Consider the following 144,179-nt stretch of genomic DNA (forward strand, 5'->3'; position numbering starts at 1 on the left):
GCCCACTGGCTCAGGCTGGACACACAGGATTCCCTCCCCTTTCTCTCCCCCGTCTCAGTCCCCCACTCCCATGCCCAGGCTCCCTCATACCTTCGGGGCACTCCTTGATGCCAGGCGAGTTATTCACTGGATGAACGTTCCCTCAACTACAGCCATTTGTGAACAACCCTCATGATTTTGCTTTATCCACAAACCATATGGATTATCATTTATTTAATATTTTTCTTTTAGTAAAACATAATGCCCAAGTTAGCCTCATCCTGACCAACAATATCTACGGAGCCACAGGTCTCTCATGACAATGAGGTCAGTGACCTCAGCCAATGGCTAGGTGGGGTCTCCCCTCTCAATGAGGAAAAATCCACCGTGGCCTGGCTGGGAACAGGAGCGGAATGGACAAGGGCCTAGAGGAGAAAGCGGGCTCTCTTCATGGAGGTAGTTTTCTCTAAATAAGAAGACACTGGCAGCAAACCCTTCTAACATGAAGGGTCACATGTCCGTTCACCACTGACAAACATTAGGGTTCCTGAGGTCCAAGAGGGTGAAAGGCGAGGTGACTGAGAAGAGTGAGGGTGAAGGTTGTTGAATGCGTCAGGGGTCTGCAGGGTGGAGGCAGACACGTCGGGCCTATAAAGCCGTCTCAGGGGCACTGTGGTAGGGGCTCACTATACGAGGTGGTGGCCCCTAGAGTCTGTTCCCGTGATTCTGCACTGTGCTGCTCGCTGCTTTGGTTATCGCCCACTGTCAGGAAGATGGGGGACTTTCTGGTTACAGGCTTAAGGCTGGCAAAGATGCCAAGCTGCAAACACTTGGATCCCATCAACATTAGCACAACTATTAGTAATAGTGTTTTTTTTTTTTTTTTTTTCTGGAGCATAATATACCAAAGGCTCTGAGGAATTCTGTAGTAAAACAACAAAGAAACAACAGGGTTTATTTGGCTTAACTGAATGTTTCCTAATCCTCAACTATATTTTCACTATCTTGACACCCAGTCTTTGATTCATAACATTCCCTCTTCTCAGATGGTAAGCTTTTAAAAAAATGATGGTGAAAGACAAGTATCCCAGTTCAAGACAATTTTGTAAGAATTTTGTGACAGTCCCACAGGTCCCTGGAGTCTCCTCCAGGGTATTGCTAAAACAGTGTTGGGAAATATGGCTTTCACTGTGGTCTTGCTGGAAGTTGGGGTTAAGCTATCCTGTTTTCTTTTCTCCTTAGATTAGGCCATACATCTCAGAATATATAATAGCTTACATTTGTATGGAATTTTATAGTTTACATTATCACACGCATTACCTCAGTTTCTCCTCGCAACAACCCTGAGGATAGGGATTATTCCATTTTATAGATGAAGAAATGGTCTCAAAAAGCTTCAGTGACTCATTCAAGGCCTAAAACTAGCCTGAGGCAATGCCAGGGCTTAAGTCAATCTTTTTACTTCAGATCTGGCGAACTTCCTGTATTTCTAATTTTTTTTTTTCCCCTGGAGCACATCACATTGTTTTTTGGTCGAATCAGACTGTTGGCTCTAAATTCCTAGGATTTGGGGTTGTAATTCCCTCCCCAAATCTGAAATACTGTTTTCTAGTGAAGCCTTGAGGATCACCAGGGGAAGGCACTGACGATGGTTCTCGCACCTTGAGGGCCTGGAGGGCACCTGCAAGGATGTCAAGGGGCTCAAATCCCCTTGACGAGGCCCAGGACAGAGGCGAGCTGGGCCTGACCTGGGCCTTTTGCTCCTTCACCTAAAATCTTTCCCACTCTCCACCACGCCTCAGGGCCGAGAGCGTCCAAACATTTTCTCTAAGGAGTTGCAATGTTGCCTCTTACTTCCCTGACCCTAAGGGAGGAGCCATTCGTGTGAAAACTTGATTTACCGAAAAGAGCCTCCTCGAAACCCCTTTGCTCGCCTTTAACCCATTTGGCGGGTGTCACTGGCTCAGTGTTTGCCGATTCCGGGTCCAGAAGCGCCGAGACACAGGCGGCCAGCGCGGCCAGGGCCTCAAGTGTCACGGCTTCCAGCTCCCTGGGGAGGGAAGTCGTCTTCACCTCCGCCGGGTGCCCCCTTCCCTGCGGGGCGCGGGGGAGGGAAGAAGGAAAGAGGGAAGAGAAGGAGGGGGAGGGGACATGGCAAAGAGAGAGGGAGGGGAGGGTAAGAAGGGAGAGGGAGGGAGTAAGAGTGGGAAGAGAGTGGAGGCTGGGAAAGAGGGAGAGCCGGAAGGGGAGGGGAGAGGTGGAGGCGGAGCGGAGGTGGGGGGAGGGAACGCGAGCCACGGGGGGGCGGGGCTCGGGGCTCGGGGCGGGGGTTCCTGGCCGCGCCCTCCCGCCTGCGCCCCCGGAATTCTGGCCGGGCCCGCGGAAGTCGTACGAGGAGGCTGGTGATCGCTTGCGTACGTCGAGGGGAGCGCCAACTCCTGTTTCCCGCACGTCCCCGGGCGGCCTGGGGGACAGCTGGGGCGTCGCGGCCCGGGGAAGGGAGCGGAAGTCAGCGTTGAAGCCGCGGAAGGAGGGGCGGCTGGCGGAGGCCCCGCAGCCCTTGAGGCCGGTTTAGCTGCACTAGTGCCCGAACGCGCGTGTGAGGCTGGAGTGTGGCCGCGCCGTGCTTTCTGTAGAAGGCACTGGGCAAGAGCGCACCTAGCTTCTGGTGCTCAAGTCTGAATGGCGGGAGCCTGATGGCCCGGGGTTCAGTGTGACTCCTCCGATTCCCCAACCAACCTCTGCAAGGGGCTCCCATATCTGAGAGTGAGGTCTGCATTTCTGTGGTCCTCAAGTGGGAAACTGGCAGAAGAAGTGCGGGGGAAACTTCCAGGTTAAGGTGTGTGAATGCGAGTATGTACCGAGGTATGTGAGCCGGAGTGTGCATCCATGAAGAAGAATGTCTTTGTTCCAGGAACCCCTCTCCCCAAACTTATACCGAGTGGTGGGGTGAAAGCGAGGCATTGTGTCCGAAATCAAAAAGCCAGGAGGTCCCCTGGGAAGCCCTGTCTTCCAGTAGGGCCGAAGTGCTAAGCATCTTTGAAGAATGGTCCAGACACCTTGCCTTCCTTCCTGTCCTGCCCGTGGTGATCTCCTGGGAAGCCTATCATTGAATAGTCATGTTTATTGCATTTGTTTTCCTTTCTTGCCTATTACTCTCTCTTCCCAACCCCAGGTAACAAGCTCATACTTTTCGTTTCTGCTAACACTTGATTGGATGTCTCCCCTTATTCTTTGACTCACCTGGGGTTTTGGACACCTCATAGAAGGCAGTGCTGAGTCCAGCTCTGGAGAAAGACTTTGATTGAATCTCAGCTCCACCTACTAACTAGCTCTATGCTTTGAGGCAAATTACTTAATCTCCCTACACTGCAGTTTCCACCACTGTGAAATGGAGATAATAATAATACTCACCTTACAAGGTTGACTGGAGGATACAATGAAAGGATTCATGTAGAGTTTATCTAGTCTTATCTGTCAGAGCCATGAGCCCCCTTTCTCCTAAGCTACCCTGGGTATCCCCTCTTATGCACCCCATTATTTTGCCACCTGATCCATTAAGCAGGCGGTTGCTTGACATGTTTTCTTTGTGTACATATAGGTGGATTGTTTCCTCAACCTGCTTTTTAAGTTCTTTAAACATACTGTCATTTCTATGTATACTCTGACACCAATTTGATACATTTCACATAGCTTGTGTTCAATAAATGTGGATTGAATAATTAATAAAATTTATCTGATACCTAGAGAGAGATTTTTCTAGAAAATTTGAAGTTATGAAAAAGGAAAACTCTTCATGGGGCAAGGTGAATAGAAAAAACTTAATAGATAAAGTTATCTTGTTAGGACCATAAAAAGGTATCATTATAGTAATTTCAATTATATAAAGAAAACTGTAAAAAAGACAATTGGAAGTGAACATGACAAAGTATAGAGTTGATGCTCTGCTGGAGTAGAATTATGAGTGTTTTTTTTTCTCCTGCTTTATACTTTTTAGTCCTTTCCATACTTTTCAGAGTATGTATTACTGTGTTACTTAGGAAAAGTACTTTATATAATTTAGGTTATACAAATGATCATATTTTGGATACTTAGAGATGGAAGGAAAAAAAATCCTGAGAATAAAGCAATAGTTTTCTTTTCTTCTTTTTCAGACCAGTGAATCTTTTCTGATTCGTGCTAGAAAATCAACTTATTAGTTTGAAGTATAAAGACATCTCCTTTTCAGTGACCAGAATACTTGTCTTGCCTATTTAGGCACTTCCTTTGAAGGATCAAGATCCAAGGCAGGGAATGAAAATCACAGAAGGGTTCGTATAAAATCCAGAGTCAAGGCAAAATGGTCTTAATGGTTATTTCAACCAAGCTGTAGCAGCTAGTGAATTTTTACCTTTCCAGTGATTTTCTTTTTTGGCTTAGAGATGCACCGGTGCCGTTCTGCTTGTATTACTGTAACACTTTTTTTTTTTTTTTAATTAAAAATGCTTTATTGGTAAAAAATGCTAACCATCATCTGAGCCTTCAGTGAGTCATAGTCTTTTGCAGTAGTAACATCAAAAATCACTGATCACAGATCACCATGACAAATATAATAAAAATGGAAAACTTTGAAATATTGCGAGAACTACCAAAATGTGACCCAGAGACATGAAGTGAGTGAGCAAATGTTGTTGGAAAACACTTTTTTTTTAAATTTCAAACTTGCGATTTACTTCAGAGTTACCTTCTGCTTTTATTGAAAATGAGGACAACAGCTTGATTTATTTGCACAGTTATTCTTTCATTCCACAAAAATTTACTAAGCACCTACCAAATGCCACACCCTGTGCTGATGCTGGGAATACCAATCAAGACCTTGTCCTTATCTTCCAGGAGGTTAGGGTCTCATTGATGGACATGCATATATAAATAATGATGTTATAGAGAATTATCACAGGAGCTTTGATACGTCCATGAGTAGGCAAACTTACAACAGCCAGTGGGACACGAAGGAGTAGCCAGTTGTAGTGGGGCAAGAGCACAGTGAGAAGGAGGAGACAGGAAAAGTTTCATAGAAAACTAGTTATCTGGGCCGATTACAAATCTTTAGCTTATAAGTGGGTAGTCCTTCCTGATGTGAAACTATTATTTTTTCTATACTTTGCCCTAATTATGTTATCTTATTATATTCTCTGATACATTAAGGGTATGCTTTGTGATTCCTTACTTGATAGGGGCAGTGAGTTTATAATTGTCAAGTCCTATTCCACCATATTCCAAGGACTGGCCAAAATTTAAAAATATATAAGTCCTTTTATTAGATATGATTGAGGCTTAGAAAACACCTTAAACCTTAAACTTTTTATTTTTACTTAAAGTGTATACATTCATTCCCCAGTCTTGAGGTGTTGGGCTTACTGTGGGTCCTCTGATTAAACTTACTCATAGTTTTTTCTTGCGTTAGTCCCACTTTTTAAAAAAAAAAAATTATTTATTTATTTTTGGCTGCGTTGGGTCCTTGCTGCTGTGCGTGGGCTTTCTCTAGTTGCGGTGAGCAGGGGCTAATCTTCATTGCGGTGCGCGGGCTTTTCGTTGCAGTGGCTTCTCTTGTTGCGGAACATGGGCTCTAGGTGCACGGGCTTCAGTAGTTGTGGCTTACAGGCTCTGGAGCACAGGCTGAGTAGTTGTGGCTCATGGACTCTAGAGCGCAGGCTCAGTAGTTGTGGCTCACGGGCTCTAGAGTGCAGGCTCAGTAATTGTGGCCCATGGGCTTAGTTGCTCTGCAGCATGTGGGATCTTCCGTGGTCAGGGCTTGAACCCATGTCCCCTGAATTGGCAGGCAGATTCTTAACCATTGCGCCACCAGGGAAGCCCTAGTCCCACTGTTGATTCATTGCGTTTAGGATTTCCAGCCTCTGTTTTTCTGTAGTGGAGACAGAACATAAAGACACTTGTAAAACAATTATAAGTGGGGAGTTTTTTAGGCTTTACAATTTTTTTCTTCATCTTTTACCGTTTTCTAGCTCACACTAATTTGACATCAATTTTTATTATTTATTTTTTAGTGACCTGCCTTTATAGAGTCTTTTCAGAAATCATTCAACTTCATTTTTATATCATTTTTCATGTCGTTTATTTGTTTTGAGTTTTTTTCTTTTGCACTCATTTCATTATTTTATGTAATAGACATCAACACATTTTAGAATAAATAACTGATTCTAAGGGTGCAATTCAACTGTTCTGTAATGTTTCATTTAAAAAATGTTAGTCATGACCCAGTGAATTTATTTCAACCCAGTAAATTGATATGAAGACCTACAGTTTGAAAAATACTGTTTTAAAGAGTAGTCACCTAGCATTCAGTGCACCTGGCATCAGTGGGGGTTAGAGAGGGATAGAGAGTGAACGTTAATCCAGTTAGTTAGTTAAGCAGTGTTTCGTTAAGAGGGCTTCTACTATATTAAAATTTTGTTGGATTAAATTTCTGGGTCAACCACCAGGGTTTGGAAATCTCCTTGCACTCAAGTTTTGGATGTGTGGCTTGAGTTTTAAAGAAACCTGGCCTGGATCTAAAACTCTCAAGCTTAGAGTTAGTGCTAATGGCCCGCAGAGTTCATGTTATATAGTTAACCAACCATAACTGAGCCATTTAAAGGCCATTTTTATTATATCCTTTTCTACGGATAGAACAAGGAAGTTAATTGATAAAATGTCTAAGCTAATATAAGAAAACAGTTTTCCTAGTTTGTGACAATATCTGGGCTTCTAAGAACCTCCATTTAAGTCCTGTATTCTTTCCAGGGACACAGCACTTGAAAGATATTTGATGGTACCAGAAAAGGATATGGCAAGGAAGAATATTTAAGTTGAAGTCAAGGCCTTCCTTCTTGGTGGAGCTTCCCAGATAAAAAAGGTATTGGGGGCTATCCTGCCAGAGAGCATAGTAAAGGCAGGTGGGTATTTTCCTGGGTTGATAAATGTATTTACCCTGATCTGCAGGACTAGCTCTCAGAAGTGTACCCCTTTTCAAAATGCCTGTTGTTCACAGAAGATGTGGCCAGGGAAGGATGGACCATCTTTGGCAAAATATCTGGGAATACCTGCCTGCAACTCAGGTACCTCTATCCCCTTTTAAATGAGGGCACACAGTGTGATGTTCTTCGTTTTTGAGGATGTTAGGCCTGGAACCTTAGGTTTGGTGTGGAGATTGCTTGGAAATAGGGCTTGTAAGGGATATGCACTAGGCGTATCTCCTGGCTTCAAGAGCTCTTTTTCTAAACCCTGAGATGGAACTCCCTCTTGTAGATATAGAGAGAACACAATAATATCAGAGAGAGAAGCCAACCAGTTCTGCAAACAGGCCTAATGAGATAATCACAGTTGTGTAGTCCCCAAAACTCACATTGTCAGTGCAACTAGAGTGACGAGGTTCTCAGGGACTGATTCATGCTAGCCAGACTCACGGAAGTCTCTTGAACAGAATGCCAGTTCACAATGGGGAAATTCATCTCCAGTGATCAGGAGACTCCTGTTTGTTCTCCAGGACCCTCACTGCTAAATCCTGTGTACCTGGGGAACGATGCTAGTAACCAGAAAGTTGTTTGGTGATCTCAGAATCACATGAGAGAAGTGGATGGTCTTATGGGTTGAATTGTGTCCCCTCCAAATCCATATGTTGAAGTTCTAGCTCCTTGTACCTTGGAATGTGATCTTATTTGGAAATAGAGTCATTCATTGCAGATGTAATTGATTAAGATTAAGAGTAGGGTGGCCCATAATCCACTATAACTGGCATTCTTATAAATAGGGATGACAGAAAACTTAAGTTGTTATCAACGTAAAATATACTGTTATAGATGTAAGATGTTATATGTAAGCCTCATGGTAACCACAAAGCAAAAACCTATAGTAAATACAGAAAAGAGAAAGAGAACGGAATATAAGCACACCACTAAAGCAAGTCATCAAACGACAAAGGAAGAGAGCAAGAGAAGAAAGGAACAGACAGGGACTACAAAAACAGCCAGAAAACAATTAACAAAATGGCAATAAGCACATACCTATCAGTAATTACTTTAAATATCTATATAACTGGACTATATTCTCCAATCAAAAGACATAGAGTGGCTGAATGGATAAAAAAAAAGACTGACCTATATGCTGTCTACAAAAGACTCACTTTAGATGTAAGGACACACAGACTGAAAGTGAAGGGATGGAATAGTCCGTGCAAATGGAAACCAAAAGAAAGCTGGAGTTGCTATACTTATACCAGACAAAATAGACTTTAAAACAAAGACTAAAAGACAAAGAAGGGCATTACATAATGATAAAGGAGTAAATCCAACAAGAATTTATAACACTTGTAAATATTTATACACCAGCATAGGAGAACCTAAATATATATAGCAAATGCTAACAAATCTAAAAGGAGAAATAGATAGCAATACAATAATAGTAGGGGACTTTAATAACCCACTTAAATCAATGGATAGATCATCCAGACAAAAAATCAATAAGGCAACATTGGTCTTAAATGACATGTTAGACCAAATGAACTTAACAGATATTTACAGAACATTCCATCCAAAAGCAACAGAATATATTCTTCTCATGTGCATGTACATTCTTCTCTATCTATTTTTCAAGATAGATAATATGTTAGGTCACGGAATAAGTCAATAAATTTAAGAGGATTGAAATCATATCAAGCATCTTTTCTGACCACAATGGTATAAAACTAGAAATTGATTTTATGAAGAAAACTGGATAATTCACAAATATGTGGAGATTAAGCAACATGCTACTGAACAACAAATGGATCAAAGAAGAAATCTAAAGAAAAATTTTAAAATCCCTGAGACAGATGAAAATTAGGAATGTAACATATCAAAATTTATAGGATGCAGCAAAAATAGTTCTAAGAAGGAAGTTCATAGCAATAAATGCCTACCTCAAGAAACAATAAAAGTCTCAAATAAACAACCTAATTTTACACCTCAAGGAACTAGAATAAAAAGAACAAATGAAGCCCAAAGCTAGTAGTAGGAAGAAAATAAGATTAGAGTGAAAATAAATAGAGACTGAAAAAAAAAAAAAAAAAAAAAGAAAAAGAAAAAAGTAGAAAAGATCAATGAAACTAAGACCTGGTTCTTTGAAAAGATAAACAACGTTGACAAACCTTTAGCTAGACTCACCAAGAAAAAAAGAGAGAGGACTCCAATAAATAAAATCATAAATGAAAGAGGAGATGTTAAACTGGTGCCACAGAAATGCAAAGGATCATAAGAGACTACTATGAACAATTATACACTAACAAATTGGACAGCCTAAAAGAAATGGGTAAATTCCCAGAAACATACAACCTACTAAGACTGAACCTTGATGAAATAAAAAGTCTGAACAGACCAATTACTGGTAAGGAGTAATCAAAATTCTCCCAACAAACAAAAGTCCAAGACCAGACAGCTTCATTGGTGAATTCTACCAAGCATTCAAAGAATTAATACCAATCCTTCTCAAATTCTTTCAAAAATAGAAGAGGAGGAACTCTTCCAAGCTCATTTTACGAGGCCAGCATTACCCTGATACCAAAACCAGGATTAAGGGTGCCACAAGAAAGGAAAATTACCGGCCAATATACTTGATGAACATAGATGCAAAAATCCTCAACAAAATATTAGCAAACTGAATTCAATAATACATTAAAAGAATCATACGCCATGATAAAGGGGGATTTATTCCAGGGATCCACAAATCAGTCAATGTGATACACCACATTAACACAATGAAGGATAGATATCATATGATCATCCCATTGAAGGAAAGCATTTGACAAATTTCAACATCCGTTTATGATAAAAACTCTCAACAAAGTGGGTATAGAGGGAATGTACCTCAACATAGTAAAGGCCATATATGACAGGCCCACAGCTAACATCATACTTAAAGGTGAAAAGCTGAAAGCTTCTCCTCTAAGATCAGGAACAAGACAAGTGTGTCCACTCTTGCCACTTTTTAGTCAACATAGTACTGGAAGTCCTAGCCAAACAATTAGGCAAACAAAACAAAACAAAACAAAACCCAAATTGGAAAGGAAGAAATAAAAATGTCACTATTTGCAGATGACATGATATTACATCTTCCTTCTTCTGTTTATGTGTTCTTTTTTCTGATAGGGCAGTGCCATGTATCATATCTCAATTTTCTTTGCCATACTCCAGTTATGTCTTACAGTACACCTGGGTTGCTCCTGCCAAGCATTTACACGTGCTATCCAGACTATTCTGTTTTAGTTAATGGAAGAATCAGCTGCAGGCTGCTGATTAAAAGAGACAAATGAACACACCAATAAAAAGCAGATTTGTGACCCCTGCCTCTCGAAATTTTGATTTGTAAGTTTATGGTGGGACCCAAGGATAATCATGTTAAATAAGCATCATAGGTGCTGTTAACCTCACTGATTATCTGTTGATTTGTGCTAGATTCTTTCTTAGAGCATAATCTAAATTCCAGGTTCTGGAGACACCCAGCTTGGTCCAACCTTGGTAGGTTGTACTCTTAGCTTTAAGGACTTAGGCATTCCCCACCTAAGAGTTCAGAAGAACAGTGGGTATCCAAGCCAGTCCAATTTGTTCATTCATTAATTCAACAAATTTTTGAGCATCTGCTATGAACTAAATACTGTTCTAGGGTCTGTAGGTACATCAATAATACAAATAGACACAAATCCCTTACATTCAAGCTGGGAGTTAACAGTCAACAAATCAATAAATACACTAGGTGAGCAGTGCTATAGACAAATACAAGCAGTGTAGAAGGATTGTGAATGCAGAGAGTCTGCGGGCATTACAGTTTTCAAAGGGGTGTCCTGGGTAGGCCTCACTGACAACATGACTTAGGTGGGCCATGTGGTTCTCCAGAAGAAGACTGTCCCAAGCAGAGGGGACAGCCAGTATAAAGTCCCCGGTCAGAAGCTGAGCACACCTGGCCTGTTAACAGAAACAGGAGGCCAGTGTGGCTGGAGTAGAGTATGAAAGGGAGGGAGGTGGCAGAGGCTGAGGTCAGAGGTTACAGGGGAGTCAGATCATGTCCTTACAGGGCATTGCAAGGTCATCAGCTTTTACTCCAGTGAGATGGGAATCAGTTGGAAGATTCTGAGCAGTGACATGATCTGACTTATATCTTTTAAAGTATCGTTCAGGCTGCGGTAGGAGGGACAGGAGCAGAAGCAGGGAGGACCAGTTAGGAGATGACTCCAGTAATGCAGATGAAACGTTGATGATTGGCAATAGGGTAGTAGCAGCAGAGATGGTGAGAGGTGTTAGATGTTGGATAAAATTTGAAGGTAGAACCATTTTCTGACAGATTGGATGTGAATGTTGGAGAAGACAGATGTCAAGGAGGACTCTTAATCAGGGTGAACCTTACAGTTCTTGCTTGGAATGCTGAACATCTCCAAATGAGGAAGCACGTGGCAGGCACCCTATGCCCATGAGGAGAGTCAAACTGTGGGTGGCAAGGCAGAGTGGCAGAAAGAAATGGTCCCGAGGGCAGTGCTGAACCTGAAGCCTGATCCACCTCTGCACTCCAGTTACAAGAGCCAACGAGTCCTCTGTTACTTTGTTACTTGCCTCCAAAATAGGCTTATTGCTACTCCCACCCAGACTCTAAGATGTCTCTGAGATGTGCTATTTGCCTAAAGACACTTATCACAGTTCCACCAGAGCTAGTCTTCAGACCTCAGGGATGACTCCCAAAATATTCCTTCGCATGCCTCCCTATCTCATTGGTCTCTTGGCAAATTGTAAGCCCCTTAGTGCACTGTGTCAGGAGCAGGGTCGGTCAGACCCGGCACGGCAGAAAGTGTGAAATTATTAGCACAAGATCCCTGTTGTTGGTAGTAGTGGTGGTGCTAGTATCACCTGTATTTTACAAAATTGAGAGCAGAGATTAAGGGTTTTACCCAGGATCAGAGAGTCTTCTGTTTCAAATCTAAGATGGGTTTGTCTGATGAACCAATTACAATCCATCTATCACATAGAAGAGAGTAGAGGTTTTCAGGAGGAGGTCATCTGGCTGGTTGCTTCACTGACTGGCAGTATACTGGTACAGATACCACGGATCTGATCCTCAGCTTTACACATCAAGTAACTCCCGGGCCCCTTCACTCAGGGTGATTAGGCTGGAAAGGATTAATTCATATAGCCAAACTTATAAGAAACTGACGTATAGACCAGCTTGTCAGATTATCTAAAATAGGAAATATTTCTCAAACTTGAGAACTTGTAGACTCTTGAATATATCCCACTTTGAGAAACATTGTATTCGTACTTACATCATGAGACTTTATGTGATCACTTGATCAAAACAGTCAGAAATGCAAATCTAGTCTGAACATTGGCATTGCTCTATGAAAAGGTGGCGATCCAGGTGATGCTTGTGTTAAAATTTTTGTATTATCTTTAAAATGAAAACACAAAATTTTAAAATTATTCTAAAGAATTCCTGGACCTCTAAGAATATGACTGAAGACTCCAATATGAAAAATAATGCAATAGAAGAAAGGCTTTGTTTGAAAACGGGAGCTAGTTATGTATACAGGATGCTCCAAAGCAAGTCCACTCAGAAAACCAGACTGCAGATGAGAAGGCAGATTGGTGGGTGTAGAATAAGAACAGAGGGAGTTGGCTGTTCTCAGGGAACACAGTTGTCAGTCAGACAAGGGTAGCTGGTTATCCTAAACTGCATTTGCTCTACAAATATTTTTGTTTAAGACTCTACCAGTCATGGAGAACAGAGCTCCATCTTTCTTGCCTTATGATAGAGAAGGCAAGAACAAATTATTGTTCACTAACTTTCCTTTTCCTAGACTTCATCATGAATCCATGAACCCTCCCTGCCAATGCATCATTTCTAGGTAAATAGGAATTGTGCTCTTCTCCTGACAAGGAAGGGACTTGGACCAGATTAGGGAACTCCAGACACCACGCTCTTTCCAATTAGCATGTAGCTAGTTCTTGTCATTCAACTAAAATTATGAGGGTCGCTTATATTCTATAGGAGACGGTAAAAACGACTTTTAACTCTCTTCCAATTTTGTCTACAGCAGACTCTGAGAAATCCATCATTCTTCTCAAATGACTTCTCCCCGTGTTGTCTGCCTACTCCTATTTTAAATCTGCCTTTGACCAACCCTCCCCTTTCCCACCTCCAGCCTCAGCTGAGTCAGTGCTAGGAACCAGGGAGCACCCACCGCCCATTGCCACGTACTCGCTCCTGGCTCCCGCACCGGATTGGACTGGAGCCAGGTGCAGCGCTGGGCTGCCTCCAAGCAGGCTGAGAGAATGCATCCTGTTCCTGGGCAGCGATTCCAGGGGCAACATTGAATCCTCGGAGCCAGGCAAGGGCATGTAATCCCTTAGGCCACTTGGCAAATGCCTATTTGTTCTGTAGTATGGTCAGAACGGGGAGGGGGTGTGGAGGGAGCGCCTGGCCAGTTTGGAAATGAGAGGGCCCTTAGGGAGCAGGCGCTGAACCCCAGGGAGCCTTGATCCGAGCATGTGGTCCTTGCTGAGCCCCCTTACCTGGTCTGCCACACCACTCGGAGCAGATGCCTACACAGGCACCACCAGTGCCCTCCAGCACCTTTCAGTCCAGCCACTGCCGCCTTTCTCTACCCTACCATTTCTCAGGAATGTGTGCTGTTCATCTTCTTCCCGCAGTCTGGAATGTTCATCCCTTTTAGCTCCTCCTCGCCAAATCCTCCCCACCATTCATTCATTCATTCATTCATTTCTTTTCCCTTCCAGTTTTATTGAGATGTAATTGACATACAGTGTAAGGTTAAGGTATACAGCACAATGATGTGACTTACATACATCATGAAATGATCACCACAATAAGTTTAGTGACCATCCATCATCTCATATAGATACAAAATAAAGCAAAAATTTTTTTCCTTGTGATGAGAACTCAGGATTTACTCTCTTGCCAACTTTCATATATGTTAATTATATTTATCATGTTGTACGTTATATCCCTAGTACTTATAACTGGAAGTTTGTACCTTTTGACCACCTTCATCCAGTTCTCCCTCACTCTACCCCCTGCCTCTGGTAACCACAAATCTGATCTCTTTTTCTGTGAGTTTGTTTGTTTGTTTGTTTGTTTTTGAAGTATAATTGACCTACAGTGTTAGTTCCTGGTGCACAACATAGTGATTTAATATTTCTATATATTACAAAAATGATCATCACTCCTCCCCACCCTTTAAAAGCCACAGCTGAAATGAGCCCTCCAGAAAGCCTTCTATGATCTACAACCAGAAAGGATCTCTTCTTTTTTTGTCAACAGCCATACCCATTTTCCTGGACCTATCCTAAAACATAGACAAAGTTCTGGTTTCTACTGTAGCTACTGAGATACATTTCTTATCTATTCTACCAGGAAATAAGGTAGGACATGAGGGCATGTCTGACTGCCTTTGCTTTTCTCATAAGGTTCCTCACATTGTAGTTGCTTAATATTTGTTGAATGAATAATAAATCGGAAACATTGTGCACATGGTGCACAAATTACAGAAGACGGGATCCTTTACAAGTTTCCCTTCAGAAGCTGCCCCTAAGCAAGTCTTTCCTGGAGTCCCTCTAATCTCCCCCCACACCTGCAGCTACAGGGGCCTATTGCAGGGGGAGGGTAGCCTCCAGGTCCTTGATCCAGCAGTAAGCCAGCATCCCTTCTGACTGGTCAATGCCTAGGCCATACCAGTTGTAAAATATTTTGAATATCAGCGCTGCATCTAAGACAGGCAGCACTCAACCAAATGACATAGAATAGAGAGTGTATACAAGTGCATGTTATAGCAGTAAGATATTCCCATTGTGTGTGAGTCACAGGCTAGGTGTGTTGAGGGAGGTATTAGAGGGTAGGGGAGTTGGGTGTTGCTAGAAGCTGGAAAGCAGGGAATAATTGTACTTTTCGTTAATTACTTGTGTAACCTTGGGCAGTAGAGCACCTCTGCAGTCTGGAGACCCGAGTTCTAGTTCTGGTGCTGACACCTGCGCTTGGACCTTGGGCAGATCACTTCATCTTGTCACAGTCAATTCATCTACACAATAGGGGGATGGTTGAGGTTATAGTGAGATACAGGGTTGCTCAATGCATGTAGAAAGTCATGAATGGAACCTCAAGAATGGATAGGTCAAGGAGATAGTGCTTGAGCTTTCCTGTTGAGCCCTCCTGTGGAAGAATCTATTTCCTGCCTGTGCTTTAACGGGAAGTATTTATTGGTTCTAGACCAAGTCTTGGAATTGAGCATCTGGCAAAAGATGGAGAAAATAAACAGGGGTATTCAAACATCAGTCTGATAATGTGCCTAATAGTCTGAAGTTTTTTTGCTTGAAGCAGGAAGTGTTTCTCATCAGGTCAAATCGCAATTAAACCATGCTTTCTTTTCTCTGTAAAGTTCTTTTAAGTTCTTTGTTATTTCTCCTCTGAAAGGGCTCACAACACATTGCCAGATGTGACCAGTGAGCATGGAGTATGTTATGTAAATGTCTGGCATAGTTTAGTTTATTATCATTGTTTTTATTACTTGGTAAAAAAAAAAGTCACTTGCTGGTTATATTTTCCTGTGCAAATAGAATTGCTTAATAGAAGAAAAGGAAATAGAGCAACTGTTACTAAATGACCCAAAAGCAGAAGTTGAGTTCCTTTCACATGAGTATTCAAAAATGTTTCAGCCATGCACTCTGGTCTTGGCAGCACAGAATCAGGGAAGACCTGAGCTGCGTTGAGCAAGGTCAGAGTGAAGATTTATACACCAGCAGAGGAATGCGGGCAGGAGGCAGACATGTGGAGGTACTGGGGGTGAATCTTTGAGCAGAACCACTTAGTAGCCGTGAACACCACTCAGAAACCCAGTTATAATCATGTAACAGAAACACATGTTGTGAATTTGCTAATTTCTCAGGCACACATTATGTTTCAGAATTCTTGAAAGTACCCCAGGGGAGCTCTCTCTAAACTGGTTTCATTCAAGGTCAACGCCTTGGCTAGCTGACCAGTAAGATAATTTTCTAGATTTGGGAGCCATTTGAAATCTGAAAGTCTTCAAAAGAAGCATATTACAATAGCTTAGAATCTGGAAGAGAGATTACAAATTTAACAATATGCACTTAAACGTGAATTGTTATCATTGGTTAGACAGATATCAAATTTATTCAACCCATAAATCTCAACCTCTTTTTTCCCCCATAAAAGCCATAAATATAGTACCAAGTGGGAAATAAAGGCTGCTTGCTGGGTGATCGGTAAGACAGCTGATCGTTTCTCTAGCAAAGGGAATTTTTGTAATTTGTTGATATGCCGCTGCATTAATGCTAAAACTTGCTGTTGGCTACTAACTATTCCCTATAAAAATTTGGTTTCTGTTTTTAATCTTGGTAAGAGAGCAGTTGTTATTGTAGTCTTCAGAGGAAGACCGGTACCTGAGAGAGAGCGGCACTGACAGTCGGGGCCCATGTTTTAACGAGGGGAGTTTTGTTACACAGAAAGATTTTGGAGATGGTATTTTAACACAGTTTCCCTTGGAAGATTAAGCTTTCTAATTGCTTTTGTTGTTAAAATACAAGTGTATAAAATATGTGTCTGATTAGTTTCATAATAAGAAGGCCAGTCCCCAATTCTCCTTATACCAGATATAAGTTAATGTTTTATTTTTACCTTAAGTTTGAAGAAAGACTTCAAATTTAAGTATTATAACTAACAGACAACACGGACAATTATCACTTTCAGGTCGCTTATCAATATCACCATCTCAATGAAGCTGATTTTGACCACCTTATTTAAAATTATGATACCACCCACAACCATGATACTCTTTCTTTTCTCCATGGTACTTATCACTTTCCAATCTACTAATTCACTTTTTTATTATATTTATTGCTTATCATTTTTCTCCTTCTACTAGAAGGTAACCTTCATGAAGGCAGGATTACCCATGTTGTTTACTGATATATTTTTAGTGCCATAAACAGTGCCTGGCATATGTGTGTGTGTGTGTGTGTGTATATATGTATATATATATATACACACATATATATATATATATATATATATATATATATAGCAGGCACACAGCAAATGTTTGTTGAATGATTGATGGACATCTATGTATCTGCACTTTCAAAACGCCTTCTGTTCAGAGAATACTACTAATATCCAAGAACCCTAAGGTGCATTTCTTAAAGGCACAACCCCTGTGGGTGCATGTGATCAAGGTGTAGTCAGAGAACTGATGTTGGACACAAGTGTTTGATGCCCCAGTTGCTCTTTGAGCATTTACCAGAAGCAGCTGAGTGCCAAGTCTGTATAGGCCATAAGGACAAATCTCTCTCAGTGACTAGAAAGTCAAGACAGTATGTATTTGTGAAGTGTTCATTTCTATGTACCCAGTGCTGAATCCACTGTGAGGTTCTCCCGAAAGGAGAAGGCCCCATCCTTGTTCTCAACAAGCTGGCCATCTGGCTGGGGAATTTTCTGTAGAAGTGGCCACCTATGGTTCATAACTCTTATTAGCAAGAGGATCCACCTAATTTAAACCAAAGAACTGCTTCAATTTGAGGACTTAAAAACTCAAGTCAATGAAGATCATTAAAAGTACATGTAACCATTTGCTTAGACCAGTAGCCAATTCCTTTGACCTGGTATCCAAAGATTTTTAAAGGTAATTGTTTGTACAGTGAGGCTTAGCTGAATATTTTCAAAGTATCTCCATATCCGAGTGCCCTGGAGATGAAGCGAGATTGTGTGTTTCCCTGCTGTCCTCTGCTTGCTGTAAACACCTCCGTCTCTTGTCTAACTAAGACACAAGTCTGTGCTGGCCTCTTACCCTAGCTCACCAATCAGAGCCCCCAGGTCCTCCTTAGTGAGTGCCCCAGTGTTCATCGTCTGCTGGTCTCACTGTCTCTGGTCCCTCCACCTCCAGCCCCTCCTGCTCACTGGAGCCAGATGAATCCTTCTAAATCATGGCTTTCACCTTATCGGGTCCCTCTTTAGGAATTAATTTTACGACATGCATAGGACTAAATCCAAACTCCTCACACTACAGTTTTCTCCCATCATATAGTTCCACCTGGCTTAGACGACCTCAGCTCCTTGCCACAGTGAATACTGTGCTCCAGTCTGGTCTCTTTGCTCTTCTTTCCCCTTCCACTTTCTCATTTTCCCTTTCCCAGCCCTTGCTCTCCATCCTTGGGCCCATCTCCTTGTCTTTATTTGTACTGTTTCTCATTCATTCATTCTTTAAATAGATATTGAGCATATACCATATATAAAGCAGTGTTTTGTGTCCTGGGGATACAAACTCAGCGATTTGGATTTGGATTATGCCGTCTTCCCTTCTTCCTTAATCCAAGGCAATCCAAACCATACACTGCTCTCAAGCGCCAATTCAAGCCTCACCTTCCTAAAGGTTTCCTGATTCACCCCTCTGGACAATGGTAGGCAGCTGAGTATAATGGTAAAGGGAAAGGGCTTGGGAATCAGATAAATCTGGATTGGAATTTTTTGTCTGCCACCCAATATCTATTGACTATTAGGCAAGTTACTCAACCTTTCTAAGCCTCCTATTACCTCATCTATAAAATGGGAATCATAGTACCTCATGGGTTTGTTGTGAGAATAAAGAGAGATAGTAGTCAATGGTGATGTTGCTGTTATCTTTGTCTTCTCTGAAACTTTATAGCAGATAAATGATGCTTGGTCACTTAAGAATGAGTGAATATTACTTGTAGTGTTTTTGTGTTTCATGAAACTCCTTCCTCATTCAGCAGCACTTAACAAGTGCCCAGTGAATGTAGGTACAGTAAGAGGACACTTGGCTGTCTCATTGTCTCTCCTATTACGTCCCCAATTCCTCAGGGACACTGGCTTCTGGCTGTCCTTCCTATACCACCTCCTTGTCAAGATGAACCCTTTGTGTGGACTGAAAGCCATCAAGATAGAAATGGAGATGCCTCTATTTGATATGGGGCTAATGGGAGAGGGAAACTTTTACACACTGAAGGGTGCCTGAATTTCCAACTAGTGTTAAGTGACCATAGCAAAGTACAACCCATGGCTGCAATTTGCTCTGTCAAAGATGGAATTAAAGGTAAATTTGAAGTTTCACAACATAGTTCTCTCTATTATGGGTGCTGCTGTGCATTAAAATCGTCTGTGTGAGGCTCATTGGGATGGGCAGAGATTCAATCACTGCTAATGCCTTAAGGAAATGGGCTGGTGAGAATTAGGGTCATTCATCCCAATTGGGGCAAGAAAGAGTACCAGGAAATGTGTTTTTCAATCTTGACATCTTGCCAGCCGGAGCTAGAGGGAAATGTTTTTTTGAACTCATTGAGCAGCCAACTCACAAATCACAGAGATAGCTGTGCTCAACGAGAATAGAGAGAATTTTTTTTTTTTTTTAAACATCTTTATTGAAGTATAATTGCCTTACAATGGTGTGTTAGCTTCTGCTTTATAACAAAGTGAATCAGTTATACATATACAATATGTTCCCATATCTCTTCCCTCTTGCATCTCCCTCCCTCCCACCCTCCCCATCCCACCCCTCTAGGTGGTCACAAAGCACCGAGCTGATCTCCCTGTGCTATGCGGCTGCTTCCCACTAGCTACCTATTTTACATTTGGTAGTGTATATATGTCCATGACACTCTCTCACCCTGTCACATCTCACCCCACCCCCTCCCCATATCCTCAAGTCCATTCTCTAGTAGGTCTGTGTCTTTATTCCCGTCTTGCCACTAGGTTCTTCATGGCTTTTTTTTTCCCTTAGATTCCGTATATATGTGTTAGCATACTGTATTTGTTTTTCTCTTTCTGACTTACTTCACTCTGTATGACAGACTCTAACTCCATCCACCTCATTACAAATACCTCCATTTCATTTCTTTTTATGGCTGAGTAATATTCCATTGTATATATGTGCCACATCTTCTTTATCCATTCATCTGTCGATGGACATTTAGGTTGCTTCCATGTCCTGGCTATTGTAAATAGAGCTGCAATGAACATTTTGGTACAAGACTCTTTTTGACCTATGGTTTTCTCAGGGTATATGCCCAGTAGTGGGATTGCTGGATCGTATGGTAGTTCTATTTGTAGTTTTTTAAGGAACCTCCATACTGTTCTCCATAGTGGCTGTATCAATTTACATTCCCACCAACAGTGCAAGAGAGTTCCCTTTCCTCCACACCCTCTCCAGCATTTATTGTTTCTAGATTTTTTGATGATGGCCATTCTGACCGGTGTGAGATGATATCTCATTGTAGTTTTGATTTGCATTTCTGAATAGAGAGAATTTTTATGTGGTCTAGTTAAAGATGTGCACCACCCATTCAGAGGTGTGCAGAGCACCCCTTAAGGACCCTTGAAACCAGACCACATCACTGGTAGAAGCCCACTTTAGCAAATGCCATGATAACTGGTTTTATGCAATGAGGCTATTTACATATCCTCAGTAACAGTTTGGACTAGTATAAGAAAAATACAATATAGCAGATGTGCCCACCAAATTCTGCATATTTAGCCATCAACTGATAACTAAGATACTATCTACTAGGTATAATATTTAGGTGTGGTTAAGTAGTCTTAAAAAGAATAAATATTCTAAACAGGTTACAAATCAACTTTGTAGTTTTCAAAATAACTTGCATATGATCTCAGCTGGTTCTTATGACAACTTTGGGACAAGGGCAGCGTAGATAATTATAACCATTTTACAGGTGAAGAAAGAGAGAGGTTAAATGATTGTCCAAGGTCACAAAGCCTCTAAGTAGCAGAACTAGGATAAGACTCCTCATAGCCATTATTATTTTTGTTATTATTATCATGCTGGTTATTATATTGATTCCCTGATATACTTCTCTGTCTTTTCTGCTCTCTTTCCTATACACAGAGATTTCTGGAATGCACGTGCCCCTGAGCCGCTCTGTCTCCTCTGGGCTGGAGAGTAGGGTGTCCCTGACTGGGTCCTTGGCTTTTACAGGGGCAGATGGGGCTGGAAGCCTGGCCTGGCCCGGCTGGCTCGGTTTCTCATTTTGCCTGGGGCTAGGCCTGAGTGGGATGGTTAGAACTGGAGCCCTTTTTACATTTCATGTTTTTCTGGTTTCTAAGAACAAAACAGGGTAAGAAACCCCTCCAGCAGGAGTGCTTGTTCCAGGCACGGCGTTCCTGCCAGTCTCCTCCTGTAGGAGGACCTGCCTTTGGGCATTCCTATTCCCTTTCCTTGGTATGTGATCACTCTGATAAGTTTTAAAGATACATCACATTCAGTGTCCAGGTCTGACTGTTAGATTAGAATGCAAATACAGTAGGTTACGTGGTTTCATTTCATTAAAAAAACGCTGTTCTTTAAGTTGGGAGGTACACATGTTTACTAATATCATGCTGAAGCTCTAAGAAGGGACCATCCCCCAGCCCCAGAGGAGTCAGCTGGATGGCTTGAGTCTGGAAGGAGTCGTGGTGACCAGCACAGGCTGACACATGCTGGTTTGGTGGGGCACAGCTCAGCCTGGCCTCTGGAGGTTCATTATCTGAAACAGAGATCATTCACTCTCATTTGGTCATTGCTTGAACTTCTTTTGGAGGAAAAAAAAAAAAAAGAAACACACCCAGAATTTGAAGTAATGGAACTTCATTAAGTTGGAAGCACCAAGGTCGTGTGAATGGGGAGGGTTTTAATTGAACAAGAAAATGTAAACCCCTGCTCCTTCCTAGCTGGAACCCATCCGTGTTGCACATCTGCATTAGTCCTGCAGCCCGTGCTTTTCACGATTGTTTCTGAGGGCAAGGACCTGAGTTTTGGATGCTCACTAATCAGAACCGTGCCAGGGGAAACCCAGAAACATTTAGCAACTCTACCCAGAGAATGCAAATAGTCACCCGCTCCGGTTCAGTCCCCTTCACACAGCCTGGACACAGTTGACTCCAGAGGCTGCGGGGGAAGGCATGGCCTTGAAAGTCTCTTTCATAGGCGGTAAGCTCATGCTTTCCCACATAAACCCTGAGACAGCTGGGGAGAGAGAGATTGGAAGAAAGACGGGGAGAGGCAGGGAGACCTTGTCTGTATAGAAGAAGCCAAGAGCACAACAGCAGCCGTCAACGTGCCAGAGGGAGGCTGGCAGAGAGCCAAGAATCTCTGAGCGAGAGCTGAGCAGCAGGGCAAGCCCGTCTCCCAGCACTGGTCCGGCCTAGAAGAATCAGACGGTGCCCACCAGTTGCCTCAGCAACCGGGGAGGGGGGGTGTGGTTGGAAGCCCCGGGGGTTTGTTAGAACTCTGGGCTCCAAGGAGGGGCCTCCTTATTCTTTCCAAACTGTGTGGTGAGCAGCTGGAGGGTCTGAAGTGGCCGTCATGTTTGGGGGCTTCTGGAGCCACTTTCCCCAGGCCAGCTGAGTCCTGTGACCAGGAGTGGGCTGTCACGGCAGCAGCTGTGTGTCTCTCCAGCTACGATCTGCATGTAAAATCATACTCGTTATTGTATCCTAACCTTTTCAGCATAGATGTGACTTAATTTTTAAATTGCCCTCTTGCTGGCTGGGGATTGTATTCTTTTCCCAAGTCTCTGCATCACAGTTCCTGAGTCTCCGGTGTCCTCCATAACTTAGTTTTCCCCCTCTCCTACCCAGGCAGGAAAGAAACAGAATTATGACTCCTAAAGTATCTCATCCTCCAAGTCCTGAGAGAATCAGACGCTGGGGAGAGGAGGTGGCCTCATGTACACCAGCTGTGTGCCATCACATCCAGGGGGTCCCGGAGGACCACCAAGGCCAGCCTCCCCCATGCCCTGGCACCTCCTCTCTTTTCAACCCCTTTCCCTTCGAAAACTAAACTGCATTCCCTAGGCTGTGGTACTCTATTTCCTGGCTCCCAGAAATCTTTGGTGTGAGAACAGGCAGAGGAATCTCCTGGGGTGTATTTGGAAGGAAGGGAGTAAGCTCAGGGTTGGATAGCTTCCACGAACTAAATCTTAACCCTGCTGCACAATGGAATCATCTGGGAGCTGTTAAAAAATTGAGACTCTCAGGCCCAGGCCCAGATTCAGTGCATCAGACTTGCACAAAGTTTTTGTTTGTTTTCTGTTTTGTTTTTTGTTTGACAAAGGTACTTTTTGTAACCATTCCCAGGTGGCTCTGAGATGCAACCAGGGTTGAGAACCACTGATGTAAAGGTGAATAGCCTGGACACAAGCACAGTCAGGGTTCCTGTGTGCTATATAATGGGTCCAAACCTTATTTGTCTGCAGGAAGTCCCTCAGTTTGGGCCAGTCAGGCAGCTGTACTTGCTGGTGAAGACCTCTTTCTTTCTCTCTTTATCTACCAGATACCTCCTCTAACTTGTTCTAAGCTTGAGGGAGGTGATCCTGGGTAAAAAGAACCCAGTTCCGTGGTACCATTATAGTAAGAGAGCTTTTGGAAAGTTAGCAGAGGAGGAATACAACTTCAGAGCACTGGGGGGAGAGGGAGTGGTTTGCTGGTTTTTTCTTTACATCTAAAATAAAACCCAGAGGAGGGGTGGGGCAAAGACAGAAGGAGGGAAGAAGCAGAAGTGAAACAGCAGATAGAGTCATGAACGAAAATGAGAGAATCCAGGAAGATTACCACCCCTACCCCTCATCCCCCCCCATACCTGTTCTTAGAGAATCTGAGAAGGTGGGGCTTTTGACTCTAATAATTAAAATTGCAAATGGCCTTCCCTGAAATCTGTCCTAAAATTCTGAATAGCTGTAGCTCTGGCAGCTGCTTTGGGACAGTTATTTCAGTGTCCCAGAGGAAAGATATTTTGGGGTTTAGTCCTTGCCAGAAATAAGAAGCCAAGGGAAAAGGAGAAACATTACAGAATTTCCAAAAATATTTTGATAGCAATGCAAAACTTTGTGGAGGCTTAAAGAAAAGTTAGAGTACACTCATTTCAAGAATGCCTACTGGCTTTGTATTTTGGCTGGTAGATTAATTATGTTATCCTATGTTGTCATCTGGGGAAGGGCAAGTTCACAGATACACATGTGGGAGTGCGTGTGTAAACGTGTGTATGCCATATGCCTGTGTACACTTATTTATACATTTTTACTGTTATGATTTGTGTATATGAAATAAATAAGTTCTATTTAAGTTTTAAAATAACATATAAAAGGACTTTTCCTATTTGGAAAAGTGAGGGAGATGACATCAGGTTCTAAGTCTGGCAGGAAAATGAAATAGGGAAGGCTTCAGCTAGTGATGTAAATTTGGACTACACATCTCAAGAAACCAAATATGACCTACCTACCTATGGTCCTCAGGGCAGATGTGGGCCAGTGCTGCCTGGGCCATATGTGGGGACCTTTGGTGGGCCTGCTGGGAAGTAATGTGCTCCAAATAAAGCTTGATGTTTTCCTCCTCCAGCCCTCTTCCCTCTACCTACTCCTGCTTCTCCTGCATTGCCTAAGCAAAGTCACTCCTTTCCAGTGCATCCCGGTCTTAGTGGTTAAAGGATTTTGTTCCTTCCCAGTGGCCCAGCAGTAAGTCTATTTTGTGGGTTCTTATTTTTAATGGGTTTAAACTATTAGTTGTTCTGTAGTATTTTATTTGTTATAATGTGCTCATTTTCTCTACAAGTACCCAAGGGCTGTGTTGCACAGGGTGCAATTTTAAAAATAAAATAATTATGCCCTGGAGGTTGGCAGATGTGGGCTTAAGAATTATTGCATTGTAAGGGCATCCCTCAGTTATGTGCAGACTCATAAATATCTGCCCATCAGTCGGCTTGTCTGGGCAGCCAGATCTGTAGAATCTGTTTGCCATCAAAAGTACTAAAAATGGCAAAGCTTTGTTTATCTCAGCAAAGAAGGTCTTCATGTAATTTGGGACCAAGTAACAAACGTTTCTATGGTGTAAAATGAAAGCAGAGGATCTGATGAGACAAGATTTTCCTGCAGTCAAAAGTGTGAGCCCTTTTGTTTTTGTTTTTTAAAATATTTATTTATTTATTTGGTTGCAGGGGGTGTTAGTTGCAGCAGGCGGGCTCCTTAGTTGCGGCTTGCTGGCTCCTTAGTTGCGGCATGTGGGCTCCTTAGTTGCGGCAGGTGGGCTACTTAGTTACAGCTCCAGGGCTCCTTAGTTGTGGCTCGCTGGCTCCTTAGTTGCAAGCACATGGGCCCCTTAGTTGCGGCAGGCGGGCTCCTTAGTTGCAGCATGCAAACTCTTAGTTGCGGCATGAATGTGGGATCTAGTTCCCCGACCAGGGATCGAACCTGGGCCCGCTGTGTTGGGAACACAGAGTCTTATCTGCTGCGCCACCAGGGAAGTCCCGTGTGAGCCCTTTTGAAGGATGGGCAGCTAATACTGATTCTCACTCTGCTCCAGCACTCAGCAATTGAGTAAATAATATCTTATCTGCTCCATGAAGTGTATATTAGAAAATTCACCCCACTGGCTCTTTTTTTAAAAAACTTTTCCTTGACAAGGGAAAGAAATTGTATTTTTCATTTAAAAAAGAAAGAAAAGTTATTTTTATTCGTATGATTATACCTGTAGGAATTTGTTTTGTTTCTTTGAATTTTAAAATTTTGAGGGCTTCCCTGGTGGCGCAGTGGTTAAGAATCTGCCTGCCAATGCAGGGGACACGGGTTCGAGCCCTGGTCCAGGAAGATCCCACATGCTGCGGAGCAACTAAGCCCGTGCGCCACAACTACTGAGCCTGCGCTCTAGAGCCCCCAAGCCACAACTACTGAGCCCATGTGCCACAACTACTGAAGCCCACACGCCTAGAGCCCGTGCTCCGCAACAAGAGAAGCCACCGCAATAAGAAGCCCGCGCACTGCAACCAAGAGTAGCCCCCGCTCACCACAACTAGAAAAAGCCCGCGTGCAGCAACGAAGACCCAACGCAGCCAAAAATTTAAAAAAAAAAAAAAAAAAATTTTATGTTGGTAACATGCAACCATCGCCCCTGCCCCCACCCCCAAACAGAGTTGCAAGTTCATATTGTTGCTAAATTTAAGATTGAGTTTAATTAGGAAAATTTTCAAGTTGAACGTTAATTGACAATGATAATTAAAATCTTATAGTTCTTTACAGTTTATAAAAAGCATTCATATGCTTGCTCATTTAATTTTTGCAACATAGAGAGGAAGTTGAGGCAGGTTTTACTCTCTCTACTTTATGGCTGGAGAGGTCAAGTCTCAGGAAAGTTAAGGATCTTGTCCCAAGTCATAAAGCTGGCACATGAGGAATGTAAGTCTTCTGATCCCAACCCCATGCTCTTCTTTAACTGCTAACTGATTAGTCTGGTAAGGACTGTTAAAAACTAATGAATTAAAAAAAAAAAAAAAAACAAACTAATGAGTTATGTATATGTGCCTTGAATCATATGGTTTCTTATTAAAGTTTTAAATTTTGTGAGGGTTCTTTAAAAGAAAATCTCAGCGGGTAGGCAAGCTCAAGCTTCCTATGGCTTCAGCTCCCTCTGTCCCATATTTGTCAGGTTTGTTGGCTCAAGCAACTGTTTTTCCTCATCGCAATATTGAATGAGATCTAGAAATATTCTCTTTCCTCTTAGTGGAGTCCAGCCCAGCTGTGACGACATTGGACCCTTTCAAGATTGGCTCACCCTAGTAAACTGAGAAAGCAGTTGTAAAAGCACATACATGGATTAGTTTATGGAACACAGATTTTTAAATTCTAACTTAACTACAGTCTGGCCAATAGCTGCATTAGCTTTCAGGACAGACACCCAACTCCAGTTCCTAGGCCTTGCTTTCATCCTGTCTGGGGTGCTGGAGAGGATGTGATGCCAAGGTACTCAAACACATAAGCTAGGGTGGATTTCAGGTCTAACAAAATAGTCAGTCCTCCCTAGTATTATTCTTCAAGTGTGAGCTGTGTCTGAGTCTGTCCTGCTCCACCTCTGTTCTATAGTCACTTTTGGCTCTTTTGGCCCATTTGATTCCAAGAATTATGTTATTTATCATATGATAGAAAAGCACTAGGGGCTTCCCTGGTGGCGCAGTGGTTGAGAGTCTGCCTGCCAATGCAGGGGACACGGGTTCGAGCCCTGGTCTGGGAAGATCCCACATGCCGCGGAGCAACTAGGCCCGTGAGCCACAACTACTGAGTCTGCGCGTCTGGAGCCTGTGCTCCGCCACAAGAGAGGCCACGACAGTGAGAGGCCCGCGCACCGCGATGAAGAGTGGCCGCCGCTCGCCGCAACTAGAGGAAGCCCTCACATAGAAAACGAAGACCCAACACGGCCAAAAATAAAAATAAATAAAATAAATAAATAAATAAATAAATTTAAAAAAAAAAAGAAAGAAAAGCACTAGACTGGGAGGAAGGGGCCAAGGGATAAGACGAGGTCCCCATGTGTGACACTGGCAAGTCACTTTGCCTTTCTGGGTCTCAGTTTCCACATCTGACAAGTATGTGGGTTAAACTGGATATCTGTCGTATTTTCCCCAACCTTTGTCCTGGAAGTCTCTCTCAGTAATCACAGATTTCCAATGGTCAGGCTGAGGTGGTGAGGAAAACGACATGTTTAAATGTGCATATGGGAGAGGGTCAAGTTGCACCTGGGACCCAGAAATGTAGAGACCCTGCTTCTCTAAAGACTTAGGGAGCTGAATACAAACTCACTTGGGGTCCAGAGATGCAAATAACAGAGACAAGCAAGATAATGACCCCTAAGAGTTTAGACCTAGAGAAGATGCAAAACTACCGCAAGGATTGACAGATGATGCCCAGATAGGACTCTTTGCTGCTGGGATGTAAACTTCACAAGGGCAGGGGTTTTCGTTCTGTTTAATGATGGATCTCATGCCTAGGCACTCAATATATGCTATTGAATGACAAATGAATACTTTAAACTTGTGATAAGCTAAATAAGCAATGTGAGAATATCTAATTTATCTAACCGCATTCACCCCAAAATGCCCCCTGTGCCCTAGGGCCGATCTCTGGATAATTCTGAATCACTAGCTAAGCTACTATTCATGTAGCCACTAATTGGCTTGGCCTTTCCTCCTTCTACTTGCACTTTCTCTGGTGTGACCCTTGCCTGTAGAATGGTTGGTCTGACATTTATGGCTCTGCCCATCATCAGTTAATAAATTTCCCCAGAATAATCATACTGTATCAATTCAGTCATTAAGCTGAAATGGTTAGCAAGATCACACAATCCTCCAGACTTTGATTGTGGAGAACTAAAGGTATGGTAACGTGTGGGTGGATATGTAAGTAAGTAAATATTAAACTGAGACCAAGAGGAGAAAAAGAGGAGAGAGCTGCCCTGTCTTTGCGCATGCCTCTCTCTGATAATCATGGGTGTACTCAGAGCAGTTGAAAAATTCTCTGCTTGGCTTGTGTTCCACTCTGAAAACAGATTTAACTTTTTGTAAAACAATTTCATTAACATCATTGCGCATATAATAATGGCAGTCAGGGTTTTTTGAACACAAGAAAAGCCTGACACAAATAGGGAACAATCCAAATAGGGTAACAGGGCTAGGAAAAACCTGGCAGCTCTTGCAAAACCTGCATGGAGCCAGGGCCAAAGCTCTGAACTGCTGTCCAACCACACCTCCTCTGAGGCAGGGCTGTTTCTGGTTCACACTCTTCTTCCTCAGGCAGGTTCAGGCTGTTCTCTTTGGTTTATCTCCTCTCTATAATTCAGTTCCACAACCTGATGATTTTGCTCTTCTGCTTAGTTCCTGTTAATAGTTGCTTTTTTCTTTTCTACCAACCTCTGTTCCATCTGAGTCTGCATCTTCTTATGAAAGATTTCCTCTTGGGTGTGTTGGCCAAGGCACTGAACTCATTGGTTAGCCCCGTGTGTTCCTCCCAAGAGGCACGTGGGTTTACCTAGTTTGAGTTATACGTGATCCTTGCCCTCTAAGCAATTTACAACCAAGTAAACAGATAAAGCAGGTGAATATTGGATAAGGTGTAAAGAAGTAAATCAATTAACTACGACAATATAAATTACAAGGAATACATTCAAAATGCATAATTTACAAGAAAATAGGGTTAGTTGCTTTTAGTAGAGAGAGTAAAAAAGTCTGGCAGATAGGATGGATTTGTGATCTGTTCATTCCCTCATCCAGTAATAACTAAGTAAATATGCTATGTTGGACACGGTAACAGAAAGAAGATGGGTAAGACATGATTCCTACTCTCAAGGGTTATAATTTGTAGAAGAGACATGATGTGTGCATATGCCTATCTAAAATACAAGGGGGAAAGTATTCAGTGTTTCGAGAGGTACACCAACAAGGCTTAGGCAAGGGAGCAATACTTTTTGGCTGGGTAGGAGGTGCGGGTATTTGAGGTGGGCTTGAAGCATAGGTGGGATTTCATATTTTCAATGTTTCACCAGGTCACTGATGCCTCAAGGTAAAAATAAGTCACGGTAACTGAAAAAAACAGTATTTTTCTGGCTTTGGTACAAATCTACTATAGTGGCGTGCTAAACCTTACCCAATCTGCCTGCCCCAGTATTCTTTTGGCACTTGCCAGTTCTTAACCATTTGAGAATCATATCCTCTTTTCAGCATCTGAGAAACTTATAGAACCTATTTCCAGAGAAATAAACATATATACCCAGTTAGTTGCATGCAGTTTTCAAGAGTTCATGGACCCTTGCAGCCTCTTCTTGGACTCCCAGGAGTCCATGGTCTCCAGTTTAAGAATTCCTGATGCAGACAGTCCCTGAAGTGTGGAAGCCATTGGCGTTCAGAGCTACACAGCAGGGTCCTGCTGGCAATGTGTCGGGAGCTGTCACATACGGAAGCCACGCTGTATTCTCTGGGGTCCTCAGTGCTCCTGGTGCAGGCTGACCTGTGTAACTCCGAGGGCCAATTTTGGTTCCAAAGCAGTGCTCCTTGCTAGTGTGCACCCATGTGTACACACACACGCACACACACACACACACACACACACACACACACACTATCAGAATGGGGAATGCATTTGTGCAGGGTGTACATATTTTTAGAAGTTTCCCTGGTGATTCTGATACCTGTGATGTGTCCCTCCACGCTCACTGCCTTAGGATGCTGTTATCTGTGAGCCTCCTCCATCCCTTGTGCTGAGAAACTCCTGCCTGGCAAGTGCATCAGACATGCCTAGACAAATCTGAATCCTGGCTCTGAGCCCAGCTTAGGCTCAAGCTGGGGCATCCCTCCACTCCCCTTCCATGCTGAATTAATATTGCAGCTGGATGGCAAAATAAGGTCACCAACAAGGAAACTCTAGAAAGCAGGCAGTTTACAGTGTTAAAATATTTCTCTATCACAACTTCCTTGAGCAGGAGCTGGGCTGGAACCTTTTAGAATCAGGGATGTGACCTGGGGTTGTTGGCTGAATGTTGAGTTGTTCTGATCTGCAGCTTCAGAATTAGACTGGCTTCTGGGAGTAGTGAGTAGGCTGGGGTGAAAACCACATCCCCTTTCCTATTTTTAATACCATTGAACATCAGTGTGGTATCTCCCTCAGGACCAAGGCTGGATTACCCGATGGGCAGAGTAAGCATGTGCTTCAGGCACCAGCAGCGCCCTCTCCCAGTTCCTACTCCCACTTTAGTCAAAGCTACATGGGCTCTTGTCCCCATCAGGATCCCCTTCTCAACTGGAAAGGGCAAATCAAGCAGAACTCTACTCTGGGGGTATAATGGTACCTCTTCATTCTGGAGGGCAATCTGTATCTCTGAAGACTTGAGGACAAACACCTAGTTCATATACCCCAGTACTTCCCAGGAATTTCTACGTTTCTAACAGTGACTCACAAACACCCACTCTATCTGGGTATTGGGTCAGGCACTTCAGAAAGGAACCATTTATGGTGAGTTTGTGGTAGGGAGATATCCTGGGGAATGTGTGAGGAGGAGGCCTTCCTGAGACCCCTTGATTCACAACACAAAAGCAACTATGTCTACTGTCTTGTGAACCAGGCCTTCTTCTTGCCTTATGTTTTTCTTTTCTATTTTTTTTTTCTTGGCTGAAATTTAATGTAAAACTTTTGCTGTCTTAAATGTTTTCATTTAAAAAAAAAGGGGAGGGGGAGAAGAAGGCTTTTAAATCTTTCTGGTTCTTTCTAATAATTTTCAGTTCTGACATTTGCCTTGAAATTGCCATGACTTTAGGCAAGAGGAAGGGGAAGCAGGAAGAGAACTCCTGGCCTCCCTGAGCCTGACTTCGGAGCCCAGGCTCTCCTCTCTGTGCAGAAGGAGCCAGGAGCCCCAGGGAAGGACTTGAAGGCAGGGGTGCTCACAAACAGTGGGCTGGGGAGCCTTACTCTGCACAACACTAAAGCTACTAAAACAGATGATTTTGAGGTTTGGGAGCTGATTTGTCTTAAGAGGTGGGCTTTTTTTTTTTTTCTTTAAATTTTAACTGAGAGTTACTACTATCTTTGGAATTTATTTCCTTGGAGGTTGGTGTCAGCCTGAATTTGGCAGTGTTCAGGGCAGTGTGCTTTTTTTTTTTAATATTTATTTATTTATTTATTTATTTATTTATTTTTGGCTGTGTTGGGTCTTCATTTCTGTGCGAGGGCTTTCTCTAGTTGCGGCGAGCGGGGGCCACTCTTCATCGCGGTGCGCAGGCCTCTCACTATCGCGGCCTCTCTTGCCGCGGAGCACAGGCTCCAGACGCGCAGGCTCAGTAGTTGTGGCTCACGGGCCTAGTTGCTCCGCGGCATGTGGGATCTTCCCAGACCATGGCTCGAACCCGTGTCCCCTGCATTGGCAGGCAGATTCTCAACCACTGCGCCACCAGGGAAGCCCCAGGGCAGTGTGCTTTTGAATTTGCTTTCATTTCTTTTTTGTTTCTTTTTTTCCTCTCCTAAAGCTTGGGGCTGTGAGGACTCAGGGCATTGCTTCATTAGGAAAGGGAACATGTCAACCTGTGCTGAAACTGCTGTGCTACAGGATGCCTAGACTTGCATGATGTGCCCTGAATAGGGAGAGGCAGGATTCAGGACTGAGCTCAATATTAAAAACAAACCAAAACCAAACCCAAAACCAAAAACAGCTATCAAAGGCAGAAAACAAATGAGAACATTTCACACCTCTGAATTTCAAAATTAAAAGACAAGTTTAATGTCATATGAAAGTGCACCTTCAGGACTTCCCTGGTGGTCCAGTGGTTAGGACTCTGCGCTTCCACTGCAGGGGGCACGGGTTCGATCCCTGGTCGGGGAGCTAAGATCCTGCATGCTGCATGGTGTGGCCCCCACCCCCCAAAAAGTGCACTTTAAAATCAAGAAGAAAATGGCAAATACCTCGATAAAGGGTATAATAATATAATAAGGCACAGTATAAGAAATATAAATGGTACGAACTGTATAAAAATGCTCACCCTTCCTAGTAATCAAAGAATTTCAACTTAACCAAAAAGCCATGTTTTTGATTATCAAATTGGCAAAGATTAAAAATAAAAATAGAAACTGAGTCAGTGAGTATGTAAGAAATGGGTACTTACTTTTATAAGTAGCTAGTGAGTGTATAAATTGGAGGGCAATTTGGCAGTGCATATCAGAAACCTTAAAATTGTGTGTACCCTTTCATACAGCAAGTCCAATTAAAGGAATTTAACTTTAGGGAACTCCCTGGCAGTCCAGTGATTAGGACTCCGTGCTTCTACGAGTTAGATCCCTGGTCAGAGAACTAAGATCCCACAAGCTGCATGGTGCAGCCAAAAAAGAAAAGGAATTTAACTTTAAGGAATTATCATGGATCTGTGTAACTATTTAGATAAAGGACATTAAATAATATACCTATACTATGAAATACGCAGGTATTAAAATTGATGTCATAGGTATTTAATTATATAAAAGGATATTCATAATACGTCAAATTTTAAAAGTTAATTAAAATTAGCATATAACGGGACTTCCCTGACGGCGCAGTGGTTAAGAATCCGCCTGCCAATGCAGGGGACACGGGTTCGAGCCCTGGTCTGGGGAGATCCACATGCCGCGGAGCAACTAGGCCCGTGAGCCACAACTACTGAGCCTGCGCGTCTGGAGCCTGTGCTCCGCAACAAGAGAGACCGCGACAGTGAGAGGCCCGCGCACCGCGATGAAGAGTGGCCCCCGCTCGCCACAGCTGGAGAAAGCCCTCGCACAGAAACGAAGACCCAACACAGCCATAAATAAATAATTTTTAAAAATTAGCATATAACAGTATAATCCAATTTTTACAAAAGAAAATCTGATGGATAGAGAAGAAGACTAAAAGGATACAAAAGAAAGTTAACAGTTATAACCAGTGGTTTTTCTAGGGTAGTGGAATTGCAGTTAATTTTTCTTCGTTTTCATCATCTCTGTTTTATAAATTTTCTACAGAGAATATATTTTCTTTTCATAAATAGAAAAATAAACCTTCATAGCATTATTTATTTAGCCAAATGGTGGTATATTTTTATCCCCTGAGGATGGTGCCAGTGGAAGAAGCCTTATGGCTTCAAAGGTAACTTGGGCAATGAGCTCTATCATTTTCAAATTTTATATAAGAATTTTTTGAATTTGAAGCAATTTGATTTTGCTCTTTGTGGAATAGTAATGTGAGAACTCTCTCTAGAATTAAAAATTCACTCTGACTCTTAGACAAGTGATTTAATCCCCTTTTAAAATTAAAATGATGTTCTGAGGAAATTAAAGTCCACAAGGACTAATGTAACCATGAAAATAAGCACTGACATTTGCAGAGTTTAAAAATAAATTAGGGCCCCAAAGCCCATTACACCAGTCTAAACATGAGAAAAACATCAGACAAACCCAAATTGAGAGCGGCATTCTACAAAATACAAATACTCCTCAAAAGAGTCAAGGTCGTGAAAAGCAAGGAAAGACTGAGAAACTGTCACAGGTCAGAGGACACGAAGACAGGACAACTAAACACAATGTGATATCCTGAGTTAGATCCAAGAACAGAAGAACATAAGTGGAAAAACAGGTGAAATCCAAATAAAGTCTGGAGTTTAGTTGGTAGTAACTCACCAATGCTGGTTTCTTAGTTTTGACGAGTGTACCAGGGTAATATAAGGTGTTAACATTGTAGGGTGACTAACCATCCTGGTTTGCCTGGGAGAGGGACTTCCTACATATGAAATAGACACTACTCATCTTTTTATTATCTTGCTGTTTGTGTTTTCAGAGATATTTGTTTGCAAGTGGCCTTTTAATGTATTCACTTTTAATATACATTAAATAAACTTTAAAAAGTTTGTACTTCTTTCATTCCATTGCTTTATCCATGGATTTTACTTACTTTTGAAATATTCATTTCTAAGTCTTTGTTCATATGCTCTCATCTCCTCTCAAAAACGTTTCCATGATTGGTTGAACCCCTTTATGCACAGGTCCCTATACTGTTCTTATAGAGTCTTTCACTCCAGTATTCTACTAGATTTATTTACTATTTACTTCTATTTACTTCTTTTCTTCGCATTTAAAAAAATCAAGGTAAAATTTACATACAGTAAAACATCATTTTCAGGCACAATTCTATGGATTTTGGACTATACTAGATTTTTTACAATTGTAATTCAAATATTCTCTTCTTGATTCTTAATAGATGTTTGAATTCATCAATCAAGATAAAGGTGACTTGAAATGCTTACGGACTATGTCTGTACCAGTTATAATAAATAAAAACTTCATTAAATTATTGTTCATTTCCTAAATATTCCTTTTCTCCTGAGTACAAGATTCAGAATTATTAAGTTTAAATTTCATGGAGGACAAGACATTGGTAAATTCTGTAGGAAATCAATGACTGAAAGTATCAGAAAGTTATGATTTAATTTAAAAAGTCAGCATGAATTCACATCTTATCTGCCTCAGTTATGTGAAATAACCTCTGGGTCTAACAACAGATATCAGCTGAGGGAAGCCATGAACCAATTACTTGGGATAAAGCACCATGAAAAGAATACTATACAAACAACTAATCTGGAAGTTAGAGAAGTAAGGTGTAAGAATGAACTACTTAAGTAGATTAAACATTGACTTTGATATCAAAGTGTGGAATAGTTTGGAATGGATGGATTACACAGCTCTAGGGATCAATATTAGGACCAATTTTATTCATTTTATATGTCAGTGACTTAGAAGAAGGAACATGCAGTAAGCTTGTTATACAAAACGAGAGGGAGGGACGGTCAATACAAAGAAGGAATGAAAAGACTGGAGTAGACTAGGAACAGAAGCAGATAAGTGGCTTATTCAATTCAAGGTGGAGGAAATATGAAGTAGAAAGATTATCTCACAGTAATATGAAATCACAATGTTCAAAATAGAGTAAAAGAATGAAAACTCATTAGGTGAGTAAATAAGCATGCTAGAAATAAAATAATTCAAATGCTATGAGTAAGAAAGGAATATTGACTATAGAATTTAAATATTAATATTCTAAGTAAAAACATTACATGTATTTTTAATGTAGTAGACTAAAAAAATAACTCACTGGAATATATATAATTAGAGAAAATAATTGTGCTTTGGGAATTCCCTGGCGGTCCAGTGGTTAGGACTACGAGCTTTCACTGCCAAGGACCCAGGTTCAGTCCCAGGTTGGGAAACTAAGATCCCGCAAGACACGTGGTGCGGCCCAAAAAAAGAAAATAGTGACATTTGCTGTCAGGGATGAGAGAACACTTGTATTCTGGGTAGTCTATCAGTAAGAGAAATATCTTATTAGGTGGTAGAGTCACCTAATTTATTATTTATTATGCTTTATAATTTACATATATATTGCACATATTTTATATATATCAAATGGTATATAATAAAAACATTTAAAGATTTCCTTACAAGTTTGTGATGATTTGTTCAGCTGGTGAATGCTAGTTTTGTGGCCCCTTTACAATCAGCAGGTCATATTACTAGCAGTTTCTCCATGAAAATAAGATGTCTGAGACTTTCATCGTAACAGAATCCAAATTCGTGGTGTATTGAAACCAATGAACCATTTAATAGATGTTTGTTGATTATCTTCTCTTTGCTCAACAAATAGAATTGTTTCCTGAACTGATATCAAACATGTCTCTTTTGATAAAGCATAAAAATCTAACATTTTCTTTTAATATTTGAAATTCAAATAACAATGTCATAGCTTTTTAAAAAAAAGTCCCAGTGGGACAAATGAAGAGTTATTTTCTTTTCAAATCATACTCCTCTCCTTCCTTGAGAATCACTGCTTACAAGTCACAGAAGAAGGGTGAGACATCATGCTGGGGCACAAAATATGTAGGATTGAAACAGTGGTGACAACGTGGTCATGAATTAAGCATAATAGTAAGGGTACATACTCTATGTGTCTTGGAAAATTAAAAGCAAGGGAATTACTAATTGCTGGAAGCAATGGCTTTATGGAAGAGGTTAAGACTTGAACTGAGACTTAAAAGCTTGTTAGAATTTGCAAGAGCACGGGGGAGAGGACAGGACAAACCTGGTGGTAGAGTGAGTAAACGTTCAGGGGTAGGAGTGACTACACACATAGGGCAGTGAGGGGTTTGTATGCGTTAGATCATGAGAATCACTAACATTTTTGAGGCAATGGAAGGTTAATTTGGTGGCAGATGCAGAAAAGAAGGACGCAGGAAAGTCTGGAGTACCATCTAGAGCTACAGAAGTCCAGACAGGGCAAAGCACCCTTTGATCTCTTTCAGAAGGAGCTGTCTAACCTTCAGTGATTTCTGAATTTGGAAGATACTCCTTTAGCAATGTATGTAGTGGACTTTAGACTTTGTTATTTCTCTTCTGTTTTATCTGGATTTGTGTATGTTTATCTTTTGTCTCTTAAATGGATTATCTACTTCTTGGCAGTAGAGACCAAGCAGTATCTTATGGAATAGCGTTCAATAAATTTTGTGGTTTCAGAGGGTAGCTGAGAGAGATTCTGCAGGAAAACTTGTTAGCACCTCATAACTGGCTGCCAGTGAGAGAAGAAAGAGAGAAATGTGTCAAAGGCAATTTCATGTATGGGCATCTGAGAAAACAAGAACCTTGCTGTCAGAGATAGGAATGTCACAAGGGAGAGGGGGAGCTGGTTCTGTAGAAGGTTATAGGTTTAGCTTTGAACATTCTGAGTTTGAGGTGGAAGTGAGACATTCCAGAGGACTTTACAGTGCTTGAGGTTATGGAACTGGAACTAAGGTGACAGGAGACAACTACAGAGATTTGGGATTGAATTTAGAGATGGCTGAAGTTGCAGGAATGGTCGAGCTTCCAGGGGATGAGCTTGTAAAGAAAAGCTCAGGGAATCAAAACCCGAGTCTGGAGTAATGTTTATCATTTAGGAGCTGGAAGGAGGGAAAGAAACCCTAAACCTGCACTGTCCAGTGTGGTAGTCGCTAGCCACATGTGGCCATCTAAATTTAAATTAATTAAAATTAAATACAATTAAAAACTCAGTTCATGGATCACAATAGCCACATTTCAAATGCTCACTAGCCACGTGTGATTAGTGGCTACTGTAGTGGACAGTACAAACAAAATGTTTCCCTCATCATAGTTTTATTGGACAGCATTGCAAAGATATAGAGAAATACTCATTTGAGAGAAAACCAGAAAGCCGATGACCTTTCAAGGGAGAAGAAAGTTTAAGGATGAAATGTTTACAGTGTCAAATGCTGAAAAAGAATGAAAATCGGGGTAGGGACAATCCATGGATTTGGCAATAAGGAAGTCATTGGAGACCTTTAAGAGCAATTTCAGGTAGCATGGTAGGGACAGAAACTGACGTAGCATTGCATTAGGAAGGCAGTAGGTAGAGAGCAAGTTATTGAGATCTTGGACAAGGAAAGGAAAGAAAGAAGACAATAATTAGAGAAAACCACAGAGTCACATGGAGGGGTTTTAAAGATGGGAGACTTGTTCATGTTTGGAGAATGGACAGACGTCTATGAAGATGTTAAGGGCTTTGTCTGGGAAAAACTCCTTGTTTCTCTTTTTACTGTCACAGTCATAATCCTCAGAACACTTCAGTTCTAGTCACCAAATGTGTGTGTTTTTTTAAAAAAATATTTATTTATTTATTTATTTATTGGCTGTGTCGGGTCTTAGTTGCAGCACGCAGGATCTTCATTGAGGCATGCGGGATCTTTCGTTGCAGTGAATGGGCTCTTCGTTGCAGCGAATGGGCTCTTCGTTGCAGCACTTGGGCTTCTCTCTAGTTGTGGCCTGTGGGTTTTTCTCTTCTCTAGTTATGGTGCACGGGCTCCAGGGCACGTGGGCTCTGTAGTTGTGGCGTGTGGGTTCCAGAGCACGTGGGCTCTGTACTTTGCGGCACACAGCCTCTCTAGCTGAGGTGCCCAAACTCAGTAGTTGTGGCGCTCGGACTTAGTTGTCCCGCGGCATGTGGGATCTTGGTTCCCTGACCAGGGATCGAACCCACATCCCCTGCATTGGAAGGTGGATTCTTTACCACTGGACCACCAGTGAAGTCCCCAGATGTGTGTTTTTAATCCCGCACCAACCAGTTCTCCAACATCAGCTGGATGTCCTACAATTCAGTTCTGACACTGTCTGGAATTAGGGTCAGATCTCACAGGTTAATGGCTCAGCCTCGCAAGCCTGTCCCCACTTCAGACACCAGTTGCAAGTCTTAGATTGTTTCCAGTACTTCTGACCGACCAGCTATAAGTTGAGGTCCCTACAACATCATCCTTGGGTTTCATGATTTGCTTGAATGTCCCACAGAATTCAGGAAGACACATTTACTGTAAGGGATATAGATGAGCAGCCAGATGAAAGATACGTATGGTGAGGTTTGGGGAAGGGGTTAGGAGCTTCCATGCCCTCTCCTGGCATGCCACCTTCCTAGCATCTGGCAATCTGGAAGATCTCTGAACTCCATACTTTAGGGATTTTTATGGAGGCGTCATCACATAGGCACGACCGATTATTAACTCATTTTCCAGCCCCTCTCCAGAGGATAGCGGGTGGGGCTGAAAGTTCCAAGTTTCTAATCATGGCTTGGTCTTTACAGTGATTGGCCCCCATCCAGGAGCCCACTCAAAGTCAGCTCATTAGAACAAAAGATACTCCTATCATCCAGGAAATTCCAAGGGATTTAGGAGCTCTGTGTCAAGATCCAGGGTCAAAGACCAAATATTTGAACAAAAGATTCTCCTAGCGCTCCTATCACTTAGGAAATCATAAGAGTGATAGGAGCTCTGTGCCAGGAATGGGGCTGGGGGCGTGGGGAGGGGGCAGAGAGCAATACATATATTTTCTGTTATTTCACAGGCACCCAAATCCCTGCCCTGCATTTGCTTCTCTTTTTAGCTATGAGTTCAAGTTTACAATAGTCTGTAAACTTGGATATCTCATGAATATCCTGCTAGCACCTCCAACTCAACACATCTAAAATCAAACTCATGATTGTCCGTCCCATACCCGTTCCATTTTTTATATTCTTTATTCCCAGCTCATCTTTCCAGTTACTAAAGCTGGAAAACTTAGTCATATGTGAATCATTCTCTCCCTCCCCTCCACTCCTTCAGTCAGTCAGCTGCCTGGGCATGCTTATTTTAATACCTCTGCCATAGACTCATGTATTAATTTATTCTTTTTGTTTGTTTGTTTAGAATAATGATTATGAAATATTTCAGGCAAAAAGGGTAGTAATAGAGAACAATATCATAATGCTAGTGTACTCAGCCTAGCTTAAGAAAAACTTGAAATATGAAATCCATTCAGATCCCATCCTTCTCTCCATACCAAGGGTAATCAACATTTAAAATTTAGTATTTATCATTCCCATGCAAGATTTATAGTTTTACTCCACATGTATCCATATATAGTATAGAATATAAGTCGGTATGTTTTTAAACTTTACATAAATGGTGGTATACTGTTTATCCTACTATAACTTTTTTTCACTATTATTTTTGAGATTTATCCGTGATGAATCATCTTTCATTTATTTTAAATGTTATTTAATGAATATACCATAATTTATTAACCACTGTGCATTTTACTGTATATAATGTGTACACATATATACACACACATTTGTAGATATAATAAATATATGTGTGTGTATAATTGCTTTTATTTTTTTACTTGACTCTAGAGTTGAAATGGAGTGATGACATGGTGCAGCATTTCAGCCATTTTTTGGGTAATTGGAAGAATTCTATTCCTCAAGGCAGGTAAAAACTGTTTTCAATATTTTCTACAGTTCTATCCAATGTGCTCTCTGCCACTTCATTCTTTATTTTTTCCTCTTTCTCTTACCTCCTCTAACTAGGCCTTGGGCATTGTTGGCTCTTTTTGAGAATAGTTGGTAGATCTGCCTGGCTTATAGGATTAAAGGATAGAAAAATGGAATTCCCTGGCAGTCCAGTGGTTAGGACTCGGTGCCTCGGCCATGGCCCGGGGTTTGATCCCTGGTCAGGGAACTAAGATCCCACAAGCCACACCGTGCGGCCAAAAACAAACAAACAAACAAAAAATTCCATTATAAGATAGAGATTTAATCATGAAATAAATTATGAATACACTTCATGTTGAAGGTTATTGTTTATCATTGAGGGACACCACAATTTTTTTTTTTTTTTTTTTTTTTTTTCTTTTTTTTTTTTTTTTTTTTTTTTTCACCACAATTTAATGGCATCAGGTTTATTTTTAAGTATTATTAAAGTATATATATACTTTTTTATAATAATCTTTTTTAAAAAAAAATAAATAAATTTATTTATTTATATATTTTTGGCTGCGTTTGGTCTTCGTTGCTGTGCGCGGGCTTTCTCTGGTTGCGGCAAGCAGGGGCTACTCTTCGTTGTGTTGCGCGGGCTTCTCATTGCGGTGGCTTCTCTTGTCGTAGAGCATGGGCTCTAGGTATGTGGGCTTCAGTAGTTGCTGCACGTGGGCTCAGTAGCTGTGATTTGCGGGCTCTAGAGCACAGGCTCAGTAGTTGTGGCACACGGGCTTAGTTGCTCCGCAGCATGTGGGATCTTCCCAGACCAGGGATCAAACCCGTGTCTCTTGCATTGGCAGGCGGATTCTTAACCACTGCACCACCAGGGAAGTCCCTAAAGTATATTTTTAAGTGTTAATATTTTTAAGTAAAGCTACCTCATAAGTTTGCTAACTTACAACCAAGAGAATTTCTAGCATTTTTATATTATTCTAAGAAAGATAATTCACAAGATACTTTCTAGCACTTTATATTCTTCTAAGACAGATTATTAACAAGGTAGAAATGCATAATCCATCTTTTCTTAGAAAATTGCAACAACTCAGAAATATGGCAGTGGACTAAGCTTCCTGGACTGACATGAAGATGACTTCAGAAGTGTTACGGATACTTAGAAAATTTAGAATACCCAGGGAAGTCAACAGCCTGAATGAAAAGAATGGGATTTCTTGAACTGTAAAAATATCAGTCCTTTTGTACCATGGTGGTATCATTGGTGTGGAGCTTTAATGAAAATGAGGGTCTAACTCACTTGGGAAAGTTGATCTTGAAAGAGGTGAACTATTATAAGGTCAAAGAAATTTTATCATACAGTATGTATTGGTTAATTGTAATTCTTTAATTCGTCATTCATTTTCCCACAAGATAATTGTCTTGACAGTCTTTCTGCTTAGTATTAATTAAACATCCACAACGTGTTCAGTATTGGTTAGAGCATTCAATATATATGACCCCTAACACAAGGAGTTCACATTCTAAGACTTGCTTTAAAAATGATCTTCCTTATAAATATGTATGTTTGATCTACTTTATTGTGTTTCCTTTATCTTTTCTCTTTTCTTTATTTTTTACATAACGGGTAAGTGAGTCTTTTCAGTTGATCATTTAAGAAGACTTGATATGCTGATTGGTGAGACTGACGCATGGGTTTGAAGCCTGACTGCCATTTAATTGAAAATGACACTGAGCAAGTCTCAAAACCTTGCTAGCCTCAGTTTCCTTGTCTATACAATGATGAACCTATGATACTTACCTTTTAGGGCTGTGAGGATTAAAGATGCAAAGGAGTTGGCACATAGCAAAAGCTCAAAAAGCTCTCCTTTTTGGTAGACTAAGTAAAAATAAGACAGGAGACATGGCTTTTGAGGTATATTTTTGAGAAAGTAGGGAAGATATGAAATATGAAGGGGGTTAAGTACACCTAGTCAATGTCAACTAGAATGCTTCTGAAATATGATAGTGATTACATAAGTAGAACAAACTTGAAGATTTTTGAAATCCAGTGTACACAAGCTAAAGAGATTCAGAGGTGGGTAAAAGGAGGGTCACAATCACAGCAACAAATTTTATGTTAAATAGACATTGACTTAGGTGGAACTATACAAAATTGCCACCTTTTTAGACAAAAAATGGGTGAATATTGGCAATTTAATATTGTTCACTTAATAGATGTTCAGAAGGGAAGAAAGGCAGTAGGGGCTGTGAAGGAAAGGGCAGAGCCCTTTAGCTGTGGTGCAGTTAACCAGGGCTGTCGCTGTTTTTAATACAGAATGGTTAGGCTCCTGCAGATGTGAATCAAGTATTATTTAGTGCCCTCTTCTCTTTGTAGAGAAAAAGGGGATTGAAGATGCGTGAAGATGTCATGCCAGTGGGTTTATAGAAGTCTTTGAGGCCCTTTGACATTCATCACGGTTTCCAAAGGCTTTAACTTACAAAAACACAAATAAGATTTAAAAAAATAAGTGAGGAAATTGAGAAAAAAGGGAAAATAAAGTGACATTCAGATCTCCTGCTGTGATGTAAACAGTGACCAGCATAGAGCTTCCTCAAATCATCTTTGGAAAGGAGAAAGTATAAATAATATCCAGCACAGCACTTCCCTTCTTGATAAGCAACTGCAATTTCTGAGTTCCTATGTAACATAGCAGTAAGTGCCATTGAGAGGCCGTCTTCTACCGAAAAACAAATATCTTTTAATTAACACAAATTGTATTTCAAGATTTGACTACAGTACTGGAATAGCTAAGAAAAGATGTTCTTTCCAGAGACTACCTTCATTTCCAGTCTTCTTAAGATATTCCATGACAATAACTCTTTTCAGTGTGGTCTGAGCAGGTCCTCTGAATCTGATTATGTAGTAGTGATACTTTTGGTATATGTGTCTCTTAAAAGCATTGCATTAAAAGCAGAATAGTTAGCTCTGGTAGGTTATTATTTCTTCAGTTAGATTAGATGAAGTGTTTTTGCATCTTGTCAGAATGGTATATGGACCAAAAATGTTTGAAAATGATTTTTTCATTTCCACTTGTCAACTGGTATCAGTGAGGAAATGAACTGAATTTCTGTGGCCAAGTACTTTGCTTTCTATGGGTGGCTAGACTAAGACTTTGTGAAAGGGGCATGGAGGTAGTATGCTTAGACTCATAAAACACATCCCCACTCCTAGAAAAACACTTGAAAATGTCTAAAGTATCTCTTCTAGGGAAAGAGCTATTCTCTATCCACTACATCCATGTTAAGTAGAAAGAGTGACAATACTGTGACTTCCCTCCCTCTCTCCCACTCCACTTGTTTTCACTTGTCCTCCCCTGAAGCCTCCCATCCCTCTTTTTCTTCTTCAAAAACCAGCTTATCCTATAACACTTTAATTTTCCTTTAGAATTTAAGTGTAAAATGGTACAGGGTTTATACAATTTACTTTAAAAAGTGATTCTTCTACTTATGAGACAAAAGTTCTCACTGTTAGAAGACATCAACTTCATGCATGTTTGTGGTTTTTAGGTCATTTCCCTGGAAATTCCATCTTTTGTACAATTAAGTGCCCATTAACCATGCAATGTTTCTGATCCTATGAGAAGATGAAAATATAAAAACTGAGATGCAAGCTCTGTCTCTCATAATTCTTAAATTCTTTTCAGTTAGCGCACACAAAATCTAGTTCAAGTGCTTGGGCTTTACAACTCCAGCCCCCAGCACAACTTTATTTACGAAACAAATATAATAATCACAGTTGGAACACTAATTCTTGGAGTCAGATTTCTAACAAAAAGCGTATGGTGGACAGCATTTCTACCTCTTGAGCTTAACCTCTCTCTTGGCAATTAGATCTAAAGGTAATAGGCAGAGATGTCTCTTAGTTGGCAAAACACACACACACACACATAAAACTTGAGTATTTCTCCCACCCAGGATGACATCAGGATGTCAAGGATGCCAAAGATCTAAGGAGTGTTAACCTAATCCAGTAAGCGAAACGGGATTTTGAATTAAAGTATAACTAAAATGTTCCAAGAAAAAAAAAATACTTCGCTGAGATTCACTATTTTTAAAATGCTGGCAATTATTGATGGGCTTTTTCAGATATTTCACTTGTTACCAAGTCGATTAAGAAGCAGGGAATAATTTATGTTTGTGCAACAAAATGCGTATGTGGCTGGAAAAAAAAAATTTTTTTTAAAGGATCCTGTCCTTTTGAATATACGCACTACGTATTAAATGAAATACATTTGTCTGCTTTGGTGCCACTGGCCAGAATAAAAGCTCTCCTATCTGTGAGGTGAATTGAGATTTCTTTTCTGTTTAAAATGCCTGCTTCCAGTATATGTAAAAGTGGGAGACTGGCTGGGAAACCAGGGGCTAAGGGGGATGGGAACGAAATGGCTCAGACTGAATCTAAGAGCTGAACGTGTGTGAGAGAAAATCCTCCTCCAGCCTCGGAGGGGGTGTCTCCCCCAATACCAGCTCCCTCCTCCCGGGCTCGCGGGGCGGGCCCGGTTTGCTCAGTAGCAGCAGCGGTCGCAGCAGCAGCCCCGGGGCTGAGCGGCGGCGGCCTCCTGGCAGCGCAGGGAAGCAGAGGCTCCGAGAGCGCCCTGGGGAGATCCGGCTGCCGCCGGGATGGAGGAAGCGTCGAGTGGAGCCGGATCCTCCGGGGACGGATTTCCTCCCCAGCTCAGCCCCCCTACAGCTTGCTGGGGTCTGCTCCGAGCGCCTGTAAGGTGGAAGAGGCCTTCGCCTCGGCCTGGCAGCGGCAGCCGGCGAACTAGGCGGCCACAGCGGGGTAACAGGCGAGCCGTGGCCGCTCTCGGGAACCTTCGCCGCCACGACCGCTCATTGTCTCTCCCCTTCCACCCGGGGGGCAAACAGGAAGCGCGCCGCCTGGCCGAGTGACGAACGGGCATCCGGGCCAATGAGCACTGCCTACGAAGAGCGTGGTGGCGAATGAGCGCGGAGAAGAGGGGCGGAACTTCCGGGCGGGCTGTCACCCTCTTCCCCCCTTTTGGGCTGGAGGCTCCACCTTTTGTGTTTCCCGCACAGTCAATCAAAATAGGAAAAAAAATCCCCGGACCGCTCCGGCCGTGTCCGCCGCCGCTTCCCGCATCCTCTCCCGCCGCCGCCGCCTTCGCTCCTCACCATGTGTAAGGCGGCGGGGAGCCCCGCCTGAGGTGCCCTAAACACACTATGACCGGTACGTAAAGCCGAGAGAGAGCAACCCTTGCTGCTGCCGCCGCCGCCGCTACCGCCGACCACAGCCAGCCGGGGGCCCCCGCCGCCGGCTCCCGGCCCCCTGTGTGCGACCGAGTGTCTGTGAGAGGCAGAAAGCCGCACTCCCCTCCGCCTCCCTCCCCTCCCCGCCAGCTACCGTCCACCCCTCAAGCCCCAGCAACGCAGTGTCCCCGCCGGGCCCGGGGCTGGCGGCCCGGGCCGCCGGGATCGCATCCCCCTGTGTGCGGGCGCGGGCGCCGGGCGGGCGTGTGAGTGACTGACGGTGCGAGAGGAGCGAGCGCGAGTGAGAGCGAGCGGCGCGAAGGGAAAGGGGAGGAGAGGAGAGGAGAGGGGGCAGGGGCAGCGCGGGGAGGAGGAGGAGGAGGGAAAGAGGAGGAGGAGGGTTACAGGCAGCGGCGGGCGGGGGCAGCAGCAGGAGGGGAGGAGGGAGCAGCCGCCGCCGCCGCCGCCGCCGGGGGGCGGGTGGGGGAGGGGAAGGGGACTCGGTCCGGGCTTTCGGAGTAATTTCGCCTCGGCCCGCGGGCCCCCTCCCTCTCCTCCACCCGCCTTCCTCCCCACCCCCACCCCCCCCGCGCTGTGCCTGCAGCTCCCGAAAAGCCCGTGAAACAAGAGGAAATGGCTGCCTTGGACGTGGACAGCGGCGGCGGCGGCGGCCACGGCGAGTATCTGCAGCAGCAGCAGCAGCACGGAAACGGCGCGGTGGCGGCGGCGGCGGCCCAGGTGAGGAGCGGCTTAGCCCCGGCCCGGCTCCCCCCTCGCGCCGCTTTCTCCTCCCCTCGCCTCTCCCCTCCCTCCGCGCTTCTCTCCTCCCCTCCCCCCGCCCCGGGAGCTGCCCGCCCGAGGCGCCAACGCTCCGACCCCGCCCGCGCTCCCCCGCCCGCCGTCTTTTTGTGTGTGAGTGTGTGTGTGTGAGTGAGAGAGAGTGTGAGTGTGTGTGAGCGTGCGCCCTCCCGGGGGTGGGTTCCGGGCGGAAGGTGGAGGCCCGGCGCGCGGCCCGCCGCCCGCCTTCCCGCGGACGGTGGAGCCCGTGTGCGTGCGAGCCGGAGGGCGCGAGCCGGAGGCGAGGAGGAGGAGGAGGAGGAGAGCGCGGGCTGGCGCTCGCCCGGGTGCAGCCTGCGAGGCCCGAGTCGCACTTCCTGTGCGAGCGCGGCCCGGCCCTAACCGCCGCCCCCTCCCCCTGTCTCCCTCTCTGAACCCGCCCATCGGGGGTAGGACACTCAGCCGTCACCGCTCGCTCTGCTGGCCGCTACCTGCAGCAAGATAGGGCCACCATCGCCGGGCGACGACGAGGAGGAGGCGGCCGCCGCAGCCGGGGCCCCCGCCGCCGCCGGAGTGGTAAGTCTCGCGCGCGGCCCGCCCCCGCCGAGGCCCTGCGCCCGCCATCCCGGGCCCGCGGCGCGCCCGCCATCCCGCCCGAAAGGCCTCCTCGGGGCCCGCGCCTTCCCGGAGAGGGACGCTCGCGCGGCCGGGGCGTCCTTTCCTGCTCTTTCGCATGCTTGTGCGGATTAGAAGCCAGACCAGGCTTTCTCTACATTGTCACTGCGGCACCTCCATCCAGATTCACTACAAAATGAAGTCTGAGAGGGTGGGGGTAGAGGACTCCAAAATGGATGTTAGAGCAATTCATATCAGTGCTGAAAACTCCTTCGCCGAGCACTACGGAAATTTCAGGCACAGCCTATCGGCCATAGATAGTATCAGCTACGGAGGCAGTGTCTTCAGTTTCTAGCATTTTTTGGATTCGGGGCTTTTCCTGCTGGAAGTTACTAGATCTTACTGATTTAAGTGTTAAATCGTTTTTTTAAAAAAAGGAACGAAGGTTTACCCTTTGAATTACTCTTTTGTGTACAAGAATGAACACTTGAATACTTTTTGAGTGCTTTTTTCGTGGCCATTCTAAATTGTCGAATTTTAGTTTTTGCAGACTACTTAAATTTACAGTAATTTTTCGTAAATGGAGTTTAAGTGACCGTTGAAATCGGCGAAGTTACTTAGTACTTTGGGTTTTGAAATTGAATAGGTATACCAGTGTTAGAAACAGAAGTACGTGTATGGAATTGTATCAATATTTACATGAATGCTAATGCATACCATACTTAGTTGAATTTGGTTGGCAAAGCTATATTTTCATTTTATTGTGATTGCCAGTCTGGTAAGATGTGGTGGGATTCTCTTTATAGGGTTTTTAGTTTGTCGGGGGCAGGGGGAGGAGCTGGTCAGTGTTACAGGAGGGCTTCATACCAATTAGCTAGAAACTGTTTATAAGACTATTGTGAATTTTATATTCGTTTGAATCTTTGTTGTTGCATTAGTTTAGCATGTAGATGTGTTCACTTATTAAAATAATTGAAACTTCTCCCATCATTTTTGCGTGTTTTTTTTTTTTAATGTGGATTATGGGAATCTGTTTGTGTCATGATATTTTGAATTGTCACTGTGGACAAAAAAGTTTGATATTTGGTATAGTCTGCAGGAAATTCTTAGTATTCCAAGGCATTAAAAGTGAAGCTAATGTTAAGCTATATTGTTAAATATTGTATTTGTAATTTTAGTGTTTGAAATTATACTGTAGAGGGATGTGAGTAGATTTAATGACTTAAAAGTATGACTTTAGGTTTTGCCCTTTTGTAAGCAGATTAAAATGTAAAGGCTTAAAATCATGTATGTGAGAGGCATTGTTACTTTTAAACAAATTTATGGACTGGTAAACCTCTTTAATGAACTATATCCCGTTAGGCCCACAGTGCCACAAAAAAAAAAAAAAGTTTATCTTAAAAAAACCATTGCATGAGTAAAATTGCAAAGCAGATTGCTTCTACTTATCTTTTTTAATCTTTCAAATAGAACAAAAAACTTTTTGTAACTGCAACTTACCAGGTTTAGATATCAGCTCAGTGATTGCGGGAGGAGAGAAGTGAAGGAGGAAGTTACAGGTAAAAAATATGTATATGTACATGAGTCTCACCCAAAGAATAGAATACTGTCTCCAACCTTACCCTTCTGTGGCCATATACTTGTAGGGAAGTTGTTTCCATGCCTCTTCAGCTCCTCTGAACTGCCAAATCTCTACTGACATCACATTTCCCGCCAGATGAACATGAACCAGAATCAGCCTGAGCATTTTTTCTTTGTATGTTTGGTACCTGTGCATAACATTTTTCACTGAGTAAAAATTAGTAAGACTGCTTGAGTATGTTTGCCTTAGCGAATGGGTAAATTATTTTTCCAGTTCAAAGATGAATTTTAGACATGGACATCTCAGAAAATGAAAGAATTTAAGTGATTTCATAGTAATTTTCCCCACTTACAAATGTGTTTGGATAATGTTACTTTATTCAAATTGCTGGGAATTATGAGAGGTTTAGGGAGAGATTTTTTGGAGCTGTGCTTTTTAAAAATTTTATTTTGGGTTTATTTCATATTTACACAAAAGTTGCAAAGATAGAACTGAGAGGTACCTTTTACCTTTCACCCAGCTTCCTCAAATGTTAATATAACCATGGTACATTTGTCAAAACTAGGAGATTAATAATGATACAGTGTTATTAGCTAAACTATAGACTTTATTCTGATATCACCGTTTTTTCCACTAATGCCCATTTTCTGTTCCAGGATCCAGTTCAGGATACCACATTGCGTATAGTATTGTTGTGTTTAAAACCAAGGGGAAATATACACATAAAATGCAACTTTATACTAGTTTAGTTTGGCATTTTAAGATTAAAAGGGCATTGAAAAGCCAATAGCTGTACTGCAGATTTGCTTTACATATTTTCAATTTAGAATTTGTTAGAGTATAATATGTGTTCATCCTGGATCCTGGCCAAGAGTGTTTGGTTACCCTCAGTACAGAGCTGAGTAGGTCTAATCACAAAGCAGTCTCACCTGTAATGTCCCACAGCGTGGACTCTCAAAATTGGTTTGATGGCAAGACTCTTTTATACTTTTTTTTTTTTTTTTTTAATTAATTTATGGCTGTGTTGGGTCTTCGCTTCTGTGCAAGGGCCCTCTCCAGTTGTGGCAAGCGGGGGCCACTCCTCATCGCGGTGCGCGGGCCTCCCACCATCGCAGCCTCTCCCGTTGCGGAGCACAGGCTCCAGACCCGCAGGCTCAGCAGTTGTGGCCCACGGGCCCAGCTGTTCCGCGGCATGTGGGATCCTCCCAGACCAGGGCCCGAACCCGTGTCCCCTGCATTGGCAGGCAGACTCTCAACCACTGCGCCACCAGGGAAGCCCTATACTTATTTTTTAAAGTTGTGTAGTTTTAGTAATAGATCAAGGTATAGAAAAAGTAGACCTTTATGAGATATTAACTTGTCCAATCTACATTTGTGTGAACCTGTGAATTACTAATTTGCTTATTTCGTTTAGTAAATTGAACAAGTAAATATTATGAAAGGCATTGCCTGAATTTCAGTTTAACTTGTAAATTTAGTGTTCATTTATTACGTAAATGTTGGTGAACTATAAAGTGAATAATAGCTTATTTCAAAAAAAGGTTATTTTGGCTGTTATTCCAAATACGACTTACACTGTCATTGTAAGGAATTCATTAGGTAATTGTTTTTGTATCTGCAGTCTGTGTTCTTTACTGTTCCTTTGAAGATTTTAAGAAACTTTAGTACTTGCCTAAGAGTGGTTCTTAAGTTTGTTTTCACCTTAGCTTCACACTTGTTTCCAGTTATATTCTTTCCTTGCCCATTTCTGGCTTTCATAAGGCCATTAACTGAGAGGTTAATAATCCTTTCTAAATGTGATGTAATAAGTTGGTATGAAGTTTATTTTTTTCCTTTACACAGGTGTTATGGAGAAGATATCCTTGGGTGTTGTGTGTGTGTGTGTGTGTGTGTCTCCCCATTTTATGCCTGGTTGTAGTGAATTTGCTCTAGCAGTGTCCCAAGGCTACTCTTGGATGTGGTCTTTTTTACCTTGTGATTATGTGTTTGTATACAGAGGGAAGCTCGGATTACCTTCAATTACGACCTTTTACAGTAATGCCAGTGTCCATGTTAATTGGTTTTTTGTTTGTCAATAAGAATATTAGAATTACTGAGAGAAACACCGGTGGGTTTTTCTTTTAATGTCTAGGCTTAATGAATCCAAACCAAATACTAATTCTTGCCTGGGTTATGTGTTTTTATGTCTCCCTCCCTTTGTAGTGTTTCCAGTAGCCTAACATCACACATTTTTTAAAAATTAATTAATTTATGGCTGCGTTGGGTGTTCGTTGCTGTGTGCGGGCTTTTCTCGAGTTGCGGTGAGCAGGGGCTACTGTTCGTTGTGGTGCGTGGGCTTCTCATTGCGGTGGCTTCTGTTGTTTTGGAGCAAGGGCTCTAAGCACGTGGGCTTCAGTAGTTGTGGCTCATGGGCTCTAGAGCGCAGGCTCAGTAGTTGTGGCGCATGAGCTTAGTTGCTCCATGTCATGTGGGATCTTCCCAGACCAGGGCTTGAACCTGTGTCCCCTGCATTGGCAGGCGGATTCGTAACCACTGCACCACTGGGGAAGCCCCATCACACATTCTTAAAACATTTTTTTGGTCTCAGATTCTAATTTATCTATTTTTTTGGTATGCTGCTGATGAAATTTCTCTTACAAATGAATGGTTTTAGTAGGCTTTGTAGTTTTGAAATATTTGGGGCTTATTCATTGTGGAATTGGTTTAAAATTGGTGTAGAGTTTTTCATTGAAGACTATAATATCTCAAGGTCGGTTTTATTGATTCATTTTTCCTATCATTTCCTTTGCAATAACTTTAAAGTAAAATACTTTTATTCATTCAATAAGTATTTATTGATCATTATTCTAGGCACAATTGGATGTTTTTCAAATCTGTCTTCATAATCTTAGTTATCATAAGGATACTTTAGGATTATATAGTGCTTTACAGTTTATGAAGCTTAACACTTTCTTTAGGATCTTATGATCCTGCAAGGTAATATTTTTCCCATAAGGTCCTGCTCTAAATCACACATAATTCCACGGTTCTAGCTAGGCTAGAACCCAGTTATGAATTTTTTCCTTTCTAGTGCAGTGTACTCCCTTCCTCTAAGCATTTATAGTCTTAGCTTATATCATGAAAGTCTAGTATTCTTGTTTCAGTGTTCATAAATGTTTTTTATATATGCTTTTAACCTTAGGTCTACTCAAAAAAGTTCAAGTACATCATTTTGTCCTAGGTTTGGGGATTTCCCTTCAATTAATGGCCTGCATTGTTGGGAAAAGTGGTACTGTAGTTTATTTTTATTTAGCTTCTGGAGAAGGGGGTTCTTGGGTACTATTTATTCAGACTTGTCATTTGAGTAGTTGTATTTATTTTCAAGGAATTTCTTGAATTAGAAAGCTGTTCACTTATGGTTGAATATCTGCTCTTATTAAGATTTTGTTTAAAAAAAATACTCAGATGCCATAAATTTGACTTTTTATTTTAAGGATGATGAAGAGACAAAATGCCAGTACAGTTGTCTCTTTATATCTGTGGGTTCTGCATCCTTGGAGGTCTGCGTGTAGTATACATTTTATGTAAGGGAATTGAGCATGGGGGATTTTGGTATCTGCAGGGTCCTGGAACCAATCCCCTGGGGATACCTACGGATGACTGCATTGTAAAATTAATTTGTATGTAAGATACTATATTCTTTGATATAAGTTGAAGAATTGTATATTTAATGCTGGTTAGAAAAAATTCAAGGTTGATTCTCCAAAGGTGAACAATAACCTTCAGAAGATAAGAATGGGATTTGAAGCACTACACTTTAGTTTAGATTTCAGTATAAAGGATAGATTTAAATATCTTTAGTTTATTTAAAATGCCAAGAGACTGAAGTGAAACATGAATTGTCATGTTCCCTCTAATATAGGGAAAGATGACTTAAGCTTGTAATTTTTATACCAGGTAGAATTTGAAGAATGTAGGCTACTTTTAAAGTCTGGTGCTTCATTTTAACAATTTAAGTTTGATAAGTTTAAATGTTTGTGTTTAAAAGATAGATCACTATTTTAGTTCAGTCCTGGACATTTGTACTGGGTCCTACGGTTTCTCTGCCTTTATTGTTTTCAGCCTTTCAGTCTCCTTCACTAGGTCTTAGTTTATCTTTATAAAGCCACAGATCTGATTGCGCCACTCACTTGCCTCAAAACCTTTTATAGCTTTCATTCACTATCTGTAGGATAAAGTCCAAACTCCTTAGTAGGACCTGTGAAACCATTTACTGCAGGCCCTGATAAAAATGTCTAGTTCTTTTCCCCATTACTCTTTTCTATGAGTATGAATGTTCTTTGGATCCTCTCTTGAACTCCAAACTACACATTATTTTTTTAGAGTCTCTTAAAAGTCTGTGACTTTATTTCTATACCTTGTTAATGACTGTACTTCTGCTTCCTAACCACCCACAGTGAAATCTTAAATTTTATCCACAATTACTTAAAAAACTCTTATGTGAAATCTTTTTTTTTTTCTTCATTTTTCTATGTTCCCCCGAAGTGTTTTGATCATATGCCTAGTGTACACCACTATTCACATAGTAGTAGCTTGTGTGTGTATGTCTGCTTGGATAGATTGTGAACCACTTGAAGATGAGCTTGTATATCTCATGGGCTTACTCATCCTTATTTCATCTTGTCAGATAGGCTCAGGTGTCTTGAATGAAGTCATTACACTGTGGTTCATTTATTGAAATATATACTCTTCAACTGTGTGTGTACATGAAAATTAGGTAGTGAGTCTCCTTAAGAAATTTTTAGGTTCATCTGGTTTTACAATATTTGTATTAAATTTTGTGGGATGATTTACGTTGAGAGAACAGTATTTGTCTTAACCTTTTTTTTATGGTCACAGACCCCCTTTGAGAATATGAAGAAACTCTAGATACCATTGCCCACCGCCCCCCCGCCCCCACACCTAGGCCCTCTATCAAAAAGTTGGTATGCTATTTTAGAGGATTTAAAGATCCCTTGAATCCCAGGCATGGATCCTAGGTTGAGAATTCTGGGCTAGATATGCTCATGTTCTCACTGTCTAGTGGTGTGTGGAGTTATAGGAAATCATACACAGATCTAGAAGGAAATGGGTTAGGGATGGCATTATTTTGATAGTGATTAATTCATATAGGGTCTCATTCCCCATGTCTTTACCTCTGGTCTTAGTGGGAGACAAGCATGGTATAGTATTTAAGAGCCTGGCTTCTGGAGTTAGACTGGCTTAGTTTTAAATCCTGTTTTGGCCATTTGATAGCTGTGTGATTTTGTCTCTCAATTTTGTCATCTGTGATATGGGGATAGTCATAATAATACCTCATAGGATAGTTGTAAGCAACAGGTGATATAATCTTATAAATCCCTATCATGGTTCTTGGCATATAAAAGTGGTTCTTGGCATATAGAAGAACGGTTCAAATGTTACATGTTACTGTTATTATTCCTTAAAAAATTTACCCTTTGACATTGATTTGTTGGGTTTTATTGCTTTCTACTTTCCTCCATTGGTATTTTTCTAGTCTTGTCTAATCCATAAAATATGGAGATGATACCTGAGATTCTAGCAGGTCACAGAATACAAAATGTATATGTCTAGCATTCTACTGCAAACTTAGGTAGAAATGGTAAAGCAACAGTCTATATCCTCCAACTTTCAGATTCTAGAAAAACCTTTCAGGTGGGCTGACTTTGCAGTGGTGGTCACAGGGCAATAACTTTTCCTCATTAAAATTTTTTAAGGTCTCATATTTTTTTTAGTAGTTATGGGAAAAGTAAAGAATTTGATGACTCACTAAAGGAATCGCCCTCACCCTGAGTTTACTCTGGAGTACCTTAATACATGCCATGAAAGAGTAGCTTTAATTGTTTGATTTAAGGTTGATAGCTAACTTTTTCTAACTCAGGGAACTGATGACACTGCTCTGATATTTCTTTTTTGTACGCAAATGTAATGCACCTGATTTAGTAGTATGTTTTTAGTGAGTTTTATACCTTTTGAACTCTGTTCAGTGAGGTATGTTTGGTTTGAGCTGTCCATAATCTTTTCTCTAGCTACTTCTACTTTTATTTATTTTTAACTGTAGATCATAGGTGAGGGATTAGAAAATCAGTTGGTAGTCATAAAACAAAGAACATTCTGATTGAACTTTTTTCCTGCTCAAATAGCATGGGTTATCTTTGCAATAGCTAACAAAATTGGAAATGATGATTATTGTAGTTTATATAGTACTTCTGTATTTGAGCTGTGTTGTGTTACTAAGAGAACTTTTATTTTCAGGTGGTAGGGTTTATATCAGTTTTTAGAGTTTTTTGAGGATTGGATTAAACGTACCACAAATACATATCACATAACATTTTTTGTTTTCTTTATCCAGACAGGTGATTTGGCTTCTGCACAGTTAGGAGGAGCACCAAACCGATGGGAGGTTTTGTCAGCCACACCTACAACTATAAAAGATGAAGCTGGTAATCTAGTACAGATTCCAAGTGCTGCTACTTCCAGTGGGCAGTATGTCCTTCCCCTTCAGAATTTGCAGAATCAGCAAATATTTTCAGTTGCACCAGGATCAGATTCATCAAATGGTACAGTGTCCAATGTTCAGTATCAAGTAATACCACAGATTCAGTCATCAGATGGTCAGCAGGTTCAGATTGGTTTCACAGGTTCTTCAGATAATGGGGGTATAAATCAAGAAAGTGGTCAAATTCAGATCATTCCTGGCTCTAATCAAACCTTGCTTGCCTCTGGAACACCTCCTGCTAATATCCAGAATCTCATACCACAGACTGGTCAAGTCCAGGTTCAGGGAGTTGCAATTGGTGGTTCATCTTTTCCTGGCCAAACCCAAGTAGTTGCTAATGTGCCTCTTGGTCTTCCAGGAAATATTACCTTTGTACCAATCAATAGTGTCGATCTAGATTCTTTGGGACTCTCGGGCAGTTCTCAGACAATGACCGCAGGCATTAATGCTGATGGACATTTGATAAACACAGGACAAGCTATGGATAGTTCAGACAATTCAGAAAGGACTGGTGAGCGGGTTTCTCCTGATATTAATGAAACTAATACTGATACAGATTTATTTGTGCCAACATCCTCTTCATCACAGTTGCCTGTTACTATAGACAGTACAGGTATATTACAACAAAATACAAATAGCTTGACTACTACTAGTGGGCAAGTCCATTCTTCAGATCTTCAGGGAAATTATATCCAGTCGCCTGTTTCTGAAGAGACACAGGCTCAGAATATTCAGGTTTCTACAGCACAGCCTGTTGTACAACATCTACAACTTCAAGAGTCTCAGCAGCCAACCAGTCAAGCCCAAATTGTGCAAGGTATTACACCACAGACAATCCATGGTGTGCAAGCCAGTGGTCAGAATATATCACAGCAGGCTTTGCAAAATCTTCAGTTGCAGCTGAATCCTGGAACCTTTTTAATTCAGGCACAGACAGTGACCCCTTCTGGACAGATAACTTGGCAAACATTTCAAGTACAAGGGGTTCAGAACTTGCAGAATTTGCAAATACAGAATACTGCTGCCCAACAAATAACTTTGACGCCTGTGCAGACACTCACGCTTGGTCAAGTTGCAGCAGGTGGAGCCTTGACTTCAACTCCAGTTAGTCTAAGCACTGGTCAGTTGCCAAATCTACAGACAGTTACAGTAAACTCTATAGATTCTACTGGTATACAACTACACCCCGGAGAGAATGCTGACAGTCCTGCAGGTGAGTTTTCCAAGTCATGTCATGCTGTAGATAAGTTCAGTGAGGTGTTTATCAGCATCTGGCTATCTTTAAAGGTGATGATACATTTCCCTGTGTCTGTGTGAAAAGTCAACACCAAAATGTGTTCCAAATTGTTCTTCATTGAAAGATTGTAGTTTTTGAAGTCAAGGATTCATTTCTCTGTTACGCCAATTACATTTGTTGTTTTTCGTCACTTAGTTTTATACATTTTTTCATGTCTGATTGGTACTCTAAAGCATCACAAAATTTTTATTTCGCATGTAAGGTGTCTTGGCTGTTCTTGGTGTGATGTAAATTAAATGTTTTATGCATTTTATTTGGTTGGGCAATCAGGTTGGTATAGTGAAAACATGGTACTGGGAGTAGGTACTGTTTATGCTGTCTCACCCATTAGCTAGCTGTGTGGTTTTGGCTAAGTTACTTTTTCTCTTGCAAACTCAGTTTTCTCAGCATGTAAAATGTGGCTGTTGGACTAGGTAACTATATCTAGGGTACCTTCTAGACCTGAAATTCTTCAGTTCTGTGATAGTTTATTCTTACAAGTGTGAAGTAATCCTTAAACCTAGCTGTGTTAGATATGTTATTATTGATAGTATGGGTAGAAATTTTGGAAGTCTACTCTTTGTTGTGTAAGAATTAAGTAATACATAATTACTTAATAATAAAAATATATAAATCTCTTTTAAAAGATAGTATCATCATTACCTTAGTGATGTTATTTATTTAGATAGTGTTTTATTGAATGTTTTGTTGTACACTAAATTCTTACTTTTACTCTTTTACTTCATTATTTGGGTTTTTGTGGAGATTGTGCTGTTATATAACCTTCCACTGAGTCAGTGATTCTAAACTCTTAAATTGGGACACTTGGATTTAATTTTTTGAAGTAATGGTATTATCTTTTTTCTTTTGAGAAATTTGTGATATATACTTAGAAACTAGGAATTGTCTGTACTTAGAAAGCCTTTAATTGTATTTGAGCCTTCTGAAGCTATGGTTTAGAGCAGCATTCTCAAAGTGTGGCCTGTGGATCTCTGAGGATCCCTGAGACCCCCTCAGAGGTCCTTGATATCAAACTACTTTTCATAATAATAGTACAATTTATTTGCCTTTGTTCTTGTATAGACATTTTCACCGATGGTGGCTAAAACTGCTGTGTCTTAGCACAAATCAAAGCTGTGATGCTAAACTGTGCTGGAAGTTGTATTCTTTATGACCATCCACTTGCAGTTAAAGAAAAATGCTAGCCAGCTTCACTGAACAATGACCTTGATGAACAAGTCAAAAGAGTTATTTTTACTAAACCTTGACCCTTGAATGCTGCATGTCCTTTTTAAAATAATAGCTTTATTGGAATATAATTCACATACTATAAAACGCACCCTTTAAAGTATACAATTTAGTGGTCTTTAATATAGGCAGACTGGTGCACCCATCATCACTCTAATTTTAGAGCATTTTCAGCACCTCCCCCAAACCCCATACCCATTAGCAGTCACTCCACGTTCCCTGCCCCGTCCCCTGAGCCCCCAGCAACCACTAATTCTACTTTCTGTCTCTTTAGATTTGCCTATTATATCTTGAGCCCCCAGCAACCAGTAATCTACTTTCTGTCTCTTTAGATTTGCCTGTTATATCTTATCAGTAGAATCATACAGTATGTGGCTCTCTGTGTCTGACTTTTCATTTACCATAATATTTTTAGGGTTCATCTGTCTTGTAGCCTTTAACCATACTTTGTTCTTTTTTGTGGTTGAATAATATTCCATTGTATGGATATACCACATTTTATTCATTTATGCATTGATGGACAGCATTTCCGTTTTTTAGCTATTAAGAATAATGCTGCTATGAACATTCGTGTACAGTTTTTTGGTGTGGACATGTTTTTGTTTCTTTTGGGTATATACTTAGCAGTGGAATTGCTGGGTTGTATGTTTAACATTTTGAGGAACTGCCGAACTGTTTTTCCAAAGTGACTGTACCATTTTACATTCTCACCAGCAAAAGGGTTCCGGTTTTTCTACATCCCCACCAACATTTATCATTGTCCTCCTTTTTGATTTTAGATATACTAAGAATGGGTGTGAAGTGGTATCTCATTGTGTTTCTGATTTGTAGTTCCTGCTGCATGTCTTTGTAATATTCTTTGTGACAAAATGGTAAATATACTTTAATAAAGTACTTCTGCTACATACCAAAATAAGATGATTATCTTTGAAAAAATATATATTGTTTTCAGTTGAGCAATTGTGTGAGTTGCAAGCTGAACTAGATGCTATTTTTCGGAAACACGTTTTACTTGAAAGACTGACAAACTATGGTTATTGAGAGACTCATGTACTTAAGTGACAGATACTTTCTCAAAAATATAATGAATTAAGTGAGCCTGTCCCTTAAAGGAAAAAAACTTGTCTGTTTGCTACCAATGATAAAATTTGGGCTTTCCAGTGAAAATTAGAATTTTGGAAAACTTGAATCTACTACTATGAACTTGGTAACTTGTTAATAATTACATATGTTTCTGATGAAATGGACAGTGATATTAATATTCATAAATAGGATTTTTTGGGATACTGTATTATAATGAAATATGCCATCATTTGGAAGATCTTTATGATAACTCAGTGAACCAGTAGTTTTCAGATGACCAACTCATGTTACAAAATCCTGCATGGGTAAAAGATCCATCCGTTCAGAGTTCAAGATAGACCAACAATAAGCATGTGGAAAGTTTACCAGTATAGTTTCAGATTCTGCATTACAACTGACCTTTAAGAAATTTAGCACTTGTCAGATTTGGTATAGTATCCAAGAAGAATAACCACAATTGGCTGAAAGACTATCAGATTACTTCTTTTTCCAGCCACATATCTTTGTGAAACTAGATATTCTTCATATGCTTCAGCCCAAACCACGTATTGCACAACACACTGCAAAAGCAAATATGAAACTCCAGTTGTCTTCTTTTAACCTAGATATTAAAGAGATTTGCAAAAATGTGAAACATGACCTCTCTCCTCATTAAACTTTTATGTATGTTTTTGGAAAATAGTTGTTTTTCATAAAATCTTAATTTGTGTTAACATTTAATGGATTTATTGTTTTCAAATGAATTAAAACATTAAAAATTTATCTTCTAATTCCTAATACAGTAAATATCAAAATAAATACCCTACATTAACAAAAACTTTTTGGGGACCTCAGTAATATTTAAGAGTTTAGAAGGAGTCCTGAGACCGAAAAGTTTGAGAATACTGGTAGAATGACAGACTTCTGAAGACATAGAAGATAGCTTTTAGAAACCAGTTTTTAGAGCTTCCACACAGTTAAAGTTATGGAGATCTATACATGTTAGAAAAACATCTCTAGAGAATTTATTTGTGATTTTGTGGATTTATATTGGTCATGAAATTAGATTGATATAAAGCACTAAGTGCTCAGTACAATAATTTATTTCCAAAATACTATCAAAATAGCAACAGTGTTTGAATTAAATACAAAATCGAATTTTTAGAATGATAATTTAGTTTATTGTGTGTTGGCAAGGAAGGGTAAAATAAGCACTCCAGAAGGCCACTAAATTTGAATTTTTTCCCCAATTTTAAAGGAATGGGGAAAGAACTTGAGAAAATAAAAGTTAAAGAGAATCAGAATAAAAATGCTGCATAGTACATAGCATATTTAGAAATAAAAACCAGGAAGTTGTAATTGGGGTAATTTGGTAATAGGAAAACTATCCCTTGGTGTACTGTCTTTTTAATTGGCAAGAAGGAAGAAATTATTTTAGGATGTGTTTTCTTACATGAAAAATCAGTAAAAAAAACTTTATCAGTGTTAGAGCATAGTATGCACAGATGAACTGCTTAAAATTTTGACACCATTGGTTTGCATTTTGCTTTTTGGTGAGTATGGAAACAATGTAACACATTTCCCAAATAAATGAGACCACACCGTTTTTTTTTTTACCAAGACTCTGCAATTTCTTTGACCTTTTTTCTAAGCTCCCCTTTCACAAAAATGACCTCTATTCCAACCTGTTTTAAGAAGTGAATCTGATTCAGGGCCTCTCCTCGTGAGGGGTATGTTTAGTGCCTCTTATCCCTTAGAAACCAAACCCCCATCTTCCTTGGAACATAGAGCTCATTGGGCCCCAAGCTGCAACCCCACTCACTCCCTTTATTTCTTTTCCTTGCCCACTGAGAAGTGCATGCTGTTTTTGAAATTTAATTTTTACTCTATCTACCATTTGCTGTGTATTTGAAGCTAGGCGATCTTTCTAACATCTTTTCGAGTCAGATAATTTCTCCCAAATTCAAGCCAAGACTTACCCAGTTTCTCAAATTTTAGTTCTCTATCCGATTTTGGCTTATCCTTTAAGATTGGGTATATTTAAAACTTGGTGTCATACACATTTTAAAATATTGTCATAACTATACTGCTTGTACAGTTTTTTTATCCTGCTTAATTTTTAGTTACTTTTTTTGGTAGGGTGACCATACCTGTTAAGTATTTAGGTCAGGAATTATATTCTATTTAATTATCTATTAATATAGTTAAAAAGACGCCACATGAGAAAGAGCTGAGAGTCAAATTCACTGCCTAAAACCAGGGCCTGGAGCTTAAAAAAAAAAAAAGTTCATTGCTGTCTGTTACTCTAAGGTACAGCTTAAATGAGGCTGTACACTTACAGAAATGAGAAGAGGACATGGGGAAATAGGAGGACATCAACAGTCTTGTGATCAGATTCTGAACCAGTCTGAACCATTGAGCTGTTAACTTGGTGTCTAGATTTATGACATCTCCAGTATTACCTCTGAAGCCAATAAAAGACCTAGGTCTGCACTAGGGCCAGAGAGTCTTGGTGTAAACACTTGGAAAAATGCCAGGCATGGAGGTATAATGCAGAGAGAAAAATTATACTCAATATAAGCCTGAAAACCAAAATTCCAAAATACATGATGAAGGGAAAATCTATGAAAGATAGCCAGTAAAATCAACAATCAAGAGATGAATTCATGTCCGATTAAAGAAAGATAATTTAAAAATCTGTGAAAGACTTTAAAATCAGTATATTTATACCTGTCCATGAGATAAAAGGAAGCTGTAGCACCTTTAGAAGAGAAGTTGTGAAACAAAAAAGGTAGATGTGTAAGAGAAACAACCAGAAATCTTAGAAAGGAGAAGCATATTTCATTGATTCTAAGACACGCATTGTTTAACATTTTAACATTTCTGAGATCTGAGTATATCTTACCGACCGTGGCATGTCAGTGTTTAATTTACAGTGCTTTTTCTTTTTTACTGGTAGTGGTATGTCTTGATAGCATTGTCTAGATGAAATAGAAAAATTTGGCGGGACAAACAGGAGAACCTTTAGGCTGGACATAGAAAAAAATGAGTGAATAGTAATATACTTAGAAATTTACTCAGAATATAGTTTAGAGATAATGAACAAGTAGAGACTTGAAAGATTGAGTCACCAACCTAAGATTTTCAGAAAAAGAGAATAGAGTGAATGGCAAGAGAAGCAGTATTGGATGAGATAATGGCTGAGAATTTTCTTGTGTTGGAGATATATAGTTTACAAATGAAAATTTTGCTTCAAGTATTAAGAAAGATAAACAAAAATAAGTCCACCCCTGTCTTAAACTAAAATTTTGGAGAAAGATAATCTTAAATTTTAACAGAAAAGTCGATTGCTAACAAAGAAATTACAGACCTACAAACTTCTCATCAGCCACACACACATACCAGGAGATCATGTAGTAGTATCTTTATAGCACTGAGAGAAAATAACCAGCAGGCAAGAATTCTGTATGCAGTTAAAAATCCTACTTAAGAGTTAGACTATAATGAAGATATTTAAAATAATCAAGGACTGAAAGTTTATTATTCAAAGACCCTTATGAAACTAACTACTGAAGTGTTAAGTAGAAAAATGGATCCAGAGGAAATGAGGACATAGTAGTGATTACAGTGGGTAAAAAATTAATAATTTAACTGACCATGAAACAGTAGGAACTTTAAGTTACAGAAAATTTCAGAGATACACCAAAGCAGATAAATGTATGATGAACCTTAAGGTAACCACCTCGCAGCTTCACCAGTTATCAACATTCTGCCGTTCTTCTTTCCTCTGTTCCCACTGTTTAAAATTTTACTCTTGCTGGAGTATTTTAAAGTAAATTCCAGAGAGTGTATAACTTTACCCAATAATACTAATGGAGTGATTTGCACGGTGTGGTCTAGGAGTCCCAGACCCTTTTCATAGGGGTCTGTGAGGTCCAAGTTATTTTCATAATAATACCAAGATGCTATTTGCTTATTTCATTTTTGCCTCACAAGTGGTGTACAGTGGAGTTTTTCAGAGGCTATATGATATGTGATAACAGCAGATTGAACACAGAAGCTGATATAAAGATCTAGCTGTTTTTTGGGGTTTTTTTTAATTGAAGTATTATTGATTTACAATGTTGTGTTAGTTTCAGGTGTACAGCAAAGCAGTAAAGGTATATATATGTATATATTTATTTCAGATTTTTTTCCATTATAGGTTATTATAAGATATTGAATATAGTTCCCTGTGCTATACAGTAGGTCCTTGTTATCTGTTTTATATAGAGTAGTGTGTATATGTTAATCCCGAACTCCTAATTTATTCCTTCCCTCTCCTTTCCCATTTTGTAACCATAAGTTTGTTTTCTGTGTCTGTGAGTATATTTCTGTTTTGTAAATAAGTTAATTTGTATCAGTGATAGCATATATTTGTCTTTGTGTGACTTATTTTACCTAGTATGATCTAGCTATTTCCTAAGAAGCCAGATATTAAAGATATCTGCAAAAGTGTCAAACTATTCTATTTTTAAAAATACATATTTTTCATAAGATGTTACTTATGTTAACATTTATGAGTTTGTTACTTTAAAATTAATAAATCAACTTCTAAAATGTTCCCAGTTTTGATTCCTAGTATGGAAAATATTGATATACTTATATAAGCAGAGGCCCATTGAAATCTTCAAATTTTTTAAAAATGGATTTTTTCCTATTTTTTTTAACAACATAGTTTACATACAGTAAAATTCCTTCTAAAATTTTAGTGCACAATTCTGCACTTTCAGTAACTGAACACAGTTGTATAATCACCACCATAATTAAGATATAGTAACACTTTACCACTTCTCTCCATTCCCATATGCCACTTCATAGTCAGCCATTCTCCTTTACCCTTGTTCTCTGGCAAATAGGTGTTACTCACGTAAACAAAAACTCTTTGAAGTCCTCAGTAATTTTTAAAACAGTGATTCTGATATCAAAAAGTTTGAAAACTGCGCTAATGAATAAGGATTTTAAGAAACATAACCATAGTACCATTATTTACAGTACCCTAAATTTATAGTTATCCTTTAATATTATTTAATAACCTTGTAATGTTTGGTTTTCCCCAAATGATTAAAAAATATCTTTTTAGAATTGATCAAGTTAGGATTCAAACAAGCACTTTGTCTTTTATTGGTTCATGTGCCTCCAAGTCTCAGCTTTTCAAATAATGGTTTTAGCAGCTTTTCATTGTTGTCACTTGGATTCATTATTTCATTAAGATTTGCAAAATGGTGATTTTTCTAATTTTCTCAGTCCTTTTGTGTTAAGCTGTGATTTTTTTCTGAAAAGATCCCTCCCTTGTTAGCTATTTGGTTACCCCCGAAGCACAGTTTGTACAAGAAAGGCAGGATAAGCTATTAAATCCATTCCTTTTATTTATCTGTTTTCAGAATGAGTTGGTGTCTTAGCTGTCATCAGAGGTTCTCTCTCTCTCTCTTTTTTTTTTCCTTTGGTGTATCATTGTGAACTCATTTTTTTATCAGTTGTATTTTAATACATGGTATTCATTATTCTTAGAAATTAATATTTATATTGTTAAGAAATGGAATACTAAGCTTAAAAAAGAAATAGCGGTGTGGGACTCGTGGGGATTGGTTCCTGGGTAGAGGTTCTTGTCATTTTTAGGAGGATCAGCTTTATAGAAAATAGTTTTAGCCATTTTACATCAATTTATAATTTGGATAAAAGTAATTAAGGGAACAGAAGTGCGATTTTATATATATATATATTTAAATTAAGACTGTTTTTTTTAGAGCAGTTTTGGGTTCACACCAACATTAAAGAGAAGGTACAGAGATTTTCCATCTACCTTCTGCCCCTAAACATGCATAGCCTCCCCCACCATGACGTCTTTCACCATAGTGATACATTTGTTAAAACTGATGAACCTACATTAATACATCATAGTTACACAAAGTCCATAGTTTACATAATGGTTCGCTCTTGGTGTTGTACATTCTTTGAGTTTGGGCAAATGTATAATAACATATGCATCATTATGGTATTGTAAGAGTATTTTTACTGCCCTGGAGACCCTCTGTGTTCTGTCTATTCCAAAAATGGCAATTTTTAACTTCTAAACTGGGGCAGGAGGTAGAAAATTATCAATCCAACAGAAAATAGGAAAGGAGAAGAAGTATAGCAAAGAAAAAGACTAATATCAGATGTAGAAATTCAGGGCAGTCCTGAAAAGAAAAAAAAATTAGTAATCCTACAACCAATAAAGTTGGTAAATTGCCTGTATAATCTTCTGGTCTTTTTTCTGTGCATATTGCATACTGTGTCTTTACACTTCGGGGTCACTTTAAAATTGGGGTCATATACACAACTTTATAACTTTTTTTTTCCAAATAATATATTGTGTGCATTTCCCAGATCATTAGTTTTCCACAACATGATTATTTAGTTTCATTACTAAGTATTTTGGTGCGGATATTTCATGATTTAACTAGTCCTCTCTTGTTAGGTGTTTAGGTTATTTTTCATTTTTTTCCTGTTATATAGAAATCTTTGCTCACACTTCTGATTATTTCCTTATGCAGAAGAATTTAAGGCTTTTATATATACTGCAGAAATGCTCTTTCACCCCCATTGTATGCGAGGATACGGTTTTTTGTACTGGGATGGGATATCATTTTGTCAAATGGCAGAGTTTTGGGGTGGTAAAAATAGAATCTAATACATTCATTTATTATTGGGGAACTTGAACATTTTTGCATGTTTATTGTCTATTTGTGTTTGGTCATTACCCTTTCATGTTTTTTGCCTGTTTTTCCCTCACTACTGATTTGTAAGACATTTTTAAAAGACATCTTTATGTTAAGGGCATTAGTCTTTTGTCACACACCACAGATATTTTCTCCATTTGTTTGCCATTAAGTTTGTTTAGTGGTGAGTTTTAGTACATGTAAGTTCTTACTAGACTCTTTTTTGAGTAAAATAATTTAGAAACTTTGAACCATAGTTTTTGAACTCAGTTTGTATTGATTTACAAGTCATCTGATGCAATTCAACAATTTGTGCAAGAAGTTGGGAATTTCAAATTATAATTCCTATGCCTAGAAAATATCTAGAGTACACTATGTGCCTTTTAAAATAAATCATTTTAATGTATGTTGTTGATCACACTTGTTATTTTCTTAGTATCCTATGGAAAATTAGTGTTCACAGATCCATGAGTAATCCCTTGACAATGATACTTCTAGAGGTCTCAGATATCTTAGGTATAATATTCAACAGTAGTATCATTATTATATGGTATATATAGTAACATTGGAATTTATAATAACAGTATTATGTATCTCTGTTATTTAAACCATGGAATCTTAGAGAGGTCAACTAGTTTAACTCATCAGATGCATCTTCAACAAATGGCTGCTTGGCGTCTGTTTTTAAATACATTTCTCTTTATTTTCTGAAATAGTATATTTAATTTATGATTAACCAAATTTACCTCATAATGTAATAGTAATAATGCAAATTAGAATTCTTGATGGATACAACAGAATGGAAATCACATAATTAATGTGTGGTTTTCATTAGTATGCCTTCTTTGATACATTGTTCTATAGTTCCATATTATTTTTAATTAGAATAACTTTATTAAAGCTGGTCTTTACACTACTTTGTCATTTTAGTGGTTCTTGGGGACAGACTTTGTATCCAACTTTATTTTATGTGAGGGTACTTGACATGTGACACTTCATAAATCTCATAAATTCTCCTCTGATGAACAGTACCATCATCTTGCTGGCAACTTAGATTAGGGAAGTCAGTCATCATTCATTCAGTCCACAAATATTTGAGTCTATACTACAGTTTTCCAGGTAATGTTTTTTAGGTTCTTTGCAACAGTAAAAGAGAAAAAGTCCCCACTCTCATAAATTTTGTGTTTTAGTGGACGAAGACAAATAAGCAAACACAGTAATTTTACATGACTAGTGTTTGAAGAAAATAAAGTTAGGGTTATGGAATAGTAGGGAATATGGAAAACCATGGAGGTTGGTTGTTATTTTAGGTAGGGTGGTTAGGAAATAATCTCCTTATAACGAGGTGAAAAAGAAGTTCAGATCTGAACATTGAGGAGCCTGTCTTACTGACATCTGGAGGACAAGTAATGAGCAAAGGTGGTTGGGATTTAGTGAATGGGTGGAGTCAGAATATGAGATTGGAAGTAGGCAGGGATAATAAAAGCCATGGTTAGGAACTTGGATTTTTTTTTTTTAATATGAAAACATTGGAGGTTTTTATGTTTTAAGAAGATCACTCTGGCAGATCCCTGTGGCAGGTGGTGATGGGGGTTGGGGGTTGGAATGACAAGAGTAAGGATAAGGCTAGTGCAGTAATACAGGCAAAAGGAGATAGTGAGTCTGCCTACACCTAGTAGTAAGGAAGGCCTGCAGAAAGGAGGGGTGAAGGGAGAAGTAAGACTTCTGTTGTGGCTTTGTTAAATTTGAAATGTCTATTAGATAGCCAAGTGGATGGTTCAAGTAAACAGTTGTATATCAGAATCTGGAGCTCAGGTCAAGCAAGAGATAAAATTTTGGGAGGCTTTAATGTAGATAGAAGTGACCAGATGAAAAAATTTGGGTCATAGCTTTTTTGGCTGCATGGTAGAATCTCACAGGGAACTATTATGTTTGTTTGTTTTAATTTTTGAATTTTATTCAATTTTTTATATAGAAAGTTCTTAATTAGTTATCTGTTTTATACGTATTAGTATATATATGTCAATCCCAATCTCCCAATTCATCCCACCACCACCACCACCACCAGCCCCCCCCGCCACTTTCCCCCCTTGCTGTCCATACGTTTGTTCTCTATATCAGTATCTCTATTTGCCTTGCAAACCAGTTCATCTGTACCATTTTTCTAGGTTCCACATATACGTATTAATATATGATATTCGTTTTTCTGATTTATTTCACTCTGTATGACAGTCTCTAGATCCATCCTCGTCTCTACAGATGTCCCAATTTCGTTCCTTTTTGTGGCTGAGTAATATTCCATTGTATATATGTACCACATCTTCTTTATCCATTCATCTGTTGATGGGCATTTAGGTTGCTTCCATGACCTGGCTGTTGTAAATAGTGCTGCAATGAACATTGGGGGTGCATGTGTCTTTCTGAATTATGGTTTTCTCTGGGTATATTGCCCAGTAGTGGGATTGCTGTCTCATATGGTAATTCTATTTTTAATTTTTTAAGGAACCTCCATACTGTTCTCCATAGTGGCTGTATCAATTTACATTCCCACCAACAGTGCAAGAGGGTTCCCTTTTCTCCACACCCTCTCCAGCATTTGTTGTTTGTAGATTTTCTGATGATGCCCATTCTAACTGGTATGAGGTGATACCTCATTGTAGTTTTGATTTGCATTTCTCTAATAATTAGTGATGTTGAGCAGCTTTTCATGTGCTTCTTGGCCATCTGTATGTCTTTGGAGAAATGTCTATTTAGGTCTTCTGCCCATTTTTGGATTGGGTTGTTTGTTTTTTTAATATTGAGCTGCATGAGCTGTTTATATATTTTGGAGATTAATCCTTTGTCCATTGATTCGTTTGCAAATATTTTCTCCCATTCTGAGTGTTGTCTTTTTGTCTTGTTTATGGTTTCCTTTGGTGTGCAAAAGCTTTTAAGTTTCATTAGGTCCCATTTGTTTATTTTTGTTTTTATTTTCCTTACTCTAGGAGGTAGGTGAAAAAGGATCTTGCTGTGATTTATGTCATAGAGTGATGCCTATGTTTTCCTCTAAGAGTTTTATAGTGTCCGGTCTTACATTTAGGTCTCGAATCCATTTTGAGTTCATTTTTGTGTATGGTGTTAGGGAGTGTTCTAATTTCTTTCTTTTACATGTAGCTGTCCAGTTTTCCCAGCACCGCTTATTGAAGAGACTGTCTTTTCTCCATTGTATATCCTTGCCTTCTTTGTCATAGATTAGTTGACCATAGGTGTGTGGGTTTATCTCTGGGCTTTCTGTCTTGTTCCATTGATCTATATTTCTGTTTATGTGCCAGTACCATATTGTCTTGATTACTATAGCTTTGTACTACAGTCTGAAGTCAGGGAGTCTGATTCCTCCAGCTCTGTTTTTTCCCCTCAAGACTGCTTTGGCTATTCGGGGTCTTTCATGTCTCCATACAAATTTTCAGATTTTCTGTTCTAGTTCTGTAAACATGCCATTGGTAATTTGATAGGGATTGCATTGAATCTGTAGATTGCTTTGGGTAGTATAGTCATTTTCACAATATTGATTCTTCCAATCCAAGAACATGGTATATCTCTCCATCTGTTGGTATCATCTTTAATTTCTTTCATCAGTGTCTTATAGTTTTCTGCATACAGGTCTTTTGTCTCCCTAGGTAGGTTTATTCCTAGGTATTTTATTCTTTTTGTTGCAGTGGTAAATGGGAGTGTTTCCATAATTTCTCTTTCAGATTTTTTTTTTTTTTTAACGACATTTATTCTTTTTTAATTAATTTTTTATTTTATTTATGGCTGTGTTGGGTCTTCGTTTCTGTGCTAGGGCTTTCTCTAGTTGTGGCAAGCGGGGGCCACTCTTCATCGCGGTGCGCGGGCCTCTCACTATCGCGGCCTCTCTTGTTGCGGAGCCCAGGCTCCAGACGCGCAGGCTCAGTAGTTGTGGCTCACGGGCCTAGTTGCTCCGCGGCATGTGGGATCTTCCCAGACCAGGGCTCGAACCCGTGTCCCCTGCATTGGCAGGCAGACTCTCAACCACTGCGCCACCAGGGAAGCCCCAGATTTTTCATCATTAGTGTATAGGAATGCAAGAGATTTCTGTGCATTAATTTTGTATCCTGCAACTTTACCAAATTCATTGACTAGCTCTAGTAGTTTTCTGGTGGTATCTTTAGGATTCTCTGTGTATAGTATCATGTCATCTGCAAACAGTGACAGTTTTACTTCTTCTTTTCCAATTTGTATTCCTTTTCTTTTTCTTCTCCGATTGCCGTGGCTAGGACTTCAAAAACTGTTGAATAATAGTGGTGAGAGTGGACATCCTTGTATTGTTCCTGATGTTGGAGGAAATGCTTTCGGTTTTTCACCATTGAGAATGATGTTTGCTGTGGGTTTGTCATATATGGCCTTTATTATGTTGAGGAAGGTTCCCTTTATGCCCACTTTCTGGAGAGTTTTTATCATAAATGGGTGTTGAATTTTGTCAGAAGCTTTTTCTGCATGTATTGAGATGATCATATGCTTTTTCTTCTTCAATTTGTTAATATGGTGTATCACATTGATTGATTTGCGTATATTGAAGAATCCTTGCATCCCTGGGATAAATCCCACTTGATCATGGTGTATGATCCTTTTACTGTGTTGTTGGATTCTGTTTGCTAGTATTTTGTTGAGGATTTTTGCATCTATATTCATCAGTGATATTGGTCTGTAATTTTCTTTCTTTGTAGTATCTTTCTCTGGTTTTGGTATCAGGGTGATTTGATGGTGGCCTCATAGAATGAGTTTGGGAGTGTTCCTTCCTCTGCAATTTTTGGAAGAGTTTGAGAAGGATGGGTGTTAGCTCTTCTCTAAATGTTTGATAGAATTCACCTGTGAAGCCATCTGGTCCTGGACTTTTGTTTGTTGGAAGATTTTTAATCACAGTTTCAATTTCATTACTTGTGATTGGTCTGTTCGTATTTTCTATTTCTTCCTGGTTCAGTCTTGGAAGGTTATACCTTTCTAAAAATTTGTCCTTTCTGCCAGGTTGTCCATTTTATTGGCATAGAGTTGCTTGTGGTAGTCTCTTAGGATGCTGTGTCTGTTGTAACTTCTCGTTTTTCACTTCTAATTTTATTGACTTGAGTCCTCTCCCTCTTTTTCTGAATGAGTCTGGCTAATGGTTTATCAATTTTGTTTATCTTCTCAAAGAACCAGATTTTAGTTTTAGTGATCTTTCCTATTTTCTTTGTTTTGAATTCATTTATTTCTGCTCTGATCTTTATGATTTCTTTCCTTCTGCTAACTTTGGGGTTTTTTGTTCTTCTTTCTCTAGTTCCTTTAGGTGTCAGGTTAGATTGTTTATTTGAGATTTTTCTTGTTTCTTGAGGTAGACTTGTATAGCTATAAACTTCCCTCTTAGAACTGCTTTTGCTGCATTGCATAGGTTTTGGATCGTCATGTTTTCATTGTTATTTGTCTCTAGGTGTTTTTTGATTTCCTCTTTGATTTCTTCAGTGATCTCTTGGTTATTTAGTAATGTATTGTTTAGCCTCCATGTGTTTGTGGTTTTTACGTTTTTTTCCCTGTAATTCATTTCTAACCTCACAGAGTTGTGGTCAGAAAAGATGCTTGATATGATTTCAATTTTCTTAAATTTATTGAGGCTTGATTTGTGACCCAAGATGTGATCTATCCTGGAGAACGTTCCGTGTGCACTTGAGAAGAAATTGTAATCTGCTGTTTTTGGATGGAATGTCCTATAAATATCAATTAAATCTATCTGGTCTATTGTGTCATTTAAAGCTTCTGCTTTCTTATTTATTTTCATTTTGGATGATCTGTTTATTGGTGTAAGTGAGGTGTTCAAGTCCCCCACTATTCTTGTGTTACTGTTTATTTCCTCTTTTATAGCTGTTAGCAGTTGCCTGATGTATTGAGGTGCTCCTATGTTGGGTGCATATATAATTGTTATATCTTTTTCTTGGATTGATCCCTTGATCATTATGTAGTGTCCATCCTTGTCTCTTGTAACATTCTTTATTTTAAGGTCTATTTTATCTAATATATGAGTATTGCTACTCCAGCTTTCTTTTGATTTCCATTTGCATGGAATATCTTTTTCCATCCCCTCAGTTTCAGTCTGTATGTGTCCCTAAGTCTGAAGTGGGTCTCCTGTATACAGCATATATATGGGTCTTGTTTTTGTATTCATTCAGCAAGCCTGTGTCTTTTGGTTGGAGCATTTAATCCATTCACGTTTAAGGTAATTATCAATATGTATGTTCCTATTACCATTTTCTTAATTGTTTTGGGTTTGTTTTTGTAGGTCCTTTTCTTCTCTTGTGTTTCCCACTTAGAGAAGTTCCTTTAGCATTTGTTGTAGAGCTGGTTTGGTGGTGCTGAATTCTGTTAGCTTTTGCTTGTCTGTAAAAGTTGATTTCTCCATCGAATCTGAATGAGATCCTTGCCGGGTAGAGTAATTTTGGTTGTAGGTTCTTCCCTTTCATCACTTCAAATATGTCATGCCATTCCCTTCTGGCTTGTAGAGTTTTTGTTGAGAAATCAGCTGTTAACCTTATGGGAGTTCCCTTGTATGTTATTTGTCATTTTTCCCTTGCTGCTTTCAACATCATTCTTTGTCTTTAATTTTTGTCGATTTGATTACTGTGTGTCTTGGCTTGTTTCTCCTTGGGTTTATCCTGCCTTGGACTCTCTGTGCTTCCTGGACTTGGGTGGGTTTTTCCTTTCCCATGTTAGGGAAGTTTTCGACTATAATCTGTTCAAATATTTTCTCGGGTCCTTTCTCTCTCTCTTCTTCTGGGACCCCTGTAATGCGAATGTTGTTGCATTTAATGTTGTCCCAGAGGTCTCTCAGGCTGTCTTAATTTCTTTTCATCCTTTTTCCTTTATTCTGTTCCATGGCAGCGAATTCCACCATTCTGTCTTCCAGGTCACTTATCTGTTCTTCTGCCTCAGTTATTCTGCTGTTGATTCCTTCTAGTGTATTTTTCATTTCAGTTATTGTATTGTTCATTGCTGTTTGTTTGTTCTTTAATTATTCTAGGTGTTTTTTCTTTAATTCTTCTAGGTCTTTGTTAAATATTTCTTGCATCTTCTCAAGTCTTTGCCTCCATTTTTCCAAGGTCCTGGATCATCTTCACTATCATTATTCTAAATTCTCTTTCTGGAAGATTGCTTATCTCCATTTAGTTTTTCTGGGGTTTTATGTGTTGTTCCTTCATCTGGTACATAGTCCTCTGCCTTTTCATTTTGTCTGTGTTTCTGTGAATGTGGTTTTCCTTCCACAGGCCGCAGAATTGTAATTCTTGCTTCTGCTGTCTGCTCTCTCTCACAGGGAACTTTTTAAAAATGCCAACAGTTTGTGTTGAGTGTCCTTCCAATTCTAATTTAATTGCTGCATTAGGCCTAGGAAAGATGTATTTTAAAAGCCTCCAAGAGATTTTGAAGTGCAACTGGTTTAAAAATTAGTAACTTAATACAGAAAGAATATAGATAAAGAAGAGATTGGAAAATAGTATCATCTTGAGCCTCAGATTATTTTCCTTGATTTTTCAAATGCAGTGTCTAGTACAGAATCAGAGGTAGTTGGGCATATGAGGAGATGACATGCCATGAGTGAGAACCAGCAGAAACATCAGACAATAGAAATAAGACTTACTGGAACTTTATATACCAAATATAGATTAAAACAATTGTTTTACTATGGTCTGGAAGGAAAAAGCCAAGCTTGAAAATTTTTAACAGAGAGTTTGGGATTGTGATGAAAATGACATGGCAGATTTGTAAAAGAACCAAATACAAATTCAGGAACTGAAACTTAAAATGACCAAAATTGAAGGAAATCCTTGGCTGAATCTGAGGACATTTTAAACATTAGGGGGCAAGAAGCAGAGGAGCAACCAGTAAGGGCAATGGAAGGCGCTTCCAGCAGAGAGCAATATCCTGGAAGCCAAGTGAATGAACCACTTAAAGGAAGAGTTCTTAACTTTTCAGATATTGTGGAGGGTACATAAGATGGTAAAGAATGGGTATCCGATTGTTGTGGTTTCAGTGGAGTGTTGGGGAGAAAAGCCTGAATAGAGTGATTTAAAAGGAGATGAAGGGAAGAGGGAGTAGCAACAGTAATTACAGACAAATGTTTTAAGGGTATTTTTCTGTTAAGAAGAGGAATGTTGAAATAAGACATGGTAGTTGGAGGTAAGCTTGAGGTCAGGGTGGGTTTTTCTGGGAATGTCTCAAAAAAAAGTAAGAAATTGATGATGCAGGAAGAAGGTATAATAGAGGAAAGTTATTAAGGCAAGCAAGATGAAATAAAGGACACAGGTATAGAGGTTGGCCACAGAGAAGAGTGGGAATAATCATGTTTTAATGGGAAGGGCATGGGATAGGGCTTTGCAGATACAGCTATGTTGGTAGGAAGGTAAGGTCATTCTTGTCAGATTGCTTCTAATTTCCTTTTGTTATAAGAAGCTGAGATGGGTGAGGAGGACAGGTTTTAGAAATTTAAGAAGGAAAAAGGCATGAAATGGTCATCTGAGACAATTGCAAAGTGAAATTATTGGTGAGACAGAATTGCAGGTGTTACTGGTTGCTCAGTTGAATAATTAGTACAATTGTGTTTTTTCTTCAGTTACCTTTAGTTGCTTGCATGCAGATGCAGGGTTAACTCTTTTCTGTTTCCTGGTAGAAAGTTCCAAGTCCTTTTGGTATTATCTCTGCCATGTTTTTGTGATCTGTTCTTCCTGTCCATTCTCATTTTATTAGTCTGGCTTTTACTGTTCTCCTAGGCTGTTATAATAGTTAATTTGTTTTCCATGCCTCTAATCTTTCCTCTTTATAGTGCATTTAAAATTCTTTTTAGAAAAATTTTTTCTTGAATAATAAGTAATAACTGCACAAGGCATACATTCAGAAAATATATTAAAGGGTAATCATTGAAGAGTTAGTCTCTTTTCCTCCTTATCTTAAGCCCCCAGTTTCTCTCCCTAGAGATAGCCATTGTTACCAGTTTTTTGGGTTTTTTTTAACTGTATGGAATATCTCTGGTGGAAGGGTACATTTACAAACACTACCATACGTGTGTATTCTCTACCATTCCCTGAAATTGTACCATTCTTCTGCATAAAAGATTTTTATGTTGGACCTCTTAATATTACAAGTAGAGAGCTATCTCATTCTTAACAATGACAGTAACAGTATTCTATTGAACAAGTATCTTGTCATTTAATAAGATCCTTATTGGTGGGTATTTATTTTCTATCTTACTTCAAATTATACTGCAGTGAATACCCTTATACACATATATTTTTCACCTACGGAATGTATGTGTATCTGAAGAATAGATATATATCTAGAGATTATATACATCTTTAATTTTGGAAGATACTGGAAGTTGTTCCAGTATATCCTTTACATCAGTAAACACAGGTCATGTTGTTGCCTTCTTTAAAATCTTCACTGGCTCTTCCATTGACTTTATTTATTTTTTATTTTATTTGTATTGAGGTATAATTGACATGTAAAGTTGTATTCCATTGCCTTTAAATTGAGGTTTATTTACCACTATGTATAGAATTCCTGCTATGTCCAGTGCTGGGCATACAAAGGTGAATAAGATACTTCTTGCACCAAAATTGTTCATAATCTAAAGGTTAGACTGGGTATTCTCAGTCTCCACGTTATTGATATTTTTGACCTGATAATTCTTTGTTGTGGGGGCTGTCCTTTCCATTGTAGGATGTTTAGCAGCATCCCTCACTAGATGCCAGTTGCACCCCCTAACACTTCATTCGTGACAATAAAAAATGGCTTTAGACATTGCCAAATGTCCACTGGAGGGCAAAATTTCCCCCCTTTTCTTTGAGAACCATTGGGTTAGGCAGTCAGGTAGAAGATTCTAATGTAATGTGGTAAATGGTACACTAACATTGAACCACAGTTGGGAACAGGGAGGAGTAGAGGAGTAACCTTTGAGTTGACATCTTCCAAGGCTTAGCTCAGATACTACCTCATCCCATAGCCTTTCCTGACTCCTGCCTCCTTTATTTTAATAGCATGTTTGTGTATTACAGTTAACATGTTTGTCTTCTTTTGGAATTCAGCAATTATTTCTTATTCATCTTTTGATCTCTGTGCTTTTTTTGAGAGTGAACGAATGAAATATCAGTAATAGATACAGGATAAAAATAGGTTTGTGTGGTAACATATGATGTAAATTTTACCTGCTTGCTTCTGAAATGATTAACTTTGTTCAGTTGTGTGAGATGCCTGATACTTGTTTATTTTATACTGCTTCCAATTGTGTAATTGTGTTAAATGTGTAGCTTTTTAAAGACTCTTGGCATTGAGAATTATGTTTCAGAAACTAATCTATAAATCTGTGGGGGGAAAAAACAAGAGAAGCACCAGGAATTTAGATTTAGTCTTGTCTGCATATGAGGAAATTTAGAAGAATTAAAGTTCAGAGAAGTCTTAGATCAAAGAGGGTTCCAGCTGTCAGGGAAGATTTTATGGAAAAGAGAGAACGTCAGTAGAGGAATATAGATTTGTATAGGTAGAAAGATGAGGGGAAGATATGTTCTAACAAGACAAAAAGCCATGTAAGTGAGAATAGAGACAGTCTATCCAGAAGATAGTTTAATAGCCCAGCATTTCCCAAAAAATGGCTTGTAAGATATTAATGGGTATTATTAAATAGGTTATGAAAAATTCTCATGAGCTTATTAAAGTCTGAGAAATCCTGTGGAAAATAAACCTGACTGTTTAAGGAAAGGAAGCAGCATCCTTTTTCTTTTTTAGATTGTACATCTCTGGAGATTAAGTATTTCATTGGGTTAATTGTGAGAAATGCTTTGGGAAATTCGGTAACAGCATAAATAGAAGGCTTTGATGTTGTCTGGGGACCAGAGACTGATAGGACATGTTTGGGTGAGAGTAGACAGCGCTAAGTACTATTGGTGAGGATTTTAATATTTTTAACGTAGGCCCTTGAAGGTTTTTGAACAAATGAATAACATGAATAAGTCAACTCTTGGAAGATGTACTTCAGGAATATATTGGAATGGGAAGAAACTGGCACTATAGATGATAGGAAGCTGTTTCAGTTATACAGGAATAAAGTAAGGAAGTAAAAATGCTCGACATTTCAAAAGTTGAATCTACAGGATTTAGTGATAAGCTATCTGGAATAAAAGATGAGCCCTTTATTTTAAAAAGATCATACCATGGGCAGAGTTGGGAAGGGAAGCTGATCTGGGGGAAGCAAAGGGATACCAGTTTTAATGGATTGAATTTGTGGTGCTAGGTTGCAATGACTATTGGTGGTAGAGATAGAGGACTGAGCTCAGGACAGAGGACTGGAATTCTGTAGAAGAGAGGTGATAACATGAAGTCATGAGTAGGTAAACTGAATGAGAAAGTTATAAAAAAGAAGATTTGGGGGAGATTTTCGGGGATGGGGACTGTAAATTAATTAGATACTCTGTTAGCATTAATAAAAATGCACGAAAATGTGTATATTTGGTACCATTTCTAAGATATTCTTTTAGGATTATAAAGTTTTAGTGGGTAGTAGATTTCTTTGGGTAGCAGGAAAACAGGTATTTCTCTTCTGATGTCTGGCATCAGAAAGTTTAGTTTGGATTCAGTATAGTTTTGGTTTTGTTTGTTTGTTTGGGGTTTGGCTTTGTCTTATTATTTTCTCTCCGGAAGTCGTCTATGTTGATTGCTTATCAGTTCGAGATGTTATCACTTATTCTTTATTTAAGAGTTTATTTTACCCTGATTCATAATTAAGTTAGAATACCCGGCTTCAAAACAAGGATTTTGTAGGGAGGTATTAATGGTTATATGAAACCAATCCCCGTATATACCAGCACACATGTATTCCCTAAGCAAAATTTGCTGTTTTATTTACATTAGTCCCTCCTTGTGATGCTCTTTTTTTTTTTTTCTTTTAAATTAATTTTGGCTGAGTTGGGTCTTCGTTGCTGTGCGCAGGCTTTCTCTGGTTGTGGCGAGCCGGGGCTTCTCTTGTTGCGGAGCATGGGCTCTAGGCACGTGGGCTTCAGTAGTTGTGGCCCGTGGGCTCTAGAGCGCAGGCTCAGTAGTTGTGGTGCACGGGCTTAGTTGCTCCGTGGCATGTGGGATCTTCCCGGACCAGGGCTCGAACCGTGTCCCCTGCATTGGCAGGTGGATTCTTAACCACTGTGACATCAGGAAAGTCCATGATGCTCTTTTACTGCCTACCACTTATACCTCACTGGGATACCCTTTAATTCCTAAAACTTCATGTAATCCAGCCAGTATCTTGGGTCCTCTAATAGGCTAAAATTCTTTCTTTTGATGCTTAAGTGAAGGTGGAATAGAATGTAAGAGTTTATTTTTAGAAGAAAGGGGTTTCAGCCTTAGACCTGTGAAAGTAAAACTTTAGGCTTTGAAGTAATACCTTTATTTTGGATGAATAAATGGGCAATTGATTTTTTTTTAAAATTATTTTATTTTTGGCTGCATTGGTTCTTCATTGCTGCGTGCAGGCTTTCTCTAGTTGCAGTGCCTGGGCTTCTCATTGCGGTGGCTTCTCTTGTTGCAGAACACGGGCTCTAAGCACGCGGGCTCTACAGCGCAGGATCAGTAGTTGTGGCTCACAGGCTCTAGAGCGCAGGCTCAGTAGTTGTGGTGCACGGGCTTAGTTGCTCCGCGACATGTGGGATCTTCCGGGAGCAGGGCTCAAACCCGTGTCCCCTGCACTGGCAGGCGGACTCTTAACCACTGCTAGGCAATTGATTTTTATGTTACAGTGTTAAATGGCAGAACATTAACTTCTAAAGGAGATAAGGAAATCTTTTCGAAAAAAGTAGAAGTATCTTTAGTTTTGATTAATGTTATTTTCCTCTCTTTTGTCCACTTTTTAAAAAATTTTTATTTATTTATTTATTTATTTATTTATTTATGGCTGTGTTGGGTCTTCGTTTCTGTGCGAGGGCTTTCTCTAGTTGTGGCAAGTGGGGGCCACTCTTCATCGCGGTGCACGGGCCTCTCACTATCGCGGCCTCTCTTGTTGCGGAGCGCAGGCTCAGTAATTGTGGCTCACGGGCCTAGTCACTCCGCGGCATGTGGGATCTTCCCAGACCAGGGCTCGAACCCGTGTCCCCTGCATTGGCAGGCAGATTGGCGCCACCAGGGAAGCCCCTTTTGTCCACTTTTGAGGAATAAATGTGGCTTTTCCTCTGCCATTTAATTTTTTTTCAGCCTTGTTTCAGTGGCAGTAGTCCCTTAGAAAGGCTTGATAAGAGAAGTTAAAGAGGATTTGAAGTACTTGTTTGCCAAAATGAAGTAAAAGGAATAGTATTTGAGCTCTAGTCAACTACCGAGTTTGTACCGAGTTTCTGAAGAGTTTACCGACTCTTCAGAAACTTTATTGAAAAAATTATGTTTCATAGCAAAGAAACTGCATTTGTCCTAGAGTTCTAACTAGCTAGTGGTAGCTTACTACTTCATTGCTTTATTTGCTTTTTGAAGTAGGTGTCTATTGGGAAAAAAGGAAAATTTAAAAGATACAGTTCTTTGAAGACATAATTTGGAAGTTTTTAATTGCATTTTAAAAATTGGATGTGATAGTCATTAGAGCTATCTACCTAATATTTCTGGATTTCTTTCTGGGCACAACCAAGTTGGATGCAGCTATGTAGCTTGCTTTGGCCAATGAACTATGTATGCTTTACTGACTGTTCTACCAGCCTGATCTGTAAGTGAGGAAAGCATGCAGAACATTCTTGGCTACAGTGGACATGAATAAAAAATAAGCCTTTGTTTTAAGCCACTGAGATTTCAGGGGCTGTTAGCTACTGCAATTTTATTTTGCCCTGCATGGTCTAATATGGTAGCCACTAGCTCCATGATGCTGTTAATAAGCACTTGAAATGTGGCTAGACTGAATTGAGATGTGATTAAGTGTAAAAATATAAACCGGATTTTAAAGATTTGGTATGAAAAAAATGTAAAATAGCTCAATAATTTCTACATTGCTTGCAGGTTGAAATGTAATTATTTTGGGTATATTGGGTTAAATGAAATATATTAAAATTAATTTCACTGTTTCTTTTTACGTTTTAAATGTGGCTACTAGAAATTTTACAATTGCGTATGTAACTTGAATTATATTTCTATCGGACAGCATTTATGTAACCTATCCTGACTAAAATCAAAGTTGGTACAAGCGGTAGGGTGCTCTAACAAAACTCCTCAAATGTTGCATTGGTCAAGGGTCAGGCAGCAAGGAGACTGATACTAGAGGCTGGGAAGATAGAATGAGGAGAAGCATTTGGTAAAACTTGCCTGCAATAACTTGGAAGGCCAGTAATGTACCTAATGCATTTATAGCTTTAGGGGACGAGTCTGGAAAACAAATTGTATTTTAGCTGCTGTTGGCTCCATTTGACAAGATGGAAGAAAAAAATGAGCTAGAACATGATTGGCTAGTTTGCAAGTGGGAATGAAGAGCAATAAAGAGAGTCCAGAAATTTGGGGAATTGTAGGATTGGAAGAAGCAATTGTTTCTCACTGTCAATCAGTAAGAGATGAAACTAAGAAGCCTTTTGAGCAGATAATTAAAACTTTTCTGGCAATGAGGGTTATGACCATCAATGGATTAAGGTAATTCAGAGTAAAGGTCTACTTAAGGGGGTGGTGCCTTTCCGTTGGGTTAGGGAAAAGAGACTTTTTTAAAAGGTATGGATTCCCTACTAAAGCCAGGTAGTTCCAAGGCACCCACAATTAAGTCGAGAGAAATAGATAGTACACAGTCTCATGGGGCAAGAAAGCAAAGAAATGTAGAAAGTCTAAAAGACATATCTAGAAAAAAAAGCTATGGTTCTAGACATTGGCACTTGGAAATGGCTAGAACAGATAAGAAGCCTCTAAGTTTTTCAGGGAGTTATACACCCCAAGAAACCAACATGGAAAGTGTGAAGAAAGTGTAATTGCATGAGTTGGTCACCACCCCCTAACCTTCTACCAGCAGGCTGAAAATTCCTCTTAGCTAAGGATGCACACTCCCTGTGTCCACTTCACTTGTGGTGGAGGAGGATAGCAGGCAAGAAAAAAAAATCTCCTGGAAGGTAGAGCCAAAAGGCTCAGAGAATACTAGACTGAGAAACTCCTCCCAGTGATCAGTCAGAGCATTCTCTCCCCCAGAGCAGAGAGCACTTACACTATCTCTTCAGCGGGGTATGTGAATTGCTATGAACTATTGACTGTTTTATCTCCTGTTCCTCCTCTTTTGAACAGGAGTGTTTTTTATGGTTATACTTAGCTTTTTCTGTCATTGTGTATTGTGTCTGTGAAGGGAGGTAGATAACTTGATTTAGTAAACAGGTCTTTGTGAACAAGGGCCACGTCTGGACCTGAGAGCTTTGAGCTTGGTGCTATAACTAGGTGGGATTTTTGGGTTATCTTCTGCATGAAGGGGACAGGTGTATCCAAATGTGGGAGGAAAAGTAAATTGAATATTTGATCAGCACAGGGACTTGGGAATCATGCTTCTTCATAAATAGACCACTTCTCTTCTAAGCACGTGATAGGATTGCCCTTTCATGTCATTATTGAAATCAGGCATGGCTATCTGACTTACTGTGGCCAATAAAATGTGAATGAAAGTTTAAGAGCAGGATGTGATTTACCACATTACCTTTTACCTTCCTTGGCAAGACAATCTTGGAAGCATGTGTCAAGTGGAGGGACTGTGATAAGCAGATCTCTCCTGCCAACCAGAGTTGGACATGTAAAATTAAGGAGAAATAAACTTTTGTTATGTCAAGCCACTGAGATTTGGGGATTGTTTGTTACTGTACCACCACCTCACTAGTTCCGATTGATGTGTTAGGTTATAATTTTAGTCAGTGTAGGTGCTCAATAAATGTTTGAATTGAATACATTGAAATTTGAGGGCAGAAGAAAATATACAAATTCTGAAACTGCCAAGATACAGCTTTTTGGCTTATATTCCTTATAATAGCCAAGCCCACACATGGACTAAGTGCCCTCTTTTATGTATAGGTAATATGGCAGAGAGATTGTAGAAGACTCAGGAAAAATTAGAGAACGATGAAACTTGTAACATTTTAACTAGAAATAATTGTTCAAAGCTATACGTAGCATCATTATGGTTTACTGGATCATTTAAAGCATTGTTTCCTATTTCTGGTTGTAGAAACTCAAATTAAGATGGTTGAATCCATAGAAAGTGTAGTGAATAATCCTTAGAAAAAGTAATATGCATTTTAAACACAGGATTGAGGAAATCAAGGGACTCTTTTGTTTAAAGGGAATATTTTTTTAAATGAGGTGGGTAGGGGAAAAACCCCAAACCATTATTTTTTTCTAACCCTAGTGTCAGTGGCAGCAACATCAGTTTTAGTTCAGTGCTAGAGTAGAACCTAACCTCAAATGAAGCCTTAGGTAGAACTCCAGTGTATAACACTGATCTTATGGGGTTGCTCTGATTTATATGAGGGCCTGAGACTTTATACATAGTCATCTTTTCTGCTGACACCTGTAGTGTCTTTTAAGGAACTATAGTTTGAAAATCCCTGTGCTGGAGCAGGTATAGCCACTGTGGCCATCTTCATTTTTTTTTTTTTTTTTTTTAACATTTAAAAAAATTTGGGCTGTGTTGGGTCTTTGTTGCTGCATGGGCTTTCTCTAGTTGCGGTGAGTGGGTGCTACTCTTCATTGTGGTGCACGGGCTTCTCATTGTGGTGGCTTCTCTTGGTGCAGAGCACGGGCTCTAGGTGCATGGGCTTCAGTAGTTGTGGCTCGCGGGCTCTAGAGCGCTGGCTCAGTAGTTGTGGCGCACAGGCTTAGTTGCTCTGTGGCATGTGGGATCTTTCCGGACCAGGGGTCAAACCCATGTCCCCTGCATTGGCAGGCAGATTCTTAACCACTGTGCCACCAGGGAGGTCCCCATCTTCATTTTTTTCAGTTTGGGTTTCTTAGGAAAAGCTTTAGGTTCTTTCTGTAGACCTAATTTATCCAATATTTATACACAGTTTTAACAATCCTGGCTGATTTCCAAGTTTAAAACTGGCTTGGAAGATAAACATTAGAATGGACAATGGATATGTAGCCTGAGAGATGGAGGATGGAAGAGTTGGGAAGAAGGCAAAAAAAACCCCCCAAAAAACCCACAAGTAGATACAAGAAATAAAAAGCCAGAATTCTGTATGTTTTTAGTACAATGTTCTAGGGCTTGTTTACTACCATAAATTATTTTTAATAATGAATTTGAGTCATTAGACTGAGCTTCCCACTAAAGAAAGTAGGTAAATGCATAATTAATTCTGGAGAGATTTCCATTCAAAATATGGTAACCTGTAGTTATCTGGTAAACTATCATCCTAAACAACTCATGCCCTGAGGGTTTAAAATTTTAGACGTTTTCTATGTATTTTTAAAGTGATATACAAATAATTAAACATTGAAGTAGTAGATCATACTCCCAACGTTTAATTTTTTAAAGAGGTTTGTTTGTTTGTTTGTTTGTTTTTGGCTGCGTTGGGTCTTCCTTGCTGTGCATGGGCTTTCTCTAGTTGCAGCGAGTGGGGTCTTCTCTTGTTGCGGAGCACGGGCTCTAGGCGCACGGGCTTCAGTAGTTGTGGCTCGCAGGCTCTAGGGCACAGGCTCAGTAGTTGTGGAACATGGGCTTTGTTGCTCCGCGGCATGTGGGATCTTCCCGGACCAGGGCTCGAACCCGTGTCCCCTGCATTAGCAGGTTGATTCTCAACCACTGCGCCACCAGGGAAGTCCTTTTAAAGAGTTTTTAATAATTAAAACTTACAAAAGAAATCCAGGTTATATAAATTTGAGAAGATGAGCATATAGTATACTATATGCTATATGCTATTGCCATTGTATTTCAACAAATTATGATAATATATAGTATTCAAACAACTATCTGTTCTTCCATAGCTATTTTTTAAAAGAGGGTTTTAACAGATGACTGCAAACCAGTTTTTTTTTTGACTGCACTGCGAGGCTTGCAGGATCTTAGTTCCCCAACCAGGGATTGAACTTGGGCCCCTGGCAGTGAAAGCGCCGAGTCCTAACCACTGACTCTCCATGGAATTTCTGACTGCAAACCAGTTTGAAAGATAATTTTCTTGCAACATGAAATTAGAATGGATTAGTAGTAGAATTAATGTAGAGCTATATTTTGTACCCTTGGTGAGTAACATAAACATAGATTTGTGAACATGGGAGAAGATATGTTTATCTGCTGGATGAATGATATGAAAACTGAGAATAGGATTGTGAGAGGTGAGGTTAAAAAAAAAAATCATGTATAACTTACTACGTTTTTGTATATTTTCCCTCTTGGCCTTCCTAAGAAGACTTTAAAAAAAAAATTGGTCCTGAATTGCTTAGGCTAAGGAGGTGTTTTGCTTATTCCAATGATGATTCGGTGGTAGGGAGGTAAGCTACTGTAGGGATCCAGTTTATATTGTGGTCACGGTTTGTTTTGAATGAAGAGCAAAATTATATCTTCCAGTTTAAATACTAGTATTATTCATAACATGTGACTTCTGGTCATCATCTTGTCTCTAAAAATTGAATCTACTCTTAGGATGAATGTTTGGTACTGTTAGGATTTGAATAGTGAGAGTTGTGAGAGCTGCTGGTAACAAATCACTTTCTTATTGTTTCTTAGAGGGCAATCAGGGCTTTTTGAGAACTATCTTCTTGTTATTATTTTAACCTGGGGGAGTGTTGGAGGAAAACAGCTTTTACTTTTTAAAAAACTTTGGAATAGTTTTAAAGTAGTCTTTATAAATCTGAAATTAGAGAGGAAAACTAGTCTCTGCAGCTAATGGAGGAAGGGATGGATCTTAGCAAAGAGTACTGTCTGCAGTAATATCTTATATTGATGTGTATCCTTCATAGTTAATTTGAACTTATCTGTGACACTGAAGATTTTATCTGTAAGATTCCTAACATATAAGTCATCTGTGGGAGTGGGAAGTAACAGGGGAGATTTTCCCAGATTTTTAAAAATTATAGTAAAAAACACATAACATTAAATTTACCATTTTAACCATTTTAAGTGTATAGTTCAGTAGTGTTAAATATATTCACACTGTTGTGCAACAGGCTGTAGAACTTCACATGTTGAAAAACTGAAAATCTGTATCCATTCCCCTTCTTTCCTCTTCCTAGCCCTTGGCAACCACCATTCTATGTTCTATGATTTTGTCTACTTTAGATACTTCATATTAGTAGACTCATACAGCATTTGTCTTTTTGTGATTGGCTTATTTCACTTAGTGTAATGTTCTCAAGGTTCATCCATGTTGTAGCACATGACAAGGTTTCCTTTTTAAGGCTGCACAATATTTCATTGTATGTATATACATTTTCTTTATCTTCCCCAGATTTTTTAAGTCGCACTGATTTGAACAAACTACAGTTAAAACCACATATTCATATGTAAGGAGGCTAGACTGCTATTCCTGGGAACTAGCTTGGGAGGGAACTGATTTTTTTGGTTTGGTTTGGTTTGGTTTTTTTATTGAAGTATAGTTGATTCACAGTGTTGTGTTAATTTCTGCTGTACAGCAAAGTGATTCAGTTATACATATATATACATTCTTTTTCATATTCTTTTCCATTATGGTTTATCACAGAATATTGAATATAGTTCCCTGTGCTATACAGTAGGACCTTGTTGTTTATCCATTCTGTATATAATGGTTTGCATCTGCTAACCCCAGACTCCCAATCCATCCCTCCCCCATACCCCCTCCCTCTTGGCAATCACAAGTCTGTTCTCTAAGAACATGGATTCTTTGAATAAGATGTTGTCAGGCCCCTGACATTTGCCCTACATTGTGCTCTACCCTACATTGTGCTCTACCTCAGAGGTCTCAGACTTTGCAAAGTTACACACAGGTAATGTTTCCCATCCCAGTTTTCCCCAAATTATTATTATGACCACCGTAGGGTTGCCAGAATTTGGATGGAGGGACGGTGCTAGGTACGGACATTTTCAAAAGCGAGGGAACTGATTTTTAACAATACTTATAATATGGTTTTGCATAATTCTTTGTCTTATGTCCTGGCTTCAGCACTTTTCACATTTGACTTCAGGCAAATGACTTAACCTCTTTGTTTTCTCATATAGAAAGTAGGGAGAAAAGTATGACTAAAACCTTAGGGTAGTTGGGAGTATGAAGTAAGTCACTGTAAAGTGCTTGTAATAGTGTCCAACAAGTAGTAAATCTTATATGTTATCGTCATGATAGAGTAGAACACTGTTCATTTTTTTTTTTTTTTGCATCTTTATTGGAGTATAAATGCTTTACAATGCTGTGTTAGTTGCTGCTGTACAACAAAGTGAATCAGCTATATGTATACATATATCCCCATATCCCCTCCCTCTTAAGCCTCCCTATCCCATCCCTCTAGGTTGTCACAAAGCATCAAGTTGATCTCCTTGTGCTGTGAAGCATCTTCCCACTAGCCATCCATTTTACATTTGGTAGTGTATATATGTCAGTGCTACTCTCTCACTTCATCCCAGCTTTCCCTCCCCCCGCCCGCCCCGTGCCCTCAAGTCCGTTCTCTACGTCTGCATCTTTATTCCTACCTAGCCACTAGGTTCACGAGTACAGCTTTTTAAAATTCCGTATATATGCATTAGCATACGGTATTGAACACTGTTCCTTTAACAGTAACTTATTTAGTACTTCAGATTAAATAAAGTGAAGTTAGTATTTCACTGTTCACAGTGGTATATTAATTGCAGGTCATAGTCCTTCTCATATATTTGTGGTATGTCTGTAAAATGAGGTCTTCTGTAAGGCATATTAGAAAATCAGTCATTTCCAGTTATGTTTATATCTATATGTGTGTATCTTACAAAAGCTTGTATTGTTTAGATTTACTAGAAAGAATACTCCTATTAATGTATAATCTCCAATTGGGTAGAAAAGGTTTGAAAATAATTTGGGAAACTGCTGTAAAAAAAAAAATAGAAGGGGGTTGGATTTGAAAAAGATGAGTAGAGATGAAATTAAAGATTAAATTTAAGTGGGGGAGGGGGAAGGGAGCAGTCATAGAAGAGTAATGATCCAAATCTAAGGAGATAGGGTTTATGGGAAAGAGATTGCTTCATGTTAAAGCAGAGATTTTATATATATAAAGTTTATATTTGTTAAAGAAATAAAATTTGGTTTTAAAACCTTCCCCTAAAGTGTTAACCTCTTTTGATCAAATTAGTGAACTTATATTTTTAGGAATCCATGTCTGTAGTTTAGAAGTATCCCCTTGAAAGAAAAACTAGAAAAAAAAGACTTGGTAGCTCTGAAATGTCCATAGGAATCTAAATAGTTATGAACGTGAAAATCTAATTAAATAATGTACGAGATCTTGTAGGATTATCCTGTAATTCTGTTTAGGTGATTTTTATAGCAGGTGAAACTGATTAAAGAAAAAATGTAAGTAAAATAAACTTTCAGAATCAAATGAAGTAATTTCATCAGTACTTTAAAAATTGAAGGCAGAGAACATGAAAGCCTTTGATAAGAACAACAAAATCCTAATGATACGCTATTGATAAAGGAGAATGTCTCATTTTATCAATAGTACTGTAATTCATATTTATCTAGTGTTATTTAAATTAAATATGCATGTTTCAGACTTGATAAACCAGTAAAGAATTTATCTTAAATATTCAATTAGCTCTGTTGACAAATAAGTAGCAAATAGTCTCAGGAGGAAGCATTTAACATTTTCTTCTGGTAATATTTTTAATAGAAATCTAAACATGCCGTGAGTTATTAATGCTTAACTAATATTGATTATACAGATTGCCATTGGTGCCTTCACTAATTCCATGTCATTTGTGTTTGTGTTACATATGATAAGCCTGCTCACTTGCCCACTTTTTGTTGCTTTTAGCATGCTGCTGCATATTGCTGTTTATATGTACTTGGATATGCTTGGATTAAATGGAATTGTATTTTTTGGTTTTAACTGAATATCCTTCAGAGTGGACAAGTGGCTTTAATATTCATGTAAAGAAACCATGGATTGAATAGAAAAGAAATGCAAGTATCCCTGAAAATGGTAGAGTTTCCATCTGCTATTGATAACACTGAAGCTTACCTAAATATTGTTGTGACATTATCTAATATTGAGCTATCACAGTTAACAATACATTTGTTTATCTTATATAACTATTTGTGTTTTATAATGTTTAATAATCAGTTAGAATAGTATTACTTGTATATACTTAATAAACACATTTACGGGGTGCATGTTCACAACTTTACTAATAGTGTCGACCAATCAAGAAGATTTGGAGACCACTGGCTTCATCCTCTTCCTAATCCACAAAAACAGCCAAACTCTTTGAAGTCATCAGTGCTATATAGTGGTGTCTATGGGAAGTTGGATCCATCTACACCCTCACCACCACACTTCCGTACGCCAGTCTCTACTTTTTTGGTATTTCTCTACTTAAAGTGTATTAATGACATGTTAAAATAATACCTTTCTATTATTTTGTGTTTGTCCATTGGCTATACAAGAAAATTAGTCTTATCTTTGTAACCATACTGTGTGTGTGTGTGTGTATTTTTTCATCATTTAAAGTCTCTGTTTCTCTCTCTTTTCCTTTAGCTCTTACCGAGGTGTGCAGGAAATTGGAAAAAAAATTTGTTCATTTATATATCCCTTTCACAAACTTGTTTTATTGGGGTAGGCCTTGAAAACAACTATAACTATGGCACAAAGATACTGTCAGTCATATACCAGGCCAGATGAAGCGGACATTTAAGCATTTTGAGGTAGAGAATAGATATAATCAAAACCAGTGCTGTTAGTATATAAAGTTCTTAAATGTATACTCAAATGTCCTTGAGAATTTGTTTCCATTGCTTACGTTTTTTTCTTGCGTTTAAAACTTGTTATTCCTTAAGTACCAAAAGTCAAGTTTAAATAAGCATATTCATTTTTATATTACTAGTGTATATCATACAGGTAGTGCTACTGAAAATAAAGGTTAGTTTACACTATTTCAGGTAGTGTTATGTGTTAAATCTACCCTTGTGGGCTAGTTTAGGACCTTCAGTGCCCTTTTTATAATGCTTGCTTTCCCCGCAGAACTCTTGGAAAGACTTGTATATACTTGTTTCTAGTTCATCTCCTTCCATTTTCTTGAATGTACTCTGGGCAGGGTTGTTTTCTCACTTCTCTATTGGAACAGCTCTTGTCAAGATATTACCACATTGTTACATCCAAAAGTCATTTCTTAATCCTCATTTTACTTGACTGACAAGCATTTGACATCTTTGATTATTTTCTTCTTGAAATGATTTCTTCACTTGGCTTTTGGATACCAGCTTCCTCCTGTCTCACTGGCTTTTTTTCTTTTTTTTTTTTTTAAATCTCCTCTGCTTGTCAGCTTTGAAGTGCCTAGGGTTTCTTCCTATATATATATATATATATATATATATATATATATATATATACACACACACACATATATACTCCATTCCAGGTGACTCTCAGTAACCAACTATAAATGTTGACAATGCCCAAATTTATATCTGTGGGCCATACTTATGTTTGAACTCTAGATCCGTCAGCTGCCTAATCAACATGATCATTTGGATACTTCATAGGTACTTCAAAACTTTCATATCCAAAAATGGATCCCTGAATGGCACCCCTCTCCCATAATTTTTTCTACCTCCACTCTACTCTGTTTCAGTTAATGGCAACTCCATCTTTTTAGTTGCTCGGGACTAAAACCTTGGAGTTATATTTAACTCCTTGTTCTCACACCTCATGTAAAACCCTGCTATCAAATCTGTTAGCAAATGTCTTTGACTCTACCTACAAAATATTTCCTGATTCTGACCATTCCTTACCACTTCCTCATTAACTAGTTTTACGCCACTATATCACCTCTCTACTCTCAGTGGCTTCACTCACTGAATAAAATGTAAACTTTTAGTGGCCTACAAGGTAGTACACAATGTATAACATCATATATAATCTTATCCCACCTTTACATTTTTATCCCTGCTATCTTATCACTTACTACTCTTCTTTCACATTCATTTCTTTCTAGCCGCACAGGCCTCCTTGCATTTCTCTGAACACACCAAGCATACATCCACCTTGCTCTTCCTTCTACCTGGAATACTTTCCCCCACCTTCTTGCTCCTTTGCCTCCTTCAGGGTCAGATGTCACCGTATTAGCAAAGCTTTTTCTGGCCACTTATTTAAAACAGCAAGTACTTCTCTCCTTTCACTTTCTGTCTATCCTTACCTCACTTTATTCCCATAACAGTTCACCACCACACAAAATGCTGTGTACAGTTGACCCTTGAACATGGGTTTGAACTGCTCAAATCCATTTACGCGCAGAGTTTTTTCAATAGTAAGTACAACAGTATTACACTACACGATCTGCAGTTGGTTGAATTGGCAGATGTATACAGAGGGAGAACCATAAGTTACACAACGGCACTCCTAACTCTGCATTGTTCAGGGGTCAGCCATATTTACTCGATTATTTGTTCTGTCTTTTCCCACTAAAAAGGAAACTTGATAAAGACATGAGCTTAACTGTTGTTAACTTTTATCCTTAGAACCTAGAACAGTGACTGGCATATTGTAATCACTCACATATTTGTAGAGAATAACATTATGTCCTAAACTTCAAATTTACTTAATTTTTGGAGCACAGTCATCTTTTTTTTTTTTCTTTTGATTATGACTTTATTCTTGTACGATAAAATCCCATAGCCATTTTTTTTTCCTTTTCTCTTTTTTCCCTTTAATTCTTTGTCCCATAGCACAGTGCCTGATATCCAGTAGATTCTTAATAATTACTTACTGAATATGGAAGTGTATTGTCATGAGTTTAAGACACTGGAAATTCAAATGAGAAATAAAATGTGATTTATTTCCTGGTCTTGCTACTGCGTTATCTTAATGAGGGGTTTATTAATTTTGTATGGACTAGTGCTTAAGAGTGCAGGCTCCGGAATCCAAATGCCTGGGTTCAGATCCAGTGCAATACTTTGCTGGGAGCCCAGTCATCTTAAGGTTTTGTTTGTTTGTTTGTTTATGTTTTTGTTTTTAATTCCAGTGGTGGGAGAAGGGGCTAGTTGGTTATATTGGAACTAGAGATGAAACCACAACAAACACTGATTGACTGTCTTTAACAAATTCCCTAAGTAGTCTCCTATAGATTACTTTAAAATTTTTTATTTAGAATGATCTTTCAAAGTATAATACACACTTAGAAAAATGTGCAAATCATATGTGTGTAACTTGATGAATTTTTATAAAACAAACACATAGGAAAAATTACCACCTGGATCAAGAAATAAGATATTGCCAGCAGTTCCTCAATCTCCCTGTACCCAGTCATTACGCCTCGTAAAGGTAGGCAGTCACTGTATAGTAGTGTTTCCTGTTGCTTTGAGCTTTATTTAAATGGTATATCTGTCTCTCTATAGATATAAGTATTATATGTAAGAGAGAGTGTGTGTGTGCCTTCTTTTGTTTAAAATTATGTCTGTGATGTTCCTGTTGCATGTAAGTTGTTAATTTTCATTGTTTTAACATATTCCACAGTATGAATGAATATATTATGATTTTTCTATTCCAACACTAGTGGATATATGAGTTACTTCCAGTTTAGGATGAATTTCTGTGCTTTTGGTGTCATGTGTATATGCCTTTCCGTTGGAGTGAAATTGCTTCCATTATAGGGTATACATAGGTTCATCTTTAAAAGATACAGTCAAAAGATTTCCAAAGTTGTTATACTGATTTACACACCCACCAGCAGTGTGGGAGAGTTTCAGTTACTCTATTACTTTGCTAACAGGTGGCCTGTTAAATAGTTTTAGCCATCTTGGTGGATGTGTAGGATATTTCACTATGATTTTAATTTTAATTTTCCTGATATCTAATAATATTGAGTACCTTTTCATACTTCTGTGGGCCATTTTGGTGGGTATTACTTCCCCTTCTCCTGAGCTTTATAAACAGTAGATTTCTAAGAATAACTAGGTACCATGTAGGACACTAATGCAGCATGGTAAAAAAATATTTTGCTATTATCTACACTAAGATATAGAGGAAGATACAAACTTGACTGCCTAGTACTGAAGACCTGTTTTTAAGGTGTCTGTATTAAATTGATAATGCAGGTTGGCAAAGAGGAATTATTTAAGATTTACTAGATGGGTGAAATTTATGATTAAGATTCTAAAATACCCCAGATGTGTATGAGCAAGAAAAATGATTGAAAATTGGGTATAACACTTGTTGGGCAAATAATTTATTGTCTTTAATGAGCACTTTGTGGTCCTGTCCATATGAACTGACTTTCTTTTGTTTTCAGTAAGTGATGCTAGAAAATTAAGTATCCATTTGAGATAAAATCAAATTTTTAAAATCTTCTCTATATGTATTATTTGCAGATAGAAGTAGCATAGAGAAGTAGAGGGCAGAGTTTTCCAGGTAGATTATTACCTAGACTGGAAGTTCCTCCTTAAGGAAGGGTTTGTTCATTTAGTCAGATTGTATTTTCTGAGCACTTTTGAGTGAAGCATTTATTATCTAAAGGGATGTATGAGCCAGTAAGTAGAATTAATTCTACCATAAGCATGTATAAGGGAGATGACATTTGAACTAATCTTGAAGGATAAGTAGAGGTTAGTTACGTGAAAAAGGAAAAGAGCTAGAAAACAGTCCAGGCAAGAGAGGCACATACTTACGGGTGTGACATTGAGAAAGGACATGGGTTCTGACAATGATGAGAATTTCAGTATTTTAATACTGAAGTTGGAAGAGCAGTTGCGGCCAGATTGAGAAGGTTCTTGAGTACCAAGTTAACAAGTTAGTACTTAATACTGTAGAAAATAGAGAATTAGTGCAGGTAATGAATCAGGAAAGTGATGCCATTAGATTTTGTATTCAGGAGAAGATTCTGGAAGCTCTGTAGAAGTTGGATTGGCAGAAGAGAGAGATGAGAGGCTGGGAATGAACTGACAGGACTCACCTGAAATTGATGGTTTGAGCAATTAGGTGGCTTGTAATTATCAATAAAGGGGGATGCAGGAGAAGGTTTGGTGAGTGGACAAGATGTGTTCAATTTGGACATGTTATGTTCTATGTGCCTTTGTTTTATTGGAATTCAGTAAGAAAGAGAACTAAGTTATAAGTATCCATGGCCATGACACACTCTTTAAAGATATTTTGTAGGTTCCAGTAAGAGAATTAGCAATAGGAGTAGGAATGACCTGTAATATCATTATCCCCTCAGTCAGGTTGTATTTCATTCTTGCCCTCTCCCATCAGTTGCTTTATTTGTTCTCTACGATTTCTTTAAATCTTCTCTCTCTCTAGACTTCTTTATCTGCTCTTAACATTATTCTGTCGTCCTTTTTCCTTGCTGTCTTGTCACAAATGTAAGATGAGTAGCTTTAAAAACATCTGACAAAATTCCTCATTTTATGGACTTAAAAATTTATCCATCTCTGGATATGTGATATCCATATGCTGTGTCTTTTATTTAACTTGTAAAAAAGCTAATACTATGCAGTATTTGTGCATATATTTAAATGTCTTGTCGTAATGATGCAGGTGGACACCTGATTATAAAGGAACAGAGGTCAGTACTCATTTATGTTGTGTGTTTGGATGAATTTTATACATATCTAATTCTTCATCCTTTCACTGAGGAAATAGAAACCATTTCCCCTTAATTTCTAGGCATCAAATTCTCTCTGCCTCTGGGATCTAGCACAGTTCATGGCACATAGTAGCTAATCACTTATTGAATGAATGAATGTGCCTGTATCTTTTCTTCCCTCATGTAACAGAGGCAGAGGTGGCTGTGCTCCAGCAGTTAAGCCTGTAAGTGCTGTGGATCATCATCCCCTCCTGACTTCTTAGGGACTTTATTCTTGTGTTTTCAGTCTCTCCCTCTGTAGTGGATCTTTCTCATGAACACTTACACATGTTCAAGTCTTCCCTGTCTTCAAACATAGAACAAAACACTTCCTCCCCCAGACTCTCTTTTTCCGTCCCCTTTAGCCTGTAGTGTCATGTTTCTGTCTCCCTCTCAAGCCAGACATTTTAAAAAAACTTATCTGTACTTGTTATTAAACACTTTTTCACTTCTTGCCCATTTTCTTAGTTTCTTTCTTGATTTTTCTGCAGTATTTGATGTTGACCACTTTTCCTTTCTTTAATGTAGCACATTTTTCTGGGTATGCCTTTCCTTCACAGGTTCATCCTCTTCTGCCTGTTCCTTAAATGTCTGCATTCCTCATAGGCTACTTTCTCTTCTCATTCTACTCATAGTCCTTGAATGATCTAACCTACTGCTTTGGATGCACTCCATCTGTGTAGATCCAGCTTTTTTACTGTTTTGTCTCACAAGCTGTTCAGAGTCCATGACCAACAACCTTGAATTCATTAACTGTCCTTCTTTACCTCCACCTAAACCTTCTCCAGTGTTTCCTATTGCAGTGAATGGCACCACCATCTACCCTGTTGCCCAGGCCAGAGTGCCCTCTCTTCTCATTTCCCCCCTTGATTCTTAGTTATAGTTTTTCTGATAAAATAAATTAATTTTAAACTGTTTGAGGCATTTTTCTTGGTTGTACATTCTAGTTTTCATTAGTATAAATTCAGGAGCTATTAGGGCACATTTGATTTTTTTAGGCTATTTTTGGCTCCAATTATTAGTGATTGGTATAAATCTAAAATAAATTTCCATTAAGGTTTTTAGTTTACATAAATCAAAATAAAAATGTGTAGGAATTTATGTTTTATCAAAGATGATTATATTCAGTGTTTGTTGTAAATCATGTATTGTGGGGTTTTTTGTTTTCATTTTTATTTTTGTTTTTTTTTGTTGGGGGATAGTTGCTTTACAATGTTGTGTTAGTTTCTGCTGTACAATGAAGTGAATCAGCTATATGTATACATATATCCCCTCCCTCTTAGACCCCCCCCCCCCAATCCTGCCCATCTAGGTCACCACAGAGCACCGAGCTGAGCTCCCTGCGCTATACAGCGGTTCCCACTAGCTATCTGTTTTACACATGGTAGTGTGTATGTATATGTCAGTCCCGATCTCCCAGTTCATCCCACTGTCCCTTACCACTCACTCACCGTGTCCACACGTTCGTTCTCTACGTCTGCATCTCTATTCCTGCCCTGCAAATAGGTCATCAGTACCATTTTTCTAGATTCCACATATATGTGTTAATATACAGTATTTGTGTTTCTCTTTCTGACTTACTTCACTCTGTATGACAGACTCTAGGTCCATCCACGCCTCTACAAATGACCCAATTTTGTTCCTTTTTATGGCTGAGTAATATTCCATTGTATATATGTGCCACATCTTCTTTATCCATTCGTCTGTCGATGGGCATTTAGGTTGCTTCCATGCCGTGACTATTGTAAATAGTGCTGCAGTGAACATTGGGGTGCATGTGACTTTTTGAATTATGGTTTTCTCTGGGTATATGCCCAGTAGTGGGATTGCTGGGTCATATGGTAGTTCTATTTTTAGTTTTTTAAGGAACCTCCATACTGTTCTCCATAGTGCTGTATCAGGTTTACATTCCCACCAAACAGTGCAAGAGAGTTCCCTTTTCTCCACACCCTCTCCAGCATTTATTGTTTGTAGATTTTTTGATGATGGCCATTCTGACCAGTTTTGATCTGCATTTCTCTAATAATTAGTACGTTGAGCATCTTTTCTTGTGCCTCTTGGCCATCTGTATGTCTTTGGAGAAATGTCTATTTAGGTTTTCTGCCCATTTTTTGATTGGGTTGTTTGTTTTTTTGATATTGAGCTGTATGAGCTGTTTGTATATTGTGGAGACTAATCCCTTGTCAGTTGCTTCATTTGCAAAACATTTTCTCCCATTCTGAGGGGTGTCTTTTCGTCTCGTTTATGGTTTTCCTTGCTGTGCAAAAGCTTTTAAGTTTCATTAGGTCCCATTTGTTTATTTCTGTTTTTATTTTCAGTACTCTAGGAGATGGGCCAAAGAAGATCTTGCTGTGATTTATGTCAGAGAGTGTTTTTCCTGTGTTTTCCTCTAAGAGTTTTATAGTGTCTGGTCTTATATTTAGGTCTTTAATCCATTTTGAGTTTATTTTTGTGTATGGTGTTAGGGCGTGTTCTAATTTCATTCTTTTACATGTAGCTGTCCTGTTTTCCCAGTGCCACTTATTGAAGAGACTGTCTTTTCTCCATTGTATATTCTTGCCTTCTTTGTCATAGATGAGTTGACTATAGGTCTGTGGGTTTATCTCTGGGCTTTCTATCTTGTTCCATTGATCTATATTTCTGTTTTTGTGCCCGTACCATACTGTCTTGATTACTGTACCTTTGTAGTATAGTCTGAAGTCAGGAAGCCTGATTCCTCCAGCTCCGTTTTTCTTTCTCAAGATTGTTTTGGCTATTCAGGGTCTTTTGTGTTGCCATACAAATTGTAAAAATATGGAATGCTTCATGAATTTGTGTGTCATCCTTGCACAGGGGCTATGCTAATCTTCTCTCTATTCCAATTTTAGTATATGTGCTGCCAAAGCTAGCACTCATGTATTGTTTTCTTTTTTTTTTTTTTAATTAGTTTTCTGAGTTGAAAGAACCTCTTAGTTTCACATAGGAAATGATGTTATATCATTATCGATATAAAGAAAGATGTTTGGCTATGCTGACAGAGTGATGTAACTTCCTGCCATATCCACTCTTCCTCACCATTGCATGCTCATTTTGTTTCCCAGTCTGGTTTATAATAAAACTCATTGAAAATAGAAACTCTCTCATAACTTATGCACCTCCTTCCACAATGATTGTGGTTGTGGCCATTATAGATTTTTAGTAAGGATTGACTTTAAAACTTAAGTTTATGAGTAATAATTTCATTGTACCTACAGATAGGCATAATTTCATTCCCATAGGACCTACATTTTGCATTCCCATAGTACCTACAAATATGCGTAATTGATAACAGGCTGTAAAAAAGACGTTTAAGGCATTAGAATTTGTTCTATTCTGAGTTGACCATTGATTTATTGACTATTTGAACAATTATAACTGAAGTTTCAGATTGTTTTATGACTCAGCTTGCTCAAAAGAAATTGGCTTTCTTAATGAATTTTAAAAAGCAAGCTCTCATGGTGGCTTTATTCTCTCTTTGGCTTAATCTCTGATATTTAGAATAAAATAGATTGTTTTAAAAGAATAATCCACAACAAGGAGCAATGATTATGTTCCACAAACAGATGATTTTTTACTTTTACATAGTATTTATTCATTTTACCTTAGAGAGAGGCTCAGATCTCATGCTATCTTTTTGGGCCAGTGGGCTGCTTCTCATCTGTATTTGTTTTCTTCTTTAGATATTAGGATCAAGGAAGAAGAACCTGATCCTGAAGAGTGGCAGCTCAGTGGTGATTCTACATTGAATACTAATGATCTAACACACTTAAGAGTACAGGTGGTAGATGAAGAAGGGGACCAACAACATCAAGAAGGAAAAAGACTTCGAAGGGTAGCTTGCACCTGTCCCAACTGTAAAGAAGGTGGTGGGAGGTATGCACACATGAAACATACTTTTCTTTTTAGACTATTAATATCATCACCCTAATTTTTGAAATGCTGCATGCCATGTCACTTAACTAAGGGAAATTATTCATTACATGATCATCTTGTGTGTTTGTCTGTATGAGTGTGGCAGAAAAAGAGAACAAAATATGTGAAATCAAATTTTCAGTTCTAAATGCCTTTTTAAAAAAAAATAAAATTACTTAGTTTACTTTAAAAAAAAAAAAAGTATAGTAAGATGCCATTTAACAGGCCCATATTGGATATTAGTCTGTTTGCAAACCAGCAGTGGATTTGCCTAAATACTGATTTAAAAGTTGATTCTTCTGTACAGTAGAAACTAACACAACATTGTAAAGCAACTATACTCCAATAAAAATAAATTTTTAAAAAAAGTTGATTCTTAGCCTGAGAATAGCAGTTATGTAATATAAAATAAGTTCAGAAATTGTTAATAAAGCATAAGTATTTTCCATTTTCAACAGAAATGAATAATAAGCCTTAATAATGGAATTTTTTAAAAAGTGGAACTGTAATATTTCCATTCAGTGTTTTTAAAAATAAACATTAAGAAATAATAACATGACAGGAATAAACTCAAAACAGATCAGTAATTATATTAAATGTGATGGATTAAGCTTAATAATTGAGAGATTGACTCTCAGATCATATTTAAAAGACATAAAGTCCAGCCTTATATTGAGTATAAGGAACATCTCAAATTGGTGCAGGAATGTTGAAAATAAAGGGATAGAAAAGATTTATTAGGCAAATGTTAACAAAAAGGAAACTTGGACATGGTAAAATTAAGGTGAAAATATCAAATGGATAGATAGGGATATATTTCTTAATAATATGAAGTTTTCACCAAGAAGATTTAATAGCCGTGGTACCTTTTCCCCACAACTTTGAAATATATAGAGCAAAAACTGATAGAACTCTAAAGACATTATAACCATATCCTCTAGTCATAGTGAAAGACCTTAATATACCTCTCTCAGAAAGGAACTATTTAAATAGACCAGAAAAAAAAAAACAACAACCCTGTTAATACAGTTAATAAACTTGATCTAGTAGAGCCTCTCTGCCTTTGAGTTGAATTGTACATTGGCCAGCCCATTCACAATGATAGTAATGACTAGTAACTCTTAATACTGAGAGCCTACTGTGTTCTAGATGGTCTTATAAGTGAGGCATGGAGAGGTTGAATGATTCTTTACAGCATACACAGCTGGGATTTGGACCCAGTTTCTCACCAAGGCCTTAACCACTGCACTGTACTGCCTCCCAGGTGAATTTGCTTCTTCTGCATCTGATCCTTAGGCATTTGTATTTCCTACTGGTGATTATTCACTTGTTTGAAGTTTTACTTATTCTTTGAAATGTTTTGGTCAATTTAAATAAGTTAGTGTGGAATTCTGATTAGACAACTTTTCTGAAATGTACTCTCATTTTTACGGGAACTTTCAAGATAAATTGTTCATGAAAGTCAAATCTAACTGAGGGTCAAGGCCTTGCCTGTGTTTTGCTTATTCTTTTCTTTAAATTGAAAATCTTTTAAAATTATTTTTATTAAATTAATACATGCTCATAAAAATTCAGAAATATAGAGGAGTTTTAAAAGAATACCAAACTTCTACCCTACTTCAAGATGACTATTGTAACATTTTTGTATATATCCTTCCAGACTTTACTCTCACTGTTTTACGTGTCTGTTTTTCTTTTGAAAATTTTTGTGATCATATTTCCAAGTGTACATAGAGTTTGTATCAATTTTTAATGACTGTAGTATTCTATTGTATGGATGTGTAAGAATTTAACAACTTTTTTGGGAGTTTATTGTTGAAATTCTAATTCTTACACATATATCTTTGCACATCTGATTATTTCATCAGTATAAGTTGGCAGTGGTGGAATTGTTTTATCAAAGGGAATTGTCTGCTAGAAAGATTGTATCAATTTTTACTCCATCAGTGGTGTATGAGAGTATCTGTTTTCCCACACCCTTGCCAACAATGGATTTTATAATTTTTAAAAACCTTTTAAAGTCTGAGAGATGAAAAGTAATACCTCACTATTGTTTTATTCAGTATATTTTTGTTACTTTATTAGATTGAACATTTTTTGTTGTGTTATTTTACCATTTCAGAATTTCTTTTGTGAATTATTTCTTTGTCTTTTGTGAATCTGTTAATTTGTCTGTCATATGTGCACATATTTTTTTCCAGTTTTACATTGTCTTTCAACTTTGTCAGTGGTTTGCAAAATGCATTTATTTACACAAGTAAAGAAAGTTCTCACTTAAAGTTTGCAAACTTTTTTTTAAGCAGAAAATTTTTAGTTGAGATCCATTATTGTCATGCTATTAAAAGTCTTCCTTAAACTGAGGATTATAAAAATACTCATATTTTTCCAGAACTTTTGTGAGTTCATTTTTAATAACTTATTCTAACAATTAAAATTGAAGTTCTTAAGAAAAAAAACTATTGTTTCTTAGAGCTCATTTGAACAAAATTCAACTAACATGTTCATGATAGGCACAATTGTATCATTGACAGTTGCTGCATCTAATTAATAGAAGCATAACATATAGTAAATCCTGTTCTGCAGAGGTGAGGTAGGTGGCACTTTAAACATTTTAGAATATTAGCCTTTCTTTCCACAACAGTATTCTTTTAAAAAAATAATAGTATGTATAAAGTGGCATCTTTAGAGAACTAAATTTTATTCTTTTACCTTTTTGAGCAAGGTGTAAAATATAATTAAATATTTAAAAACTGTATTCATTTGGGCATTTAGCCAATATTTATTAAGCAGAACCAGACTTCAGAAACTTTATATTCTAGTGGAAGAGACAATTTTATAAAGTAAAATAAATTCTAAAGACGTTATTTTTATATAGGTTTTGTGTGGTTTAGACAACCTCAATCCATTTTTTAAAAAATTAAGTTAATTTGTAAAATCTGTTTTCTTCCCTGTTAGCCTTTCAGTTTGTGTTCCGTTTCTCCTGTCCCAAGCAAAAGACTCGATTTACTTAACTTTTCTTAATTCCTCTACTCAGAATTTAGCTTTATTTATTGTGTCACTCTGTCTTTGCATTATTAAAATTTTGGGAGCAAGTTTAAGCAGTCAAGAAAATGAACTTAAAATTGTTAGTTTTTTAAGATCATGCGATAGGTATTAGGGGTGTAACTATATAAATCAAGAGGAAAACTTACGGTAATCTTTTACTACTTGAAGTTTGTTGATAAATTCACTTCAGTTCTCTTCCTTCACATCGCATGCCATAAATCCATATCTGGCATATCTAGATCTTATCTTGAGTAAAAATTTTTTTTTTAAATAAAAACTTGGACCTCGGTATTGGACTTTTTCCCTTATATTGTATATTTTTGTGTGCCCTGTCTCCATTTTTTTTTCTTAGTTGCCTGTCCCATTTTCAGACAACGAGTATGTCTTGTTTCCTTATAATTCAATTGATGAAAACATCTTTCCCTGGATTTTTGGTTCTTTGGGAACTCATATTTGTTGCTGTAATTTGTTATAGTCTTGTGCTTTGTTCGTGCTCTCAAAGCTAAATTTTGCTAAGTTAGTAAAATAGCACTTTTGAATTTATAAAAGCACATTGATTCACCTGAGTGGTAGGATTAGAAGAGAGGCAAGTTATGAGTGTAGAGTGAACTGAATTGGGTTCTCTGTGAAATTGCTATGGTGAACACAATATGTAAAATCGGTTTGTACACCAATAGCCACAGACATTGCTCTTTTTCTTAGGGCCATTTAAGAATAAAACAAATTTAAAAAGCTAAATTAAAGGGAAATATTATTGGCTTTGGTTAAGACTTTGGCATTGCAGGTGAGCCAGCAAAACCTGTTTCACTCAACTCAGCTCTTTGAAGAGAGTTGTAGAAATTGGGGGTGGACTGGAGCAGAAACTAGAATTGTGTTAGATTATGACATCCTTGCCCTTGAGACAACAGCATGACTCCTCCTTGTCTTTACTTATGCTATTCCTCTGCCTGGAATGCCTTCCCTCCTTTCTATCTAAATCCTACCCACCTCCTCCACGAAGCCTTCTCTAACTACTGGAGCCCACATTGATGTCTCCCTGTTCAGAACACCTATGGCATCTAACAGCCAGCACTGCACCGTTTAGCACTGTTTGTCCTATGGCAATTTCACATGCTACTGAGTGTGAGTACATTAAAATATAAATGTGGGGAAATATGCATTTTTCCAGTAAAATTTGAAAAACAATAGGTATATTATATACAGGAGGATTTGCAGGCTTATGGAAGGTTTAACAGGCTATACCTAGACTGTGAGATTGTGGGAGGAGGGGAAGTTGGGGGGGTCTTAAATGTACCTTTTTGTAATCTCAGAGAAACTGCAAAGTTTATATAATATGATTTTGACAGTTGATGAGTCTAAAGTGTCATGTTTTTTTATAAACTCATTTGTTTTTATTCAGTAACTAGCCTTTTTTTTTTTTTTGAGGTTGAGTAAACATTTTCTATAGTGTTTAATATGATTTGAATATCAGTTCTGGAATCAAAAAAGTTTTCTTCTTGCTTAGGCTAAGATACCTGTGTTCACCCATCTAATAAGCACATATCTTCTAAACCCTGTTCTTGGTATCAAATACTGAAATGTAACAGATGTCAAATTTTGCAATGTGGAGAAACTGCATTTTATTATCTCTCTGATTTATAATTTTGGGTATCTTTGCATGGTTAATAAGGGAATTTTAACTGTGAAGATAATTTTAATTTATTTCATGTAGTTCTAGGGATCTAAGACAACAGCTTTGTCTAGATTTTTTTCTCTGATTTTCTCCAAGTCAGTGTATATTCAGGATGCGGCCATACAAATATGGGAATAAATAATGCTTATATCATCTTAATTTAAAGTCTTCTTAAGGTGCCTTAATTGTACCTATGATTAGTTATGCATTTATTGTTGGTTTATTAGTTTTTAAATTAGCTGACATCATGACTCTGAATAGACCATTTAGTTTCCGGTACAACTAATTTAATTGGATTGGGCCTATGCATAGAATTTGGGAATGGTTCTGACCGAATAATAAATAACTTTACTATATATTCTTTATGTATAAAATGTTCTTTTAAATTATATATTTCTTGAGCATATTTACATTTGGACAACACTCACATTAGTTGTGGAGTAAAATGAATATGTAAAACTTACTAATTTTTCTTTAAATTAATTTTAAATGGTCTTGGTTTCTGATTGACCTCACGGTGATAATGTCTTCTATTTGAAATTCAACATGGGGAGTATGATATGAGTGATAATGTCCATTTGAATATTTTCATATAAGTATATATTATTCTGTGTGTGTTTTTTAGAGGTACCAATCTTGGGAAAAAGAAGCAACACATTTGTCATATACCAGGATGTGGTAAAGTCTATGGGAAGACCTCACATCTGAGAGCTCATCTGCGTTGGCATTCTGGGGAGCGCCCTTTTATTTGTAACTGGATGTTCTGTGGTAAAAGATTTACTCGAAGTGATGAATTACAGAGGCACAGAAGAACACATACAGGTTACTAATATTTACTTTTAACAGACAAAAGTTAATTGTAAGGCTACATACTACCTTGAATTTTTTTTTTTTAAGCGTACCTTACTGAACTGAATCTTTTAAAATAAGACCAATTACATCAAATTTCTATCTTCAGTAACACCAGTGTCAAAACACTAATTCCAAACAAGCCAGTATGGCTTATCTTACAAAATAATGTTTTATTTTATGCAAACTTTGGTTAGCTTTTGTTTTCATATTATTCAGTGTCTTAAGCTACATTTATCTTATCATTGTTAATTACGTTAATGTTTTAAATTAGTTGTCTGCTTTTACTCTTGATCATTATCTTCTTCCTCCTCCTTAACACTGTAATAAAGAATAATTCCTTTTCCTCTGATAAATTCAGGCATTTCACCCTTTCTCTTGTTTTAATATGTGTGAGGTAAGCAAAAGATATTTCACTGAGGAATAACCAAGGCAGTGTTGATGTGAAGTCTCTTTCATTTAATTGTTTTAACACATAGTGTCATGTGGTTGTTACATGAAATGGACCTAGGAATGACCCAAATTGAATTCTAACTTAACATAACATATACAGATAGTTTTCTTCTACTGCCATGTAATGATCAAGGTGTTTATCAGTCTATGCTCAATACTGAAGAATTGAAAAATATATAATGCATTTACAGAGTTTAGAGAGCTTAGAAGAAAGAACTATGGTGAAATGGTGGACAATATGGATTTTGAAGTCTCTTAGATCTAAATATATAAAATAACCCATGAAGTATGTAGTATTATGTTACATGCTCTACTTGTTTTAATTTTTGTCTCATCAGGTAGGTAGACAGATGAGCTTATTAACCTGTTTGAAACTGCAACAGACAATATAAGAAAGTAGATAAAGTGTGCTTGGAGGCAGAGATCATTATTGCCGGGATAGTAAGGTATTTTTGAGCATTGGGCTGGGGTAGACCTTAAGATGGCCCTATAATAGAATTTTCCTCAGTGGAATTTGATCAGCAGGATATAAAAAGAAATAATGTAAAAGGGAAAAAAGGTCTATGATCAAATAAGTGTAGGAAACACTGTGTTAAAGAGGGTTACTATACAAGTACCTTCAAGGAATGCCTTTTAGGACCTTTAATAGAATGTTAATGAGCACTGTACTTCTCCAAGTCAGGGGAGGTAGTGGCAACCTCTCATTGTGCCATTTTGCCATGGAGTATGTCTCAGGACTAATGTTCCAAGAGAAGCTTTGGGAAATACCTTCCCAGAAGAATAGAATATTATATGAATAGAAGAAGTGAGAGATCATTTGTCACGAGTGAAGATGAGATTTTATTTAACACATTTCTGTTACGTAGGATTGAACCACATTATAGAAGTCACTGGAAGTTAGGTAATGGAGAGTCTAAACTGTTTAGTTATCTGCAGGTTACTCTTGCATTCCCATACCACTTAGTACAGTGGTGAAGTTTTGTACTGTAATAAAATTTGGTATTTAAGGAAGATTTGTCTGGCATTGATTTGTTGGATTGAAAAGGGAGAGACTAGCGTGCCATTGTAACATAGTTCAGGCATGAGGTCTGATGAGGACCTACTGAGAGGAGAGGTGCTGGAACAAGAGATAAGAAAGACATTTTGAAGAAAATAAATTAAGAAAATATTGGATTTGCTGATTGAGTTCTCCCTAGATTCCTTGTAGGTTGGCCTTTTGCCTTATCTTCTACTAATTGTCTTACATAGTAGGTCTTCAAAATAATAGAAGTTCTGTCTGTCTTTTGTGTTTAAAAAAAGTATTTTATTTATGCCGGGAAATAAATTTAGGCATCATGGAGTCTTATTAACTTTTAACGTCATGATGTATTAGGCTTGCTCTTGATTATTCCAGCTGAAATCAGGTCAGCTGGTCATCTCCATTATTCTTGGGACTACTCAGTCTTTATTAGACTTCAAGCTTGTGTCTTGGCTTTAATCTAGAAGTACTCTGTGTAGTTACTTGAATTCACATTTAAGAGTTGAAGGTTGAGTATCAGGGATCTGACATGTTAATAATACTTTAAATATAGCTTAAAACAGTGTATTTTTCTTTAGAGAAGTATGCTACAGATAGTCATTTTTAAGCTGGTATCTTGTAACAGATGTTTCAAAACTATTAGCATAGTTGAGGTATTAAATTCTTATCTGAATATCAGTGCATAATTTAATAAGTTTGAAGATTGCTTTTCATCCAGAAATAAAGGTGACAGATTTATTTTGAGGGAAAATATTCTATGAGAGAAATCTTGCAGGGACAGCTCATGAAGCTAATATAGTTCTAATTGAACTCTGCTCCCTGTCCCTAACTGTCAGTGTTGGCTTATTTTCTTTCTCAGGGAATGATGAGTCTATTAATGTTAAATTTAAAAGACTAAGTAACTTAATTTCTTCAACAGGTGAGAAGAAATTTGTTTGTCCAGAATGTTCAAAACGCTTTATGAGAAGTGATCACCTTGCCAAACATATTAAAACACATCAGAATAAAAAAGGTATTCATTCTAGCAGTACAGTGCTGGCATCTGTGGAAGCTGCACGAGATGATACTTTGATTACTGCAGGAGGAACAACACTTATCCTTGCAAATATTCAACAAGGTTCTGTTTCAGGGATAGGAACTGTTAATACTTCCACCACCAGCAATCAAGATATCCTTACCAACACTGAAATACCTTTACAGCTTGTCACAGTTTCTGGAAATGAGACAATGGAGTAAATATTACACAAATACTTATTCATTGTGGTTATTTTTATACAGTAGTGAGAAGAACATTGTTCCTAAGTTCTTAGATATCTTTTTATTGATGTGCAAAAATTTTTGGATTGACAGTAACTTGGTTATACATGACACTGAAATGCCTTACTTTGTATGATATTCCATAGTATATTAAAAATGGTAAAATTGCATGGGTTTTGTAGGTACTTTTGGAATCTAGAAGAAATGAAATTTTACCAAGTTATATAAAGAGAAAATTGAATTTAACAATGCGAATGGTAGTCTAACCAAATGCATCAATCCTGTGTGGTTTAGTGTAAAAATGAGAACATGTTGGTATTTATCTATTGTAAGATAAAAAAAAAAGTTGGTGGGTGAAAGAAATCATGTTATGATAAAAAAAATTTTTGTAATTTTCTTGATGACTGGAATTTTTATTATGCATAACTGACAAATCAAGTTTCCAAGCAAATGTTACATAGTGTAGGCTTTACTTAGCTTATCAATTTGTCATTTTGAAGCTAATTATTTTAATTAGGTTAACTATGTACAATATTTTAAGCATTACTCTTGTAAGATTTTGAAAACTACATTTTAACATGGAACTCTAGGGATAGTCACCTTTTAAATCCTGTTGAAAAGCCATGTTTAAGATTTAATTTGCCAAAATAATGTCTTGTTAATATTCTTTCAATAATGAAGTTGGGCAATATAACCAATGTTTAAAAAAGTTTAAAATGTATAGGTTGAGGCATTTGGGTGGTAAGAAAATGTTATAGTGAATTATCCCTTTTCTTGAGTATTGGAGGACCAAAAAAATAAGGTGTTATTGCGTCTTAGCAGTGATTTTTTTTTTTTTGAATCCAATTTTGTTTCCAAAAACTACATGTCTGCCAGGGCCTTAAAAGCCATCATGTAAATTACCAGTAAAGTATAACATATGCAAACATAACAAAATCACTTCCATAGTGACGATACTCCAACCATATGGATATTAGTCATAGAGAACTAGAGGTTTTATGATATTTTTTTAAGTGTTTTTTTTTGTTTGTTTTATTTTTGGTCTAGGTAGTCAGTCTGCACTTAAATATCAACCATTTTCCTTTTTTGCTTTTTCCCTTAAAATTTATATGTATCCAGTACATTTAATTGAGAAATGTATGTTTTTTATTATGCTGTATTTTCTTTTTATTTTTTAATTATTGTTTATATTTTCAATTATTAAAAAATGTACAAAATAAAGTTTCATTGCTGGTCTTGTAAGAGCTATACAATTTTCCAAAATGTATACCTATAACTGCAGCAGTTCACTTATTTCAAAAATTTGGGATTCTGTTCATTTGTTATTCTTAAGACCACCTCAAATTTAAAGGCTACCTTATTGTACGTTTAAAGTGTATTATAACAGTGTGGTAGTTAATAAAACACTATTTTTTTTTCTTTTGAGTTTGTTGTATTCCTATGCATTTAAAATAATTGCAGTGGTATGGGGTAAGAAAATCAGTGTGGTTTATTTTTCTTAGCATTTTATTTGCAGATTCTTGATTTCAGATGCTGAGATTATTGTAAACAGGTATATTTACTTTAAAAGGGAAGAGTAGAGACTCTAGCAGATTACTGTTTTTTTGGCCTAAAAATGAATTTATTAAATAGAACTTTTGAAAAAAATCTTTTAGCCCACATTGGATTCATTAGAATTTTATCAATCCATTTTGCAAACCTTGTTTTTCCTTTGTTTGTTTCTTGTTAAAGCAATGCAGGATATTTTGATTTATCAAAAACTTGAGTTTACATGAAGATTCTTGAAAATGATAGCATAAGACAAGCTTTGGTAACCATGACAAGAGTTATTTGAAAGGGTTATGTTTTTGAATTTATATATGTCTAATCGTAAAAGCAGGGTAAGAGGGAAGGAAAAACTAACAGGATATTAATATGACTATTTTAGATATTTTAAAATAAAAAATCCAGTTACTTTCTACGTGTATACAGTGGGGTTAAAGATTTCCATTGTCTGTTTTCCAGGCCCAATCTGATACTGTCAGTAATATCTTTGAACGCATAGGACAACGCTAGATACACATATAAACACAAAGTTTTTCTCATGTGAGACTTAAGCTTGTGACGTGAAATAGGAAGTATTACTTGGAATCATAGAAATTAATGAATGTACATTTATTTTGAAGTTACATGGTTAGAATTTGAATCTTCAAACTCTTGTAAATAATTTCTAGAATTTAAAAAATTATTTAGGTTGTGTGAAGAGGATTATGTGAGGAGGTTGCTCACTTGAGCAAAAACACCTATTAAGTCAGGAGATTAAAAAACTTTTTAGAGTGCGATAGTAGAGCTGTTTTTAATATTGAAAATTTATAGTAAGCTTATAGAGCATTTTTGATCCATGAGTTTCCAAGCAAATTTTATCAGCTCTTTGAACATGAATGCAATGAAGAAAGTAAGTAGTCTTAAATATTATTTAAATAAGTTTTTAGATTTTTTTGAGTGCCCACCTGGAATATACCTGTGAATTTTGGATCTTTACCTAACAAAGAAATGAAAGTTAGTGTTCAACCTCAACCAAGGTGATTTTAAATACTTCTTGATTTTTATTGAAAAAATGTTGAATATACTCTGGAAACTTAATATTTGAAGAATTACCCTGAAGTAATTTTTTTCTAGTTATAAAATCTATTAGTGTTGTGTATGGGTATAATATTTCTTAGTGTAAGTATATTCTTCAATAAGGTGTTTTTGGCAATTGCTTTATTTTTGTAAAGGCTAGAGTTAGTGCATATTCAGTATATTTACATACAAACAATTCCTGTTTATCAGAACATGCTCTTCTAGTGGACTAGGTGTCTATATACCTCAATTTAAAGAAAATAATCCTTAAGAAAATTTTATTTTCTGTTGATTGAGACTTAATGCCTTTGAAAAGTAATTAAATTACTTTATTAAATTAAAAGTAATTATTAAATTACTTTAATAAAGTTTTAAAGACATACACCTATTGCAAAAGGTCAGGTGCCCTGTAAGTAACTTTGGGCAAAATAATGAAGATGCTTAAGTTATTTCAGAATAGTGAAAATGCTTAAATAGTAAAAATACATGTACATGTAATTTGAAGGCATGTCAAACATATTTCATAGAAAATAGTTCTTAGCCAGTATTGTTCATCAGAAAATGCTGGGGCCATTTAAAAATGTCCACAGGCCTAGCTTCGTTCTTGACCTAAGTCTACATTTCTGGAGATGGAGCGTACACACACGTGACCCGTGAACGGCGGTGGGTTTGAACTGTGGGGTGTCTGCTTAAACGCGGCTGTTTTTCAGGGGTAAATACTGCAGTGCTGTACAGTCTGGTTGGTTGAGTTCACAGATGTGGCTGAATCAGGCATGGTGAGGGCCATAAGTTATATGTGGATTAACCCCCATGTTCAGAGGTCAACTGTATGTATTTTTAACAGCTCCTCAAGTGGCTCTGATAAACACTCCTGGGTTAGAATCACTCTCAATAGAGCAAGCATTCCTTTAGTATCTTAATTGTAGTAAGGATCCTATTACTGACTTACTCATGATTCCAAAGTTTTTGTTTTATTAAAATCTATATTGTAGTCAATATTGTTTGAAATGTGGGGTTATTACTAGTAACATTTGGATTTTAAATATTGTTGGTCATGCTCCCCTACTAGTAGACAATTTGGTTTTCAGTTTTAATTATGTTAAGTAGACAAGAATAGTTTTCAGTGTAAGAACAATTTGTTTTACTAAATAGTATTTTTAAAACTTTTTGCCATGAGTGAGCAGTAAGTCTTTTGTAGTCTGATAATCAGCACAGAACAAAATTGGTCGATATCTTGGGAACAAGATTTGATACTTTAGTGAAATCATGTTTTTTATTTAGTGTTGGAGACACAAAGATAATACTGACTTGGCCACTTGTTCAGGCAGATTTGTATTATAATCAAATACATTGTAAATACATGCTAGTGGCAGATAAAAAGCGCTCTAGAAACTTAAAAGAGGGAGAATTCTGCATGGAGAAGTTGGGAAATTCAGGCAGAAGAAATGGCTCTAGCAAAGGAACAGTACGATTTTGCTATGGATGATAGGGGAAATTGTGAGAGATGGAGTGGGGACGTTTTGGAGGAGGGGCTGTCAAATTGAAAAGGAGATCAGGTTTTAATCTTTACCAGTGGTTCCTAATCTTTTTGGGATCATAGGTCTTAGAAAATGCACATTTAATTCATTGTAGTCTAATGTTAAAACTGTTCAAACACTACATGGGGATTCATTTGAGCAAAGGCCTGAACCTTGGAAAATAGCCACATTAAAGGAACTGGTGGAGAAAGAGGAGTCCTCAAGGAGGCTGACATAGAAACTGAGTGTCAAGATGGTGATGAACATCAAATGCAGTAGAGAGGTCCAAGTTAGATGAAAAGAGAAAAGATTTTGGCAATAAGGAGTTGCCAACTGATCTTCGTTAGCAGTCGATGGGTCAAAAACTGAGGACACAGAGAAAAGGCTATGGAGACAGGAAGCATAGGATATTCTAAATTAAGTGGTGAAGAGAAGAAAGATGGGCAGATGTGTGGCTCAGTCAGGATTAAGAAAATTGTTGGAAAAATTTCTGATTATATAAGTGATACTTATATTGATAAATATTGAGAAAATAAGAGTATGAAGGAATTTAAATAACCTCTGAGCTACTCAGATAACTATTATTTCCTTCGAAAATGCATATCAAAGTTGGAGTTGAAATTTAGAAAAAGCTGCATGATTTGCTGTCATGTGACATGATTTATATCGGTTTTTTAAATTATATATTTAAGATACATGATGTGCTGAAAAGGAGTCTATTTCCTTTAGCCTTCCTCTCCCTACCCCCCAGCTTTTTAACAGCCTTGCTTCTCTCCTAAGTCCATATTAAGCTACATACTATATGGTGTGATATTGGGTAGGTTTCTTATCTTCTTAAAACCTAATTTTCATCATCCATAAAAAGGGGATAACTAACAATAGTATCCCTCATGGGATTGTTGCGAGGATTAAAATGTAAGCATTTAGCATAGTTCCTGGCTTACAGTAGGGACTCAATAAATGATATCTTCCCCTATCCCCCACACGATTATTAACTCTGGAGATTTCACTTTTCCGTAGTGAAGGGACCAGTGTTTTAGGGTGTCCATTGTTTAAATACGGTTCATGCATTGATTTTCAACTTCAGAATGAGGGGGAGTTTTCAAAGCAGAAATCTGAAAAGTGCTATAGAATCTAAATTGGTAGTGGACAATGTGTCTGAAGTGACTGCCTCATCAGAAAGGATGGAATAAGAAGAAAAGAAGGAAACAGAAATTACACCCTGATAGAAAATTCTAGTTTAACATTTCTAGGAACCAGCCAAAGAATCTTTAGGTTCATTTTGATTGAAAGGTAACATTTACAGTTTAGTGGTCCCAACCTTAAAATTGGAAGAGGTCATCAAAGAAATGCAGCTTATTTCTCCAAAAAAAGTCTAAGCCTCCAATTAATAGGCAACAGTGAAATAAGAAATGTTAGGGTAGATAACTTTTAGGATACCTGCCCAACTTATGTCCCATTTTCTGAATATTACTTCCTGCCACCTTCAGGGGCGAGCTGTTTAGATGATTGGACAAGGAGCGGACATCTGGTCAAATTTGAGCCAATTAGATGATTTCTCCCAGGAGTTCGGAGTCGGAAAATGATGTCTTGGGAAGTTGCATTTGGAACCTGCGTGTGAAGCAGAAAGAATAAAGATGAGAGACCATACATTCCCAGAAGAAAAAGATGAAGAGAACGGCAGCCTTGATTCCTGATAACTTTGGTTGTTGTTCCAACGTTTTGTGCCTGTGCATTTCCTGTTCCTGGATTCTGTGAGATACCCTCAAAACCTTCCAGAGACTCCCCCACTTCTATCTTCAAGTTTATCTTAAGTTTGAGAGGCTGTTACTTGCTACCAAATAGTGCTAACTAAAACATCTTGAGATACAATTCCTTCTTGAATAAAATACACTGGTTGAAACGGTTGATGACTTGGTGCTGTAGAAAATACCAACGAAAAGTCATGGTTAGTGCCAGATCAGTTAGGTTTAGATGAGGGAAAACTCAGCGTAGAGCCTGAATGAGTCAGAAAGGGTGAGCTTTGAAGGGCCAATAAGATGTGCCCAGGAGAACTGATTAAAAGGCCTAGAAGTCCATCTACAGTCTGAGGATACTTATCAGAGGGCTGTGTCTATGTTTGTGTCTGTGTTTGTGGTCTTACAGAGCACTGAGACTTTTTGCCAGCATTAGCTTTATGGTTAGTATCTCCCACCACATGGTCTTTATATTTTCATGATGTCTTCAGACTCAGGTGCAGTTTGGTTCACTTTTAATTGTGTGTACCCAATTACTTAGCTTCCTCCCATCCAGATCCTTTAAAAATTCTTAGTTAATTGCATCTTTCCCATTTTTACTGTTGGTAACTTTGTGTGGCTTTTTCATCTTGAATCATTTAGGAAAGGTGAAAACTTTCACAGTATAACATAGTGCATAGATTTTGGACTTGGGCACACGTGGGTTTATGTCCTGACTCTGCTGCTTACCAGCTGTGTGACCATGGATTCTACCTTTCCACCCTGGGCCTCAGTTTTTAAAAATGTAAAATGGGGGTAATAGTAGCATCATCTTCATAAGGGTGATGGAGGAGATGAAATAAGTTAGTGCATGTAAACCACTTCCCACAGTGCCTGGCACATAGTTAAGTATTAGTAAATGTTAGCCTTAGAGAAATCAATAATCTTCCTACACTTGGAAATAATTATCCCCATCTTGTATTAATGTGTTCATTCACTTAGATCCACCTAGTTTTCTGTCAGCAGACATTAACAAAATTGCTAGTATTTGTATTGTGCCTTTTTGATGAAGTATTTCAAGTATATAGAAAAAATATAGAAAACAATATAACAAATACCTGTGTATCCACCATCCAGCTTTTACAGTCTTAATCATTTTACACATATTTGCTTGTTTCTTTTAAAGAACACGATTATAGCTATAGTTGAAATCTGTATAGTCCTGTCTCATTCCATTTCTCTCCTTTCACCCACAGGGGTAACTGCTGGTCTGGATTTGATGTTTATCAGAATGATACCATGAATGGTTTTAAATGCTTACTATATGTGTGCATATATAGGGTTGTTTTCATGTTTTTGAAACTTTATATAAATGGTATCATACTGTACATAATCTTTGGGCACTTGTTTTTGCGCTCATGTTTTTGAGATGTATCCATGTTAACACATGTTCCTCTAAACTTCATTTTAAATGCTGTAGTTCTTTGAGTATATCACAGTTTATCCATTTTCTTGTTGATGCACATTTCAGTTATTTCCAATTTTTGTCTATTATAAACAATGCTGCAATGAAATACTTGACATGTTTCCTTGTGCATGTGTGTGAGTGTTTCTCTGAGGTATGTATCTAGAACTTCAGTCACTGGTCAATAAGATATTTTTTATCTTCAAATTTACCAGATATTGCCAAATTGATCTCCACGGTGTATGTGCCAAATTCCACTCCTAGTAACAGTACATAGGAGTTCACATTTTCCCACACTCTCCCCAAATCCTTGGACTTGGCAGATATTTCTTTCCAATGAAAAAAACAATGCAATTTTATTTTGGAGTCTGACAAAGTGCTTTAAAATCCATCTGGGAGAAAAACAAGCAGGTGTAAAAAGTTAAAAAGGAATCAGAAAAACAAAGCCATGTGTATATAAAGATATTGATACCAGTAGGCATAACCAAACATAATGTTAACTATAGCAGAAACAATGCATGTTTTTCTTACTGGTTCCACCATTTAACTCTCATTCAAGAGTTATATAAGAAAATATACTGTTTCTTCACACAGTATACAACCCTCTTGGATTGAATATTGGAAAGAAGGCTCAGGCCTAGCTAGCTGTTTTCCATGATGTTCACTTCTCCCAGGGGCTGGGAGTATAGTCTCCTGCGCTGTGGCCTCTTGCCCTGTTTTCTCCAATTCTTCCCCCTCCATCTCCACCCATATTCCAACTCAAGTAGTCATAGATCAGCCCATCAGCTGCAGAAGCCCACTTCAAACTGGGGAAATCCTTTCTTGCAGAGACCCCAGTGTTGCCACTTAAATATATATTTTATATATATATATATATATAAAATATTTTATATATATAAAATATATTTTATATATATAAAATATATTTTATATATACATTATATATATATATATCTCCATCCCTACATGAATGATATGAAATAATTCATGATTTTGATTCTGATTTCTCTGTATTCTGGTGAGGTCGAGCATATTTTTGTTACGTTTGTAACCCATGTTTCCTCTGAAAGGAATTATCTATTTGAATTCTTTGCCCATTTGCTTTTATGGTTATTTTTATTTTACATTGATTTTTAAGCATTCTTAATAATAATAATATTCCAGATACATATTATTTTAGATATATATGGGCAGATAATATCTTTTCCTAGTCTGGCTTATCTTTTAACTTTGTTAATGGTGTTTTGTATGTGTGGTAGTGTTCTACAAAAGTTTTATTGAATCTATGTGTTGTAGCTTTTCTGTCTCAAATTCTCTGCTGTCATAAAAGTATTTTTCTCTAAAAATTTTCTTATTTTGTCTTTCAGTTTGGCTTATTAATCCACTTTGAAATGATTTTTGTTTATGGTGTGAAGTTCCTAATACTTTCCATGTGGATTACCAGTTGTCTCAGCACAGCTTATTGAATGGCCCAACTTTTCCCCACTAATTGTAATGCTACCTCTCATTTATCAAGTTTCCATTTACATCTGGGTCTATTCCTTGATTTCTTTCTGCCTTTCCTGTGCTGAGACCATACAATCAATACCATGGGTTTCACTTTTTTTTTTTTAATTGGAGTATAATTGCTTTACAATGTTGTGTTTCTGCTGTAGAACAAAGTGAATCAGCTATATGTATACATATATCCCCCCACCTTGAGCTTCCCTCCCACCCCACACCCCGCCCAATCCCAGCCCTCTAGGTCATCACAGAGCACAGAGCTGAGCTCCCTGTGCTATACAGCAGCTTCCCACTAGCTATCTATTTTACACATAGTAGTGTATATATGTCGGTGCTACTCTCAACTCGACCCACCCTCCCCTTCCCCCTGTGTCCACAGCATGGCTTTCACATCTTGATGTCTGGTAGGGCAGGTCTCCTCCGCACCCCCCTTACCTGTCCTTCAAAATAGTTCTGACTGTTCCTATCCACGGACCTTCTTTATCTTCACTTATTCAAGTCTACTTTAATGTCCTTTTTATAAGTTATTGTTATCTCTTTGAAAGGTCTTAACACATCTTATTTTTACATTTATTCCTATGTAATTTTTTTTTCTGGGGAATAGGCTTTTTTTAAGTTAATGTGTAAATTGATCAGTGTTGGTCTTTATAAGTGCAATTGATTTTTATAAATCGATTTTGTCTATTCTACATAATTCTTTTGCTAGTTCTAATAGTTTGCCTATAGATTCTATAAGATTTTCTACGTAGACAGTCAAATGGGCCTCAAATAAGAAAAGGTTTGTCTCTTCATTTCCAATTCTGATACCTTTATTTTTTAAAAAGGTATCTTACTGCATTGGCAGCTTAATATTAACTAGAAGTGGTGGTAACAGACATCTCTGTCCTGTTTCTGACTACCATTTACCTTTCTTTCCCACACGTAACCCTGTTTGATTCTTCTGATACATACTCAGCACTTGGGATAAAAAAATGATCAATTCATAGTTCCTGTCCTGAAGGATATAGAGAGGATGATGACATTCTGACTACAATTACCTTTCTGACTTAAATTAAAAAATTCTACCTGGTTTCTCTAGTTTCATGTACTCTTTCCATTATAGCAACGTATTCCTTCTATTTCAAAGTTAGGGGAAGATTAGCTTTTTTTTTTTTTTTTTTTTTTAATACACATGAGCCTCTAAGAGCTACAGCATAAACCTGCTAACTGTCCACAGATGTGACATCTGGAACATCATACACCAAGCATGCAAGAGCCTGATGTGGGCCCTCTGCTTGGCATGGGGTTATATACGTGAGGGCACCTAATAAAGCTTCTATGACATTCAAAGAAAGAACATAGCGGCTGACTTGCGGCTGACTTGCTCAGGCTCTACTGTTGAGCTCAAGGCTTACTTGATAGGCCAAATTTCAGGGTAGGAAAAAAAACAAAGTAAGAAAAGTTGCTTATCGGGTCTGTCTTTCTGGCCAAAGTCTTTTCAAATCTATTCTACTACTGGAGACAGTCAGCCCTGAATTGGAAACTGGAGACTACAAGGCAGCAACATATGCACACAACCAACTTTCTCATCACAGTGGGTGAAGAAGGAAAAAAATAATAATCCCGCCCAGTAAAATCATTGCTCTGATGACAAGGTGGAAGGGGCAGTAGGTGTAAACACCACCCAAAAAGCCCAGGGGCTTGTCGTATCTGGCTCCTCTCTGCTGGCCTGCTTCCTTCTTCAACTGGTAAAAAGATAAAGGGACAGCTTTTGAGAGATTTTTTGTGTCCCAGAATTTAAGATTGGGACACAGGGAGGAGAGGCTTGGAGAAAGGAAGTGAGCAGTTAAGAGCCGATGATGTGGAGGAATGTGCAGGAGAATCATGGGGCAGGGCTCAGCCTTCAGCCTTGGTGCTGGGCATGCTCTTAACCACCTAGACAGAAAGAACCTTTGAATTTATTCACAGGAGCCAACTTCTTGCTGCTGGTACAGAGTTTTAACATTATTTGAAGATGGCTCTTGGGATTGTGCCCCAGGGTCTTTGTTCCTGAGGCTCTCCCTCACAACTTGAAAGCTGCTGGGAAGCAAGCTGCAAACTTTTATTCCTCTGGTTTTGCTTTGCAAGGGCAGAGAAAACTGTCCCTTTGCAAACAGTCATAAAACTAGCAGGATCCCAGGGTGGCTACTATCAAGTTGCCAGACAGGCCTCCAGCTGCAGAAGGGCCTTATTCACGCTTATCACGGATCTCTAAGAATTAGCAGCACCAGGTTGCTAGCTCCTTTGTTTTTGGCCAAGTTTCTTCTGTCTTCATTTCTCTCTTGCCAGATGGACAGGCAGCGAGGGTGAGTGAAGTCAGCTTCTTGAAAGAGTGGTCCACACTCTCTACCTACCTTCCTTTCACTCTTCTCAGTTTCCTCTCAGTTTCTTCTGCCCCATCACTCCACTGACAATGCTCTTGAAAAGTCTTTAATGACCTCCATGTCACTAAACCCTGTGACACAAACATACACATCCTGCTTGACCTCAAGAGTGTTCGGGTCAGTTGGCTATTCTCCCCTTCTTGATACAGTCGCTTTCCTTGACATCCACGGTCCTCCTGGGTTTCCTTCTACTTCTTTCCATGTCTCCTCTTCTTTGCTGGCTTTTCTTCTCTTTCTACCTGACACTTAAATGTTGGGTTTTCTCCAGGCTTGATCCTGAGCTGATTTTCTCTTCTCACATTACACTCTTACTGGATGACCTCATTCATTCTGGGGATTTCCTTTTACTTCAGACATGGACAACTCCCAAGGGTTCTGTCTCTACTCCTCCTCACTTGAGTTGCAGCTAAGATATTGAACTATCTGTTAGGCTCCTCTGTTGGCAGTTTTGAAGGTACCTCAAACTTTACGTGTTCATAAAAAACTCACTTTACGTGTTCATAAAAAACTCAGTTTCTGCATGTCTTCCCCTAAACTTGGACCTTCAGGATTTATCTGAATGACTAGCATCATCATATGCATCTAGATGCTCATGCCAGAAGAGTGAAAGTTAACCTGGACAGCCCCCTCCTCATCCCCCGTATCAGTCCTGTTGATATTCCAGGTGTCTCAAAGGCGTGGATCGCTCTCCATTTCCTCCGCCAGTATCCTGGCCAACAGCCATCATTTTTGCCTGGATTATAGAAATATCCCCTAGTTTGGGCTCCCCATAACCACTCTTCTTGAACCCCTACTAATCTACTCTCCAAGTAGCAGCCCAGAAAGATTTTTTAAAAAATATATCAGTCTCATTAAAAGTCTTTATTGGCACTTCAGATAGCATCCTGAGTCTTTGCCGTGGCCTGGTTGGTCCTCCTCAGATGGGTCTGTACCTCACTTGCTGTGCCCCAGGCACAATCCATCTCTCACCTCCTCGGGTACCTCATGTTCCTTCCGGCTTGCCTCTGGGATCGTGTATTCTGTCAGGGATGCATTATGACTTCTGTGGGCTCTAGGCACTTTTGCCTTTAAGGGCTCCTTCATAAATAATAATAATAATAATAAACCATGTATTTTATGACTACATTGGTACCAAGATGAATATAATCCAGGTTGGATTTTTTTTCTTTTTCTTTTTTCTATCGAGATTAAAATCACATAACGTAACCATTTAAAAATGTCCAATTCAGTGGCATTTAATATAGTCACAATGTTGTGCAACCACCCCCTCTGTCTAGTTCCAAAACATTACTGCAAAGAGAAACTCTGTACCCATTAAGCAGTTACTCTCCTCCCGGTCTCTGAGAACCACTATTCTGCTTTCTGTCTCCATGGATTTACTTATTCTGGATATTTCATATAAGTGGGATCATACAATACACGGCCTCTTGTATCTGGCTTCTTTCACTTGGCATAATGTCTTGGAGGTTCATCTATGTTGTAGCATGTATCAGTACTTGATTCTTTTTCACAGCTGAATAATATTCCATTGTATGGATTTACCACATTTTGTTTATCCTTTCATCCGCTGATGGGCATTTGGGTTGTTAACCTTTTTGCTATTGTGAATAGTGCTGCTGTGAACATTTGTGTGCAAGTATTTATTTGAATGCCTGTTTCAACTTTTGGGGGGTGGTATATACCTAGGAGCATAATTGCTGGGTTCATTATTCTCCTGGTTTTAAAAGAAATTGAAAACATTTTCGTGGACCCCTAAACATATTGTGAGCCTAGGCACTACTGTGCCTACTGTGTCTGACATTAATTGCACCCTGAATTCTTTTCCTTCTGTCTGAGATGCTTCTATTGCATCTTTGCTGCACCAGGAGAGGGGCAGCCCCAGCTTGTGAAATGCCTTGTAGAGCAGATGGGGCTCACTGAGTAGGATAGAGAGTGGATTTATTCTCAGCTTCCATTCCAGGGAGAAATGTGAATTGATGGCAATGGTCAGTCTGAGCTCAAAGCAGAGAACTGCTCTGCATGTCTGTATCATCAGCTCACCTTCTGGCTCCCTCAGCTGGAGCCTATCCAGGTCCCCAGCTCCTGGCACCAGGGTCCTCTTGGTTCTCATGCTTTCACCCTATTTCATTACTTCCCCTTGGGGAACCTGACCTTAACAAAAGAAAAATGACCAATCTCTCTAGTCCTGAGGATGGCACTGATGGTGTTAGATAGTAAAATATAACCATGTTATGCTGCCCTAAATATTTTTTTCAAGACCTTGTGCTTTTTGGAAAGTCTCAGGTAAAATTGGAACTTTATGAAGAAAGAAATTCCAAGTATCAGTAGAATAATGTATAACAGAGAGTGTGGTGATTTCCCTAGCATTATATCATATATCTCCTCTGGCATTTTTGCAGCAACCTGCTGGCAGCAGAAGGGGGTGGGCAGGGATAGCCCTGTTTTGTTGAAATACGTCTTTCTCTTTTTATGTTAACCTCCAGGTTCTTTGTTTTCCTTCTCTTGACTTCTTTTTCTTACATGTTAGTTCAGCAAAAGACTGAAAGGGGGCTGGTACAGGGTTTTTATCGGAGGGGATGAAGTATCTGAATTTACCAGCTTTACCATTTAGAGTTATCTCTGTCTTTCTCACTATTTGTCTGCGTACCAGGTGGTTAAGAGGAAGAGCCTGGACAGATCTCCCATCGTTTCATGTTCTTTGCATCCATACTTCCTTATGCTGACATTTGTAACAAGAGACAATTATAGTCAGGAAAAGTCCCTACCCACTTTTTTTAAGTCAAACCCACAATATTTTCCATTCCCCCTTTTAATTACATTTGCTCTGTGGTTTGGGAAAGCAGACCACATTGCTTGCTGCCTAAATTATTTTCTAACTACCAAATTGCTCCGTCCCTGAACACATGCCCAAATCACCTCCTACATGTTTTCAGGCAAGCTGTCTTTTAGGACATTGAATTATATATATCCTTTATTATGATATATAATTACAGCCTCAGTGTCTGTACACCTTTGGTACAAATATATGTTAATGACTTTTTTCCTGTTTCAGAAATCTTAAAGCAGTTCTTAGGCATTAAAAGGTAATGTCAACGGAGTAAATATTGAACAGAAGATTGTGGGCAGGGGGACTCCAGAGAAATCAAAGTTTCTGTAGATTAACCTAATAACTTGACTCTTGCCATGATACCTCTTAATATATTTTGACAGTTAGCAATTGGTGCATTTCCCTTCCTCCCTTTGAATTATTTTTGTGAAATCAAATGGGTCATCATGGGGCTTCCCTGGTGGCGCAGTGGTTGAGAATCTGCCTGCCAATGCAGGGGACACGGGTTCGAGCCCTGGTCTGGGAAGATCCCACATGCCACGGAGCAACTGGGCCCGTGAGCCACAATTACTGAGCCTGCGCGTCTGGAGCCTGTGCTCCGCAACAAGAGAGGCCGCGATAGTGAGAGGCCCGCGCATCGCAATGAAGAGTGGCCCCCGCTCGCCGCAACTAGAGAAAGCCCTCGCACAGAAACGAAGACCCAACACAGCCAAAAATAAATAAATAAATAAATAAATAAAATTAAAAAAAAAAAAAGGGTCATCATGAATAATAAGATTATTACGACTAAAGATTACTCCGTAATCTTATTTTATTTTATCACGTCAAAATTAGCTCCTCTTGGAGATGTTTAAATAGTATTTGTCAGTACTTAGCAAATGTTTCACCATGATGGAAAATTACCTCTGCTTTTGTCAAGAGCTCAAGATGATGATAAACACTATGGTAATACAGAATGGCTAGTGGGTCTGGGAAACCTAAGAACATAGGCCAAGGCTATTATGGATTAAAAAGAAAAATGCAAAGAGGAGAAAGAGTAAAAAAGGGCTTTCTGAATCCAAGATACTATGAATTTTCCCAAGACTCCATATTTTATGTGAGAAACTAGATGTAAAAGGACTTTTCTTAGCCTGTTTGGTAATTTTCCTCCCCTCTACTTTACTTTCACATCCTGTGCTGTGATTTATAGGTCTGGTTTTAATTTCAATTTTTGAACATGGGACCTGGGCCCTTAACAGTCTTAATTCTCAATTACAGGATCTATTCTATCTGGTGACCCAGGAATGTGCAGGAAAACATACGAAGGTACATTGTGAAGCTCACAAATAAAATCTGGACTATTAAGTCCGGTGGCAGAAAGAGCTCTAGTCCTTTTGCCCATCAGTACCAGAACCCCGGGTGATGGAGGCATGTGTCGATGGTGCAGTGTTCATGATGCACCTAATGAAGATAATAAAGTCAAGCTTCTCAAGGCTTTGCCCGAGTTAATTAGCACTTCCCCATTGTCTGATGTTTCATTACCTCCTAAAGTTTGTCATGGAAAGTCTCGCAGGAGGTGTTTTATGAACACGTTGTAATTATTGTTTTACGGATTTTAGTGATTTAGACCAGATTCATGACTCACAACCACCTTTGCCATTTTCAGCAATATGGACTCTATATTTTCCAGATTTTGTGCAATGAATATTAATTGTTCCCTCCTTTGAGGAGCACTTAAGAATTTTACCTGGTCCTTTACAACTGAAGGGAAAATGAGAGGAGATTTTGAGATGTACACTCACCTTTGCCCCTATTTGAAATCCTGGGAACCGGGAGTTTCCTTTTAGTGCTGGGGGCCGTAGGCGGATGCACAGACTGCTTGAGAGAATAGAAAAGGGCCATGTAAACCAGAGTTGAGGCTCACGGAAGGCTTCCTGGAGCAGTGACAAAAGCTGAAGAGGAAAAAGTTGGATAGATGAGAATGGCAAATTAGGCAGGCAGCTCCATGTATCTATGTGGTTAGCACTGTCTCCTCAGGGCTTAGCATACGACCTCATTGGGCACAGTAGGTCATCAGTAAGTACCTGTTGCATGATTGTAGGGAGGGGCTGCTAATGTATTATCCCTCCAGAATAGCAAGCTTGCATTTAACAGGACCATTGGGAGACACGATCCCTTAACCCTGTGCAAACATTTTGGGCAGCGGCAGACAACTGGGAGGAAGAGCTCAAGCGCAGTTGGTGCCTCAAATTAAAATCTCCTAGGTGGCCGCCTCCTCTGTATTCAGCGTCTGCATTATGTCATTAACTGGGAATCCTGAAAGAAAAACCAAGGGAGTAAATAAAATGGTGATCGCCTAAGCTTCCTTCATGACTGGGATTTGGGCTCCCATCTGGGCTCACCAAGGATGCCTGCTGCTTTCCAGAGGTGACAGCAATCCTGGGGGACCCCAGATGACCACGGGTCCAAAGTGAGCCTCAGCTTCCGCCATCGGCCAGAGAAAAAGCTGTAGAAAAGAGTTCGGGCAAAACTAGAATGAACATTTGCTCGTTATCTTCATCAGGTAAGATACTCTAAGGCCAGACAGGATTTTCTCTGAGCCTCTTGGCGCTGCTCAAAAGAAATAATGAGCTAATTGGCCACTTCTTCCTTGTCAAAATATGATAGAAGCAACCCTGCAAACTAACGTCCTGAAAGCGTCGGGAGAAATAACTTACAGGGCACAGGGATCTCCCTAACGTTGATTCTAGTTGTTGCTGTTGTTTTCCAGTAAATAACATAGCAGAAAAGAGAGAAGATAAAAATGTTTCATTTTTGATTTCTGTTGAATAGGATTCTTGTAAAATGGGAGCTTCCTCCGCTGTCCTTCTCTGACCACCCTGATGATAGATCAGTGTCCACAATGTTTCCAGTACAGACTTGGCTCCAGTAGCTCTGTCATTGAAAATAATTTGATAACTGCCGCAATGTTCTTTCCTGGGCTACAGTCCTCTGCCTTCTGTCACCTCCCAAACAAGCCTGAATGTCAGGAGAGTGACTGGGGGACATTGCCCTGGACGTACCATTAACGTGGAAGGCGACGAGGTCCCTTGTCACTTTCCCCAAAGTGGGAGAAGATTGTGCCACCAAGAAGTGTCAAGATGCTTTTGTCCCTCCATGGGTGAAAAAAGGCTTGAAAATGATTTTGACACAGGGCTTCCACTGCCAAGTATTTGCACCAACCAGAGAAAGGCACTCGGGGCAGATGCAGCCCCTCTAGGACTCAGGGCTTGGCAGGGGGACTTGGCTAGATTTCAGTCCCTACTTGCACTCTCGTCCAGGTTATGTCCTGCATAACGGCGCGTAGTGGCTCTAATCCAATACGCCCCTTAAACAAGGCTGATATGATTCCTGCAAATGGCAGCTGCAGACAGGAAACTTAGGCGGGTTGTTCTGGGCACTGTGCCACTCTTCTTTCTCTGTTCCTCTTCTCTCTGCTTCTCTCTCTTCTCTCCACCTGGGTCCTGCTACCTGGCCCCCCAAAGTCAGCACACAATCCAGGTCCCTCCTCTTAGACTTCTAATCTGGTTAATAAATCGATGCTAAGTTGCTAATGGTTAATAATATATTACTCTTCCAGATACAACTTGGATGAATATTTATAGATTGGGTCACAGCATTTACATTTTAGTAGAGACCTGCCAGACCTCAACCCAAAAGGAGAAACTCTATGAAATGGCCTCTAGACTCTGTTTACTTCCAACAGGTCACTTACCCAAGATTTGGGCAGCTGCCACCTTGTGGCCACGACTGCCCCATGAGATTGGAGGGGCCAGTAGGCCTTCTGGAGTTGCTGCCCTCAGATTTCAAGATCACTGATTTATGTTACTAATCAAATGGCTATAGCTTTAAGCTTCTACACAGTAGGAAAACTTTGAAATTCAATCTGTTTTTGTAAGATTGGAAAGCCACAGAAAACTTAAGATGTAGAGTTTTGGGAGTTTCTTTTAAAAGATGTAGTGTTATCCATTGCTATTTAGTCCTGGGCTGTGAATTTATTCTAAATCTTTCCTTCAGGCCAGACTTCTTTGGGGTTTTACTTGCTCTGGTCTTCAGCCCTAAAAAGAAACCAGCCCGTGTCATGAGTGTGAGAGAGAGTCCCAGGGACAGGCTCCGTTAGCCTCATGCTAGGCAGGAGTAATATTTTCCTTGGTGTGCTCGGTAACCATGCTGCTAACCGTCGCTCCCTCTTTCACTGCCTTCTGTCTAATTAATACTTCATGTACATAGAAAAAAACTTCTTTAATTAAACATTGCATTTCACTAATCCAGGCTTCTGCTAAAAAATCACATTTTAACAAAACTTTGTATTTCTCAGACTTTTTTTTTTAATTTTTTTTTTAAAAATTTATTTATTATGTTTATTTTTGGCTGTGTTGAGTCTTCGTTTCTGTGCGAGGGCTATTCTCCAGTTGCGGAGAGTGGGGGCCACTCTTCATCGCGGTGCGCGGGCCTCTCACTATCGTGGCCTCTCTTGTTGCGGAGCACAGGCTCCAGACGCGCATGCTCAGTAGCTGTGGCTCACGGGCCCAGCTGCTCCGCGGCATATGGGATCCTCCCAGACCAGGGCTCGAACCCGTGTCCCCTGCATTGGCAGGCAGACTCTCAACCACTGCGCCACCAGGGAAGCCCCTCTCAGACTCTTTTAAAAGTCATCTGTATCTTTTTTTTTTTTTTTGTAATTAGTAAAAATTTATTGTGCACACACCGAAAAGAGAGTTTGAAAACCAGGAGGACTCCAACCAAGACACAAAAGGGGGGGAGGGATAAATTGGGAGATTGGGATTGACACATACACACTACCATACACAAAACAGATTAATAAGACCTACTGCACAGCACAGGGAACTCTACTCAGTACTCTGTAATGACACATACGGGAAAAGAACCCAAAAAAGAGTGGACATATGTATATGTATAACCGATCTGCTCTGCCGCACGCCCAAAACCAACACGACACTGCAAATCAACCACACTCCAATAAAAATTCAGAAACAAACAAACAAAGCTTGGCCCCTTTTCTGTTCTGAGTTGTTAGAGTGTATCTACCATAGAATACAACAGTTTTTGTGCAGCTACTTGGTGTTTTAATCACAATGCAAAAACAACATAGCTAATCTGAACAATCTACATGGATGACAACTCGCTGAAATAACTATCAATTAACAACATAATTGTCACTTATACGTTGCCAACATTAAAGTAGGCAATTGTTACTTCTGTGAGGCTTTTGTGCTTTCTTTTTCTTCTCTTCTCAGGGTGTGGATATAGGGCAGGGGCCTGGGTTGAAAAGTTTAAACTGATGACCAAGTTAATTGTTGTTTTAATCACTGTGTGTGTGTGTTTTTTAAATTAATTAATTTATTTTATTTATTTACTTTTGGCTGCGTTGGGTCTTCGTTGCTGCGCGCGGGCTTTCTCTAGTTGCAGCGAGCGGGGGCTACTCTTGGCTGCGGTGCGTGGGCTTCTCATTGCGGTGGCTTCTCTTGTTGCGGAGCACGGGCTCTAGGTGCGCGGGCTTCAGTAGTTGTGGCACGCGGGCTCTAGAGCACAGGTTCAGTAGTTGTGGTTTACGGCCTTAGTTGCTCCGCGGCATGTGGGATCTTCCTGGACCAGGGTTCAAACCCGTGTCCCCTGCATTGGCAGGAGGATTCTTAACCACTGCGCCACCTGGGAAGTCCTAATCACTGTGTTTTAATCATGACCTTTCTTATAGGTCGTTGTAAAGTGAAAACAGTGGTGCTAGTCATAAAATTTCACTCCAGGCTTGGTGGGTGAACCTTGCTTTGGTTCTGAAATCTCTACAGCATCAAGTGCATTGCCAGGTCCCTTTAATCAGGGGCTATTGCAGACAGAGCATGACATGTGCTATTTTGTTCGATCAAGATCATGGTAAAGAAAACGCATCCTCTGTGCGAAGGCAGAGTCCACTTTTGCTAAAGCAGCTGGAAAGAATTTAGCCAGTGTGGTCAGGCTAATGGCCCCGGTGTCGTCCTCTCTATGCTGTGTCAACAAGAGCACCTGGCCACCACAGCCTCTGTGAGTGAGTGGGCACCAATAGAAGGAGGAAGGGCACCAAGAAGATCTAAAGGGCCAGACCCTCCTTATGTGTTGTGTATATCTCTCACTTGGCAGAAGACAGTCATCCGGGTGGAACCAGGTTGCTGGTCCTGCAGGAACACTTTCAGGAAGAGCTGCTTCAACGTAAGACTCCAGCCTGTAATTGGGCGCAAATAACTTCATGGTGCAAAATCATGTTCTACTAGCCAAGACCTGGAGCTAGCTAAAATAGGAATTAGGACATAAAGAAACTGGTTGTTTTGCATTGGGTCAATTCATCTGCACGTCAACAGGTGGCACTTCTCCATCTGAAGGCAAAAGTTTGACTTAGAACTTGCAGGAATCAGCCACTCCCTCCTTGAGGGAGGGATGCTACTCTCTCACTTCGTCCTTGAGGGCGTTGCAGTGGCGTGGAGAGAAAACAGCCTTCCAGCTAGACCGCGGGGTTTGGAATATCAGTGCTTTGAGTTATTGCTGCTGTGGTCAGGTTCCTTTCTTGGATCTTTAATTTATTACCTCTAAAATGATGAGAATTTTTCCATTTTGTAGGGCTGTTTAGAGGGTTAAGTAGGTTGACACGTGTAAAGCGTCAAAGGGTGTGTACTGTTGGTGATTACTAGTGGCTTGGTCACTATTAATTTAAAGAAATAGCGACAAAGTCACTTTTACTGACCTAAAAATATTTTAGTTAATGAAGTAGTTTGCTTCTTTGATTTTAATGAAAGCGAATTTAAATTCTTAAAAAAAATGTTAAAAGTCATCAATTAGTGTCTACATTTTTAAACTCACTTTTAGAATCCAATGAGCTGTTACTGTTATTACTATGCATAATAACTTCACTGATCACCAACTCTGAATCAAGCTTTTCTGTGCAGCTGGGTAGGTGCTGTTTCTAAGTGAGCCAGTTTTGCAAACAGACTGTGACATGTACAGGCGGCATTTAATAATAGTATAACACATGTTCTTTGTCTTCCCCTTGTGGTTACATCATTCAAGTGTTTATAGTATAGTCAGCATTCCAAAGAGAGCAAGAACTATTATCCTAACTTAGCAATCATGTCTTACTTGGAGAAGATGGGATTCTGCTTTTTTATGGCCATCGGCTTAGGGTTGGGGGCACACATTTTAGGTGCCAAAAACCAAGGTTTCCGGTTATTTAATATTTTGCATATTTTCCTTCTGTAAATGCTTCCCCTTAAGCCAGCCCATTGTTGTGCTTGTCACTGACTACTTTGGTGATTGTGGACGTGTGTAGGCTTCTCCAGCTGTGTGGAGATGCACTTCAACTTGGGGCTCCTCCCTTCGAAGGTTACATTTGCTGCACGGAAGAACAGTTGCCTCTGCTGATAGGGAACGTCTCATTGCACCCCTTTTCCACACCATCTGTCAGACCTGGACCCATTCCAAACACTACGGCTTTGTTGGCAGAATGGTCTTCCTGCTACAGAAGTTTTGTAATCTGCTAATTGATGGGGTAAGGAAAATTTATATTTGGGTTACAGCTGAAAAGTTGGATGTTTCTTTGATGGGGCTTTAAATACTGACATATGCTGCACTGGTTTTTGATTTTAGGCATCCTCGTTTGTGCATGAGCACACACTCTCCCCTGTGTTCTCTGCCTCATTGAGAATATGGCATCCTTTGGAGAAGAACACCAGTATGATCTACCAGGGAATTATCCTCTACTTAGTTTACTCATTAAGCAATGATTTTAGTATTATTATCCCTTTGTAGTATGAGACAGATGGCAAAGAAGGAGTTTGCTTTACTGCACAAGATGCAGTTTTGGACATGGCAAATCTCCCTGAATGGTTAATATCTGCAGTATTCATTCTTTCTAATAAGCATCTTGGCTTTTGCACAGGGCCTGGTTCTACACTCAGCTCTTTTTTTTTTTTTTTTTTAAGTTTTCTTTAAAATTACAATTTAAGTGTCTCTCTTTTTTTTTTAACATTTTTATTGGAGTATAATTGCTTTACAATGGTGTGTTTGTTTTTGCTGTATAGCAAAGTGAATCAGCTATATGTATACATATATCCCCATATCCCCTCCCTCTTGCGTCTCCCTCCCACCCTCCCTATCCCACCCCTCTAGGTGGTCACAAAGCTCTGAGCTGATCTCCCTGTGCTATGAAGCTGCTTCCCACTAGCTATCTATTTCACATTCGGTAGTGTATATATATAAATGCTACTCTCTCACTTGGTCCCAGCTTACCCTTCCCCCTCCCAGTGTCCTCAAGTCCATTCTCTACATCTGCATCTTTATTCCTGTCCTACCCCTAGGTTCTTCAGACCTTTTTTTTTTTTTTTTTTTTTTAGGTTTCATATATATGTGTTAGCATACAGTATTTGTTTTTCTCTTTCTGACTTACTTCACTCTGTATGACAGACTCTAAGTCCATCCACCTCACTACAAATAACTCAATTTCGTTTCTTTTTATGGCTGAGTAATATTCCATTGTATATATGTACCACAACTTCTATATCCATTCATCTGTCAATGGACACTTAGGTTGCTACCATGTCCTGGCTATTGTAAATAGTGCTGCCATGAACATTGTGGTACATGACTCTTTTTGAATTATGGTTTTCTCAGGGTATATGCCCAGTAGTGGGATTGCTGGGTCATTTGGTAGTTCTATTTTTAGTTTTTTAAGGAACCTCCATACTGTTCTCCATAGTGGCTGTATCAATTTACATTCCCACCAACAGTGCAAGAGGGTTCCCTTTTCTCCACACCCTCTCCAGCATTTATTATTTGTAGATTTTTTGATGATAGCCATTCTGACCAGTGTGAGGTGATACCTCGCTGCAGCTTTGACCTGCATTTCTCTAATAATTAATGATGTTGAGCATCCTTTCGTGTGTTTGTTGGCAATCTGTATATCTTCTTTGGAGAAATGTCTATTTAGGTCTTCTGCCCATTTTTGGATTGGGTTATTTGTTTTTTTTGACACTGAGCTGCATGAGCTGCTTGTATATTTTGGAGATGAATCCTTTGTCAGTTGCTTCATTTGCAAATATTTTCTCCCATTCTGAGGGTTTTCTTTTCGTCTTGTTTATGGTTTCCTTTGGTGTGCAAAAGCTTTTAAGTTTCATTAGGTCCCATTTGTTTATTTTTGTTTTTATTTCCATTTCTCTAGGAGGTGGGTCAAAAAGGATCTTGCTGTGATTTATGTCATAGAGTGTTCTGCCTATGTTTTCCTCTAAGAGTTTTACAGTGTCTGGCCTTACATTTAGGTCTTTAATCCATTTTGAGTTTATTTTTGTGTATGATGTTAGGAAGTGTTCTAATTTCATTCTTTTACATGTGGCTGTCCAGTTTTCCCAGCACCACTTATTGAAGAGGCTGTCCTTCTTCGTCTCTTGTAATAGTCTTTATTTTAAAGTCTATTTTGTCTGATATGAGAATTGCTACTCCAGCTTTCCTTTGATTTCCATTTGCATGGAATATCTTTTTCTGTCCCTTCACTTTCAGTCTGTATGTGTCCCTAAGGTCTGAAGTGGGTCTCTTGTAGACAGCATATATACAAGTCTTGTTTTTGTATCCATTCAGCCAGTCTATGTCTTTTGGTTGGAGCGTTTAATCCATTTACATTTAAGGTAATTATCAATATGTATGTTCCTATTACCATTTTCTTAATTGTTTTGGGTTTGTTTTTGTAGGTCTTTTCCTTCTCTTATGTTTCCTGCCTAGAGAAGTTCCTTTAGCATTTGTTGTAAAGCTGGTTTGGTGGTGCTGAATTCTGTTAACTTTTGCTTGTCTGTAAACGTTTTAATTTCTCCATCGAATCTGAATGAGATCCTTGCTGGGCAGAGTAATCTTGGTTGTTGCTTTTTCCCTTTCATCACTTTAAATATGTCCTGCCACCCCCTTCTGGCTTGCAGAGTTTCTGCTGAAAGATCAGCTGTTAACCTTATGGGGATTCCCTTGTATGTTATTTGTTGCTTTTCCCTTGCTGCTTTTAATATTTTTTCTTTTTATTTGATTTTTGATAGTTTGATTAATATGTGTCTTGGCGTGTTTCTCCTTGGATTTATCCTGTATGGGACTTTCTGCACTTCCTGGACTTGATTGACTATTTCTTTTCCCATATTAGGGAAGTTTTCAACTATAATCTCTTCAAATATTTTCTCAGAACTCTTCTTTTTCTCTTCTTCTTCTGTGACCCCGATAATTCGAATGTTGGTGTGTTTAATGTTGTCCAGAGGTCTCTGAGACTGTCCTCAATTCTTTTCATTCTTTTTTCTTTATTCTGCTCTGTGGTAGTTATTTCCACTATTTTATCTTCCAAGTCACTTATCCGTTCTTCTGCCTCAGTTATTCTGCTATTGATTCCTTCTAGAGAATTTTAAATTTTATTTATTGTGTTGTTCATCATTGTTCATTTACTCTTTAGTTCTTCTAGGTTCTTGTTAAACATTTCTTGTATTTTCTCCATTCTATTTCCAAGATTTTGGATCATCTTTACTCTCATTACTCTGAATTCTTTTTCAGGTAGACTGCCTTTTTCCTCTTCATTTGTTTGGTCTGGTGGGTTTTTACCTTGCTCTTTCATCTGCTGCATATTTCTCTGTCTTCTCATTTTGTTTAACTTACTGTGTTTGGGGTCTCCTTTTTGCAGGCTACAGGTTCATAGTTCCCATTGTTTTTGGTGTCTGCCCCCAGTGGGTAAGGTTGGTTCAGTGGGTTGTGTAGGCTTCCTAGTGGAAGGGACTGGTGCCTTTGTTCTGGTGGATGAGGCTGGATCTTGTCTTGCTGGTGGGCAGGACTGCATCTGGTGGTGTGTTTTGGCCTGTCTGTGAACTTAGTCTGATTTTAGGCAGCCTCTCTGCTAGTGGGTGGGGTTGTGTTCTTGTCTTGCTAGTTTTTTGGCGTGGGGCATCGAGCACTGAGGCTTGCTGGCTGTTGGGTGGAGCTGGGTCTTAGCATTGAGATGGAGATCTCTGGGAGAGCTCTTGCTGCTTGATATTACGTGGAGCTGGGAGGTCTCTGGTGGTCCAATGTCCTGAACTCGGCTCTCCTACCTCAGAGGCTCAGGCCTGACACCAAGCCGGTGCACCAAGACCCTGTCAGCCACCGGGCTGCTGGTCTTGAAGAGTCCCCTGGAGAAGCGGGGCGGCTGTCCCTCACCCTGGGGCCATTCATCCATGTGAACCTACACTCAGCTCCTCATTAAAATGCAAAGTTGTTCTCTATCCTTTTCCCCTACACAAGGCTGAGGACAGAAGAATCCTAGGGAAGGAAGTAGCATTAAAATCATGCTGTTCAAGTTGACATTTGTGGTTGTCCTCATCCTGAAATTGCGCATTAAAACTCAGCATGAGCAAGCCCCACATCTTTGAGCATGGTCGTGCTTACTGAGCCAGACCCACGTCCCTAAAGCGCAGGAGCACATGCACGTGTTGGGGGCAGTGCACGAGTGTGGTGTGACATTGTGCCTCTGGACCCCTGGGCTCCTCTCTCAGTGGCAGCCCTCTCAACCTGCACTGAACAGCGCCTGGCACAAAGAACGATGAGGATGAAAGAGGATGTCTTCCCTACCTTTGAAAACTTCAAAGAAATTGTTCCCAGTCTGGTTCTGATGATCCACGTCTTAAGCAAAGCGCACACAAAGATTGGAAACCTGCACACCGATCGGAACTAGGTTTTGGAAAGTCAGATTTAATCCCACGAGCCAAATGATCACTACCAACAGCTTTCAGGGAAAACCAAAGTCCACAGCAAATTTTAATTTGGCAAGTGCATAAAATGTTCAAAAGAGCAGAGGTCTCATTTACATTCCTCCCTCTTATATGGGATTTTCTTCTATATTAGTAATTAAAGGGTGCAGCCTATAGAGCGCAACTATATCCCATAATAGCCATCGGGGACACACTAACAACTTCCTTGAAGTAACGCACACTAGGGTGTTTATGGTTCAGTGTCACATAGGCTCTCTTTGATCTAAATTAGGATTCACTGGCAAACTCACAATAGGCTCCACATGTACCCCTCTCAACCTCTTTCTTTTAATCATGGAAATTAGAGATGGAAAATACCCATTAAGTCACTTAGTCCACTTCCCTGCCAGGGTGAAATTGTTGCCTGTGATACAGGGGTAGTGCTTGGTCCAGCTTAAATTTAAATGTCTCAGGGGATAGGCAGTCTCCTGATTTTATAATTTTTCCTCTTTCCCTTAAAATTCAGAGGAGGAAAAGTACAAAACGGAGGAAGAGATTTCCTCCCCTCCTGTGGGTTGGAAGTAATGTTGATGGGTCGGTGAATGTGCTCACATGGTGGCAGTTTTCCGGAAACCACACCTCTTGAGATGGCCGTTTCACTACTGGTAAGGGACACAGTTAAATTCAACCCCTGTCCCCCAGCGTGTTTTACTTTTCAGCTTAATGGAGCTCTCCAGATTCCTGGACTTCTCCTGTAAACTCTAGCGAGCAAGCACTCCAGCTTTGGTGAGGGGGCATGAGGCCCAGCAAAGGAGAACCTTTGTCTATTTTAGGTTTGATGGTTGATTAGTTATAAACTGCACAGGCCCTCCTGGTTAGAGTGTGATGTCACCCATGAGGTGTGAGCTCATGAATGCAACACCGCCTTATTCCACTCAGTGACCAGTGGAGGTGTTTTTCTACTTGGAACATTTGGCACCTGAAAGATGAGAGGTGCGCGTGGTCGCACAGTGAATCCTCTCTTGACTCATGTTCAGCAAGCAAGACCGCCACTCAGCGTCTGCCCGCATCTCCCACAGTGGAAGTCAAGTCGATGGGAAAGTAGCAAAATCCACTGACTGTCTTCCCAGTGGGGCCTTTACTGGAGAACACACGGCAGTGGCTGAGATGAGACTTAAAAAGGATAATGATGACCCATGATGAGACTCACATTTGGGGTTTATTTCAGAGGCTTTCTTTTAGTTTGCTAAAATCATCTGTGAGATTGTATTAATTTAGGAAAATCTGATAAGTGAACATTTCAGATTCTGATACAGATGTTTTAGAGTGTGATTATTCACATTATAAGATGGAAGTCTCCCCCATCCCCAAATCCCTGCCTCACATTCACTGTGGGTTCCATGAAGTAGCTGACTTTCCTAATGCATTTGAAGGAGGATCAGGTTTGCAAAACAATGTCTTAGGAAGGTACTTACTGTGGTTTCTATTAGGCAGAAAATGTTTGTCTTTCAATATGTCTGTATTAGTTGTGCATTCACAGAGACATGTTTCTGGGCTTCTACAATGTACAATGTATTCCTGGGATGACTCTTGTTTTAAATACCCTTGGGTAGCAATGGATAATGGGTCTTCGAATAGAAAAAAAAAGAAAAGAAAAGGTTGGAATCAGTTACGAGTTGATGGCCTAGAATTAGAATTCTGTTGAATGCAATTCTAGTGTTGGATCCTGTACTTGGCTAATGAAAAGCTCAAATTTAAAGCAGTTGTGGCCAAGACTGCTTGCTGTTCTCCCAGTATCCATTCTCCCTGATCTTAGTGCCTCTGTCTCCCGCCCACCTGCCGTCTCACTGTGTCCTGGCTGAGAAGATGTGAGGGAAGTGGTGTGGAGCCCCCTGCGGTGTGTCCTTAGGGACACACGCCCTTCCCCTCTTCCTCTTGCTGTTAGCCTGGAAAGTGGATGAGGTGGCTGGAGCCCCAGCTGCCGTCTTAGAGCACAGGGGTGAAGACCACATCCTGGGAGTGACTGAAGGTGGCTGCGTCCCAGATAATTTCATGGAGCTGCCAGACTAACCCTAGAGAACCCTTCTCTGGACTTCTTTTACATGAAAGGCTAAAACCTAGTGGGTTAAAGTCACTGTTTTCTCAGGGTTTCCTAATCAAACCTAATCCTGATTAGGTAGATACTTAACATCTCGTTAAAGTCGAAATATTTCCATTTCAGCTGATAATCAATGCCAGCTCACATTTATTCCTTTGAACATGGCCTTGAAATGTTCGGAGACATAGGTGTATGGAATAACCCCAAACTAACAGATTCTCAAATATATGATCAGCTAAAATAACAATAAGGACATTGAGGAAAAGTGTTTTCATTCACTTTCTCGTATCTGTTCTGTTCACAACATGTAGGAATGTACACACACTCGCATTCCATAGAGGATTTAACGAGAACGCAGGCCAAAATAATGGGTAGTGTAAATAAAAATAGAGGGAGGGCGAGGAAAAGCATAAGTAGGGGGTCAGGACCAGGAACAGGTAAAAACGGACAGAGGTACAGGTAGGTTCCAGAGAGGTGTGCGTATATAAGAACAATTGTGGTATGGGAAGAAAATACATGAGAATGTTTAGTTAGAGACATTTTTCATCTCGAATGAGAGGTGTTAAGATTTAGTGCCATCTAACATGTGTTTGTCATGTGCTTCCCTCAGCCGGCCCCTGACACTTCTGGAAGGCATCTGAGGAGCCCTGGGCAGACGCCCTACAGCCAGAGAACCCCAGCACCTCCTTGTTTGCTTGGCTGCTTGCAGCAGGCTGGGGCATCTTGCAGCACACGTGCGTCCAGTTAAGTGGATTTCTGGTTTGTACTGCCCATGTTTAAGTATATCCTCACAAAAGGGGGATAGTAGCTTAAAAATATTTCTGCAAAGAAACGGCCGGTTTTGCTTGTCATACTGGTATTATCTTCAAGCAAAGAAGGTACTGGTGTTGCTTGAGCAAGCTCTTTGTCAGACTCATTAAAGTAAATACAATCTAGTTGGGGCTGAAAGAAGAGGCTAAAATAATTTTGAAATTTTTAGAAGACCCTTTGAAATATGGATTTATATCCCCATTCATTAACAATGAACTTCAACCTCTGAGTATATTATGATTTAAAATATCAGGTAATATTATATAATCAGGTACATGCATATAATTTATAGATAAAGAAGTACATTTCTTTATAAATAAAGAAATTTATTTATTTCTTTAAATAAATCCATAGGGATTTATTTAAAGATAAATCCCTATACCTAATAGGGATTTATCTTTAAATTTTTCCCTTATGGAGATGGTGAGATTAAGAAAAAAAAGGTTTGGGGGCCCCTGGTATAGGCTATAAAGGCCCACAACTTCAAGTTTGATTCTGAGCTTCCTAGAAGCTTAAAAAAATGAGAGAGACAGAAAGAGTGATGGACAGTTAGGACATAATTTTCATGCTCAGAAATGACAAAACATACTATTTTCTCAAGATAAGTAAAGCTTTTCTCAGCTTAAAAAAAAAGCAAGTTTTTTATGGGAGCTTTTCCTTTGGGGCCTGGGTGATACAGTGGACAATATCCTCAAAAATTTTCCCATGGCAGATGCTGTAAAGGGTTTCATTTGACTGCTCCACAAAGGATTTTTGGTAAATGTTGACAGCAAAATATCCAAATGCAACTCTAGGAAAGACATTCTACGAGGGACGAGGGTGACATAGTGCAGGGATTCAGCTTTCTGCTGGTGCATCTAAATGCGAGGCTGGGACCTAGAGTAAGTACACCTTTCCATAAACGTCACTTCCTCCCGCGGGTTTGGGTTGGAGAAGGCTGCAGCCGTCTGAGCTTAGGTTCCCTGACGCGGCTGGAGTGTTGGTTACTCAACGTGCTAGTTGGGGCAGATTCACATGCTTGGGAAACTAAACAGAGGGACCATCTTTATGAGAAAAACAAAGGAGTCCAGGGATGCCCTGACCTGGGTGGAGACCCATCCCACCTGTGCCGAGAGGGTGGTACCCAGGCTAAGCTGTGCATGTTAAACTGGGACCCAGGCTCGCACGGCAGCAACACCAAGGGGTGAGCGCGTCACCTGCTCCCATGATTCCCTCGGCCTTAGTGCGGGCAGTCGCGTGGAGGTTTCCCCATCCATGACCACGATTAGATTTCAGGCAGCAGAAGTTTTTCCTGCTTTCACGCTTTCAGTGAAGGCTTTTCCTCAACACTCTTGTGTGTGTTTCTTAGGCAGTTACTGGCTGGTGAGGAGCCTGAGGCCAGAATCACGCTACCTAATTTTGAACCCTGGTTCCACTGTGTACTAACGATGAAATCTGGGAAAATTTACATCTCTTTTCTGTGTCTCAGTTTTCTCATTTGTCAAAAAAAAAAAAAAAAAAGAAAGAAAGAATGAAAGAAAAGAAAAGAAAAGAAAATTGTGTGAATAGTATCTCATAACAATGAGAATTAAATGAATTAATACCTGTAAACCGCTTAGGACAGTGCCTGGAAATGTCACTGATTTATAGCATAAGCAAAGAGCACATAACTATAAAGAAATGATGGGCTCTGGAATCAGGCTGCCTGAGGTCACCCCTTGGCTCTTCCCTGTACCACTCGTGTGGCCTCCCTGGTTCCTCCCTTGTAACTTGGGGGCAGGTTGCCGCATTGGTTACTCGGGACAGCATCTAGAATATAGTCAGGACGTGCTTGCACGAGGTAAACTTTCCACAGGTGCTGTTTGCTACTATTCTAAGTGCTGTGTTGATCACTGGGATCTTTGGAGTGGTGACATTTAGCTTTTAGGTGACTTTTACAGCCAAGTAGTTCAGTTTTCACCGTCACCCTGTAACTATTGACAGACGGTTTGATGCTTGGCTTAAAATTCAAACCAGGGTCACTGGCACTGGATGCCCCTTTTTCTATGCTCTGATTTTCTTAAATCTGTGCAAAATGATTGCCAGAGCATTGCAGAACAATACATTTCAGTCCACATTATTCTTGAGGAATTTTTGTGCCATAATTTGGTTAACATCTGTGAAGTGGCAAACTTGTGATTTGTTTTCACTGAAATCTCCCGAGACTCCCAGCTCTGTCATAATCCTCTGACCTTCCTGTGGGCCTCGCCCCTCCCTCCTCCCACTCACCCTCCCTCCCAGCTGGATGACATTTTCTCCGAAGATGACAAAACTGTGATACCCATGCCTAGCAGACTGGAAACTTGCAACTTTGAAGCAGTGAGCTGCTCCTATTTGTTATGTTTTGGGTGTGTTTTCCGAGCTCAAATGTGAAAGTTGAGATAAATCTGGGTAGTGTTTCATGAATCTCTCCCCCCTCTCCCTACCACTCTACCTACTAGTTTGTCACGTGCAATGACTATTTACCCCAGGTTCCAATCAGTGCCCCCAGGATGGCCTTCCGGTGGAGGGAGGGGAGCCGTGTTCTCTTGGATGCAGTTGGATGTGCTTGTGCTCGAGGCCCAATCGAGACATCTGGGACCTCATTAAAGATGGGTTAAGGAGGATGCCAAAGGGCTTTTTAAAAATTTAAATCTCCTAAACCACAAAAAACCTTATGCTCTGTGTCTGTACTGGGTTAAACCAGGATTCATCTTTTGCTGGCACACACTCATGTGTGTATTGGTTGCTTGAATGTGGAAATCTATCTGTGCCCCTTGGTAGATGCCCCTGCCCCAAGCCCCTGTGCCAAGCCCCCTCCCTCGCCCCAGCTGCTCTGGACCCCACGGGAAGCCTCCCTTCGCTCCCGCATGATCCAGAATGTCACGCCTAGACTAAACCGGATGGTAAGGTTGATTCGTAAAGTGTCACCGTGTCACAGATCTGGCCCCAGTGAGCCCCAAGCATCCTCCGTCTGCCCTCTCCGAGTCTCTTTCCTGTCCCTTGGCATCCTTGATCCCTCAGCAGCCTTCACACCTTGGCTGGTGAGAGCTTCTGCTACTCACAGGTGTGACCAGGGGCAAGTTCTTACCCTGCCCTGGCTTCAGATCGCCCTCTGCAAAAGGGAGATAAGAAAATGACTGGGGCCCGGAGCTTGGCACATGGGAGCCTCTCAAGAACATTAGCTCTCACAATAAAAAAAAAACAAAAACCAAAAAACATTAGCTCTCTTCCTCCTCCTGCCCTCTTCCTTCCCTCCCCCTCCTCTTCTTCCCCCTCATTGTCACCATCATTCTGCACCCAGGGACCCAGTCTTGCTCAGTAGCTATTTACCAAGCCCTATTAGGGAGTCAGATGTTCATGCAAATGCTAATAGCGCTCACATGTGTTCAGAAAAGGGTCAAGGGGGAGGGGGAGGGGAAGCTTCCTCCTTCTTGTTCTGACCTATCCACTTTTCGCTGACTCTGGATGAATTCAAGAGGATGAGAGTGTGTTCCCAATTCTCCAGTGACTCCTGGGAAGCAGCTTCTAGTCATTTTATTCCATCAAGGATAGTCTCCCTGCTGGGCCTGCCCTATTTTATCCAGCCTCTTGCCTGCATTTTGTCATCTTTTCTGGCAAGTCTGATCCCAGGGGCTTTGTTTAGCGCTTTGCCAGTGGTTCTTAAACTTTTCTGCACACTGGAATCACCTGAGTATCTGAAACCAATACTGGTGCTTGGCTCCCACCCCAGAGTTCTGATTTGATCCATATGGGGAGCCATGTGGGCAGCTGGAGCTTTCAAACCTCCCCAGGAGATTCTAACATACAGCAAAGTCTGGGAACCATCGTCACAGCAACCTCATGCCATGTCGGACACAGGGATACAAGGTGAATTCTTGTTGGGTTCTTGGGTGTGGGTAGGGTGTGGATCCATGACTGGCATTTAGTTGTAATAAACTTTCGTCATTCCCTGTTTATCCTTTCCTGACGGCAGTTGTTCTCAAACTTTAGTGTGCATCAGAATCATCTGGGGAGCTTGGCAAAATCCAGATCACTGGGCCCTACGCCCAGACCTTCTGACTCAGTAGATGTGTGTGTGTTGAGGGTGGAGGAGAATTTGCATTTGTAACAAGTTCCAAAGTGACACTGACGCTGCTGGTCCAGTGACTACACTTTGAGAACCAACTGCCTTAAAGCAGTGTTTCCCCTCCTTTCCTGGGCACCTGTTAAGGAACAAAGGATCTTGGGTCCTGCCCCAACTTGCCATACCTGACTGTCCAGGGAGGGGTTTGGGCTTAGTTTTATTAACAGGCATCTAATGGCTCTTATCTTTGGGGAGGTTTGGAAATGCAGCCTTAAAGCAACATGAAGTGAAGAAGGAGACCCACAAGCCTATGTTAGAAAAATAAATATTTGAGTTTGGAGTTTTGGAGTTGCTGGTGGTTTTGCTGATAATTTTTTTAAAAAATGTTGAAATAGATATATTTATAAAGAAACGCTAAAAGTGTTTTAGGACTTCCCCCTCTTTTCATCCCAAACTCAGTCTTGGGCATTAGTACTGGATCTCCTAATGGATGGTATAGAATGACTCAGCTAAAGCAGCGGGTCTATTGTGGAACATTGGTCAGCATTGTAGGGCTTTCCTGTATAGGATATAACTTACCTCAACTTATTATTATTATTTTTTTTTATAAATTTATTTATTTTTGACTGTGTTGTGTCTTTGTTGCTGCGCGTGGGCTTTTTCTCTGCTTGCGGTGAGCCGGGGCTACTCTTCGTTTTGGTGTGCGAGCTTCTCATTGCGGTGGCTTCTCTTATTGCGGAGCATGGGCTCTAGGTGCGTGGGCTTCAGTAATTGCAGCACACAGGCTCAGTAGTTGTAGCTTGCGGGCTGTAGAGCCCAGGCTCAGTAGTTGAGGCGCACAGGCTTAGTTGCTCTGCGGCATATGGGATCTTCCCAGACCAGGGCATGAACCTGTGTCCCCTGCATTGGCAGGCGGATTCTTAACCACTGTGCCACCAGGAAAGTCCCCCTCAACTTATTTTTGAATCCCATCTCACAGATGATTTAGGGGATGGGGAAAAATTTTTAATTGAAAACTGAAGACCGATATCTCTATTTTCTGCTTTAAAACAGTTAACTCAGGGTCTTACTGGTAAATGCTCAAACGTTGGGAGTTTCTCCCTCTTCCTCCTCTTCTAGCCAATCTGGTCTCTGGTGTAGCGGGATGCTCAGGTGTCCGGTGTGTCAAGGGAGAGGGGATAGCTGATCCTTAAATATGAGGGTCACCTGTCAGTGATCTTGATGGCCTGCCCACATTGTCATGATTTTCCGAGCAGCCCTCAAGCCTGCATATGATTTTCTCCTGGGGTAGCAAGTCTCCTGCCAGGTTGACACTGGGTCCATGACTTAGACTTTCAAATGGACGCTGGAATTTGTTCTGTCAATGAAGAGGAGGAATTGATATACACATTGGTAGATGTCTATGAATTTTCTTGGGCTCAGGAAGATTCAGTGACTTGCCCTAGATCACAGAACCTGCTTTTTAGTGATTGACCAGGGGCAGAATGCAGGTCACGTGGTTCTTGGACAAGGATTTGGGATGTTTGCCCCATCCTGTGTCACCATCCCCACATCTGTGCCTGCCCACAGCTCACCCGTCACGGCCCCCCGTTTCATTCTATCTCCATCTGCTGATCTTAGCTTCTCCAGATCCATGAGACAATTTGTTATAAGAGAAATCGACAGGGTTGAGCCAAAATCTGCCGTCTTTAGACCTAAATATGACATAGACCTCAATTCCCAAAGACTTAAATGCCAAGCTGTGTAGAAAAGCATTCCATTCACTCACTCATTCACGCATGCATGTATTCATGGAGCCTCAACCGTGTATCGGCATTGTGCTGGGTACCAGGGAACAAGTACACAGCAAGGTCCCAGACATAGGCACGTAAAGATGAAATTGCAATACCAGGCAGCCTTTGATTAAGATCAAAGTACTGATGCTGTTAAGTAAGAGCTTGGAGGAGAATGTGCCTTGCGCTGGGACAGTAAGGGATGCTTTCATTGAGGGGCTGGGTCTTAGGGCCAGGCTCTGGGCTGAGTTCAAGCTCAAGGGGGTGGGATGAACCTGACAGGTGTGGAGATTGAACTGTGCAGGACGTCACACACCACAAGTGTGTCCTGGGGTGGGTGAATTCTAGTGAGTTGTCAGACGTCATGGTCATTTACAAACTGGAGGAGCAGATGACATGGAGACTATGGAAGAAAGGGATGAAGAGTAGGGAGAGGGCATAGAGTTTGATCTTGTGCCACCAGGAAGATGTTAAATTTCATAGTATTTTATCAAGAGCAGATGTTGGTGTGAGTTAAATTGATTCAAATGCAAAAGCCGCCAGAGCTTAGGTGTACTAAACTCTCTCAGCTGTGGGAAAACTGGAAATTTTACAATCTATTGATTTCAGTGCTCCATTGGTGCACTGGTGTAGTAATCGTACCTAAGAAATGTTTAATATGAAGTCTATTTTTCCTCTCATAAAACTTAAGGATGAAATGTATGAGGGAAGACAACACAGGGTATATTTTTGTAGAACTAGTAGTAAATTCAAGTTATCCTACTGCACAGCTGGGTCCGTTCATTGGCCTGACTCCAAAAAGTTATAAAGGGAATATGAGCAAAGGCAGCTTCTACTCCTCGGAGTTCATCAAAATCCGAACCTTTTCCAATTCTTTTTATGCTGGCCCTAAAATGTTACTTGACTGAAATCATCTTCCCCCAGATAGCAGAGAATGTCTCACAAACTACAGACTGATTGATCCACTTGACATTCCAGGTTCCCGATAGCTAATGCTGGCCCCCCTTTTTCTAGAATACAGATCTTGTGTGTGATTTAAGGGTAGGAATGATTTAAGACTCAATTACCCTCCTTTTAACAACGCCTGTAGTGCCTCTTACTCTGAATTGTATAGCATTTCCCACTTGGTTCCCCGTGCTCCAAAGAATTCTCTTCTCCATTTTAACGTACTGACTTCTTCCTTGACTTTAAGACTCACCTTGAAAGAAAATGAATATTTATTGATGCTTCATGTATACCAGACTCTGCACCAGCCACTGACATTGGTTGTCTATGTAACATGATCAACAGCTCTTTGAAGAAGTGATTATTTTTGCCTCCCCCCCAAAAAAACCTAATTTTTCATTTTACAGTGAAGAAAGCAAGGCTCAGGGAAGCTAAGGAATTTGCCCACCGCCACATGTGGCGGTGGAAGTGAATCAAGGTAGCTGCGGGGCCGGCTATGATTTCTCCTCATCTGAGAAAGGTCCACAGTACCCAGGCGTGGGGGGAGGCACCTGACCCTCGGCAGACCAACCGAATCATTCCCTGGGGGTTTTGCAGCTGGAACTGGGGAGAGGGAGCTAACCTCTCCCCAGTGCTTAAACTGGGGATGAGGAAGCGCTCGTGGTTGCTCTCCATGGACAGAGCCCGCCTGGGAGAAATAATGCTGACTCAGAGCGAGAGGGAGAGAAAGAGAGCACATGGGGGCTGTGAGGCCCTGGGCCCCGCCCCCTCTGACGTCCAGCGGCCTCCCTGCCCTTCCCAGACCCCAGACGGGGATGTGAGCCTTCCAATAAGTTTGCCCTTTCGCTCAAGCTAGTTTGGGTTTCTGTCTTTTGCAATCGAGTGTCCTAATTTTCCTGGTGTGCAGCACAGAGATTCCAGAACGCACGCCTTTTGCATCAGCTGTAGGACAGGAAACAGAGGTTGTCCTCACCAGGCCTTCCCTGGCTCAGTCCCGCGGATAACCTGTAAGTGATGTCATCTGGTCACACCCGCCCCATGGCCTTCTTACATTTGGGGAAACAAGGAAGGAAGGCAAGAGTCTGACAGCAGCAAACTGCATTCCATGCTATGACCACAAGTACTGTGCTTGTTCCGCGTGACTTACCTGAGCACACAGACCAGGACTTTTGAATTATTACATCCAATATTGGGACATCTCAACTGTAAACACATTTAATAATGGGACTTTGAATCTAAATGAAGTCTTGTAAGAAAATCTGGAATTAAACTATCTTTGAGTCAAGAAACAGGCAAGCAAACAAATATCCAGGCTTACAGAGTATGCACAAGGCTACATTTGGTTGAGAGACAGAAAAAAGTCATTGGAAAGGAGGTAAACAACGAGAAGTGTGCGTGGGAGAATGAGCGAAAGCCGAGTGCCTCGCCCTGAACCATCACCTGCCTGGGCGAGTTCCTGAGGCCTGAGCAACAGAGCATACAAAGCAGGGGGTCCCTCCCTGGAAGGAGCTCTTGCTCTATTTTGATGATTAGCAGCAGAGAAACGTGGATTCAGCAGACAGGCTCAGTGTTTGCAAGGTGGAACTGGAGAGACCTCAAGAGGCTAGACCTTCTCGGTCACCTCCCTTGGCCTCCCTTTGCCCCGGGCTCCTCCCTGGTAACCTGAAGACAATCACAGACGCTCCCTACCAGCTCTAAGATGCAATCATTCTGCGAGCAGGAATGGAAAGGGAACACCATATGCCGTTTTCCAATGGAATCTCAGTAGGCACCTGCTTAGATAATGCATATCTTCTAGAAAAGGCAGAGGAGACTGGATTAGCGTGGCTGCTTTTCTGCTCAGTGGCAGCTGGTGGAGGGAACGGACAGAGACAGTGTGACTCCTGTTATCCCCATGACTGACTTGTCTTTGTCATCTGCTTCCAACGAAAAAGAAAAAATGTTCTCCCCATCCCCACCCCTGGCCCTTTATAAGGAGTAAAACCGAATCTAAAAATATCAGGAGGGAGCAGGCTTAAACCGGCAGACAAGGAAACCCTGGAAACTCAGAAGTGGCGCATGGAAGAGTTTTAGCTGGAATTGCCTGCGTTGGAATGGCTGATACGATGTGTGAGATCATCCCTGTGACCTCGGGACTGCATTTCAGATTTCCGCTTCTGGCTCCCAGTGGAAAGCAGCTGATTCCTTCCTTGGTAGAGGAGAGAGAAATACAGAAATACAGGTGTTTGCTTATGAACTGAGGGAGAACGTAGTGTCTCTCCTAGGTACCGAGGCAAGTCTCAGTCTGCTTTGCAGAGAAGTGGGCTGTGAATCGAATTCAGTGAGTGGGCTGGAGAGGAGCCAGGAGGCCAGCTAAGGACAGGTTAGTTTCCTGAGGCAGCTGATTTCTGGGTATGAGCAACCCAGGAGGAGGGTCCTGGAAGAGAGCTGCACAGGGCTTCCCAGCAATTGTCTTTCCAGGATGATCACGAACGTGTTTGGGAAGAGCGGCAGAGGTGTGTGTGAGGCGGGCCAGAAGAAGGTGGTGTTTCTTGAGGTAGAAGGCACCTCCTGGAGAGGTTCTCTATCTGTGCAACTAAATTTATGTGTCCTTCCGCAGGGTCGGAAAATAGAGCTTCTTGGAGAAGGTGCAGAACATTTATAGGGACAATACCTGGTCCAGGTGGCTTAGAAGCAATGCCAGCTAAAGTCTCTGGATTCATCAGGATGCTGTAGAAACACGCAACCCCCAAGCTCCGGGGTTTAACACGGCAACCTTCATTTCCTGCTCCTGTTACTTGTTCCCCCCAGTCGACAGGAGGCTCTGCCCCCACAGCCACTTAGAAGCCCATTGGAGTAAGCTGCCCCTCATCACCCTGGAGGGGCCCATGGGGTCTTTTTGTGCTTTCTCCCGGAAAGGGCACTCCCTCCTCCTCCCAGCCCAATGGTCAGGACTAGTCACACGGCCATGCCCAACTGCAAGGGGGCTAAGCCTTGAGGAGTCGTCTGCATGCTCCAGTCAAGGAACAGTGAGGATAGCATAGCACAGGGAGATCAGCTCGGTGCTTTGTGACCACCTAGAGGGGTGGGATAGGGAGGGTGGGAGGGAGACGCAAGAGGGAGGGGATATGGGGACATATGTATATGTATAGCTGATTCACTTTGTTATACAGCAGAAACTAACACACCATTGTAAAGCAATTATACTCCAATAAAGATGTTAAAAAAAAAAAGATTATGATAAAAAAAAAAGGAACAGTGAGGCTTCACGTGGAGGCACCATTGATCACTGGACGTGCTGGGGGGTGACAGATTAAAGGGCAGTTTAGCATGATCCCTAGTAATACAAAGAGATGGGGGGGTGGGTAAGGATTAGAATATGCTTTCACAAATAGAGTACAGTATTCCCAGACGTTCACTGACAGGCATCAAACTGGTCATTTGGCAGGTGGGATGAATTGGCTGTGTGTTTGTGTGGTAAAGGGGCAGGAATTCAGGCTAGAATAATTCTATGGTATTG

At 39.6% G+C, this 144,179-nt stretch overlaps 1 protein-coding gene and 1 long non-coding RNA gene across 6 annotated transcripts; one reads left to right on the top strand and one right to left on the bottom strand.

Annotated features, from left to right (window-relative positions):
• Positions 1-2,334: 2,334 nt before the first annotated feature.
• Positions 2,335-106,640, top strand: SP3 (Sp3 transcription factor). Of its 5 annotated transcripts, none has more exons than XM_082397705.1 (9): positions 2,335-2,844; positions 6,760-6,871; positions 6,958-7,073; positions 46,010-46,143; positions 46,636-46,758; positions 54,771-56,130; positions 96,696-96,888; positions 102,270-102,466; positions 104,884-106,640. In XM_082397705.1, exons 3-9 carry the CDS (start codon positions 7,010-7,012, stop codon positions 105,198-105,200), a joined length of 2,388 nt encoding a protein of 795 aa, XP_082253831.1. In that variant the 5' UTR covers positions 2,335-2,844; positions 6,760-6,871; positions 6,958-7,009; the 3' UTR covers positions 105,201-106,640. The 5 variants fall into 5 exon arrangements, with proteins under 5 accessions (XP_082253831.1, XP_082253832.1, XP_082253833.1 ...); XM_082397706.1 differs by having other exon boundaries at positions 2,335-2,818; XM_082397707.1 differs by having other exon boundaries at positions 2,377-2,393.
• LOC309631413 lies at positions 41,520-45,346 on the bottom strand. The gene is made up of 2 exons (XR_014246253.1): positions 45,215-45,346; positions 41,520-45,117 (listed from the first exon to the last, which is right to left on the bottom strand). It is a non-coding gene; the product is annotated as an uncharacterized lncRNA (long non-coding RNA).
• Positions 106,641-144,179: the final 37,539 nt, after the last annotated feature.

The sequence above is a fragment of the Balaenoptera borealis genome (genome assembly GCF_965194805.1).
Source record: "Balaenoptera borealis genome assembly, chromosome: 6".
Lineage (NCBI taxonomy): Eukaryota > Metazoa > Chordata > Mammalia > Artiodactyla > Balaenopteridae > Balaenoptera > Balaenoptera borealis.

Bases quoted from the DNA above. Each gene is read 5' to 3' on its own strand.
- SP3 (XM_082397705.1), top strand. From the start codon at position 7,010: ATGTGGCCAGGGAAGGATGGACCATCTTTGGCAAAATATCTGGGAATA. The intron at 46,759-54,770 runs GTAAGTCTCGCG...TTCTTTATCCAG, and splicing joins CCCCCGCCGCCGCCGGAGTG to ACAGGTGATTTGGCTTCTGC. The intron at 56,131-96,695 runs GTGAGTTTTCCA...TTTCTTCTTTAG, and splicing joins GAATGCTGACAGTCCTGCAG to ATATTAGGATCAAGGAAGAA.